Source organism: Halichoerus grypus, chromosome 6, assembly GCF_964656455.1.
Source record: "Halichoerus grypus chromosome 6, mHalGry1.hap1.1, whole genome shotgun sequence".
Lineage (NCBI taxonomy): Eukaryota > Metazoa > Chordata > Mammalia > Carnivora > Phocidae > Halichoerus > Halichoerus grypus.
Genome location: NC_135717.1, coordinates 24,632,742 through 24,744,474, shown reverse-complemented (window position 1 = coordinate 24,744,474; position 111,733 = coordinate 24,632,742). Strand labels below are relative to the sequence as shown.

Below are 111,733 nucleotides of genomic sequence, written 5' to 3'. Positions count from 1 at the left end.
ATCTGCCTTCGGCTTAGGTCATGGTCGCAGGGTCCTGGGATCGAGCCCTATATCAGGCTCCCTGCTCAGCAGGAAGCCTGCTTCTCCCTCTCCACAGCCCCCCTGCTTGTGTTCCCTCTCTTACTGTCTCTCTCTGTATCAAATAAATAAATAAAATCTTAAAAAAAAAAAAAGTGTCTGCCTTTGACTCAGGTCATGATCTCAGGGTCCTGGAATCGAGGCCCGAGTAGGGCTCCCTGCTCAGCAGGGATTCTGTTCCCTCCCCCAAATGTGGGCTCTCTCTCTTGTTCTCTCTCTCAAATAAATAAATAAAATCTTTAAAATAATAATAATCCTTTAATATTATCTAATATCTGGCCCGTATTTATATTTTTCCCTTTCTACTCAAAATTTGTTAGCTTTTCTAAATCCAGAATTCACTCAAGGTTTGTGCATTTAATTGGTTCTAACGGCTTGTGAGTTTTTTTCCATCTAAAACAAGTTCCGCCAACTTTTCTGTTTTTCATGGCACAGACAGTTCCAAAGAATAGAGGACGGCTGTCTTGTAAACTGCCCCACATTCTAGAGTCTCGGGATCAACATTTTTGACAAAAATACTTCATAGATGGTGCATATTTCTCATTTCCTCATCTTGGGGGAAACATGGTGTTGTCCCGCTTTGGGAGCTATTAATTTGGGTCCTTTGGTTAACAAAGTACTACCATTTCTCTCCATGGTAAAGGCACATTTTCTCCTTTATACTTCATAAGGAATCTGTGGGGTAATGATTTGAGACTCGCTGAATATCTTATTCTCCAATCAACTTTCACCCAATGATTTTAAGCATGCATTAATGATTCTTTCCTGAATCAATTATGAAAATGGAGGATGCAAAATGGTGCTTTTCAACCTGTCATTCCTTACATATTAATTAGGTGGCATTCCTCTATAAAGCGATTTCCATTTTTTCTGTAAAGGGAAGCCTCCTTTTAATTATTTTTAAATATAAATATTATGTATTCAACCTTTCTAATAATAAAACTCTATGTTAGATATAGAAAACTTTGAAAAACTAAGAAAAAGGCCAAAGAAAATTCTTTTCACTCATAATCCCACCATTACTACTCACTGTTAACATTTGGATATATATCCTTCTCTTAGTTTTCTATGTACATATATTATTTTATAAAATTGGAATTACATTCTACCTACTGGCTATCAATCTTGCTTTTTTACTTATGACTTTCACATATAGGTAAATCCTTTTATATAACAGAAAAAAATTTTGTAAAGATTTTATTGATTTATTTGACAGAGAGATACACAGCAAGAGAGGGAACACAAGCAGGGAGAGTGGGAGAGGGAGAAGCAGGCTTCCCGCCGAGCAGGGAGCCCGATGCGGGGCTCGATCCCAGGACCCTGGGATCATGACCTGAGCCGAAGGCAGACGCTTAACAACTGAGCCACCCAGGCGCCCCTATAGAACAGAAAATTTTATTAATTTCCCAGTATGCTACCAAAAGGAAATATCATGATTTATTGAACATATCCCCTATTATTGGAAATTTTCTTCATTTCCAATGTTTCCTATTAAACATACTTTTTCAGTGAGTAACCTTGTTAACTCTTTGAATGCCATTTTAATTATTTCCTATGAAAAATTATCAAAAGCCAAATGTCTGAGTTAAAGGCTATGTAATTTTTTTCTACTCCCTGCTGAGCAGGGAGCCTGAGGCAGGGCTTGATCCCAGGACCCTGGGATCATGACCTGAGCTGCAACCGCTTAACTGACTGAGCCACCCAGGTGCCCCCAATGATTCAACACTTTGATACAACGCTTGGTGCTCATCACAGGTGTATTCGTTAATCCCCATCACCTACTTCACTCATCCCCTCCCCTTGGGTAATCATTTGTTTGTTCTCTATAATTAAGATTCTGTTTCTTGTTTTTTAAAAGTTCTAATATTACCAAATTTCTCTAAGGGATAATGCTTAATATTTTCAAACTTTGACAAGATAACTCAGACACACTGATACCAAAAAAATCTCTTTCTCCCCCATAATATAGAGATTCCAAATAAGAGATTCCGGTATCTCATACACCTATTTGGATTATTCGACTTGAGAATGAGTTGCTTACACAGAGTTTTACCAAAATTCATTAGAACTTTAAGAAGCAGATTTTTTTTAGATACAAGAACCTAGACTAACTGGTCTTGTGGTTTCAATAGCAGTCAAGTCAAGTGCTGTTAGAATCTGTGGCTATCTGGGGCACTGGGTGGCTCAGTCGGTTGGACGTCTCCCTTCAGCTCAGGTCATGATCCCAGCGTCCTGAGATCAAGCCCCATGCCGGGCTCTCTGCTCAGTGGGGAGTCGGCTTCTCCAACTCCCTCTGTGCTCTCTCCCTGTGTTCTTTCTCTTTCTCTCTCTCTCTCTCAAATAAGTAAAATCTTTTTGTGTGTGTGTGAAGATTTTATTTATTTATTTGACAGAGAGAGAGAGAGAGAGCACACAAGCAGGACGAGTGGGAGAGGGAGAAGCAGGCTTCCCGCGGAGCAGGGAGCCTGATGTGGGGCTGATCCCAGGACCCTGGGATCATGACCTGAGCCGAAGGCAGACGCCTAACGACTGAGCCACCCAGGCGCCCCTAAAATCTTTTTAAAAAAAGAATCTGTGGATACTCTACAGAATGATCAAGCAAAATGAGGTTGTCTGTGCTAAGGGGTATTTGTACTAATCACTCTATTGTGTTTCTGGTGTAAGAACATAAATCCAAAGTCACCTTCTGATAGAAAGCCATGGACAGTGTTGAAATTAAAGGCACAATTTAAGAGCAGTGATTGTGTTTGATGGATGATGAGCCTAAGAAAATAGCAGCCAGCGTCCCTTGCACAAACGGCAACTGGCCCTATGCTAAATGCTATGCTTGCATTGCATCATTTCAGCCTCAGGAAAAAACCTCTGGGTAAAGTACCATCCTTATTCCTGTTTCCAGATGGGAAGAAAAAAAAAAAAAAAACACCTGATGCTAACAGAAGTCACCAACAAAGATCTATGTGTGTTTTCTCTCTGGGAAGCACCTGGAGAGTGCAGATTTTGTGTTCTTTTTCTCTATCTCCCTTCAGGGCTAGCTAGCACAGTGCTCAGCTCATACCATTAAATGATTGTGGAAGTTATGTAAATTTAGGTTTCTGAATTTGTTCTTCTCTCAGGTGAGCTGGGAGGAATATGCTTCAGCGAGAGTCCACATGGCTTACCTCACAGGGGACAGAGGGATCATGGATGAAGATGGTTACCTCCGCTGGACTGGTAGAGCTGATGATGTCCCAGATGTGTTGGGGTCAGAGGTGGTAAATGCTTGTGGTTACTGCTATTGAGCGTGGGGCTGTGGTGGTCTGGGGAGGGCTCTGGACCACCTCAGATACACAAGCATTAGAGAAAGTTTAGAAAATGCAAATAAACAAAAATAAAAAAATAAGAGTCATTCACCATCTCATATTTTGGTGTATATTCTTCCAGTCTTCTTTCTTCGTATATAGAAACACTTTTTTAGTAGAAGTGAGTTCAAGGAGAAATGTTCTAGCATAACTTGTCTTTTTCATTCAGCAATATAAGAGAAATGTTGTTCTGTGCAATAATGCATACTTACATAGTACCATTTTAAAATTTTTAATTGAGTAAAACATACATTCAGTAAGTACACAAATCTTACATGAACAGCCCAATGAATGTTTACATGTTTATGTGCCTGTAATCACATTTAGATTAGGGCATAAGATATTCCCAGCACCCTAATAGGCTCCCTCATGTCCTCATGCCTCTGTGAAAACTGAACTCCTCCTTTTATGAACTTAGAAGTAAATTTCTGTACCTAAAAGCAGTTTCAGGAATTGGGAAAAGTCAATTAAATCCTAAGAGCAATCAATTCTGAGTGGCAGATGACTGCAAGCAGATTCCATGGGCCATCCCAATTCAGAACTGGCCAACCACAAAAGTCACAGGAATGTTAAATATGACAAGCAATTTGAACATCCCACTCTCTAAATCGCAAACCTGCTTTCCCAGTGTTTTGACACAGCTTAAAAAACTCAACTAAATTTTGCTCCGGAAGTCTCTCCTCTGAGCATTCCCTACTGGAGTTAACTCTGAATGAAGCACTTCCTTTCTTCACCTCTAACTGGTCTCAAGTTTTACCTTTAGCCTCTCTTTCCATCAGTAACTATTATTCTGACTTCTAAAACCATAGATTAATTTTGCCTGCTCCCTTATACAAATGGAATCATCCCGTCTGTACTCTTTTGTGTCTGACTTCTTTCTCTCAAAATAATGCCTGTGAGATTTATCCATGTCATTGTCTGTATCTGTATCAATAGGTCATTCTTCTTCATTGCTATGTAGAATCCCATTGTATGAATACACCTAAAATTTACTGATCCACTCTACTTTTGGTGAGAGAATGGGATTGATTCCAATCTGGGATAACATGAATAAAGGTGCTTTGAATATTATTCTACATGTCTGTGGCTGAATAGATGCAAAGATTTATGATTGAGAGAGATCTAGGAGGGGAGATGCTGAATCATAAGGTATGCATATTCTCAGTTTGATTAAGATATTACCACAGTTTTCTAATTCCCAATTTATACTACTACCACAGTGGAAGCTGAATCAAAGTTCCATTTGCATAATTATGCTAAGCGAAATAAGTCAGTCAGAGAAAGACAAATATCAGATGATTTCAATCATATGCGGAATTTAAGAAACAAAACAAATGAGCATAAGGAAAAAGAGAGAGAGAGAGAGAGAGAGAGAGGCAAACCACGAAAGAGACTTATAACTATAGAGAACACACTGATGGTTGCCAGAGGGGAGGTGGGTGGGGAGATGGGTGAAACAGGTGATGGGGATTAAGAAGCACATTTGTTGTGATGGGCACTGGATGTTGTTTGGTTTGTTGAATCACTAAATCCTACACCTGAAACTAATATTATACTGTATGTTAACTGGCATTTAAAGAAAAACTTTTTTTTAAAAAGTTCTATTTGGGCGCGCCTGGGTGGCTCAGTCGTTAAGCGTCTGCCTTCGGCTCAGGTCTCGGTCCCAGGGTCCTGGGATCGAGCCCCACATCGGGCTCCCTGCTCTGCGGGAAGCCTGCTTCTCCCTCTCCCGCTCCCCCTGCTTGTGTTCCCTTTCTCGCTGTCTCTGTCAAAAAATCAATAAAATCTTCAAAAAACAAAAAGTTCTATTTGCTCCATACCCTCAACAACACTTGTTATTATGAATCTTTTGAACTTCAGTCATCCTGGTAAGCATGCAGTATTATTTCATAATAGTTTTCATATAATTTTAAGGGACATGTAGTAGTTCATTCTGTCAAGATGATAAAGTTTTTTACTTTACTAATCCCTTATTGTTAGAGGTATGATTTTATATTTTTTTTCAATTTTTTACTTTATAAAACACTTGGATGATCATCCTTTAACATAAAATTTTTGTGTGCCAATATCAGAAATATAAAAGGAGTTATCGCTACAGATCTTACACATATTAAAAAGATAGAGGTGCCTGGGTGGCTCAGTTGATTAAGTGTTGGCCTTAGCCAGTTTTGGCTTAGGTCATGATCTCAGGGTCGTGGGATTGAGCCCCATGTTGGGCTCTGCACTCAGTGGGGAACCTGCTTGAGATTCTCTCTCTCCCTCTCCCTCTCCCCGTCTACCAGTCTCTCACTTTCTCTCTCTAAAATACGTAAATAAAGCTTTAAAAAAAAAAGATAACAAGAAAATACTATGAACAGTTTTATGTCAACAAATTCAACAATGTAGATGAAATGGAAAGATGCCTCAAAAAATATAACATACCACACAAAATAAAACAAAAATCTGAATGATCCAGTATCTATTTTAATAACTGAAATAATTATTAACAACCTTACCAGAAAGAAAGCCCCAGGTCCAAGTGGTTTTACTGGTAAATCCTATCAAACATTTATGGAAGAAATAACATGAAACTTACAAAAACCCTTCCAGACAGTAAAGGAGCAAGTAACATTGGATATGATCAGGTTTTAAGTCTTTGCCAATGTGAAAAGTGAATAATCTTCTTTGTCCTTTGATTACTAGTAAGATTGAAGTTTTCTTATGTTTACTGTCCTTTTTCCATTTTAAAATCAGAATGTTTATCTTTCTCTGACTCATTTTTTTAAAGATTGATTTCTTTATGAGAGAGAGCAAAAGAGAGAGTGCATGAGATCGAGGCGGGGGAGGGGAGGAAGTGGGGAAGGCAGAGGAAGAGACAGAATCTCAAGCAGACTCCCATCTCAAGTGGAGCCTGACACTGACACAGGGCTCAATCCAACAACCATGAGATCATGACCTGAGCCAAAATTAAAGCGAGAGTTAGACACCTAGCTGACTGAGACTGTGCATAGGGTGGTGTGCTGATGATGAAATTAAAAGTCCTCAATTTGCAGTCCCTCCACCTACATGCTATGGCCTATAATACCTGCTTGCCATTAGAGCACTTTTGAGTTAAGGTATTATGTCAAAGATCAAAACTGTGGGAGGAATGGATCACGAATCCAGTCCTTCCTCTATACTGGAAATCACTTACTAGATTTTCAGTAGCGCCCTGAGGCACAAGGAGACAGGAGAGTTTGGTTTTGATGGAAAAATGAGATAGGTCACGAAAAACCAGAATATAAAAACCATAAAACTCCACAGTACAGGGATGCCTGGGTGGCTCAGTCGTTAAGTGTCTGCCTTCGGCTCAGGTCATGATCCCAGGGTCCTGGGATCGAGCCCCGCATTGGGCTCCCTGCTTGGCGGGAAGCCGGCTTCTCCCTCTCCCGCTACCCCTGCTTGTGTTCCCTCTCTCACTCTGTCTCTCTGTGTCAAATAAATAAATAAAATCTTTAAAAAAAAAAAAAAACAGAAACACTCCACAGTACAGAAGGAGGCCGTATTCAGCCAGATAAGTGGAGATAATGAAGCAAAACAAGCACTTTTGGCAAAATATTTCATTACAGACCAGGGCCTACAGCATATTTGTTTGGGGCATAGTCTGTTAAGGGAACCAGAAAAGGAATAAGACCAAAAAATGTGTAGTATCATAATCCCTCTCAGAGAGACTGAGAGTGTGTGGCTGGAAGTAATTTGGTATACTATGTACTAATCCCATAAAAGACACATGAATGAAAGGAGGTGGTTGCTAACCACCCACCTAAGGAGAGGAGATCAGACCAACTGCAGAGTGTCCTTCGGACTGAGAGAGGCATGCACGTTTGGGGGCAGAGCTGCTGTGCTTGGAACTCTGGGGATGAGGCTGCACACTGTCACCTGTATCTTTCTTTTTCATCCTTCCCCCATGCAGCAAACAGCCTTTCCTCCAAACAGATATTGAACAAGTGTATAAAGAATATTGGTTAAATATCGGTTATAAAGAATACTGGGCTACCAGAGGGGCTGCACGTCTCAGTCTCACCCTGGCTGCAGGGAGGTGGAGAGAAGACAAGTGGAGAGACACCACGCTTTTCATGGTACTCACTTGAATCCGCAAGCTCTCCAGCTTGCCCCCTCCTCCCTTCCTTACAAAACAAAGAGAAAAAGAAGAAAAGGGTGAAAGTCAGAGGATGTATTTGGTTAAAAAACAAACACCAAAACTCCTTTCCCCTGCCTACAAAGTAAAGGTGATAGAGCTCCAACATCTCTTATCCACCATTCCAAAATCCGAAAAGCTCTGAAAAATAAAAGTGCTTTTCATATCTCATTTGGCTGCATAACCTGACCTATCAGCAAGTGAAACTCCTCCCCATAGTATTTATTTATCCTAATCAGTAGGAATATTCATATATTTCAATGCAGAAATATTTATTAGTATGATTTCAAGATGCAGCTCCAGATCCTGTTAGGGGAGTAGCATGGTTCTATACACCGTATCACCTTTATAAAAACTGAAAAACAAGGAATTCTAAAACACGTTAGCCACAGGGGTTTCAGGCAAGAAATAATATTCAAAGATATTTCATAAGCTGCAAATGAGAAAATGTTCACAAAGCACCCAAAAAAGTGCCTGACATCCAAAAAACAGGAATTCCATTTTCTTCTGTCCATGTTTTGCTCATGTGAATAAGGAGCCCTTCTTCAGAAATTAGCTCCAGGCTGGCGAATGGGGGTCAGATATTACAAATGAGGTACGGAGTGAAAACATTTGCAACTTATCTAACAGACATAGAGCTAATATCCCTAATATATCCCGGCTTCTTAAAGAAGAAAAAGACCAAACTTGGTAGGAAAATAGGCAAAATACATGAATAGATAGTTTCAAGGAAAATAGAAACAAATGCTCCCCAAACATTAAAAAGCAATTGTAATGTTAAATTGGATTTGGAAATTGTTTTTCCCAGTTCTATGTACTAAAAAGTTCCTCCAAACAATGGCATCTAATAATAATGAATCAACATTGAGCGTACATCATGACTTCTAAAGATCATTTCCTATTCAAGGAGATCCTATGAGACACTGATGTTTCCAAGTATAGAGCAGAGCGAATACCAGGTAAGCCTGGGACCTCTCGTTAGATGAGAAAGTAAAGAAGTAATGAAATAATGATGGGGGCGTGTCAAAGGAATACAAAAGTCCATTAAAAGGGCTCTCACTGACCAAATTTGAGAAAATTTAGACATCAAAAAGAATAATCATTGCAACTGGTTAGAACATCGACGTTTTAAAATCCTATGACTCGGTAGTGATACTGAGGTTAGGAGGAGGAAGTAAAGTTCTTTTTAGAGAAAATGGCAGTTAGTAAATGTAGAAAAATGACAGAATTTGAAAATCAACCTTTTGTAACCTCCAATGCAGTGATTGATTCAGATAAGGATCATTATTGGACGCTCTCTCCTCTCAATGAAAGTTTTTAGGAAATAGGATATTCACACAGAGCCAAGTATTATCCCACAAATTACATGCTTACCTCAATGTACCTTCAATTGAGAAATGTGTCTGACACCATCTAAACCAAGTAAGCCCATTTCACATCATTAACAGTGGAACAATCTGACACATAGGCCTAGTGACATGATGCAATGTATTGTATGTGGATTGCCTATGAAATGTTCTCGTCAAAAATATTGATCCTGAATCTGATCTACTCCAATCTAAACCTAATCTCCAATTCACATTAACAAGTTAAATGATACCATGAGTGTCTTAGTCCATTTGGGAAGCCATAACAAAATACCACACACTGGGGTGGGCTTCTAAACAACAGAAATTTAGTTCTCATAGTTCTGGAAGCCAGAAGTTTGGGATCAAGGTGCCAGCATGGTTGGATGTGGGTCCTCTTCTTGTATCCTCACACGGTGGAAAAGGCAAGAAAGCTCTCGGGCCTCTGTCGTAAGGGTGCTAATCCCATACATGAGGGCAAAGCCTCATTAAGGTAAACTATTAGCCTCAAAACTAGTAGGCTCAATTAAACTATTAGGTGATCCCTGATAACCTCCCAAAGTTCCCACCTCCTAATACCGTCACCTCAGGGGTTAGGATTTCAACATATAAATTTGGGGTAGGGGACGCAAAGATTCAGACCACAACAATGAGGAAACAATCACACATGTGCGGTATGTGAAATATTCAACAAGACAACTCCCCTGGATTCAAAGGCAATGTCACGGCAATAAAAGCAGAAGAATTCCTCCAGGTTAGAAAAGACCAACAAGACATAAGAACAAGATGCATGACATGGATCTTGTTTGGATCCTGGATCTTCAAAAAAAAAAGACTCGAAAAGACATTTTGAGATAAAGAATTTTCAGTTGTGGAAGGGATATAAATGATATCAAGGAACTATGATTGTCTTAGGTGTGAAAATAGTATTATTGTTATACAGAAGAATGTCCTTCTTATGTCTTAAGGATGAATGCAGAAGACTTTAAATGTGAAGAGAATAATGTCTGCAACTTACTTTCAAATAAATGGTTTAGAAAAAAATGTGTGTGTATATACACATACAAACATATGTATATATTCATATGTGTATGTAGTATGTATATGTAAATAATGAGAGAAATAATGCAAATAAGGTAACAAGTTAAAGCATGCCACAATGATTCTGATTCTAAAGATCCCCAAAACATACTTTGAAAACCATTAAGCTAGGCAATATTCAAACCGGATTCTCCAAATTAGTATTTGATGGTGGCTGTTGGAAGTTCCTAGAAACCAAAGTATAATCCGAGACACATCTCTCCGTATGTGTCTCTCCTAGTGCCTCAACTCAAACAATATCTGGGGTTTCTTAATGCAGCTTCATGAATGGACTTGTTTCCATTTGTCCTCTTGTCCGGCACATTGTGAAAGCTTTTATACTCTTAGATCCTGCTTTATTTCTCCTGCTTTTTGTTTTTAATCTTACAATAAAAAAAACTTCCCTCATGTGGTATATGAGTACAGAGAAAGTCTGATCTGCCTCAGAAACATCTGTCTCAGGAAAGTCAGTTATTCTTGACTGCAATTGAGGTGTGGGAGCAGGTGACTTTTTCCTTTGATTTCACAGCCTCTCAAGGTAAATATATTATTATTTCCTTCTCTTCTGTAAGCTTAAGGGTCTGGAACTCTACGGCGCCTTCTGCTTCCAAAGGTCTATCCTTCAACACCAACGGATCCAAGAGAAAACTGTACAATGAGAGAGCGTGAACAACTTCCTGACACGTGAAAATAAAATGCACACATTTTTACACAATATTTTAGAAGAGTAGGATGGTATAGTGGAAAAGATCAGAATCTATGTTGATGGCCCAGAGGAGGGAGGGATGGAGGCAGGGAGACTGAGAAGGAGGTCCCTTCCCCCATTCTTATACAATAGCAAGAGGGACAGAAAGAAAATGGCAAATCTAAGTGGCATACGAGTGGTATATTCTTTTGAAATGTATTTGCTGAATTCCCACACAATGCAAGGTAATTTTACCTATTGCTTCTTATTTTTTTTAAGATTTCATCTATTTCTTTGAGAGAGAGTGCAAAGCAGGGGGAGGGGCAGAGGGAGAGGAAGAAGCAGACTCCCCACTGAGAGGAGCTAGATCCCAGGACCCCAAGATCATGATCCGAGCCTAAGGCAGAGGATTAACCAGCTGAGCCACCCAGGCACCCCTCTCACTTTATTTGTATACAGTTTTTTTGAGATAGGAACTGTTAGCGTCCTGACTTCATTAACAGGCTCGGGGAGGTTAAATGGTTTTCCCTGATAAGCTGCTGAATCAGAATCAAACTCAAACCTCTGACTTCAAGTCCCATAAGTTTTCTTCTTCTTAATGATCCCTAGAGAGAGGAGTTTAAGAAAAAGAAACCTCAATGCTTTCCAACCCAAGAAACCTTAAGAATGATGGTAACCAGTAAGAGAAAAGAAGTAGGCGCAAAGGGCAAAGGCCATGGTATACGATGATCCCAATAACAATGGATATTTATCCAGTGCTTCTTCTCCTTTCTCTCTATAACAGATCGATAAACAATATAAATTGTGTCAAGGGGCATGAGACATAGAGAAGCCACAAGTCTTGCTTCTAAGGAAATGATTGTTTTGTGAAGATTTCATAAGAATTGATTGTTAAACAGAATAAAAGGCTATTCTTGAGTCAAAAAAAAAAAAAAAAGAATTGATTGTTAAAATGATGTCATCCAATGATGTCAGCAAATGGCAGACAAGAATCATTTATTCAAGAAATGTTTGGTTAAGTACCTTGGAACAGATACTGTTCTGAGCCCTGGGCATACAATAGTGAACAAATCATATAAAGGCTCCACCTTCATAGATCTCATATAATAGTGAGGACATAGGCATGAAACAAGCAAATGAATCGGCAATAGCTCAAATACCAACAAATGTTAGAAAGGAAATAAAGCAGGATGAGGGGTGATCATGTGACACTCTAAAACTATGACATTTGAGTTGATACCTGATGAACAAGAATCAGTTATATTGGGGCGCCTGGGTGGCTCAGTCGTTAAGCTTCTGCCTTTGGCTCAGGTCATGATCCTGGGGTCCTGGGATCGAGCCCCACATCGGGCTCCCTGCTCAGCGGGGAGCCTGCTTCTCCCTCTCCCACTCCCCCTGCTTGTGTTCCTTCTCTTGTTGTGTCTTTCTCTGTCAAATAAAGCAATAAAAAATAAGATAAAATAAAATAAAAAAGAATCAGTTATATGAAAATTTGAGCTGATGGATTCCAGGCTAGGGAACAGTGTATGCAAAGGCCCTGAAGTAGGAACAACTTTGGCATGTTCCATGAACAAAAAAGATGGCTGGAGCATGGTGGGCAAGGGAGAGAAACGTGGTGGTAGGTGAAGCTGGAAAGGTGAGCAAAAGAAAGGCTATGAAGAGCAGTGGTTCTCCATCCTCTCTGCTCATTAGACTCACTAGAGGTGCTTTCTAAAAATACAGATGACTGAGTCCCCTCTCTCAGAGAAACCGATTTCATTGTCCTGACGTGGGACTCAGACATAGGTGCTTTGAAAAACACCCTGGAGATTCTGATAGATATCCAAGGTTCAGACTTGAAAATACTAAGACTTCCAGAGAGTCTGGAGTAAGGACAATACGTGTGTGAGATTGTGGGTGGACACAAAAAATTACTAAAATTTAAACAGAGTAAGCTGAAGAACCATTTCAAAAGAACTGCTCTTTCAAGAACATCCTCCACAGACAAATGCGAGCAATCTTAATTGCCTGCCCTCCTGTGAACATGAAAGCATCTCCTGCCAAGAAAACTTAGCCCAAGAGGCACCAACTCCTAAAATATCAAGACATTCCAACTTGCAAGCTAGCTAACATGTAATGAATCTGAATGTGTGTTAGACATTGTGTGCTTGGCACCTCTGTACGGAATTTCATTTTATCTTCACAGTCATTTCATCTTATCTGTTAAGTGTTTTAGGGAGGAAAATACTAATCTTGGAGAAACTAAATATTGTACATAACACCACACAGCCACTAAGCGGCACAGATGAAATTTGAACTCCGTTCTCTCTGGTTCCAAATCTGGTTCCAAAAAGTCTATGATTGTCACCACTCTCCTGTATGTGAATTCTAGTTTGCTAAGGTTACAAAATGGTCAGTTTTTATTTTTTTAAGTACTGCTCCTCTAGGAAAGTTCTTTTGGGTTATGTTATGAAAGACTTCCAGAAATAGAATGAATCTAACATATTCTGGTAAAAGGACAACTACAGTAGCCATTACCCAGGAAACCCCCCCCCCCACCTCCCCACCCAAGTAATGCGAGAATATGCACTCTGGCCAAGTGACAAGTTCTGGCCAATGAATGGAAATGATGTCTATCCTATCTAAGCTAGAACATATAATTGCTCACTCTTCCACACCTACTGGTAACCCTTCAAATAATGGTTGTTCCATCAACCAGGTCACAGAAGACCATGATAGGCAAGTAGCAAGAGCAAAACATAAGCAAACCTTTGTTGTTCCATACACCACAGAGATCTGGGTGATTATTTGATATACAGCATAGCATAGTTTATCCTGGTACAAACTGGATCCTCTCTGAGTTTTATCAGGGAGGATAAATTACTGGTTCTACTAGGGAGGACAATTCACTAGTTCTATTTCTGTAAGATACAAGCCTACAAAGAGCATGTGTAAGTGTATATATGTATCTGTCTATGTGTGTGTATATATGTTGCTAATAAGTATATTCAAAATTAAAAATTCCACGTCCATTAATGGAAAACATTCCTCTAAGTATTTTTTCAGTACGATCAGTTATTCAACCTGACAAGGCAGTTGATAAATGGAAGACCAAATAACAGACACATTCAGATCACAAACACTTCCTTGGAAGGAAAATGTGTATGTGAGCAAGAAAGGGCAAAAAGAAGGTCTCCTGAGAAAGAGCCTACCCATATTAATGTTTCTGTAGGAGAAATACATGAATTCAGTCAACAAATCCTGGGAAAGCTACTATGTGCCAGGCATTATCCAAAGTGCTAGAGATAGAATCGTGAACAGAACAGACAAAAATCCCTCCTTTCATGAAGCTTCTATTCCAACGGAATAAGGGAAGATAATGACATTGCTCCAAAGGCACTTAATTGTGCTGCTATATTCTCTTCTTATTTCTCATGATCTGAGCATCCATCTGAATAAATGAGAAACGTGGTAAATCCAAAACCTTCCTCTCGTGTCAACATTTAGGGTAAAGTGGGAAGCAATATGTGTGATAATCTAACCTACACTGTCTGGGGCCCTGAAATGCAGGTCACTAATTGGGCTTAAACTCTAAAATAGTGATTTTCATTTCCCTTCATAGGAAACAATAGCTCTTTCTTCTTCTGGATGCACCTGGTGCCCTGCCCACTGGACTAGAGAAAGAAATGGAGTCAATGTTTTGATCATTACATCTGGCATCTAAGGTTCCCTTCATCCCCTTGGGAACCCCAAAAGAAATGACTCTCCCTAGGGCAATTATCCACCCAGGCCAGAGGCTCCAGGGGTAGAGTTTAAAGTCAATGATGACACCATTTTTGACTCTAACTGGTATGTTTGCATGGAAAATACTGCAACTCAAGGTCAGCTATGGTTTAATGTATGTGCCATTTCATCCAAGGGTGACAAAGACAGTAACAATCCCAGCTCATTTTTTTTATTCTAATAACTATGAGCTGTGTGAATCTGTAACTTGTGTATGCCCAGGACCCTGCACAGAGTCTAGTACAAAGTAGGTTAATGAGTAAATATCTGGGGGAATAAATGTGTGCTAAATAATCATAGGGGTGTGTGTGTGTGTGTGTGTGTGTGTTTGTGTGTGTGTATTTCAGTTTATAATCTTACTTTAGGGGCGCCTGGGTGGCTCAGTCGTTAAGCGTCTGCCTTCAGCTCAGGTCATGATCCCAGGGTCCTGGGATCGAGCCCCACATCGGGCTCCCTGCTCAGCGGGAAGCCTGCTTCTCCCTCTCCCACTCTCCCTGCTTGTGTTCCCTCTCTTGCTGTGGGTCTCTCTGTCAAATAAATAAATAAAATCTTTAAAGAAAAAAAAAAACTAATGAGGTACTGTATGGTGAGTAACATAACATAATAAAATTAAAAAATTTAAAAAATGGCTCCTATGTCCAAAATTCATCAGATGCCATACTTTTGCCTGCAGATCTAGCTATTATTAAGGTCCCAGGGATATTCTGCACTTGACTCCCTGGACGCCAGAGGAAACAGCCTTGCTGACATTTCTGCCAAAAAATCTGCTCAAAAGGAGCTTGAGAGTCAGGCCTCTGTCATGTGCTGAAGGGATGTCCTCTACCAATTGACAATTTGGAAAAATTGATCAGATATGCCCAACAACTGGGCCCAGACAAGGAGAAACAATGTTGGGAATCTAATGACTGATAAAAAGAGAGAATTCTGCCTTGGATCAAGTAACAATCTGGCCCTCCCCAAAATTCTAAAATTCCCATGCCTGACAACAGTACAAACATTAAACCATTGGGCTAATAACAAACTGATAGTGTTCATGAACCAATATTGGTGGGGAAATATTAAGAAGGCTGCAAAAAGTGCCTACCTTGCTCGTCCCCTTGGTCCAAAATACAATCCTGGGAAAGAAATCCATACCTCCCCTGGGCATTTAAACTGCCCAATGAACCCTTTGAGATTTGGCAAGTGGATTTCATGCAACTTCCTCATCTCATGGAAATAAGTGTTAGTCAATGTGCCTATGTTTCCTCACTGGACCAAAGCTTTCCCTTGCAGAAAGGCCAATGACTCGTGTGTGGCTCCAATCCTGTTAGAGAAAAGTATCCCTCCCAGGGAAGCCCTCTTGAACTACACAGTGACCAGAAAACCCATTCTACCGTGCAGGGACCTCAGCCCGTTTGTGATGTTTGGCCAGTTTGACAACACTTTCATTGTCCATCACTAACCCCTATCTTCACAGATGGTCCAATGCAATAATGGCAATACTGGGGACTCAATGCGCAAAATGTGCATATTTTCCAACGACCTGGGCCAAAGGCATTGCTGTTACTCCTTCGAAATCTCAAGTCCACCTCCTTTGGAACTCAGACTCTCACCCTTGGAGACAGTCACTGGACATCCATGCATTCGACCACTGCCCCTTTTGACCCACAGGTGGGAAAGGGGGATATATTTCAATAATGCAAAGATCTAGTTGCTTCTATTAAAACTAACCGTGTTGTAGCAGAGCAATCTTTTCACAGGCCACTCCCAGGGGACACTTACCTTGATCATCACACCTTGCAACCTGGAGAGTCTCTCTATCGGAAAAGACACCTCCACAGAGATTCTCTTCAACCTCCCTTGAGAGGCCCTTAGCACATACTGCGAACCAAACCTTGTGCTGCCAAATCCCAGGGAATGGACTCTTGGGTCCACGGGACACATTGAAAGAAGGCACCAAACCCTGACTGGACCTGTACACCATCTGGTGACAAGAAGGTAAATACTTCCCAAATTGAAATAGAAAACATCTGGGGAGACAGCTTTCCCCACATGTCCAGACCAGGCCTGCATTCCTTTTCTCACTGTTGCTCCTTCTACCTCTTTTGTGCAAAGAACATGCCATTTTCTGCATATCCCAGTCTCTTGCAAAAGGAGGAAACCTCTTTGGATTATGATCTTCCCTAAAATAGCCTCATTTTGATCTTGTGAGCATTTCTAGAGGTTGAGAAGGTTCAGAATTCAAAAGTCTTTCTTTTACCTAAACTACTAACTGAATCCTGATTCTAATCCAAATGCATGGTTTCTGAATTTACAACATAACACACCACTACTGATAACCCATAGAGTTCTCAACAGTTCTTTGGAAAGAACAATACTGTGTCTGAAATGTCCCAGAAGTATTCCTATTCTTGCAACAAGTTCTCTAACTATTGCTTCATGTTCTTCAGTGTACTCTAGGTTCCCTAATGTGCTCAGTGATTTCATTCAGTGCATTCCTGCAGTATTGGTCTCTTTTGTTCCTAGCCACTGGGGGAGGACACTTCCAGGAGGCATACAGGACTCCGGGTTTGCCTTCAGTCCAAACAAGTGCCAATAAATATTTTCAGTTGGCTCCTTTCAGACCTAGGGTCCTGGATTAAAACCAACCTATGGTTTGGAATTGTCATCTTGTTTTGGATTCTGTACTTGCTGTCTCTCAATCCTCTGTAGAAACACTGTCTCCAATGAAGTGATGCTGGCTCACTGGTCTCAATCTTGAGCAGATACAGACTTCACATGGGAAGTTCGTGAGAGTTTCTCCCATCTAACCCTCCCTGTTCCTCAAGTGTCACTTGAGTAGTTTCCAACCACGATGCACCTTCCCTCCAACGTGAGACATGCCGATCTGAAAAAGCTTTGCTGGCACTCAAACACAAAACCACTAAATACAAAGAACTTGACTGTTGATCAGGAAGCCTTCCGGGGACACCTGGGCGGCTCAGTCGGTTAAGCGTCTGCCTTTGGCTCAGGTCATGGTCCCAGAGTCCTGGGATTGAGTCCCACATTGGGATCCTTGCTCAGCGGGGGCCTGTTTCTCCCTCTGCCTCTCTGTCTCTCTCTCTCTCTCATACATACAAATAAAATCCTAAAAAGAAAAAGAAATTCTCCCAAGGAAACTTTTTTAAAGTTTTTATGTACAATTAGTCCACATACACTATGACAGTCATTTCAGGTGTACAATCTAGCGCTTCAACACTTCCAGGCAACACCTGGTGATCATCACAAGTGCATGACCTAATCCCTATCACCTATTCAACCCATTCCCCCAAACACCTCCCCTCGGTAACAACAGCTTGTTCTCTATACTTAAGAGTGTTTCTTTCTTTTTTTTTATTGTTATGTTAATCCCCATACATTACATCATTAGTTTTAGATATAGTGTTCCATGATTCATTGTTTGTGCATAACACCCAGTGCTCCATGCAGAACGTGCCCTCCTCAATACCCATCACCAGGCTAACCCATCATCCCAACCCCCTCCCCTCTAGAATCCTCAGTTTGTTTTTCAGAGTCCATTTTCTCTCATGGTTCTTCTCCCCCTCCGATTTCCCCCCCTTCATTCTTCCCCTCCTGCTACATTCTTCTTCTTCTTTTTTTCTTTCTTAAGAGTGTTTCTTGCTTTGACTCTTTTTTCTTCTCTTTGCTCATTTGGTGGTTTTTTCTTTAGAAACTCCACAGATGAGTAAAATCATACAGTATTTATCTTTCTCTGATGTATTTTGCTCATCAAAGCAAATCTTGATCAGAAGGAGGAAGGGTGTTACACAAATACAATGAATCGTGGAACACTACATCAAAAACTAACGTACTGTATGGCGACTAACATAACATAATAAAATTTTTTAAAAAGCGTCATTTTGAAAACTCGTAACGGGAAACGTCACAAAACACAGGCAGGAGGTTTGGGCAGGGGGAGCCCTCACACACTACCACTCCAGATCCAGTGGGGACCCAACAGGAAGACATGGACTTGACCTCGCACACGGATACGCCACTATTCCAGCTAGCAGAACTCGATTCTCATCTCTCTATGCCCCCCCCACCTCCTCCAACAGGACTCACCCATGAGAAGCTACCACACTTGGAACTACCAGATGCCGCCAATGGACCTTTGGTCCTTAACAGCCTTCCAAATTGCCCCCTTTCCTCCTGAAAACAGTGAGCCTCTCTGATAGTCCCCAGTGTGCCTGAGGTTTCATCACAGCTTCTCTGTCCTACATTCAAGTCTCTTTCCTCCCAAAGAAACCCGACAGTGGCTGATAATTCCCTGAGAGTTTCTCCCTTTAAGGTTACACACTGGACGGGACTTTGTTTTTACCTGGGGCTCTGGTCGGTTCCAGCAGAAATCAGACAGTGGGATCCCAGCTCATTCTTCTAGAAGGTCCTGAGAGTCAGCAGTGAGTGTGTTCACCTCCCAACTAAATGCTGCTCCCCTTCCTCTTCATTGGAGTCAGGATTTCTCCCCAGAAACAAGCCTGCATCTGTAACAAAACCACCACAGCATCTCTGACGTGGCGTCGCGGGACCCCTCAATCCACGGACCCCTGAGGAAAATACCTCTGGTTCAAATACCCTCAGGGAACATAAGGACCAAACCAGGGGAACAGCCCCCAAAATGCAAGCGACTGTGCTGCTCACCTACCAGCAGGTCCTGGGAAGCCGCCCAGAGCCCCCTCCTCAGCACTCAGCCAACAAGGCTGCTTCTCTGTCGCTCCTCAGGAGGCACCAAGTTGCTGCAAAGGCCCCAGGTTCTCCCCAGGGCGGCGGCAGAACTTGCTGGTAAACGCAGCTCTGGCTCTCGGAGGGCTAGTGGGTCCTCAGGGGGCAGCAGCAACCTCTCCTGCCCTGAGCTACCCTGGCTCAGATAACGCCATGACGTCTTCTGACAGCAGGCAGTTGCTGCGCGCGCGGGGACACCGCCCCCTCCCGGTGGAGGTGCGCGTGCGCCCTCTGCTGGCCGCACTGGGAATCCCTACAATGCTCAAAGCCAGGGCCCCTCAGCTGCAGGCACAGAGCATGCTCAGGTCCAGCCAAGCCATCTCTCTCCATGACAGATCCTGAGGCTCGGCCCCACAACCCCATGCAAAAGGGGGTGTGCCCATCTTCCCAAGTGAAACGGCCTCTGCAAAGCTCAGCCCTAGGAAGGTTGGAGCTTTGGGCTCAGGGAAATCTGATCACCGGCTTTCCCACCTTCTCTGGTCCCAATGCTCAAAGCACCTACATCGACCTCCTCCACCCTGGTCCATGGTCCACTTCCATACACCTAGACCAGCAACCTCTTGTCATCCTTGAAATTCCTCTTCGTCTCTGCTTCTCTCTACCCTGTGTCTCTCTCTTGGTTCCTCTCGCTTTCTAGGACTTGCCCAATCCCCCCACCACTCACTCAGCGTCTCTCTCCCTGACAGTCTCTTTCCCTCTCTCCCCAGGCCCTCGGGCCTTCTGCTCTGTGCAGCCCTGTCCAAGACCACAGGGAACCACCTCTCCTGTCTCCCCCTCTCTCCTGCCATCATTCGGCCCAGACCCTGCTCACAGGGCATGGCAATCCCATTTTCAAAGGCTGCTCAGGCTGACCTTGACCACAGCAGTGCACTTCCCAGCCACTCCTGGGAAGCATGTGGACAGACAGACCTGGACACCTCGGTGGCCCAGCCACGACCCCAAAGCTACTGGGGGATGGCTGCTTCCACAAGCCGGGAAGAAGGAGGGCTTTGCAAGACCCAGGAGTTCTGGTGCAGAATGGATTGGAGTACAGGACCTAAACAGTGACAGAAGCATACACCCAACTCCTCCTGTGTGGTGAGGGAGGAATGGGTCCCCTGTCATTGGCCTCTGCCCTGCCCATCCCTCAACAAGGAAACTGGGGGAGGATTATGGGGCATCGTGGGTCTTACCAAGAAAACTGTCACCATCAGCCCCGCTCAGAGCCCACCTGCTGTTGGGGGGCAGCTGGTGAGGTGAAACCAGTGCACACAATCTGGATTAATGCAGGGCCTCCTCACCGGTCTCCCAGGGCCACTAGGGATGCTTCATTCATTCCTCACCATCACAACAGACCACTGCCTGGGGACAGACACCTGTCCTGCTGATCACCACACACCCCCTAAACGAGCAGGCGCCATGTGCTCGAGAGTATCTAGCACCAGAGTTAATACAACCACCAACAGACTTAAATACATGTTGTGTCCGCCTCCCCAGAAGGATTTCTTACGCCCCTTGCAGTGAAGATACCACAAAGGGGAATCTTGCTACTCTCCTCCATCACCACCATTGCTGCCGGTTTGTTTTCTGTGTGTACGGGCCTCACACTGTGCACTGGAAGGGGAGCGACTGCAGGGCCTCCTGATGGCAGACGCTGACACAGAGACAGAGCCGTGAAAGGTTTATTTGGGGGATCCCAGGAGAGACAGAGCACAGGGGACAGGATGGGCAGGGACAACACTCAGGACATTAGGCTGATCTGACAATTTTCTAAATATATGCACACACAGCCTGGTTGTTACTGCTCAGGGACGTCTTCAAATATCAAATGTACTGTCCTGTAAGGCAGATAGATTTGGGTTAGTACACTGTGACCTTATGTTTTCCTAAATGCATTTGCTTCCTCTGGTATATCTGAGGCCTTGAATGAACACCTGAGTGTGTGGCTGCTTCCGTGAGTCTGTATGTAATAGAAAATAATTGTCTTCACATCTCAGATATAAATCTCTGCATGGACATGTTCTCAGAATGATCTTTTACTTCATTCTCGGCTAGGACCTAAAATTTAATAGAAAAAAAAAGGGGGTCTTTGCCTTATTTTTGAAATGAGGATGCCAATCTCTGGGCTGAGGTGTTATACTCTCAGTGTAATGTTGTGGACTTAAATGAACATCTTTTGATGATCATCTGATGGAGCTATTTTCATGTAAACAGTGAGAAGGGGGAGTGGCCAACAGCCCAGATATTTTGCATATTCTTTCTCTTTTTTTGAGATAGAGAGACAGAGACCAAAAAAGGGCAAATTTGTGCTGGAAAGGCGGCGGGGGGTGGGGAGTGGGGAGGAGAGAAATTCCTAGATAGGCTCTACACTCAACGCCGAGCCTGACTTGGGGCTCGATCACAGAACCCTGAGATCATGACCTGAGCAGAAATCAAGAGTCCGATGCTTAATCGACTGAGCCACCCAGGGGCCCCTGCAGATTCTTTATGTACTTCAACTCCTATTCTTCTAATGACCTCAGAATCCGACAGGCTCCCCTTTCACAGATAACAAAGCTGAGGCTCTGAGTAGGCCCCACGGAGAGCTGGCATTCGGGCAGGAACACAGGTAAATCCGCAGGATACTGTGACCAAAGTTCAGGGAGATGCAAAGTGCAGGCAGAGCGGTGACTCAGAGGCAGAGGCGTAGTGACAGGGATCCAGCGAGGGTGGCTCCTGGTCAATCCTGAATTCCCCACCAAGAGTCTGACTCGGGCTGAAGGCCAAGGCAGCCACTCTGCTGATCTTGGTCCCGTCTTCACTTTTTCTCACTGGGGCCCACAAACTCAGGCAGACAAGAATCCCCAAAGGAACCAAGTTCAATTTCCCAAGTCTCCACCACATTCTTTCACCCAGTTCAGAACCTTCAGAAATTCAGAGGAAACAATCCTTATAGATTAGGAACGAACAGCTTTATGGCAACAATGACGTTCTGATACAAATAACTGCATTATCCACGCTGTGTGACGGACACAGGCAGCAACCCAGTGTGGATCTCACGGTGTCCTCACACTCACTGCTCAAGCTGCTGGCCTGCAGGAACGGCCTCCGCTCTACCCGAGAGAGGCCCATCCACTCCCCTGAGCACCTCCATCCTTCTCATCCACAGCCTCCTGTTTCTAGTGACTCATGGCTCCCTCTCTTGTCCTTCAGATCCATCGCTGGTGCTTCCCTTATACGGAACACAACATCTATGTCGTTTAATGAATGTGTCCCTCGCTGCTCTCAGACACCTGAAATTCCCTCCTCATCCCTCCCAGAGCACAGAATATGGTCTCTGTACAGTGTGCATGCGCATACCTGCTGTGCCCAGCTTTTGGAGAAGAGCGGCTCTCCTTCACCACAAAGGGCCCTGCCGACCACCTCAGTGTGAGTGAAAGACAAAGTCCATCAAAGGCGTCTCCTGAGCAACCTGAAGAAAGTGATCCTGTCCTTAGCAACATTCACTCTCCCATAACATGAGAGGCCTGCATGCAGGACTGCTCTTCCTTATGGAGGATGCCCCAGCGTCTGCATCTGACCCACGTCAGAGAAAAGACGGAAGACCATCCCACTGGAAGTGACTGAGCAACATTCCAACAAACCGTCTACACCTGCCTCCAGCATCTGCCACTGTTTCTCATTCTCACCTCCCTTACCGGACAAGAGGCTTTCCCACAAGTATCCACTGACTGCCGAGGACAAGGGACAGACCCCTACCCTGATGATTAATCAAGGGACCATAGCCCTGCTTCAGGTGTTTCTATAACTAAGGAAATGAGAGCTCAAACTCAACACGCTGAAAACAAAGTGAGAGGTGTGTTTCATCCCACCCAGAACAACAACTGTGGACTCTGGACGTGCCCAACGGTAAGAAATATATGTCCGCCATTGTGCGATAGAGAGGATTCCTTCCCAACGAGGGCACCTCCCTGCCCCCCCCCCCCCGCTCAGTGTGTGCAAATAGCCAAGCACAACACCTGTATGTCCTGAGAAACCTCAGGATGTTACAGCGCCCCCTGGCGGTTTTCCCCTCGCAATGTCAAGGCCTCAGCACAAACTCAGCCTTTGCCCCACCAACTCAATAAGAAAGAAGACAATACACATTGTAAGTCAATTCATACGATTCATATCATCCCACCCTGTGCTGTAGGTTCGGGTGCAGGGTAAGGACGCAGAGACCACTGGGTGGGTGGAGGGAGGTGTGCCCCAGGGCCCCAGGATGGTGATGAAGGGGGATCCGTGGGGTACGGTGGACCCAGTGGGCCGGGTACAGGAGCGGGTCCTCTTGCATCCACAGGGTTCTGCAGAACAGAAACCAAAGGAATGTTGCTATGACAGACAGAAGCAGAACCCCCACCAACCTGAAACCCAAAGAAGCAGGGGTCAGCACCTGGCCCTCTCTTCACCCTGAGCTTCCAGGGAGCAGACACCAGTGCCACTAAACCCTAGTCCCCCTCTTGGTGCCACCACACACTCAGGGACCAGGGAAGGAAAGAACGTAGTGTCCCCACACATCACCATCCATGTCTGAGAAGGTGGGACGTCAAGTCGTCTTCTCCTACCAGGTGACCAGAGGCCACAAGAAACGGCCCATAAGCAGCATATGCCAGACAGGCAGGCATCTGCGTCCAGGCCCACTCTGATCCCCTCGTCCAGTGTGGCCCCAGAGGCTTGCCATGTGACTCAGTGAGAACAAAAACACGCTGAGAAGTCCGGAGAAGCCCAGTGTCCACACGTGGAATCACAGCCCCTCGTGGGTCCAACTGCTTCCCACCAGCACCCGCCTGACCCTGCTCCGCTTCCCTCCCTGACAAAGGGGTCTTCTTCTACTCTCCCAAGTGCTGTCCATGGCCACAGACACCGCTCAGGAGACAGGAGTTTCTGGAGTCCTGCAGCGGACCGGGAAAAGTGCTGAGAAGAACACGATCCCGAGGAGTTCGTGAGACCCAGCTCTGTGGATCTGCGTCACCGGCATTCCGATGCTCCTCAGCTCAGGCACAGAGCAAATGCGTAGTCGTAGTCCTTGGTGCCGAGAACCACTGAGGGGCCGATTCTGCATCCCCGGATGCAAACCAATGTGTCTGGAGAGCAGGCGTCACCCTCCCAGGATGGATCAGGAGAGACGCTATCAGTTGGCACAGCCACCAAAGCGCATCAGAACCCGCTCACGGGAGCACGACTGAAACGTGTGTGAGCCGTGGGCCCTGCAGGGAGTCACCGGGATTCCCTCTTCACGGCTGTGCTCCGGGGGGCCTTTTCTACCACACACCTGGCCCCTGGCAGAGTTCACCTTCATCTCACCCAGGGTGCAACTGGAGGGATTCCGGGTCGCGTCTTCACCCACACAGATGGAACGCACGTGAGGTCGCAGCTCACCTTCTCCACCAACACTCACAGCTGCCCAAAACACGTGGCACAAAGTGTGAGGCAGGGCATGGCTTTTCCCGTTTCCAGCTGTGAGGATTACCGCAGACATTCTCCCAGCTTAGTCTCCTGACCCGAAAACCAACACCACTACCGCTCTCGCGGGAAAGCAAACTGCAAGGAGTCAGCGGGACTGGCCGACTTCAGTGTGGAGTGACATATTGCTCTCCTCCGGAGTTTACACACACACACACACACATGCAGACACACACACACACACACAAGGGCAGGGTCCTGCTCTCCTTCATTTCTAAGCACCTGGAGCTTCAGGACGCCCCGCGGAAGGTGATGATTTGGAAACAGAGAAGTCTGTAGGCTCCGAATGAAGACTTGGCATATTGAAAGGTCAATGACACCATACACAGATCCCAGGACATACCCAATAGACACAGGTCAGGACAGGGTGCTGCCCAGACAGGAACAGGATTCCAGAAATGGTTACAATTGAGGAAAGACACAGTATTTACCTGGTCCTTCTGTGGGACCTTCTTGGGCGGGGTGCCGCTGTTGTCCCCTTGAGTGCCACAGGTTTCTGAATACGGCCGAAGCCCTACAAGGGACGGAGGTGGATTCAGACTGGCCTTGACCATGCAGGATGGAAGCCAACCCTCTACACCTGCCCCACCCTGTTCCACTCTCTCCCACTCCCACATCCCTTCCAGATTCAGAGTGTTTCTCACAGGTCTCCTCTCACCCCTGTGGACAAAGGAGACACAAGTCCCCCACACCTGAGGATGTGATCAGTCCACCCAGTGACAGATGTTTTCAGAGCTAATGAATAACACTGGACAACTGGGGCCTCCACAAGTCACAGTGACTTGAGGTTGTGCTTCATCCATCCCAGGGCCCAAAACATTGTGTCTGGGCAGTGCCCATGGGCAAAGCTTTTATGTCTGTCTTTTGCAAACTGTCACTTTTCTTCTCGATGGCGGACACCTGCTGCCCATTTCTGTAGGGTGAAACAAGACAGTCCATGAAATGGATGTCCACAGAAAGGTGAGGAATGCTACTATGTCCTCACTCAGGTCGATCCTTGCATTGCAAAGCCTTCTGGTACCTCCTCTACATCTTCCCCACCAACTGAAGTACTTAAACTATGAATAGGCTTTACGATTCAGGTCATCCAATTCAGATCATCTTACCGTGTGTAGCAGGAACGAGCTGTGCTTGAGGCCCCCATGTCCACCCATGTGGAGGAGGTGCAGGTGGCCCATAGCCAGTGAAGCCTGGTAAACCCTGCCCCATGTGGTAGGGCATATGGGGGGGCCTTGGGGCATGAGGAAACCCTCTCACATCTGTACCGACCTGCAGAACAGAGGAGAAAATATTTGGGCAAGACACACAAAAGTTGCAACACCAAGAGCTGAAACCCAAGAGAGCTCTCAGCATCCTGCTCCTTCTCCAATACCATGTTCCAGGAGAGCCACATCGTGCTAGAAAACTTTATCCCTCCCAATAGCTGCCTTCTATAATAAGGGGGGTGGGGTGAGGAAGGAGAATGGATGTTACAGGAATAACCTACTGTCACCAAACATCACTACCCATGTCTGCCAACGTTCACTACCAAGAAGTAGTGTCTTAAAGGGTGAAAAGGGATCACTGGAAACGAGTAAAGCAGCCCACACTCCAGACACGGAGGCATTGACATCGTGGACAACACTTCATCGTTCCTCTTCAACCACCGCAGAAGATTTGGGTTTGTTAAGAATAGACAGAATGTGGGGCGCCTGGGTGGCTCAGTCGGTTAAGCGTCTGCCTTCGGCTCAGGTCATGGTCCCAGGGTCCTGGGATCGAGCCCCGCATCGGGCTCCCTGCTCAGCGGGCAGCCTGCTTCTCCCTCTCCCACTCCCCCTGCTTGTGTTCCCTCCTCGCTCTGTCTCTCTCTGTCAAATTAATATTTAAAAAAAAAAAAAGAATAGGCAGAATGTGGTGAAACTGAATGCCCTTTCTCCACAAGGAATCTGAGCCACTCGAGGTGAATCCCTTGCCCGCAAAGCCCCTGACTGTCCCCACCTGCCTCACTTCCTGACAAAGCGGTCTTCTACTCTCTGCAGTTTCTGTCCAGGCCACAAAGACCCTTGAGGAATTAGGGGCCTGTGGTCTGATAGTGGACCTGGAAAAGGGTTTTCCCAGAGGAACATGATACCAATGGCCCTTATTTACGTGCAGCGGCTGTGTTTATCTTAAAACACAGTCTTCGGAATTTTCCGCACACTGAGTTCCAGAGCAATTTTGTCCAGTGGGAAATTAAGATGGGAAGGCTAAATAACAGAATTCACAAAAATGTTTATGTTTTCTCATGGACAACTCCAGAACGTGTGATGAGAGAAGAAACCAGCTCTCACAGTGACATAAGACCAAAAAGACCTGCTCCTAGAAGCCCAACTGAAGGGCTTGTGAGGCCCGGGTCATGCAGCTAATCACCGACATCCCCCCTTCAGATGGTGTGTGCCAGTACACCCAACAGCTTTGGAAATTCACAACAGTCGTCGAAAGGGTACAAGTAGAGGGATTCTGTACAGCATTTTTACCAGCAGAAGTCAAACAGGGATGACTTACGAAACTTGCCCTATCTAAGAACATGCCAAACTGCAAAACAGGCAATATAAAATGGGGAGAGAGTTTCCCCTAGTTTCCAGTTGTGAGGATTACCACAGACCTTGTCCCAGGTAAATCATCTAACCCCAACATGAACACTACACCAATCGCACCTGATCGTAACCTACTGACTGGCAGTCAGGCCGGCCAGAGACTTCACTGTGGAGTGACGTGTCATCCTCCTCGAGCTAAGTCCCCGCCCGGGCACTGTGGGTGGGCAGGGGTCGACTCACACACACACTCACACACACACACACACACACACACACACACACACACACACACACAGTGAGCGCCCTGCCATCCTTCACCTCTAAGCACCTGTGGCTTCAGGAGGTGCCACCGAAGGTGAGGATCTGTAATGGAGAAGCCTGTCAGCCCCTGGGTGAACTGCTTGTATTTTGAAAGGTGAACGACACCACAGACAAACCCTAACCCACCCAACAGACACAAGGCCAGGACAGGGTGCTGCTCAGAAAGGGAGAAGTTTCCGGAACACCTGGTAGAGGCCACGGTAGTTACCTTGCTCATCCCTGGGTCTCTAGGAGGCTCGGTGCCCCTGTTCCCCATGGGAGACGCACCAGTTTCAGCATCAGACCAAAGCCCTAGAACAGATGGAGGTGGATTCAGACCAGCACCGACTGTGCAGAATTCAAACCCACCCTCCAAACCCGCCCCTAACACGTTCCCCTCTGTCCCACTCTTGGGTCCCTTCTCAGACACACAGCATTTCTCAAATGTCTCTGCTGACCCCTGAGGACAAGGGGGAGACCTCTGCCTCTCCCCCTCGAGGATGGGACCACCATCGCCCAGCTTGCTTCAGGTGTTTTCATAGCTCAGGGAACGGCAGTAGACTGCTCTGGGCTCAACCAGCTAAAAATGGAGAAACCCTCAACATGAACGGCATGCATTCTTTTCTCAGGCCGCCAGTTGACGGTTCAATCCTTCAGTCTATAGATGAGGCCTAGCATGTGTGACTGGCTATTACGTAAATATTTAAGAGAAGAATTGGAGTAGACTAATCGTACAGTCAGGAGCAAAGTAAAAATAGGCAGATTGAGAAGTAAAGCTGTGGCTTTATACCGATAACATTAGAGGAGTAAAATGCATGACTTTCACGGATTAATAGACTACTGTCGATGACAAATAAAACAAAAATCAAGGAACCTCCATAAAGAGTAAATAAATGCCATTTTTCTCAATTTTTGTTTTTTTCCAAAAAGTCTTCACCGTTGCGTCAAAGTGGGAAGGGAGCTCGGGCTCACAACTCCTCCAGGCTCAGCTCTTCAGTAGGTGGGTGGTAGAGGGGGTGGGAGGGTCTGCACTCAGGGGAGGGGCATGAGCTCCACACCTGTCACAGGGACAGGTGCCCTGCTGCCGGTGGGCACCTGAGGAAAGCACCCTCCTGTCACCCCTTCAGACGACCTGCTGTCCTTAGGGAGTGCTCGTGATTCTCTCCAGGACACACAGTGATCACCCACAGGAACGGGAAGGACATCGTGTGCTTTCCCAGCAGAGATCAGGCTGCTGCATTTCACAGCATGCTCCCTACCTCTCCGCACACGGTTCTGTGTCTCAGGTCTTCCCGGCATCGGTTCCTGCCTCATGGATCCCTCAGGCAGCGTCCCTCTCCTCATCATGTGCAATCTTGAATACAGAAAAAGAATGGACGTCTAGAAGAATTACAACACCATGTCCTCTACTAGACACTAAACAGCTTAGCCTTGACCCCTCAAGACACCCAGAAAAGGGCACGTCAAACTCGCACACCTGTGTCTCACGTAGGCGTTCTCCCTGCTCTGCTGCACTATCTTCCTCTCCCAAACCCGAGCCTTAGTCTGGGGGAGAAAAACACATCCACCTTCAGCTGTGCCGGACTGTGCCCCAAACGAAGAGGAGGAAAAAGAAAACACTTACCCAGTTATCTAGAGCACTTCTCTCATGAGCTGCGATCTGAAAAAGTCAACGCACCAAGAGCCCATGTTCAGGGATCTAAGGGCCACTTCCATCACCTGCAGGAGGCGCGAAGGGGCCAGGATGTTGGGGCACAACTCAGGTTACCTTGTGTTTGAAGGTGAGCTCTGCCTCCCGCAGCTGATCTTGCAACGCTCCGACTTCTCGCCTGTGAGTTATAATCGCTTTCGTCAGATAACACCCAATATTGGCTGTGATTTTAAATCATCTGCCCACGTGGCCATTCTCCTCTTATCTGTCCCCTCATACAATTGATCCTGACACAGGAAACACTTTTCACATGGTTATAATGCACAGTAGGATCAAAGCTATTGCTACCTCTTTTCCGTAATCGTTTTTCTTCCCCTGCAGGGTTCAGAGTTGACATAATTTCCTTACCCATTTTCAATCTTTCCCTAATTTATCACATGACAAGTGTGCCATCAAGTGTACTGGGAAACTTCTATCCTCGCCATGGTTCCCAGGGTTGCAAAGACCAGCGCCATCAGATGGCACTACCGGCTTTATGGGTAGGATTCATGCTACGACAAACTGCTTTCCTCAAGACTAGGACAACTGACACCACCCCCAGGGACGATGGTGTGGAAGAAGTTTCCACAGAATCAGGCCAGCGCTGGGGATCAGGACATGTTTAGTAATGAAATGGTTCTGTTCTTTCTAGAGCTTCACTTTTTGTGTCTGGTAATTCTCTCTGGATATGCCTCTGAATTTTTGTTTCTATTACATGGGAATTGAGTCTAAACAATGAAGAAAAGTGAAAAATACGAAGTGAACAGGGATGTCAGGAGCCACTAATATTTAGTGTCTGAACTCACTTGTACTTGTCCGTTTCTTCTTTGATTCCTTTCAGATTTTCCACGGCAGCTGACAGCTGACTCTCTGTTGCCTCCAGGTCACGGCGGGTCTTTGCGACCTTCCTAAGACAGGAAAGGTATAGACATGGTCCAGTAGCCAAGGTCCAGAAGTTCTACCGTCATTCCTCCCAGCACACTGGATGGCCTAGATTCCAGTGTCCCTCATAAATGCACAGACTGACAACACAAGGAGGGAAATGAACTGAAGGTCCCATTTAGGGTTCAAGAAAAATCAAACTCCAGATGCTGCCAAGTCGTTGCAATCTGAGCTGTCTTTACACTTCTCTACCTCATTATCAAGTCCTCAAGTAACATTGCAGTTTGTGTCCTCTCAGAGTTGGTCTTTTGTCGGAGACGGTGAAGGCTCCTTTCAGTTCAAAGTGAAAAACCAAGCCTGACCAACTATAGGATGAGGCGGGGGACCATCGTTAGTCGTACACCTCCACGGGGAGCCCTGATCCTCAGACCAAGGCTGTGCCTGACACGATGAACCCGAAAGGAAGCCTTCCAGAATATGGCTTCATCAGCATGGCAACTCACTCCCAGACATCTCTGGGTCTACAACTACAACCCCCGCCTCCTCCTTTGAAGAGGCCAATCTTAGTGCCGGCAATATGTCCTCAAGTGTAAAAGGCTGTGAACTGTCACATAGTCAGTGTGTTCTCTCCACGCAACAGATTTCAGATGGAAAACTATCAACTGCATGGAGTCAACCGACTTGAACAAGACTGAGTTCACTGATAGTGAAGGCAGCAACGTGCGATGCTTAGAAAGGCTGGTTTGCTGTGTTGCCCTCAGACTCTTTTGTTCATGGTGTTGATTGAAAGGGTTTCAACAGGACACCTGATTTACTCAAGATCACATGCAAAAAGACTCTTAGAAACGGAGTCAAAAGCTCCAGACAGGGAAAGACACATGCATTTGCTTCTGGTCTCTCAGGCAATCCTTCAGCAAATGCTTTCTGGAGCGGCTGTAATGGAGTGGCTCAGTTGTAAAGTGTAGAAGACAGAAAGGTGGTCAGGACACTGTACCCACCCCCAAAAGAAATTTCCAATGAACAGAACCAGGATGCCAGTGACACAGAGCAGCCCCCACCCCCGCTGTGGGAAGGAATGACACAAAGCTGAGTGTCCAGGGAAGACAGGGAACAGTTTTGCTTTTCAACGTGAATGAGGGACTCGAAGGTCCTGATCTCCTCCTGAGAAAATCAAGGAAACACTGGACAAAAGAGCAAACTCGTGAGCGAATGCACCCAATTTCTAAAGAGTACATGAAGAAACACGAGAACCAGATGGAGAAGAAGGAAGCCTAGGAGAAGGCCAGCCTGGCAGTGGGAGCCAATCTCCCCAGGACACATCAATACATTCTGGAACAGGCAAGTGAACTGGAAAGAAGCTGAACAACTTTATGGGCATGGGCTTAGAAGGAAACGAGTCAAGTTCAGGGTCAGCCAGCAAAGGTGAGCCCTAGTGAAACCGCAGGCTTTGGCTGGGACCCAGGAGAGTTCCACCTAAAAAAATCCGCTGGATGGGAAATACCCTGGCCTTCTTAGGGACTGGGCTACAGTGAGTGATGTCAGTCGTACACTGGATGAAGGGATCCAGGACTGCTGGAGCCCCAACCCACTTTCCACAAAGAAACTCCCAGTGTCTCTGCAGCAGGACAATTCCATTTTTCTATCCACATTATTGACCCAAGTCTCGTACTGAACCAAAAGTGACTGAATTCAGGGCTAATAAGAACATGGGATGACACGGAAACCAAAAGGACAATGCAGACAGACCCAGAGGGGATCCAGGTATCAAAGTTTTTAATGATGGTACCTTCCCTCTTCTACTCCAAGGAGTCACACAAGAAGCGTGACAAGCAGTTAGAACACACAGGGAAATGCAGGTCACACACATCAAGGCAGGAAGGGCAGGCACTATCCTACAGAATGCATTTGGCAAAAACACTCTAGAGCCAATTCTAAAAGAAATACAATTATCTAGACTGGCCGTCACAGAAATTCATACAATAGTATCTGTGGCAATTCACACAAGAATAGCTTACTCTTCGGCAGCCACTCGTCTCTGTTCAGAGAAATCCACCACGATACCCACTTTCCTCCTCAGGAGTTTCAATTCGGCTTCTTGAGTGGTTTTCAAAGAACTCAGGGCATTGCAATGGTCTTCCATCCATCGTTGATATTCTGGAAAGGATGAGTTTTCTTTTGTGTGTGTATGTGCACATGACCTGAGAACTTCGGTTTGATAGGGAAAGGAGAAGGGCAAGACCTTGAAGGCAGGAAGGCATTCTTTCCCTTCCCAATGCAAACTCATTGCCACCATATGGGGATTTCTTCCCCCAAAATAACATACCCTGCAGTTCTCGTTTTTTGGCCCTAAAGGCTCTCTGCTCTCCATCCTCGGATGCATTCTGGGCCTTTAAGACAGATATGAGAAAAGACATTCAGGAAATCATGATCACACAACAACGTGAGGGCGCCTAACAGGACAGGATCATGCAGTGCAACAAAGAAAGCCCTTAAGGCATAATAGAAGAAGGAGAAAGTAAGCAAAGTGGAAAAGAGTTCAAGTCAAAGAACTCACAAATGACTTTCTTAGTGGCTTTCATTCATATATATATCCACATACATACATATATACACGTCTTCCCCTATTCACATTGAAAATGCTCCGTTTGGCATTAAGAGAGGAAGGGACTGTACAGTCGGGCCAGCCATCGCCCTTCATCGCTCAAGTATCTTGTGGGGATCTGCTACATATCTTGGAGGGCAGGGCTGAATGATGTGATCATTACCTCGCTGTGAAATCAACCATACTTCCTAGTCCTTATAAGAGCAAACCTCATCATGGTGGTTCTAAGTGAAATCCCAGCTCCCTGCTCCGTAGGAGTTTCAGTTCCCAGATGCCCACTCTCTACTGTGCTAAACAGCAAGCGAGGATGCTGCACTCACCTCACCCAGTGAACCAAAAGCCTGCCGGAGCCGCATTAAGCTAAAACTCAACAGCCAGCTCTTACCACACCCTGATTCTTGACCTTCTTCTCTCTCTCAATTTGCAAGTGAGCCCGTGCCCGACGAAGGGTGTCATTTAAATTTTCATTAACTTCCTCAACCTTTTTGATGTTCTTCTTCAACAAAACATTTTGAATGAGTAATAATAATCCATTCCTTGGGGCACCTGGGTGGCATCCGTGTGGCACAGTCGGTGGAGTGTCTGACTCCTGCTTTCGTTTTGGCTCAAGGCCTGATCTCAGGGTTATGGGATTGACCCCTGCATCAGGATACACACTCAGCATGGAGTCAGCTTGGGATTCTCTCTCTCCTTCTGTCCCCTACCACTCACTCTTTCTCTCTCTCTCAAATCAGTCAATCAAGCAATGTTTAAAATAATAATAATAATCATGATAATGATGATAATTCATTACTTTGATTTCTGTTGGTAGGACACAATTCAGGCAAAGAAGGGATTCTTACCTTCCATTGAAGCACTTCCTCAGAGAGAAACTTATGTTCACTCTTGGTTTCTGCAAGGTGTTTCTTGCCTTCCTGGATCTATAAAACATATGAAGAAGGAAACAGAATTCCAAAATAGCATCGTGTTACACAAACCTATCTACTAATGTGTGACTCCTTTCAAAATAGAGAGGCAGTGCTCTACATTTGTGAAACTTCTCTTGAATCAGGACCATTTCTGGATCACATGAAATAGGTCAATAGGATGAACTACAAGAGGTGGAAGTAACCAAAATGAAATCACAAAAAGTATTTGAAAAGGCACTGATACCTTCAGCTCCCAAAGGGATATTTCCTGAGCAAGCTCCCTGTTTTCTGTTCTAAGTCGATGGATCTTCTCCTTTATTTGTTGTAAGGTTACTAAAAGGAGAAAAAAGAATCTCAAAGATAACTAGCAAAACCAGTGACATTGAATAATCCCAGTGTATGAGCACCAGAGACACATTCTCTGACACTTGGGTGTAACTAACTTGTTAGCATTCCCATTGTGCCCTAAGGAAGCAAGTTTTAGCAGCATTGGAAACCTAACACAACCTATTTCGGGGAGATTCCTACTGAAATTTTTTTCAAAAATAGAGAAACGCCCTCAAATGTCTTCTAAGTTTACTCCCATCCGGAAGCACCAATCTTGGAAAATGCAATCACTGCAAATGCTGATGTCATCCCCAGATACGTAACAGAAAAATCAAGCATCCTGTCAACTAACATTTCTCTCCTCCAATGATTAAGGTACAAAAATAAGTCCCTGCAAACAACCCAAAATGAACAAAACCATCCTTTGCTCCTGCTCAGCGCCATGTCCGTTTCCAGATCCTCCTTGGAATTCCACACAAGGAAAGCTCAAAGTGGCAATTGAGTGGCACCTCCAAGGCCTTCAGTGACTTTCTGCTGCTCACAGATTGCCTGTCATGTACCCTAGGCAGGGGCTCTGGAGGACAAGATCTTTGGAATCAAACACACTCGGGTACAAACTCCACGTTACAGTCTCTGGAGGGCCTGGATAACTCACACGCCCTGGAACACAACCTTTTCTCATCCCAACATGAGAAGCTTACCCTCTACCCTGGCAGGAAAACAACACTCATGAAGCGCCCTATCACAGATGGATAACACATCGAAGGTCAAGAACACAGACTCCTCTAACTGGCACTTAATTCTCTCATCTCGGGGTACTTGCGTGGCTCAGTCGGTTAAGTGTCTGCCTTCAGCTTGGGTCATGATCCCACATCGGATCATGATTCCACCCTGGGTCCTGGGATCCCACATCTGGGTCTGGGCTCAGTGGGGTGCATGCTTCTCCCCCTCCCTCTGCCAGCCACTCGGTCTGCTTGTGCCCTCTCTGTCAAGTGAATAAACAGAATCTTCTAAAAAATCATAATTCTCTCATCTTACCTCAAAGTGCAAACTTCTCTTCTATTGGCCCAATGTGAGCGCTCTCGTGCCCTGAGATCTCTCTTCTCACCACCCCCACTGCTGCACTCACAGGGACGAACACCAGCATTCGAGGGTTTGCTATGTGCCAGGCAGCCACCCTGGCCGTCAACAGACAGCACCACGGAATCACCACAATCCATGAGGCCCGACACAGTACATCACCCCCACTGGCACCCGTTCCTTTCCACTCATTCTCCCCTGGCAGGAAAGGCTCCCTCCACTTCAGACTCAAAACCATGCTTTAAACCTCTCTTGTGACACACGCTCTGTCTGGCAACATGTGGCTCCTTCTCTAAGTGTAGCCTGCTTGTTAGACTCAAAGAGTGTTTTCTCATCTCGACATTTCACCAAGAGCCAGGTCATGGCAAAGTACTCACTCCAGACCTCAGGCTCCTATCATCGCATGCCTCCTAAACATGTCTCTGCAAAATGACTCTTCCTATTCTCCCTACTCCCATGAGGTATACCTCCTCCTGGTCTCCTAAGAGATGGCAACACCCTCCACATTGTCACTTAGACTCCACATGGGAAAGAGAACGATTTTCAGGAGTTAACAAGTCAATTAGACATCAGGAGTCACCATATTTATCCCTAGTCCTATTATACCCACATCAAACACCAGTACCGAGAATTTACGACAATGAAAACTAAAGCCAAAAAACTTACCTTGATATTGTCGAGGCTTTATCTAAGAGAGGAAGAAAGAAAATGAAGTTTGATGTCAAAACATATTACTAGTCAAAATCTCTAGTTCAGGTCAATACGGAAACAGTCATCCAATAAAATTACAATAATCATTTTGTTTAGCAGAATGACTTCACAGGATGAAAAAAGAAGACAAAATTGGAATTTCCTGATTAAGTCACCATAGTTCACAATCCATTTCTGATAAAGAGCACAAAGGTATATAACTTAGTTTTGACCCCAAAATCTAGTCACATTCTGTGAAATGAACGTTCAACCTGTTCAATTTTGACAGCGGACCATGCAGACATTTTAAAACACATTCATGAATTCATCATTTCCGTAACTTTAATGCAACCCAATATCCACACTGAGTTCAGAAACGGATTATTCTAAGATCCTGAAAGAAAGAAAATGGAAGGAAGGGAGGAAGGAATGTAGGAAGGGAGGCTGGCAGGTGAGCAAAGCGCTGACAAAATTATGCCGTTTTCCTTGTCCAGAAAGCTTCTCTGAACTATTACTAAGGGTTGGCTGTTTGCTGAATTCACACACAGTTATGGCACATCAGGTGCTATGAAGTTTCCCAGATTGCTACAGAGGGTCATCAAAAAGAAAGAAAAGCCATCGAAGGAGAAAAAGAGTGGCACGTGGCGAGAGATGAAGCATAAGCAACAAGAGAAATGACAGCGGATGTTTCAAAAGAGGGGAACCAGGCTATCCAGATCGAGTCACCGTGATAAATTATAGCTTAGTAAACTCTAGGCAAGACCCCATTTTGACACCATTAACATATTTCCCCATTCAAAAGTTTTACAGGATGAGGAGAGGCTGAGGCCAGCCCCCAAATCTTGCCAGGATATTGGAATATCAGCACGCTATCAACAAGCCAGTTGTTAGGGGAAAGTCCATCAGTGGAGGGCAAACAGAAAACCATGGTGATTCCTGTAACTTCACATGTTGCTTAGGAATCTCTGAGTTGCTCTGGCCCTTGTCACCCAGCCCCACAGGAAGGGGAAGTGAAGAGACAGATGAGCACAGCAAAGACGTCAAAGTTTTGTTTTCCTTTTTTTAAAAATTTTTTATTGTTATGTTAATCACCATACATGACATCATTCGTTTTTGATGTAGTGACCCATGATTCATTGTGCATAACACCCAGTGCTCCATGCAGAACGTGCCCTCTTTAATACCCACCACCTGGCTAACCCATCCTCCCACCCCTCTCCCCTCTAGAACCCTCAGTTTCTTTTTCAGAGTCCATCGTCTCTCATGGTTCATCTCCCCCTCCGACTACCCCCCCTTCATTCTTCCCCTCCTGCTATCTTCTTCTTCTTTTTTTCTTAACATATATTGCATTATTTGTTTCAGAGCTACAGATCTGTGATTCAACAGTCTTGCACAATTCACAGCGCTCACCGTAGCACATACTTGTTTTCCTTTTGAAGGGAAGGTTTCTCCATTGGCAGGGAGAGGGGGGAGGTTCCATTTAGAAATAACCTCAGAAGTTTTCTGTTCTTCTTGGAAAGGTCTGCCTTCAAGTGAAACTATGTCCCCAGAGCCTAACTGGGCCTTTCCCAAAGACTGCAATAGAGGTGAGGGGGAAAGTCTCCACTCCAATGCAATCTCCTCCCTGTCTCACCTGGGAGTAAACTCAGTCTAACCCCACACAGATGAGTAGACAACCTCACCCTAACGTCCTATTTACCTCAGTTCCTTTACCAGAACAGGAGATCTAGCTTTCAACACAACCTCACAAGGCATACTAGAGGTAAAAACCACGCCAGCAAGCACTAGAATCACACTACCTGAGGCATCTAAGGCAGAGACGATGGCATCGGCAGGCTGGGAATTTCAAGTCCCTTCCATACCTGATCTTGGATCTAAGCAAAAAGGGGGCAGTAGGAAGAAGAGATGATGAATGTAAGCAGAGATATGAAACTCTAAGATTTTACCGGGATGCTGGACAACACCATAACAGAAATCAAGAATGCCTTTGATGGCTTCATTAAGAGACTCAACATACCAGAGGAAAGAATCATTGTGCCTAAAGAATTTCCGGCAGAAACTTCCAAAAAGAAAAACAAAGACAAAAATTAAAAAGACAGCACAGAAAATCCAAGACCAGTGGGACAATTACAAATCGTGTAACACACACATAATAGGAAAACAGCAGGAGAATGGACAGAGAGACAGTTGGAGCAATAATGACTGAGGATTTTCCTAAATTAATATAGCCACCAAATCGCAGATCCAGGAAGCTCAAGACAAGGAAAGCAGGATAAATACCAAAAGAAACACACAAACAACTAACACCAACGATGCCTAACCCAGAATGTTCAGTCACAGGTCCTTAAAGACAAAGAAACAATTCTGGAAATCTGGAGCAGGGCTTGGGTGTGGGTGGTGGAAGGGGGAAGGGGGAAGGAGAGCAGTAACCCTTACCCAAGAGGAATAAGGATAAGGACTACATCACACTTCAGAAACCTTGCCATCAAGAAGGATGAAATGTTTAAAGTGTTCAAAGAAACATCCAACTAGAAACCTGTGGCCAGTGAAATGATCCTGCAAAACACACTACAGAGGAAGGAAAACCGTCGGGGATAATGATGGGAATGACGTCAACGGTAAAGGTGTCAATTCTCCAAAAGACATAATAATTTCTCATGTGCATGCATTAACAACAGAGTGTCCAAGTACATCAGGCAGAAACTGAAAGAATTGCTGATGGAAACAGACGAATCCCTATTATAGCTGGGGAATTCAGAATCCTCTATCAGTCATTGACAGATCCAACAGATACAGAAATTCCATGAGAACACAGGTGAACTGAAAAGCATCACCGATCAGCTGGATCCATTAACATCTGCAGAATAATCCATTCAACAACCCAAGGAAAGACATTCTTCTCAAGTTCCCATGGAACATTCACTAAGAGAGGCCATATTCGGGGCCATAAGATACATCTGAACAACCAAAGGAAAAGAAATCACAGGAAGTATGTTCTCAGACCACAGACGACTCAAACTAGACATCAAGCACCGAAAGATAGCTAGAGAATGACCCAAAAATGGAGATGAAACAACACACTTCTAAAGAACACATGGGTTGGAGGGCAGGTGGGTGGAGGGATGGAGGAAAGAGGTGAAGGGGATTAAGAGTACACTTATTGTGATGAGCACTGAGAAATGTATAGACTTGCTGAATCATGTTGTACACCTGAAACGAATACTACACTGTTGGCCAATTATGCTTGAACTTTAAAAAAAAAAAGAACATATGGATCACAGAAGGCACCGCAACACAAATTTAAATCTATTTCAATCTAGGTGATCATCAAAATTGATGTATTAGAGGGATATTTCTATTACTGAATGGATACAAAAGGTCCAATGACTATAAAATTTTCTGCTTATGTATGAAGAACAGTATATATAAGCTACTTTAATATACTTACAGCGAGGATGGTTCTCCAGATATAAATGAGAAGGACACAAACTCCCAAGGGGGCAGTGATAATGGGAAGTTTCCATAGAACTCCAACCCCATCAGGGCCAAGAGGGAAACGGCCAGGCACAACATGGACAAGCTGAAATAACACGTGAGACAATGAGGAATCTCAAAGATTTACAATGTCTCTGTCCCAAACCATCAACTTTACAAACCCTCAACCAGCCTCCCCCAGGTAAGCACACCTCTCAAGTGCCTCCCCACGGAGGAGAAGGAGCACAGAGGAATTCCAAAGGAGCAGGGGCAAACTTTTGGGAGTGATGAGTGTGTTTACTATCATACTGTGCTGATGGGTTTCACTGTGTTTACCTATGTAAATATCAACAAACTCTATTCTTGAAAAAGGTGTTGTGATCATATATACATTATAGAACACTGAAGCTGTAGGAAAAATCTAATAGGCAAATCTGAAGAGATTTGATTTTGCCTACAAACACATTGCAAATAAATTTTCTATAGCTAACAGAACTTAAGAATTTATAAGCCCACATAAAATAGACAAGAGAAGTAAATGTAAACTTACAGTAGGTAAGAAGTCACTGACTTCTATTGTACATCCATGAAGGACCTGGATAAACTCCTCTGGAACCTTTCCAAAAATATGCCCGAAATTTATGGAAGAATGAGAGAAAGCAAGAATAAAAAAGGTACTAGAGATATAAATGAGAATGTTCTATGGACAGATGTTTATCGATAAGGACATGAGTGAGAGAGAGACAGGAGGCTTCTATTAGAATAATATGGGATGAGTATTTCAACAAAAATAAATTACAATTATTGCTTAGTTTCTGAAAACAGTGATGTTTTCTTTCAATGCCCACTTTGCTTCAGAATCACAGCCCAAAATGTCAGATTTCAGGGGTACATGAAGATTTTCATGATCAGGTGATCTTGTTTCTTTTGATGATATCTGTGACATTTTAAATTACTTGAACACCTATCTCCAAAAGCCAGTGAAAGGCATTCATGTTCCTATTTCTCAGTATTGTAACTAAATCAGTCAAGACCAACTCTAAAATTTAATTTTTTAAAAGATTTTATTTATTGATGTGAAAGAGAGAGAGAGCATGAGCAGGGGAAGGGGTAGAGGGGGACAGAAAAGAAGACTGCCGGCTGAGCAGGGAGCCCAAGGAGGGCTCAATCCCAGGACCCTGGGATCATGACCCAAGGCTAAGGCAGAAGCTCAACTGACTGAGCCACCCAGGTGACCATGAAATTTCATTTCTAAAAGAATACAAAATTCCTGGATATGGACACCAAAAAAAAGAACACATCTCATTTTACAAAAACTGGACTTCCAAGTATTTTAGGAGACGAGACGCTCACAATGCAATTCATACTCATTCACACCAAGCTTGAATTGCGTGCAAACACAACTCTCTAGAAAGTACCCCTGAAATCTATAACATTTTCATCTTCAGCCCTCACAGCTGAGGTCACAAACATGTGTGCTGGTGGGAAACATACACGGTCTTTGAACAGCCGCTGTCTGAAAGAGAACATTAGCTATCTGCACAATGGTTGATCATGGGGATCAAATGCACAAAAGACAGAGGCCATCTTGTCACAAATGGAAAACACCCCCAGTTGTGGCCACGTGGTACATCTGGCAGCTGTCGGGATGCTGACCAGTAGCTGATTCTTAACTAGATGACATCCAATGGGGCCAATAACACTGGCTTCTAACAGACAATGGCCATGAGCAGGTGGAGGAGGGAAATGCAAGACCAGGTAGTTTATGCAAGAGCTCAGAGATGAGGGAGGGTGAGAAAGTCCAAGTGATCTATGAGATGCAGCCTTGGTAGAGGGGAATATTTCCAATAAAGACTACCAAGAAATTCCCTCCTTTGAAGACTCAAAAGAAACAGAATCGAGTCTCTTTTGACTGGAGGTATTCATGTGGGATGAGTCTGCCTCAACACTAGGGTCCTTCCTGACTACTCCCACTTTGCAGAGCCCTCTCTAAGAATCTGGTGTAGGCCGATCTAAAGAAGTCTGCTTATTTCTAGGGTGTTCCCTGTCTGTCTCTCTCTCCTGACGGTAAGGGTTTTATTTTTTAAGGAGTGAAATATCACACTAGGAACCAGGTATTTCTTTATATTGGGACAATCCTAAGGACATTCAGGAGCTTTTGACTTTGGGGAAATCAACACTCTGTACATACTGGGCCAAAGAATGGATAACAACTCATTCGCTTCCTGATGACATCAATCCATCAGATTTTCCTGGGACAGACGTCCCAGCAAGATGCGGTCACTTAGTCTCTGCTGGGCTTCTCAGGGCTCCCATGGACCTGGTGGGACACAGAGTCCCTGGGGACAGCCTCCGAGCCCAGAAGGAAAGGGCTGACTCAGAAGTTGTTACAAGTCAACCAACCAGGAAGCACAGAGCACAAAGGACACTTCACTGTTTAACACTTGAGTCCCAACACCAATGCTTAAGGTACCACTGTTCCCAGGGCTGCCAAACTTCACAAATATGAACAATGTGCTGATATGAAATCAAAGTATGTAGAAGATGGACCCTAAACATACAAGGCTTGCAGCAGGATCTTCACTGGGCTTCCAGGAGCTAGTCTAATACCCATAGCTCCTAGACATTAGCATTCCTGACATTTTCAAAGACAAGTTGAATGAGATCTAATGTACATATCATACATGCCCCCTATTGAAGACAAAGAGCTCAATGGCTTTTCATATCTTCTCAAATCCTTCCTTCTTGACACCATAAGCCTAGTATTTTCAGGTTTCCATCCTGCCAGAGCTGCTCTTTTTGGACCAAGCACACAGACAGGACCCAGAACTTGATGTGGACGGCTGTGGCCCCAGCCCCTTCAGGCTGACCGAGAAACCTGCCCTGCGGTCCTCGGTCTTCAGGAAGAACTGCAGTTCTTCTCAAGTTCCCACCAAGGACCCCATGAAAAAACTATTATTTCACCACCATGTGAAAGAACCCAGGAGGAACGAAGACACCACTAGCAGCTTTGAGTCACCGGGTGGCTCAGTCAGTTAAGTGACGACGTCTTGGTTTGGATCAAGTCATGATTTCATGGTCCTGAGGCTGAGCCCCTCTTCAGGCTCTGGACTCACTGCACAGCTGGCTTGGGATTCTCTCTCTCCCTCCCCCTCTGCCCTTCCCCCCCACACCTGTGAAGATACCAGTGAAGTGCCATGTTTACTCACATTTGGGTTTGGGGAACCGGGACAGCGGAGCAAGAGCACCAGGAACAACAGCCTCTGCACCTTCATGTCTTGGTCCTTCCAAGGGGTGCTGGGGCGTCAGGGAGGAGGTGGAGATGGGGGGTGGAGTGGAGGTAGGGGTGGGTGGGGTAGGGAGGGGTGGGAAGGGGTGGGAAGGGGACAGGGTTTTAAGGAGGGTTGGGAGCAGGGTAGAAATAAAGGGTGGGATTGGGGAAGGCGTTTGTCAGGAGAAGAAGGGGTCAGCGACGGTGTCAGGGTCAGAGTAAGTACTCGAGGGGAGGTTCAGAAAGGGTAGTAGGTCAGCAGGTTAGGAAATCACTAGGTCAGCAGGAAACAGTAGCAGGTGAAGGGATTGGAGGACGATACACTTTTCTCCAAGCCTTGCCCTGGTTGAACCGTTCCTTAGCAACCCAGAGGCTTTATACTCTCTCTCAGCCAGTCATCTGCCTTTGCCCCTGCTAGATCATAATGGACACCCCGCGTGACCTCATACTTAAAGAGCCCCTTCCCAACTGGCGCCCCACCACGTGCCATCCCAATAACAGGTCCTCTCTGGAACTTTGGCCATCCTTCTTGTTTCTGCTCCCTCCCAACCCGGGTCCCTGTTCCCCTCTTCTGGGCGCTATCTCCTTCCTTCCAGAACTCCCATCCTAGAGCCATTGGCTGAACAACATATAAAGCAAAGGAGGACAGAACTGCAACAACAAGCAAATACACAAGCAGAGTGGGAGGTTTCAACCCTCTCTCAGTGACTCAAAGCACACAGAACATCCATAACATGTAGACCTTGATAGCAAACCATCTGAATCCCACAGCTATCTCCGTATGTCTGTCCACATCCATATACCACTGTGGAGGACACATTAACTTTGGGCATATAGGATACACTTACAAAAATGCACCCGATCTATTTTGGCCATAAGGGACATTTCAGTATGTTTCAGAGGCATGAAATCACACAGAGCATGTTGTGGTAATATAATGTGCTAGAAATCATGGCTAAAAAGCTCACTAGAATTTCCCATATGTTTAGAAATTGAGAAGTACCTCTATAAATAAAATAGGAGTAAAGAAATCCCAAAGAAAAAGCTACCTTGGAACCGAATGAAATAAGCATGAGAAAATTGTAATCAAGTATGTCTTCTGGGCTGGTATATCCTGGGATATTAGTATGAGAAGACTGTATGGCCTCAAAATCATCCCTAGTTGACGGAGACATTTTAACACCTCAAACAGCGGTAGATCTGTCACTTACCTATGTGACCCTGCTACACACTAGCTTGGGCTTTACGTTATGAACCTCACAGGGGAAACAATCCAAGCTGACTCTCATGGGATCTCTTGGGACCTCCAGGAATGAGAGTATTTTAAGAGAAAACATTCACCAGCTTCTCTCCTGGGGAATCCAAGACAACACCCAGAGAGCTGGCAGCTCCAGGTGTGCTGGGCGGGGAGAGCCAAGCAGGTGGGCAGGGCCAGGGACCCAGGTGACTAGACAAACCCCCTGTGATCATCTCTCTTGGGCCCTGTCCTGAGCCGAACTTCCTAAACTGTTTCTCTCTAGGACTAACACAATGTTTCCCCAACTCATTCAGGCCCAAGGCAGCTGAAAATCAATGCTCTGCAAACCACCACTTATTGTGTCAATTTCTTGTCAACAGGAACCATTTTAGCACTGCTAAAATAGGAACGCAGTATCTTGAACATAAATATAAAGAAACCATAAAAAACAAGCAAACAAAAACAAAACAAGGAGAGCAAAACATTTGTATGAAATTCTGTTTAGATGCTGCTGCCCGCCTCCAGAGCCCCAGAGTTGCGCGGTCCTGGTTATAGAAGGAGAGACCAGCTACAGAAGGGGTGGAGTCAGACTAGCCCAAAAGTGAACGGGAGAGAGGCCCAGCCTCTAAGGGGGACTAGGGAATTCCAGGAAGGATGGCCGGGGTCACCCTGATTATAAGTGGAACAGGGAGCAGGGAAAGAAGAAGCAGTGAACAGAGTTTGGGGGCCTCGAACAGGTGAGATCACTCGTGGAGGTGAGGAAGTATCCCCAAAGCCAGCGTCAGCCTCCCGTCTACGAAGCCCTTCGTGGCCCCTGGAAACAGGGCCGGGAGCCTAGAGTGTGAGATCCAGCTGTGCTGCTTACCAGCTGTGTGACCCTGGGCTGGTTTCCTTCAGTGAGCTGGGGGCGTCCAAGCCTGTGTCCATAACTGTGCTGAGGACAAGAGGAAGCCACGTGCTGAGCACCTATGGACATGAGCAGCATCATCTCCATGGGGCAAGTGCCTTCCCAGATGCGGTGCCTCACGTCTCACAGCTGTTAAAGGCGACACTGGTGACAAGCACAGGTCCCTCCTGTTTCAGGCCTGTGCTAAGCCCTGCCCTTTGCACACATCATCTCTCGGTCTCCAGATGGCAGGAGGACCTCCTAAAGTGCGGGGAGAGCTCCGGGCCCCTGGGGAGGCTGAGGGATTCCTGGGCCCTGGGGAAGGGTGAGTGATTGGGGGACCCTACGGAGGGCTGGGGAACGGAGCTCCTGGGCTCCATGGAAGGAATGGGGGATCGGGCACCCCGGAAAGGGCTGGAGGAGTCTTGCAGGATTCCTGGGTCCCCACAGGGCAGATCCCTCCCACACCTAAGCTGGTGCAGGCTGGGACCTGGAAGCAGCAGCATACAGAGGCAGCAGGTCCATGGGATGCTGGATGGAACGGAGAGGAATGGTCTGGCAGGCAAGTGGAATCACCAGGCTGGGCTGCCCTCGGCGCCTTCCCCCTTCCCCAGCCACCTCACTAGCTCTGGCCCTGACCTCACCCTCCAGCAGGGCATGGGCAAGCCAGGCAGAGGTGGACACCTGGGCCCAAGGAAGGGTCCCTCCTCAGACCTCTGTGTTGTGCTTGTTGAACAGACAAAAGGAGTCACCCAGGGCCCCTGGAACCAGGGGGGAGAATCTGGCCCCAGAGTCCTCTCCAATGGGGCTTGGGGAGAATCATGGAGGGACAGCATTTAGCACTGGTTCATTCACAGAATAAAAGCACAACACAAGTCCCCTTGGATGCTGATGTCAGTTCATTACCCCAGCCACATACTGGGCGCTCACTCGGGGACTTGGAAGCAGGAGAGTAACGGATAGTAATTTAAAAGAACAAAAATGCTGGAATGTGAGCACTCCTGATGCTCTTAAAATCAATGTCCAACACTCCCCTCCTCACCCTCCCCATAGTGAGGAAACTGAGGCAGCCAGGGATGTGGCGAAGAAGACACAGTGGTTTCTGAGGCTTTTGCTGATTCCATCTGACCAAACTCCTTGTTCCGAAGGTCACTTCTTTTAATCTTGCCCGTGACGGTTTTGGGCAGCTCTGAGACAAATTCCACCTGGTCAAGGATAAAGCAAACCCATCCCAACTTAGTCCTGCTGTCATTTCTTACCAATGCCCCAGGCTCCTCCTCTGCCCCTGCACAGTCCCCCAGACGGGCTGGCACCATGTGGTGGCCCCAATAGGCTCCACCAAGGCATGTCAGGGTGTCCCCTGACCCGGGAAGTTGGATGCAGCCCTGTGACGTGCTCTGACCAGTGAGATGTGAGTGGGAGTGAGGCGTGCCACCTCGAACAGAACACTTGGGACAACTGGGTCTGGCATCCACTCTGGCCATCTCTTCTAGCACCTGGCAGTTACCTATGGTGGGTGTGGGTGCTCCTTTATCCTGGTCCCAGGAAGACCATGCGGACATGTGGCAGGAGCAAGAAAGATACTTCCCTAGTAGGAGCCACTAAGACGAGGGGCTCCTAGTTCCTCACAGTAACATCAGCCCATCCTAACTGGCATGCAGCCTCCAGTCTACTCTCTAGGAGGCAGCAGAGCCTTACATGTGAAGGACGAACTCTGTTTTCAGATACACTGGCTTTGAGTTCAGCTCTGCCCTTTTCTTCAGTCCAACCTCCGGCAATTTACTGTGAGTCTCTCAGCCTCCCCCATTTCCAGTCTGTCAAATGGATGCTTATGCCATCTCAGGTTTGGGGGGATTAAATGAAATAATACATGTAGAGCTTTGAGTCCAGCCCCTGGCACACATGTTCAATAAATATTAGCTATCTACCTTTGGGTAAACACTCAGAAAGCACAGCAATGTATTATTACAAAAGAAAGACACGTTAAATTTTTCACCCATGTATCCTTGCAAACGTGGTTTTTCAACAAGTCAGATAACATGTATATTTATTCACAGCCTGCTTTTTTCTCTTAATAATATATTTTTGTGATGTTTTTTATGTTACAAATAAGAGATCTGCATCATCTTTTTAAATTATAGGACAGCATTAATTACCACGAATAATTTAATCATTTCTCTATTGTTGGACATTTTCATAGTTCGCACATGGCACTGAAAACAAATGAGGTAGAAAAAAAACCTCTCAGAATGTATTTTATGCTACAATAAATATTATTTTGTTAACTTTTGTTTGTTATGTATCTATATATGTACTGGGCTTCAATTTAGAATATATTTCTTACTACAAATAATGTTTTTTACAAGTGTGGCAGTTGTTGACTTGAATGTCTTTTTCATATTGTGAAAGATTTCAAATAACCTTCTTGGATATTTCTAGGCTCTTGGCTGATTTTTTTCTGTAGGTTTTTTGTCAGCCTTTTTGTTTTCTGACACAGGATAGAGGTTTCCATGATTAAGATGGATCTCCCCTAAACCCCTAAGTTGAATGCTTCTTCGGTAGAGAAAAATGCTCATTCCATGGGCTACATCAGCTTCACCTCAGCGACCCTAGGAGATTTGGGGCAGCAGAGCCCAGGGCCCACTGGAGGGGACCAGACCCCATCCCTCTGCCCTCACTCACCTTCCTGGGGTACTTCTACGGGGCTGTCACTGACTTCACATGCTGCTGCAGCTCCTTGGTGAGCTGGTCCCGGCCATGGGAGAGGAATTCCGGGGTCAGGACAATAAATGCCTTCCCCACCTGCAGCACAGAACCAGAGTGGAGGCTCAGGGGGAGTGGCAACCAAGTGTAGAGTCTAAAAAGTCAATGTGTATTAAGTAAATGGAAAAACAAGTTGACAGTTGAGCCCCTGGAAAAGAACAGGACCAGTGTCCATACTTCCAATTTCTACTCTCTGCCTTGGAAAATTACTTCACCTCCCTCAGCCTCCATGTCCTTCTCTGATGTGGGGACAGCACGGCTTCATTCCTCAGGGCATGGCTCTCAAGATTCATCGAGATCATTCATATAAACCACGAAGCTCGTTTCAACTGATTTTTATTCCTATCATTATCATCACCATTTTCCCTATTATTGTAGGTAGAGTTCTGTGGGCATTAAATCAATGGTGGTGATTAACTACGTTCCTATTATTCATGTCGCTTCTACAGGGCACAGGGCCTTGTCCAGAGTAGGTGCTCAGCACACAGTGAATCAATGAATGCTTGCTCTGGAGCCAGACTGCTCAGATTCCCATTCTGGCTCCACCACTTAACAGCTTTGTGATCAGGCAACTTATTTAATCTCCTTATGCTTGTTTCTTTCCCTGTAAAAAAGGGTCTCAGAGTCCTTAATTAATGAGGTTGCTGTGAGGGGGGTGAAATGAGCCGGCAGGTAGGAAGGGCTCAGAAATTAGGAGATGGGCAGCAGTAGCCCCAGCTGCAAGCCACACTCACAAGCATCATGTTCTGTCACACATGGTTGAGGCCACACTGCTCTCTGGTGGCCACACAGTGTAAATGCACATGCACACCCCGGGGGCCCCCCTCCACCCTAGGTCCAAGGTTGGAGAGACAGGACCGGGAGGAAGGTTTCCCCGCACCTGCCTTGGTGCCCACACACAGACACGATGACCTCTGTGTCCTCCTCCTTACCTCCCTTCGAATTGGGTCCAGGCTGCTCACCACAGCTGATTCAGCCACAGCCGGGTGTTCGGCCAGGGCATTCTCCACCTCTGCGGGCCCGATGCGGTACCTGCAGGATCAATGGCTCCTTGGTTTCTGAGTGGCTGCCAGGGCCGGGTGACCCAGGCCCTCAAGTCTCATGTTTTGGAGGGTCACCTCGTCCCTTGTCACATAGGATAACTGTCACAGGAAGCCAGATACCTGTGCCCTGGCTCTGTCATGGGCCCCAAACGTGAAGAATGGGCACTCCGTGCTGAGAAATACAACACTCACATGCTCCCCAGAGTTTCTCACCTCACTGTCTCTGCTCAGGGAGGAGGGTGAATGTTTAGTCCTCCCCGAGCTCTGGGGCTGGGCTCAAGCAGCTTCCCTTGGCATGAAACCTAGTAGAAGCCTCGGCCTTTATCTTAAACATTCATGCAAATTCTGCATACTCTTCCCCATTATATTAGCATGTTTTAGAAATTTAAAAGGTAAACACACTCAACTTCCCTGAAATATCCAAGAGAACTTGTTACTCTGGTACAATGTGTCATTTTTTTTTTCTTCCAAATCACGTTAAGGTTTAGGGACGACTGACTTGGAGCCAGACAGCTTTGGTAAATCTTGGTTGTACCCAGCACTCTTTGAAACTTTAAGGAACTTTATTCACTAGTCAGTAACCCAGTTCCTTCATCTGTAAAATGGCAAAATTGCATCTACCTTCTAGCATTGAGAGCTGGGTTATATAAAGCACTGCAGAGTGTGCGTCCCCATAGTAAGTGCCTCATAAAGGTTTATGTTGTTGTTATCTATTATTAAAATTTTCAGTGATTGTTGTGTCCCATTAGAGGAGCCAAACATAGAGGAAGCTTCCTCAACCAAAAAGGGCCTAAGTAACGTCTTCCTTCCAAATTCCTTAAATTGCATAATGTCTCATTATGGTTCGCCTTGCAGACCTCTTGAACTACATTTTGATAGACTTTTCTGGATGCAGGGCTTGGGGGAGGTACACAGGTATCCCCAGAAAAGGGCCCCACGGACAGAGCTCTGTTCAGAGTTAGACTGAGCTAACCATCACCAAGCTTGGATGAATGTCAGAACAAGCTAGATCCCATGAGGCATGTGAGGGTGATGCCTCCCGGCTCAGGTCAGCCATACCTACCCAGAGGCATTGATGATGTCATCGTTCCTCCCCAGGAACCAGATGTAGCCCTCTTCATCCATAGTTGCTCTATCTCCAGAGTTGTAAAAGTCCCCACACGCCACTTCGGCTGTCTTTACTGGGTTGTCCTGCAAAGACAACAATACCCCTTTGTTGAAGGCAATGAGTTTAGAGATGATGAGCCACAACCTGGTGCTCAGATCTGGGTCTGGATCCCGCTCCTGGCTCTACTTGGCACCTGGGCAAGTTTTGTAATCTCTCTGAGTCTATTTTCATTATATCCAAGTACTCAATGAACACTACTTGTCAATTAGTGAACAATATTGAGCCAATTTTAAGGATAATTTCTTAAAGTAACAACTCACTTTTGTGTGGCACTCTAGTATAACAAAATTTCCACTAGAACATGGACCCTGTGTATTTTATTTACTTGTTCTCAGCTTAGCATTCACATAGTGCCTGGACAAATGAGAGGTGTCAATAAACTTTTGTTAAATGAATTTCCTTCCCAAAATACTACATCATCTGATCCTCCCAGAAAACCTACAAGGCTTTTATTTTTCTAATTAAACTGTTTATTTTAAGATCATTGTATATTTGCAGGGTACCTGGGTGGCTCATTCGGTTGGGCGGATAACTCTTGATTTCTGCTCAGGTCATAATCTCAGGGTTGTGAGATCGAGCCCTGTGTAGGGCTCTGCACTCAGCATGGAGCCTGCTTGAGATTCTCTGTCTCCCTCCACCCCTTCCCTAACTAATGCACACATGCATGAATACATGTTCTCTCTCTCTCTCTCAAATAAATAAATAAATCTTTTTTAAAAAGACAATTATATATTTGCATGCAGTTATAAGAAATAACACAGAGAGATCCTGTGTGCCACTTACTCAGTTTTCTCCAATGGTAGCATCTTGCAAAACTACAGTTCAATATCACAACCAGGATATTGACATTGCTACAGTCCACCAATCTCACTTAGATCTCCCAGTTTACTTTTACTTTTTTGTGTGTGTCTACGTGTATTTTATCAAATGTGCATCCCCCACCAGAGTCAAGTTACAGAAGACTCCCGTCATCCTGAGGATCTCCTGTGTTGCTCTTTTATATCTACACCCATCTCCCTCATCTTTTCCCTCCCTCCAAATCCCTAAGCCCTTGACAGGGACTGATCTATTCCCTAGTTTTATAATTTTGTCACTTTAAGAATGTTACATAAATGGAATCCTATAGTATGTAATCTTTTGGGACTAGCTCTGTTTTTATTTTTTTCACTCAGTATAATTTTCTGGAAATTCATCCAGCTTCTTATGTTCATCAATACTTTGTTCTATTTACTGCTAAATGGTACTTCATGTTATGGATGAACCACAGTTTGGGTGTCAACCCATTGAAGGGCATCTGGGTTGTTTCCAGTTTGGGGCTATTGTGAATAAAGCTGCTCTCAACATTCATGTGCAGGTTTTATGTGAGGCTAGATTTTTATAGGCCATAACAGAAGAAATGAATGCTCAGAGAAGCACAATAACTCACTCAAAGTCACTCAGCTGGTCAGTGGTAGGGTTGGTACTTGCTCCACAGCCTTTGTACTCAACCACTAAGCAATGTGTTGAGATCATCCCTCTCATGAAACACGAAATGATTTGAAAAGGGTCCAGGAAAAAAAAAACAAACAAACATTGAATGACATCCCATTTTAGGTTCCCTTCCAATTGTTCTGATTGTATTAAGGAGACTGTCTGACATGTTTTTAAAAGCTCTGGAACTACCAAGAGTAAGTTTCAGGACTGGAGCTTTTAGTGGGAACAGGGTTTAGCTAGAATTCAAGAAAAATTGTTTTGTTTGCATTGTAGTTATAGTTTAATTGCCTTCTGTTTTTGGCAAATCATACTGTTTTCCATTTGTGATACCGATTAACTTTTTAAAAAACATATGTTTTATTTTTTTAAAAGATTTTATTTATTTATTTGACAGAGAGAGACACAGCGAGAGAGGGAACACAAGCAAGGGGAGTGGGAGAGGGAGAAGCAGGCTTCCCGCGGAGCAGGGAGCCCGATGCGGGGCTCTATCCCAGGACCCTGGGATCATGACCTGAACCGAAGGCAGATGCTTAACGACTGAGCCACTCAGGTGCCCCCAAAAAACAGATGTTTTAAAGTAAAATAATGATTATTGTGTGCATCTTTTCTAACCTATCTGGGGGGCTGCCTGAAGGACAGGTGCAAGGAACTCACTTTATGTAACTCAGAAAAAAGCAGCAAGCACGGCTCATAGAAGCTACCAGGCAAACTACAAAAGTGAAGTTGCCTGAAGTAAGAGATTATGGGTGGAGATATACAATAGGCCATCAAGGTCTGGGGGAGATGCTGGAGTGAGTTTTGGGGGGGTTTTTGTTTTTTGTCTTTGAAATTAGGATGTTCAAGACAGCTATATGCATGGGGGAATTAAGACAGCCATGAACATGCCTGGGCAAGATGCATGCTCAGCAAAGTCCTGAGAAAACCTTAAGCTTTCATCTCAGGCTGATCCCTAGGCTCAGAGCAAGTCCAGCTAAGTGGTGAAGGAGTATCCCAGCACAGAGCCAATCTGCACAGTGGTTGTTCTCTCTTCTTTTTTGGTTGGTGATGTTTTTCTTTGTTCATTTGAGCTCCTGTCCCTCAAGGAAATCTCTGTCAAAACATTAACTGAACACGAGCTAAAGGATCAGAAACCTCAGTAATCACACATGACAAACAATAGTCTTTAAAGAATCTGCAAAAGTACCACAACAAAGGACTATGATAGCCTTCAACAGTCCAAAATCAAAAACAAAACAATGAAACCCCAGCAACCTCAACCCCCAGGGAAGTGGGAGAATCTGATTTCTAGAGTTCACTCATATGTGGAATTTAAGAAACAAAACAAATGAACATTGGGGAAAAAAGAGGGGAAAGCTAAGAAACTGACTCTTAACTGTAGAGAACAAAGTGATGGTAACCAGAGGGGGGGGGCAGGGGGATGGGTGAAATAGGTGATGGGGATTAAGGAGTGCACGCCTTAGGATGAGCACTGGCTGATGTATGTAAGTGATGAATCACTAAATTCTGTACCTGGAACTAATATTGCACTGTATGTTGACTAAGTGGAATTTAAATAAAAACTTGGAAGAAATAATAAGTCAAACGTGTTAAATGATCAAAAACTAAGAGAAAAAATGAACAAAGAACTAAAAAACAGAAAAAATTATATATGGACAAAAGAAATTAAAAAATGATTCTATTTAGAATAGCAACAAAATGAATATAATACTAAGAATAAATTTAGTCAAGAAAGTGAAAGACTTGTACACTGAAAAATAAAAATTTTTGCTGAAAGAAATGAAAGAAGGTATCAATAAATGGAAAGACATACTGTATTAATTGGAGACTTAATATTAAGATGACAATACTACCCAAAGCCATCTTCAGGTTCAATGCACTCCCTATCAAAATCTCAGTGGTATAGAAATATTCATCCTAAAATTCATATGAGATCTTGACGGATCCCAAATAGCCAAGACAATCTTTTAAAGGGAGAAGAAAGTTCTTCTTTTCAGGGAGAAGAGCTTACACTACTGATTTTTAAACTTACTGCAAAACTATAGATTTCATATGAAATCTTGACGGATCCCAGATAGCCAAGACAAACTTTTAAAGGGAGAAGAAAGTTCTTCTTTCCAGGGAGAAGAGCTTACACTACTGATTTTTAAACTTACTGCAAAACTATAGATTTCATATGAAATCTTGACAGATCCCAGATAGCCAAGACAATCTTTTAAAGGGAGAAGAAAGTTCTTCTTTCCAGGGAGAAGAGCTTACACTACTGATTTTTAAACTTACTGCAAAACTATACTGGAAATAATCTAAATGTCTATTAAGAAATTGATGGATATACAAAATATGGTACACCCATACAAAACTGGCATAAAAAAAAAAAAGACACATAGATGATTGGAATAAAATAGAGAACCCAGAAAGAAATCCTCACATATATTGTCAATGGCTTTTAGGCAAAAATGCCAAGACCATTCAGTGGGAAGAGTCAATCTTTTCAACAAATGGCACTGAGAAACTTAGATGTTCAGATGCAAACGAATGCAGTTACCTTATACACCATATACACAAATTAACTCAAAATGGATCAAAAACCTAAACACAAGAGCTAAAATTCTGAAACTCTTAGAAGAAAACATAGGGGGAAGTCTTCATGATTTTGGATTTGACAATTATTTATTGACTATGACACCGAAAGCACAGGAAACAAAAGAAAAAAATAGATAAAATGTTCCTCATCAAATTTTTAGAATTTTACTTGAAAGGACACTATCAAAAGAGTGAAAAGACAATGCACTGAATGGGAGAAAATATTTGCAAAGCATATATCTTATGAGGGGTTCATATTCAGAATATATAAAGAGCTCTTACAAATCAACAACAAAACAAACAACCCAATTTTAAAAATAGGCAAAGGACTTGAATAGACAATTCTCCAGAGAAGGTACACAAATGGCCAATAAGCACATGAAAAGATGCTCAACATCACTAGTCATTAGGGAGATGAAAATCAAAACCACAATGAGATACCACATCACATGCGGTAGAATGACTATTATACACACAAAACAAACAAACAAACCTGAAAATAACAAGGTTTAGCAAGGATATGGAGAAACCGGAACACTTGTACATTGCTGATAGAAATATAAAATGGTGCAGCCACTGTGGAAAACATTTTGGCAGTTCCTCAAAAAGTTAAATATAGGGGCGCCAGGGTGGCTCAGTCATTGGGCGTCTGCCTTTGGCTCGGGTCATGATCCCAGGGTCCTGGCATCAAGCCCCACATCAGGCTCCCTGCTCAGCGTGGAGTCTGCTTCTCCCTCTCCCACTCCCCCCTGCTTATATTCCCTCTTTCACTGTCTCGCTGTCTCTCTCTCTCTGTCAAATAAATAAATAAAATCTTTTAAAAAAAAGTTAAATATAGAATTACCATATGATGCAGCAATTCCACTTTCAGGTATATATCCAAAAGAAGTGAAAGCAGGAACTCAAAACGGATACTTGTACACCAATGTTCATTGCAGCATTATTCACAGTAGCCAAAAGATGGAAATAATCTAAATGTCTATTAAGAAATTGATGGATATACAAAATATGGTACACCCATACAATACCATTCAGCCTGAAAAAAAATGACATTTGGTCACACGCTACAACATGGATGAACCTTGAAAACATGTGCTAGGTGAGATAAGCCAGACACAAAAGGGCAAATGTTGTAAAATTCCACTTAATAGAGGTAACTAAAATAGGCAAATTCTTAAAGCCAAAAAGTGTATTAAAGGTTACCAAATGCTGGGGATATGAGGAGGAGGGGGGAGTTATTATTTAATGGGAACAGAGTCTCCATTTGGGATGGAAAAAATTTCTGGAGATGCATGGTGGTAACTGTACAATGTTGTGATTTACTCAGTGCTGCTGAATTGTATGCTTAAAAATGGTGAAAAGGGTAAATTTTATATATTTTACCTCAGTAAAGAAAAGAAAGGAAAAAAGCAAACAAATCTCAGTGGAGGAGTGACAACATATAGTCAAGAGAGCATGTGAAATGGGGTATATATCTACATAGGTGTGGGCATAGAGGAGGACATCTTTGTAAAATAAAATATGTTATTTCCAACTAAAAAAAAAACTGATGTTGCTCTGGACCATCCCAGTTTAATTTAACCAGAATCTCTATGGTTGGATCCAAGAATTATTTTTTTAAATCTTCTCAACTGATTCTAACATACAGGCAGGGTTGAGAACCACTGATCTATATATCTGTTACTCTGTTTATTTTCTCTTTTATCCAAGCCTAAAATCGTACTACTGTGAATTAAGGCTAGGGCCTGCATTATTTGCTTTTGGTCAATAATGGCACAAAAGGAGCAGCACCACCCACCCCCAAGGCATAGAGTGAGGCCAACAGGGACACCAACGGTTGTTCCTGTGGAGAAAGGAGACGGGTCTGAGATCAACTTCAAGGTCTGTCCACTCTCCCCTGACAATCTTGGAAGCTGAGAATTTGGTCAAGAGTTTCAGGTTTCCTTAGAGCCTGTCACAGTTTTATGTAATCCCTGGATCTTACGTAGGGTTTGGGAACCAAAAAGATGTGGGTTTGAATCCTAGACCTGCCATTTATTTGACGTGGGGAAAACATACAAAGCTTCCAATCTGCAGTTTCTTCCTCTGTGAAGCGGGGGCACCACTGTCCTCTCTGGAGGCTCAGCAAGGTTAACAGATTTGTGCACAGCCTGTTGGTAAGTGGGACTGTAGGATCTGAACTCAGTCAAAGCTTCCTGCATACTCAACCTCAAGAGATCATTGGATGGGCGCCTGGGTGGCTCAGTCGTTAGGCTTCTGCCTTCGGCTCAGGTCATGATCCCAGGGTCCCGGGATCAAGTCCCACATCGGGCTCCCTGCTCAGCGGGAAGCCTGCTTCTCCCTCTCCCACGCCCCCTGCTTGTGTTCCTTCTCTCACTGTGTCTTTCTCTGTCAAATAAATAAATAAAATCTTTAAAAAAAAAAAAAAGAGATCATTGGAACCCAAGTCTGGGGTGCTTCTTTCTACCCTGTCAGCACTTAAGTGTCAGACGGTTTCGGATAGGAAAGGATGTGAGAACACACTAGGAGCTTAGAGATTAGTTAGAAGAGGCTTCATTGTGTTGGAGTGACTGAACGGCGGTGTGAAGAAGGCTCGTGTTGCGGAGTTGTATCCACCCCCTTAGCACCCACACTGCTTCCTGAAGGGGTTTTGGGGGCCTGGAAGTGGGCAGGTGAGGATCACCACTTACTTCGTAGCCCATGAAGAGGCCAATGGGCTTGGTGGGCTTCATCCTGATGCCAGTGTTGCCTTCAGTGTTGAACGGCAGGCTGTTGCCCTTGTCGTCAATGATCTGGAACAACAGGCTGTGAATCCCACCCTGCAGGGCCACCCCAACACGCCTGCCCCACCCACACAGTACCGGACTATTTGTGTGACACTGGTGAGAATAAATGGGGGGAGGAGCCCTGTTGGGAAATAGATTACAGCTGTCAGAAGAGTTTGAAGTCAGGAAGTGGTGAAACCCAAGTTATGGGTCTACTGGTCTCATGGACATGCAGACGTGGCAAACGTGTCTTCAAGCTAGAAAACACAGATCAGGGAAAACTAGAAGCACCAGCTGATGGAGAGAGCTGCCAGGGCTCCCTCCAGGTGCTCTGGTCCCATCTGTTGTGTATGAGGCTTCCGGCTGCCAGGCTGAGCAGCATTCATGCCCAGGATACTGCAGTTCTCAACTGAAGCCTCCCCAGGAAATCGGCGGGAAAACAGGAGGAGAGGAAGAAGGACAACAACTGGGGTGGGGGTGGGGTGGAGTGGGCACAGCTGGTTCTGTCACCTGGTGTCCCACAATTGTCCAATCCCAGCTGAGCCCTAACTGCACCCAGCAAATGCCTTTAGGACCAGACCTGGACGTCGAAGGCGGGGGATGCCTTCCCCGATGGAACCCGGCTTGATCTTCATTCCACGGAGAGTGCCACAACTTACTCCCTATTCATAAAGGAAAGAAAATGGGGTTGGTCAAAGAGTCCAGGCTGATTACAAAGCATTAAGAACCACACACAGCATCCTCACTCATCCATGTCATTCGATGCTATGCAAAGAACCCTTATGGGGAAGCTAGAAGGCCCAGATTCTAGGTGCAAGGCATTGACCCAATTCTGGTCAGCAGATATTCACCACACCTGACATGGACTGGGCCTGTGCTAGCTCCTGGGGCTACCCGGTCCAGTGGGAGGGGCCAAAAAAGAAGCAAAGGGGTGAGCCCGGGGCTGTGGGCATGTAATGTGAGGTGTGGGGTACGCACTGTATGTCAGACATGTGTCCGTTTGTTAGAGGAAGGCCATGACATCATTTAACATTGACTCAGGCTGTTAAACAGTGATAGGAACACTGTCTCAACGACTCAGAGCTGTGCTGAGAATATTCAGACTGTGTTGTCCCCTCTGCTAGGCAACTGCCCCACCCCCATTTATCTTCCTGATGAACTTTATTCCTCCTTTATGGTACTCTAAAATATCTTTCTAAAGCTAAGCCAGACCAGGATTTGAATCTTTTTTTCTTCTTTTTAAGATTTTGTGTGTTTATTTGAGAGAGAGAAAAACGAGAGACAGAGTAGGGGTGGAGGGGGAGGGGCAGAGGGAGAGGGAGAAGCAGACTCCCCAGCTGAGCAGGGAGCCCAATGCGGGGCTCGATCCCAGGACCCCAGGACCACCACCCAAGCCAAAGGCAAATGCTTAACCGACTGAGCCACCCAAGGATTTGAATCTTGACTCCAGCTATGTGCCAATTAATCCCCTTTCATCTTCTCCTCTGTAAAGGGGGGTAATTACAACACTTAGCTCTCATAGTACCTGTGAGTGTGTGGAAAACTCTTCACACAGTGCCTGGCACACCAAGTTAGTTCCATAAACAGTTACAACTAGCTATTATCCTGGCCCCAAGAAAAGTCAGTTGGGAGATTCTCCTTCTGTAGTATTTCTTCCCACACTTCCATTGTAGCCAACAGAGCATTATACTTCTTTTTTTTAAAAATATTTATCCATTTATTTTAGAGAGAGAGAAAGAGCTCAAGAGTGCTTGAATGGGGTTTGGGGGGCAGAGGGAGAGAGAGTCTTAAGCAGACTCCCTGCTGAGCATGGAGCTCTATGCGGGGGCTCAATCCCACGACCCATGAGATCACCACCTAAGCTGAAACCAAGAGTCGGAAGCTCAACCCACTGAGCCAACCAGGAGCTCCCAATTATACTTATTTTTGCTTGTCTGTTTCCCTCAGTGGATAACAAGCATCCTGAGAATAGAGATTGCCCCATTCATCTCTACTATCCTAGCATCTAGGGCAACACTTACTTAAAAACAAGAGTAACGGCAAGGTGAGCATGTACAAGAGGTTGGACATTGTAGCCAGAGCTTTATATACTTCCTTTCATTTCCCTTATCACAACCCAGCGAGACTGGCTTATATTTCCATTTTGGAGACAGAGAAGCAGAGACTCTGGAAGGTTCAATGCTATGCCAATGGTCTTGAAGCCTGTAATTGGCAAGCTGAGATTTGAACTGGGGTCTGAGTTCCTGAGAGGGAAAGCTCTTTCTCCTTTGCTATGTTGCTGCTCACAGTACAGGCATGTGGAAAATGTTCCACAGATGAGTCAGTGGCTATGAAAATACTTTGTGAAATACAGCACCACCTGGGTATAAGGCAGTATTCTGTTGTTGCAAATAGTTGATACAAAGGAACCTGGATCATGGGTATATTGTAGTTCTCATCCCACCCTCCTCCTTGTCCAAATATAAACTATGAACCATACAAGAACTAACCTAGAGTCTTAATATTTCTTAGGCCTGGAAGCAGACCAATTAACTGATGATTTAAAAGCATATTTTTTTGCAAAAAAGTCAGACAAGTTATGTGAATTGAGGCTAAAATAGTCATTTTGCTCCAGCTCCTGAGGTGGTAGTCATCTGTCTGTCAGTTACAGGGATAACAAGGAGGCTGGGCAAAGTGGCCCAGCAACAGAAATGACTTGAGAATTGTGTTGGAAGAAAGATACCTGCCCCTGCCCCTACTATCATTAATAACGTTTTTGTGGTTCAAGACATGCCTGATACTCTGAATGCCCTGTCACCTGGCTAGTCAGTGATGCCTTTGGGAGTCACACTGTGTGTGTGTGTGTGTGTGTGTCTGTGTGTGTGTGTTGGTATATACAGGAAGTTTCTGCTCCCTCCCCCACTCTAGCTAGTGTCCCTCAATCAAACCTGTGTGCTGTCCACGTGAACACCAGAAATGAACTGCTGGGGCCAGCTCCTGGCTGCCTGTGGTTGCCACCCTAGGAAGGGATGAAGTAGGCAGGACTTGCAGATGGTGGGCTCCATGTAACTGGAGAGAACCTCCCATCCCGCCACCCTTCCTGGGCTCCCTAGAGCTAATGATCACAAGGATGGTAGCACCATGTCCTTACACCCCTTTTCAAAGTTTTGTCCAATAGTTTTCAGTACATTGGCCTCTTGACAAACTGATGAGCTGTGAATTGTCTTTGTGCAAATTGATTTGGGGCAAATTAGCCTAGAATTCTGAAGCCTCCCATTGGCTTCAAGCAATGCTGTGAGCAGAGTGGGGCCTCTGCACATACATGGTTCAGCTCGTCTGCTGGGCTCAGTGGCTCAGCACATCCTGACTGACCAAGAAAGTACCATCTACCTACTGTTTCTGACTGTCCGTAGACCTCGTAGAGCAGAAGACCTGTCCATTTTCTCCACTGCTCTTGATCCTCCGGCAGCAGAGCCTCCCCGCCAGCACTGCAGTGCTCCAGGGTAGGGAACCTGAGACTCAGGGGAAGGCAAAGTGACAAGAGAACTTGCAATCAGGCCTTGGATGTTCTGCCCCAGGCCCAGAGTGTTAAGAGCTCAGAGCCTCGTCATCTGGATCATTCATGCTTCTGCTTCCTCATGTTCTTACTTGCCTTTTGGGCAATTTGCTGGTGGTCAAAGCCAACTGGAAGTCACTCACTTCCTGTCAGTTCATGTTAACTCTTCTGGCAAGGGCTGGGTGGTGGTGGTGAGGCTAATGGGTTTGGATCAAAGGTTTGGATCAACTTTGGAAGTTGACATAAAAAGATGGCAAAGATGTATTTATCAGACCTTGTCTTCACATTCTCCGTGGCTATGAGGGGTATTTTATAAACTGTAATGTGATGGGGGATAAAATCCCAAGAGCATGTTAGGATGCTAACAGAACTGCATTGCCTTCTCTGAAGGGTAGGGTCATGTGAATTGAAGGGCTTTTGTATTTCTGAGCAGAGAATGCAAGTTAGAGGGTAGAAATGAATTGCCCAGGACATCAAGGAAGACTGGGATGCGTGTAAGAAAGGAGAGAAGGGTTATGGTAGCAGCCCTGAGAGAAAGAATTTCAGGGAGCCAAAAAGTTGGCTGTGAACATCTGTGGTAGGTACATTGCATGATGTAAATCCTCTTCTTCATTTTTCCCCATAAAATTTTCTGCTTATAAAAAAACAACCACAAAATAATGATGGATTCCCTGAAGGACGTGCGGAGAAGTGATTGAGGTCTGAGTACCAGGTGGCCTGGGGCTGAGCCGGGTCAGCTCTTGGGGATGAGAGAGGTAGCAGACATCTGGTTCACCTTCTCATCCTCATCACCCTGTCCTGGTACATCAGAGTCAGAGTCAGGGACAGGAGGGCTGAGTTCACTGAGGGTGTCTTCTTCATTCTTCTGTAGCTTTATCCAAAGTAGGTAAAATGGGCAGATTCTCTCATGCAGTCATTAGCTATGCTTTGGTTGTATTTTTACTGGGTTTGGACAAAGATCATCGACTGAGGAATGTTCAAAAAGTAGCTTAATATGAGCTTTGAAATACAGATGGAAACAGGATCCAAATCGCTTGAGGCTTCATGAATAAAATCAAACCTGTGTTTCAGAGTTAGCTTCATAAGGGTAGCCATAGAACACCTTAATATTTTAATTCTATATTTAAGACATGTTACTCTGATTTTTGAAGTAGCCGTTTTAATCTCAGACTCTTTAAAAGATACATAAATGCCCATAAGTTTCAAAGAGCAGATTTCAGTTTAGCTGAAATTAACCTGCAAACATGGGGAAATGCAAAACTAAAACTCTACAGTAAGATAACACTATATATCCATCAGATTGACAAAAATTAAAAACTCTGACAATAACAAATATTGCCAATGTTATGGAACAATGGGAATTCTCCTCTCCTGTTAATGGGAGCATTTCAATACTTCGGAAAATCGCATGGTAAAATGTCATGTCAGTGTGAACTAGCAATTCGTCTTCCAGAAAAATGCTACAGAAATGCATGCTTATATGCACCAGCGTACATGTACAAGAATCCAATGCAGCATGAATCACTAATAGCCCCAAAATGAAAACTACCCAGTGTCCATTAATGGTAGAACAGATAAAAAACACATGATGTTTTTATACAATGGGATATTATACAGCAATGAAAATTAACTACAGCAACCTGCAGCAACATCGACACATCTTAAAAACATAATGCTGAGAAAAGAAGCCAAATATTACAGAGTAATATCTGATTACACACATAAAGGTCAAAAGCAAGTAAAATATGATAATTTGTTTAGGGGTATTTCCTTAGGAGGTAAACTATAAGGGAAAACAAGGAAATGAACACCATAAAAGTCAAGATAGTAAATTCCTTTAGGGAAGAAAGAGAACCATGAAGAGATCTCTGGGGTGTGGGCAATATTCTATTTTTCTGATTCAGTGAGTGGTGACACACGCATCCTCCCCAACATTTGTTATTTCCCGTCTTGTTAATTTTAAGCATTCTGACTGGTATGAGGTGGTATCTCGTTGTGGTTTTGATTTGTATTTCCCTGATGCCGAATGAAGTGGAGCAGTTTTTCATGTGTTTGTGGGCCATTTGTATGTGTTCTTTGGAGAAATGTCTGTGCATGTCTTCTGCCCATTTCTTGACTGGACTAATTGTTTTTTGAGTGTTGAGTTTGATAAGTTCTTTATAGATCCTGGATACTAGCCCTTTATTTGATAAGACATTTGCAAATATCTTCTTCCATTCCATAGGTTGCCTTTTCTAGTTTTGCTGAGCTTTTCCTTTGCCGTGCAGAAGCTCTTTATCTTGATGAAGTTGCAATAGTTCATGTTTGCTTTTGCTCCCTTGTCTTTGTAGATGTATCTAGCAAGTAGTCGCTGCGGTTGAGGTCGAAGAACCTCCTGCCTGTGTTCTCCCCTAGGATTTTGATGGATTCCTGTCTCACAGTAAGGTCTTCCATCCATCTTGAGTTTATCTTTGTGTATGGTGCCAAAAAATGGTCCGGTTTTATTCTTCTACATGTGGCTGTCCAGTTTTCCCAGTACCATTTATTGAAGAGACTGTCCTTTTTCCACTGGATATTCTTTCCTGCTTTGTCGAAGATTAGTTGACCATAGAGTTGAGGGTCCATTTCTGGGTTCTGTCTTCTGTTCCATTGATCCATGTGTCTGTTTTTGTGCCAGAACCATAGTGTCTTGATGATGACAGCTTTGTACAATAGCTTGAAGTCTGGCATTGTGATGCCACTAGCTTTGGTTTTCGTTTTCAACATTCCTCTGGCGATGCGGGGTCTTTTCTGGTTCCATACCAATTTTAGGATTATTTGTTACACTCTGTGAAAAAAGTTGATGGTATTTTGATGGGGATTTCATCGAATGGTTAGATTACTCTGTGTAGACATTTTAACAATGTTTTTCCAATCCATGAGCATGGAACGTTTTTTCATTTCTTTGTGTTCCTCAATTTCTTTCTTAAGTGTTGTGTAGTTTTTGGAGTACAGATCCTTTACCTCTTTGGTTAGGTTTATTCTTAGGTATCTTATGGGTTTCAGTGCACTTGTAAATGGGATCGATTCCTTCATTTCTCTTTCTTCTGTCTCATTGTTAGTGTATGGAAATGCGACTCATTTCTGTGCATTGATTTTATATCCTGCTGAATTCTTGTATGAGTTCTAGCAATTTTGGGGTGGTCTTTTGGGTTTTCCACATAAAGTATCATGTCATCTGCAAAGAGTGAGAGTTTGACTTCTTTGCTCAGTCGGATGCCTTTTATTTCTTTTTTGCTGTTGTCTGATTGCTGAGGCTAGGACTTCTCTAGTTGAAAAACTGTGGTGAGAGTGGGCATCCCTGTCATGTTCCTGACCTTACAGGAAAAGGTCTCAGTGTTTCCCCATTGAGAATGATATTCGCTGTGGGCTTTTCATAGATGGCTTTTATGTTATTGAGGTATATCCCCTCTACCCCTATACCGTGGAGAGTTTTAATCAAGAAAGGATGCTGCATTTTGTCCAGTGCTTTTTCTGCATCAATTGAGAGGATCATATGGATCTTGACCTTTCTTTTATTAATGTGAAGTATCACATGGATTTGATTTGCGAATGTTGAACCACCCTTACAGCACAGGAATAAATCCCACTTCGTCACGGTGAATACTCCTTTTAACGTGCTGTTGGATCCTGTGCGCTAGTATTGTGCTGAGAATTTTTGCATCCATGGGGTCTTTGTCTGTTTTTGGGATCAAGGTCATGCTGGCCTTATAGAACAAGTTTGGAAGTTTTCCTTCCATTTCTATTTTTTGAAACAGCCTCAGAAGAATAGGTATTAGTTTTTCTTTGAATGTTTGGTGGAATTCCCCTGGGAAGCCATCTGGCCCTGGACTCTTGTGTGTTGGTAGATTTTTTGATCACTGCTTCAATTTCCTTGCTGGTTATGGGTCTGTTCAGGTTTTCTATTTCTTCCTGATTCAGTTTTGGTGGTTTCTAAGTTTCCAGGAATGCATCCATTTCTTTCAGATGGCCTAATTTGTCGTCATATAGTTGCTGTGTGTGTTCTTAAGATTGTTTGTATTTCTTTGGTGTTGGTTGTGATCTGTCCTCTTTCATTCATGACATTATTATTTTGGGTCCTTTCCCCTTTCTTTTGGATAAGTGTGGCTTGAGGTTCATCAAGCTTATTAATAATTTCAAAGAACCAGCTCCTGGTTTCATTGATTGTTCTACTGTTCTTCTGGTTTCTATTTCATTGTTTTCTGCTCTAATCTCTATAATTTCTCTTCTCCTGCTTGGTTTAGGCTTTATTTGCTGTTCATTCTCCGGCTCCTTTGGGCATAAGGTTAGCTTGTGTATTGGAGACTTTCTGATTTTTTGAGGAAAGCTTGTATTGCTATGTACTTTCCTCTTAGGACCGCCTTTGCTGTCTCCCAAAGGTTTTGAACAGCTGTGTTTTCATTTTCATTCATCTCCATGAAATCTTTAATTCTTCTTTAATTTCCCGGTTGATGCATTCATTCTTTAGTAGGATGCTCTTTAGCCTCCGAGTGTTTGAGTTCCTTCCCTATTTCCTGTTGTGATTGAGTTCCTGTTTCAAAGCATAGTGGTCTGAAAATATGCAGGGAATAATCCCAATCTTTTGGTATGGGTTGAGACCTGATTTGTGCCCCGGTATGGGATCTCTTCTGGAGAATGTTCCATGTGCCCTGTAGAAGAATGTGTATTCTGTTGCTTTAGGATGGCATGCTGTGATATATCTGTGAAGTCCATCTGGTCCAGTGTGTCATTCAGAGCCCTTGTTTCCTTGTTGATCATCTGCTTAGATGATCTGTGCATTGCTGTGAGTGGGGTGTTGAAGTCCCCTACGGTTATTGTATTATTCTCGTTGTGTTTCCTTCATTTGGTTATTAATTGGTTTATGTAATTGGCTGCTCAAGTTAGGAGCATATATATTTATAATTGTTAGATCTTCTTGTCGGGTAGGCCCTTTAAGTATGATACAGCGTCCTTCTTCATCCCTTACTACAGTCTTTGGTTTAAAATCTAATTTGTCTGATAGGAGGATTGCTACCCCAGCTTTCGTTTGAGGTCCATTAGCATGATAAATGGATCTCTACCCCCTCACTTTCGATCTGGAGGTGTCTTTAGTTCTAAAATGAGTCTCTTGTAGATAGCATATGGATGGGTCTTGCTTTTTTATCCAATCGGATACCCTGTGTCTTTTTTTTTTAAATGATGTTTTTTTTTTTTTTTTAAGATTTTGTTTATTCATTTGAGACACAGAGATACAGGGAGAGACAGAGAGAGAGAGAGAGCATGAGCAGGGAGAGAGGCAGAGGGAGAAGGAGAAGCAGGCTCCCCGCTGAGCCAGGAGCCCGATGCGGGGCTCGATCCCAGGACCCTGGGATCATGACCTGAGCCGAAGGCAGACGCTTAACCATCTGAGCCACCCAGGCACCCCTACCCTGTGTCTTTTGATTGGAGCATTTAGCCCATTTACATTCAGAGTAACTATTGAGAGATATGAATTTAGTACCGTCGTATTACCTGTATAGTCCCTGTTTCTGTAGATCTTTTTCTTTCTGGTCCAGTGTTACTTTTGGGCTCTCTCTTGGCGTAGAGGATCCCTTTTAGTATTTCTTTCTTTTTTTTTTTTTTTAAGATTTTATTTATTTGACAGAGAGAGACACAGCGAGAGAGGGAACACAAGCAGGGGGAGTAGGAGAGGAAGAAGCAGGCTTCCCGCGGAGCAGGGAGCCCAATGCGGGGCTCGATCCCAGGACCCTGGGATCATGACCTGAGCCAAAGGCAGAGGCTTAACGACTGAGCCACCCGGGTGCCCCAGTAATTTTATTTTATATTCCTCTTCTTTTGGGGGTGAAGTTGAAGATCGTTTTTATATGTTTAAGAGCCATTTATATTATCTTTTACTGTGAACTGTCTGGTCAAGTAAGGAATTACTTTCTTGACCTTAGTAAAATGATAGTAACACTGTTAGGCTCTGAAGTCCTTTCTATCAAGGCAGTGAAGGGATTTGAGATGGGAGGGTGACTTAGTCAGATTGAGAAATTGACCAAATGACCACAGTCCTTGGGCATGCAGGGGAATCCTCACCCTAAAGATGGAGCCTATGGGTAGATTGTATAAGAAATGTAAAGAAAGTGTAAAGTGGTGGTTCCTGAGAATAAGGCCATGGACCTTACTTGGAGCTGAGGGTGAACCCAGGCATCAGGGAGATGGGGCCAGGCCTGGCTAAGAGGCCTGAAATCCTGTCTCCCAGGCTCCTGACGCAGCTTTCCTAACCAGTGCTACAGAGGTGGGAACCCACCTTGGGGCCCTGGGAGCTGGACGCCCCAGGCAGGGTGTCAGTCGGCCTTCCTTCCTTCTTCCTCTGCATGGGCTGGCATCTCCAGACCGGACCCACTAGGAGAGGGCTTCCCAGGCAACATGTGGTGAGCATCTTTAAAGTTTTGTTCCAATAATCTATCTGTTGTGGACGATATTCTATGACATACATGAAAAATGATTTCCTAGAAAAATAAAATGCAAGAGACACATAAAATAGAAGCTCAACTTATTTATTAGGAGAATCAATAGACATAGAATTCCTATGTCCCATTGCAGTAAGTTTCTAAATGCTACTGAGATTTGGTTCTTAAAGTAGTTATACTTTAAGCAACAGGGCTTTAGAACAGATATTATCTTCCATTTCCCCCTCTTAGAACAGATACTATTTTCCATTTTCCCCTCTTTTATTTCTCATCGTCTTCACTCCAGCTCCCCACCCCACAGCTGAACCAGTCCATTTATTTGGCAACGTTTGCTCATGCCTTCCCCTCCCGCAGACGGTCTATGAGGCCACTTTATAAACAGGGGCTCTTACCCACACAGGATGGAGAGGAAGGGAACGTGGTGGCAATACGGCTTTTCTTTCTTTTTTTTTTTTTTTGCTTTGACATTTATCTGCCCCGTTTCCTGACCCCAGAATCTTATTTTCGTCATGATCTTGCATTGTTGAGTTTTCACAGAGTCCTGAGAGGCTTACACCTAACCAAGAGAAAGTATATTTCCAAGAGGAACATTTAGATCTGATTTTTTATGTAAAACCCTTGGCTTTCTTATGTAAAATTATGGGACTTTTTTTTTAAGATGGTTAATTCCACCATCAAGTAGATTGTACTTACTTGAGTTCAAACAGCTTTAAAAAAAAAAAACTGGGTGTTGCACGCAAATAATGAATCATGGAACGCTATATCAAAAACTACTGAAGTACTATATGGTGATTAACATAACATAAAACAAAAAACAAGAGAATGTGAAAGTCACTCTTTGTCCCATGAAGTCCACAGATAAACCGCTGACCCCAAAGAAGAGCAGAAGGGTCCTCATTTGCTCTTCTCCTGGGGTGGGCTCTGCAGGGATGATTTCCCACCTCACTGAGCGATAGCTTGTCTCTGTCTCTCAGGATATTTTGCTCGAGTCCAAGGCATCAGCCAGCTGCTAAAGGCATTTCTGCGGAAGACAGCATGTCATTATCAAATTCTAAATCTTGGCGCTGGGATAGATACCACCTTCTGGAGATTAAAGGTAAATGAAAATTCCCCTTTTTCTTTCCCGAATTGTTTCATTTGTGAAGGTGCCCGCCTGGTTCAAAAATGTTAAAAATATATTCAGAAGGAATGCAGTGACTGCCTGTCTCGCGCCCCTGTCCCCAGCTGCTTGCACCTGCTGCCACCCTCAGCCACATATGTGATGTCACCAGGGCCTCGGTGAAGGATAGGTGCCTGGCTTCCCATCCTTTGCTGTTGCAACAGGGGTTATGAAAAAAATCCTTGTAGACATGTCCTCAGCACGTGTGGAAGAGCCCTGCCAGTGGAATTGTGAGACCCAGAGCCCCTGCATCTGCCATATTGACGATAAGGGAGAGGTTTCCTTTTTTATTATGTTATGTTAATCACCATTCATTACATCATTAGTTTTTTTTTTTTAAAGATTTTATTTATTTATTTGACAGAGAGATTGACAGCGAGAGAGGAACACAAGCAGGGGGAAGTGGGAGAGGGAGAAGCAGGCTTCCCGCTGAGCGGGGAGCCCGATGCGGGGCTCGAACCCAGGATCCTGGGATCATGACCTGAGCCGAAGGCAGACGCTTAACGACTGAGCCACCCAGGCGCCCCTCATCATTAGTTTTTGATGTAGTGTTCCGTGATTCGTTGTTTGTGCATAACACCCAGGGCTCCATGCAGAACGTGCCTTCCCCAATACCCATCACCAGGCTAACCCATCCTCCCACCTCGCTCCCCTAGAACCCTCAGTTTGTTTTTCAGAGTCCATAGTCTCTCGTGGTTCATCTCCCCCTCCAATTTCCCCCCCTTCATTCTTCCCCTCCTGCTATCTTCTTCTTTTTTTTTCTTAACATATAATGTATTATTTGTTTCAGAGGTACGGATCTGTGATTCAACAGTCTTCCACAATTCACAGCGCTCACCATAGCACATACCCTCCCCAATGTCTTACCACCCAGCCACCCCATCCCTCCCACCCCCCACGACTCCAGCAACCCTCAGTTTGTTTCCTGAGATGAAGAATTCTTCATATCAGTGAGGTCATATGATACATGTCTTTCTCTGATTGACTTATTTCGCTCAGCATAACACCCTCCAGTTCCATCCATGTCTGATAACGATGATTTTATTGTCATCATGACAGCGTCCTCGGTACGGTTTGGGGATGTGCAAGGCTGGGTGATGGTGATATGAAACAAAGGCCTTTTGTAGCTATTCCCTGATTTGGTCCCTCACCTGCTCTGTTAGGGGGCAAGAACAGGTGTATGTAACTACGCTCATTCACAGGAAAGGCGATGGGTCTGGTTAGTGGCAGAACCAGGACAATATGGACTGCAGCTCCTGCAAGTCCGGGTTCCTTCCCTGTTCTCTACACAGGGCCTTGTGCTTGTTCAGGGGGTTCTTTGCGGTCTGTCGATTCACGGTGTGTCTGTACCTCAGGCCCCACGTCTGTGTCCCGTGTCATAAGTCATAAAGGCACAGCCACGGCGCTTACTAGGGCAGGTCCTGCTGGGAGAGTCTCTCGTGTATTTATTTCCTCAGGAATCCTCACAACCCCGTGAGGTGCTGTCCCTTTCTCTACTGTGCAGACGAGGAACGCTTGGCCCAGGGAGGTTAGTGACTTCCAGCGCCTCACAGCAGACACGTGGTGGAACTGGGATCGGAAGCCCATTCCCCGGCTCCAGAGTGCCGGCCCTTTCCCCCCACCGTGCTCTCCTCTCACAGAAAAAGTAGTAGTACCACAAGACAGTGCTCACCCTCACCATGCGGGGTGCTTTGTGATATTTGCTCTTGTATCCTATTTGATCCCCTAAATGCTGGCCCCACTCCACCCCCCCCCCCCACATTGGTTTCCTGACCCTCCCTAATCTGTCTCAGTCTGGGTTTTGGAAAACTCTGTTAGGTCCTACTTCCCCAGCACCTCTCAGTGCCTCCCCACGTCCATCCCAGTGGCGGCTCCCCCAGTTCAGGCTCCCCTTGACTTCTTCCCTGGACCTTCTTCCTGGATGGCTGTGAGATCCTCCTAACTTTTGTCCTCCATCCGTTCTCCATGCGGAGACCAAAGTCACCTCAAAATACATTTCTGACCATAGTGTTCCTAATTTAAGGCGCTAAGTACACCTTTGCTGTTTGGGGCCTAGTGTTCAGTCCATGAAGATGGTCGGTCAATGTATGAGGGAATACAGAATTAGAAAACTTACTGTGTGTTCGTCCTCAGGATGAAGATCTTCTCCCAAGTAAGTATTCTGAGGTCGACTTTCCAATGATAGTCACGAGAAAGCTGCACGGCACCACGGAACCTCACTGTGGGGTTGCTCACAAGGTCCTCGATCTTGGGACGAGAACGTGGCCTCGCAATGCTCTATGAATGGATAACACACAGGATGCACGTGCCATTCACACACGTGCTTTGGTCAAACTAAACTCCCCTTTTGACCCCACTACTGGGGAAAAAAAGAAGCAAAAGCTGTGGAAAACTCACACTTTCCTATTTCTCCCAGCATAAACAGTAGGTCCAGTACAGCCAACTGCCCCAAAGACGTTGAAAGATGTGCCCCCGATAACGGGGCACATGACAGTCACCTGCAGGAGCTCTCAACACCACCAACGGTTCCTGTTGCAACAGCCTGATGCTCTACAAATTCCGGTCTGTTCTGTCATTTCATAATGGATCATGTTTCCTGTCAAGCATTAAAGCAGTCCCAAAGAAACCTGGAGAAGACTCGGCTTCCAAATCCAAAGGGAGAAAGGCTTTTTAAAAAGCTCTTCAAAATTAAACTAAAAGTCGTCCCAAGGCGTTTCCACAGTTCTTTCCTCCCAGTTCCCAATTTCTCAATGTCAAGATCTTGGGCAGTCTGGTCATAGGGGCCCGGGTTTGGAGAGAGCGGCACCTGTAGAGTCCCTGGATGGACGCCCGAACGTCCTGGGCGGATCCGATGGGCTCTGATGGCCCCTTCCTTATTTAGTGCCGTCAGGCACTGGGAGGTGGAGGGTCTGCAGCGGCGGGGCGACCCGGAAAGCCTGAGACCATCGCCCGCAGAGCACAGCGTCCGCTCGGCCTGGGGCTCACTGGTTAGCGGAGTTTTCACCCAGGGCAAACCCCGGGGGAGGGCAGGGGAAGGCTCGGGTGCAGTCCGCCCAGGGCGATGCTGGGTGGGGCCCGGACAGAGGGCGACGGGGACGGCCGACCCACCCCGCTGCTCCCCAGGCGCTAGGGCAGCGGCACCGAGCCGGGCTCCAGGTCTTGGCGTGGCGCAGTCCCAGGCCCGGACCCCGAGGCCTGATGTGGGGCGGCGGCAAGGGACCAGAGCTCGCGACCAGGAGAGCAGCCGGCCCTCCCGCGCCCGAGCCTGGTACGGGCTCCTGCCGACCCGGACCGACGCACTCGCCTTCCCACGGTCTGGTGGGTCAGCTGCTTCATGCAGCTGCATTGCTTCTTCCTGGCGGCGGCGGCGGCCGGCACGGCCAGGGCGGGGCAGCTCGAGGAATCGCCCGGGGGGAGGGGGGCCGACATCGCTTCATGTCCACCCGAGGCGGCAGTGGAAGCGGCTCTGGGGCCGGCGCCCCGCCCTCGCCGCCTCTCATCCAGTGGCGCGGCGGGTCGGGGCCTTGGGAGGCCAGACCCGGGACGCGGTACCCAGCCCCTCCTCCACCCATGGCGGGAACCCCGGGGCCGCCCTGTGCAGGGCCCGGAGGCCCCCTATCCGGCACCGCCACCACCGCCGCCCGCGACCCCCTGCCGGGTCAAGCCACACGCCTCCGCGAGGCAGCGGATGCGCCCAGCGCACGGAGCCTGCAGTGAACCGCCAAACCCCGGTGTGGGACGCACTGTCCGCGTAGAGCTGGCAGGGCACAGAGGGACAGAACACTCTGGAGCCTCTGGAGGCTGGAAATGCCCAAAGTCTCCTTGAGGGCCGTGCCTCTGCGCAGGTGTAGATATCTGTCAAATGCACCTGCGATCTGCTCTCCTAGGTGAATGGATGCGTGTGCCTGTGTACTAGTCACCTCGATTAAGAAGATACTGTTGTGTGGAAAGCACAAGCCGCAGGAGTTGTGTACCGAGATACCACTTAGGGGGAAAGTCCAGGGCCACATGCATTTTCTGTGGGCAGGCACCTGGGGGCAGTCAGGCAGGAGCACTCACTAGGGGCCCACCCAGGAGAGCCAGGAAGCAGGGGCAGAAGGGGAAGGGGCCCAGCCCTGCATGGGAAGTCGTGGGGCTGAGCGGCTGGGACCGGGACCAGTGGCCAGAGTCGGCCCTGGGAAGGCCCGAGGCCTCGGCCTTTCCTAGCAACGTGGCCTGCGCAGGGGAGGCGGGTGCCGGGCCCACGCCGGCGTTGCCTAGAAACGCCTATTGTCTTCTGATTCTTAGCCTGGCGCAAGCAGGGGTTCTGGGACACTTGGCGGGGTAGTCCGACTGCGCTGGACGCTTTTCCACAGCGGACCACGACAGTTATATGACCCGCGGAGATGTGCTCTTGGGTTGGTGGCCTGGGCTCTGGCCTAGGCCATTCCCAGGGGGGAGTGGATGGCCGTGAGACTTCCTTGACCGGCTACAACTCGGATCTCACGATGGACTTTGCTGATGTCATATCATCTCAGACAGAAATCAACAGACTCCTCAACGAGATCAAAACACTGGAGGCTGATCTTACACTTTGGAAACGTTTGTCCAAGGGACCAAATAGCTCAGACTCCAATGCCATCTGGAAACTGAAGAGCACCATCAGGGACCTAGAAGAGAGGCGCATGAGGGAGATGGAGGAACATCAACTCGGAGTTGCGATACTGCACAGTGTCCATCAAGAAAAACTGGCCGACATCATTGACAGGCACCGCAAACAACTCCTCGAGTATGAAAAACGGATAGAAGACCTGCAACATCAAGAGTCTGCCGGTCATGGGAAAGATGACTTACTTCAAGAAAGGGAAACTGAGCTTCGAAGGTTGAAGCAACAGCTTGCAGAAATGGAGCGGCTGAATGACAGTTTAAACAACGTTGCTTCTGATCTCAGAGCAGAAAACCAAAAGTTGGTTTTGGCGCTCCAGGATGTAAGACATCAGCTGGAAGAATCGATTCTCCGGAACAACGAGGATTCTCTGGAAAACAACACTGCTGTGAGGGCTTTAAAAATAGAAAAAGGACGGTTAATAGCAAAATTGGCTCGGGCGGAAAAGAAGCTGTTGGAGGAAACAAACAAGTGTGAGCAAACTATCAAAGAATTGTCCCCTTTAGAGCATGTGCATTTCATTCAACACAGTCAAGAGAAAGACCTGGAAATAGTACACCTCAAAAAGAGGATCGAGCAGATGGACGCTGACCGTAAAGAAACGAAGGAAATGCTGTCCTCTGCTCTGGAGGAGCAGAAGCAATTGACACAACTCATTAAAGAGAAAGAGATGTATATTGAAGAACTTACAGGAAGTCCAGAGCTTCAGGAGGAATTCGGCCAGTCTACCCAAACCTTCAGAAGCAGTGACATTTTCCAGCCATCCGTGGAGGACAAAGACAGGTGTCTCCCATCCGTGACAGGCGAAAATCATCATGTGAGAGAAGAACTGGAGAGCCTAAGACAACAGAGTCGCTCTGTTCCTGCGGTCGACCCTAAAATCCTAGACGAGATCATAGAACTAGAGTGTGAGGTGTTTCAACTGCAGGAGTTAAAGGATGATCTCGAGGAGGAAATCAGAGAGCAACAGAAGATCATTCACAACCAGCAGCAGGGCAAGATAGGACTGCTTCATTCTTTACAAGAGCAGAAGCAGAAAGTGGAGCATCTCCAATACCGGCAGGAGCAGATGAATACTGAACACGCTCAGCTCCTTTCAGCGAAAGACGAGGAGATTCAGCATTTGCAGGACACGATAGAACAAATGAAAGCCCGGTTGCCTGACAAAAGCCAGCACATTCCAACAGAAGACTGTGATGATGTGGAAGTCACAACCAGTCAGCCTCTTCCTAGAGAAAACGGAAGCGAAAAGCTTGATTCACGTGAAGCCGAAACTCAAAGATCAGTCCTAGGAATCAAAGAAGACGAACTGGAGATGAAGCTTCTAACTGAACAGAACATCCGACTGACGGAACAGATCGATCGGCTCTCCAAAGAGGAGATTGGTAAACTAACTCAGATTATCCAGCAGAAAGACTTGGAGATTCAGGGTCTTTCCAGCAGGATCTCTGCGGCTTCTCACAGCCAGAACGGGGACGTGGAGCGACTTCAGCGGCAATTGCAAGAGCATGCTTGGAAAAGCGAACAGGTCTTGGCTGTCTTAAATGAGAAAACGAGGGAGAACAGCAATCTGAAGACAGAGTATGACAAAATGGCAGATAGAATGGCTGCCACAGAAGCAGAGCTCCGGCGGATGCAAGAGGAAAATCAAAAACTGTCCACTAGAATTGACAGTAGTGGTCAGGAGCTGTTTAGAGAAACGATTCAGAATTTATCACACATTGTTCGAGAGAAAGACCTCGAAGTGGATGCGTTAAGTCAGAAATGTCAGACTTTATTGGCACTCCTGCAACCATCCAGCACTGGTAATGAGGTTCGAGGCGTTAATATGGATCAGTTCAAGCAGCTTCTACAGGAACGGGACACATTAAAACAGCGAGTGAAGATCATGGAAGAGTGGAAACAGCAGGTGATGACCACAGTCCAAAATATGAAGCGTGAGTCACCCCAGCTTCAGAGAGCTCTGGCACAACTCCAGGCGCGGGCTTTCGCCAGCAGCGAAAAGGATTCTGAACTAGAGACGACCTCTAGTGACCTGATCCAAACGTACAAAGGCAATGAAATAAAATTACAACATTTAGAGAAGGAACTGGCACAAATTCAGCTCAGCATCGGGGAGCTTTGCAATGCCAAGGATCTCCTTCTAGGGAAACTGGACGTGATTTTCCTCCAGCCCTCCCCCGACTCCTCAGAGTCAGCGGACTCTCTGGAGGCCATGAAATCTGACAGAGTGAGTGAGGCTTCTCACTTGCTCCAAGCGGAGGTAGAAGAGCTGAGAAAATCCATGCAAGAAAAAGATACAATGATTCGAGCCCTCCAGGAAGATAAGCAGAGATGGATTGATTCAGTGGCTGCCACGTGGGAAGGAGAAGGCCAAGAACAGGAACACAGGGATTCTGACATCGAGCAGCTGAAGGAGAAACAGGCCGTTCTACAAAACTTCATTCAGGATGAGGAGCTCCGAATCCAAGCGAAAAGTGAGGACTTGCTTTCTTTACCGGAGAACTTCCGTAGCCAAGTGAGTGAAAATGAACTTTTGAGGCAGACGGTCACCAATCTGAAGGAGAGAATAGCAGAGTTGGAAATGGATGTGTGTCAACTGAAAGAGGAAAATGCAAAAGTCGAGGAAAACTCTAGAGAAAAGGAAGTGGGAAATGAGGCATTGCAAGAGACAGATAGGCTGCTTTCAGTGATGCGGAGAGAGGAGGAATCCCAGGGTGCTGCGATGAAAGAGAAGGCACTTGCTTTGGAGCAACTATTGCAAGAGAAAGAAGAGCACGAGACCGGGGTATTGAACCGGCTGGTCAGTGCAGTTACATCCATGCAGGGAAAGACAGTTCTGTGCCAACAGGGGAGAGAGGAAGTCCTGTTGGCCCTGAAACAGAAACAAACGGAAACCTGTGCCCTCCAGAAGGAGGTTCACCATTTACGTGAGAGCGAATTACGCCTAACCCAGGAGCTGGAGAGACGGCGACACCTCGCTCTAGAAGCCGAAGACGCTCATCGCCGGGAAGCTCTGGCCTCAGAAGACAAAGTGGCTCAACTCAGGAAGGAAGTGACGGTCTTGCAGGGAAAACTCGTTTTGTCTTCCACTGCCATGGAAAATGCCAGCCGAGGAGCCAGTGTGCAGGTGGAGTCGCTGCAGGAGCAGCTGCACGTGGTGACCCAGCAGAGAGAGGACACCGCGCTGCAGCTTGCTGCCTCCCAGGAAGAAGGGAAGCAGTATGGTCACATCCTAGCTGACCTCAAGTTGGAGCTCGCCGAATGGATGGAAAAGGCAGACAGCCTAGAAGGAAAACTGAAGTCATTGCAGGGACGATTACATAAAACAAATGCTGACTTGGAGCTGAAGGAAGACCAACTCCAAGAATTCCAGAAACAGAATGAGGTCCAGCAGGAAATCCTGGAGGACACACAGAAGAAACTGATGAACTTAGTCAGTAAGTCCGAAGGAATGGTGGACAAAAGCCTACTAAGGAGCCTCTTCCTGGGATCTTTCCAAGCACCTGATGCTGAACGGCAGGAAGCCTTAAGGTTGATGGGAAGCATGCTGGGGATCCGAGAAGACCAGATGCGGCAGCTGTTCAATGAAGGGCCAGGTGGTGTTACCAGCTGGATGACTCGGGGGCCTGGATCCAAAAGCGCCCCCAACACACGTGTGAAGCCAAATCACCGACCTATGGCCAAGAATTCTTTTTCAGGACTTTTCGTCCAGTTTCTAGAAGCGGAATCTCATTCAGCTTTGCCACCACCAAAGCCCTCTGCTCATGACGCGAAGCCCCCAGATTCCGGAGGAAGGGGAAAACTGGCTATGAAACAGGGCCCGCCACGTCTGAACGCTACCCTAGGATCCACATCCCGGAAAAAAGATGCGAAGCCCCGCACCACAACTGTGTCTCTTATTACCCCACCTGGACCGGAAACGGATGGATCGGAGCACCTTCTTCTAAATGCCGTCACTGATGCTTTGCCCACGTACACACCCCAAATACTGTCACCTGCCAAGAAGGTTGGAATGGCGGCCAAAGGCCTCTCAAAGGAATAGAGGATTCTCAAGCCAGAGATGAGACAGCGCTCGAAAGACCCCAAGTCGCTCTGTGTGTTTACCTTATCCCAAAATGTCCTTTTGCAAAACGTAATATTTTTGCAGTCTTGCTTTCAGCTTAATAAAGATATTCTTTTATGAGTTAACAAAAACAGGCATCTTTTCATGACTGCAGAGGTATTCACCAAACTGAAAATGGTGGTTATTTCTTATGAGAGTAGACACTGGTGGGGTTGGGGGCTGTGGTCAATGGTACTTCCAGTATTGTTTGTAATGCTTTGATGTTTTCATAAGGAGCACCTATCTACATATACCTTTGGTAAGGAAAACATCAACTTGTTTTAATGTTCCAAACTTATCAAATACACGAGCACATACGCTTTGTTTGAGAAACTAGGTGTATAGCATGAAAGTTTAAGATGAATACATTTTTTTTAAAAATGCAAGTTTGATTTTCCCATCTATGTCCCATTTCTCTTTCTCCTTTTTTATTTTTAATTGTTTTTTCCATTTCGCTTTATGTTGCCTGGGAATCTACTTCATGGGTAACCTGATTTATCTCAGGCCTTTAGAAATATATGTATATTTGTCTATTTGGGCGTATAGTATTCTATGACTTGCTTTTTAAAAAAAAAATCACTCTGCCTTGGAGATCTTTACAAATGTGAATGAATTCCAATTCATTCTTTAAAAGGAAATGCAGGCATTTATGGATATACCCTAAATTACTTAACTAGCTCCTATTGATCAGTATTTAATCGGTTTTTACTTCAAATGTCCATGGTCAACTCCCTTCTTCATTTCCTCAAAAGCCACTGCAAATCTTCATTTGCAGTTCCAGGCTAATTACTCCACTATACTCTGGAAACCATCCATTCAGACTTCTTTTCTTCTTCTTCTTCTTTTTTTTTTTTTTTTTTTAAAGATTTTATTTATTTATTTGACAGAGAGAGCAGGAGAGCACAGGCAGGGCGGGTGGCAGAGGGCGAAGGAGAAGCAGGCCCCTTGCTGAGCAGGGAGCCTGATGTGGTGCTTGATTCCCGGGTCACCGAGATCATGACCTGAACCAAAGGCAGACGCTAAACTGACTGAGCCACCCAAGCGCCTCCCATTCAGACTTCTTTAAAGATCTCATTCCATTAATTTTCCATTCTGCTGTATCTTCCGCCTGCCAAATATCTTAACTCCTTCCCTCCCTTTCTGTTGCCAGTGCTCTGGTTCACCCATTCCTGTCTCTTGCACAGACTAGTGCAGTAGACTGCCTACTGATCTTGCTGGTTCCACTCTCGGCCTCCTTTGAATCCATTCTCCATGCTGCTGTCAGGGCGAACTGAGATGAAAATCTGATGTGACTTCCCTGCTGTCATTATTTGTGGGTTCCCTCATTGCTTGGAGTTCGACCTTTAAGAGACCATCCAAGCCCTTGCTTTTGCAGCCTTCCCTCCTGCTCATCATTCACATACAGGCCGCCCTTTAGCCCCAGGGAATTCTTACAAGCCCCAAATAGATTTTTATCCAAATAACTTCAAGTGCATGAGCCTCATCATTGTGCCTTGACAAAGGTACAAAGCAGAAGGATTTCATTTTTCTCCTCTTCACCCATTGGTAAAGGGAGTGATTCCCACCCTAAAGTTATGGGATGTCCGGATGCTGAACAGATGAGCTCGACAGTAATTTATTACCCATGTATACTCCTGGCGCACACCGTGCAGGGCCACAAGGGGGTTTTACCTGGGAGCAGAATGAAGAAGGGCTTTGGGGCGGGGGCAGACCTTGTAGTAACAGGAGAGTGACGGTGAGCCCTTCTTCCTGCAGGAGGGCATGACTGGCTTGCTGGATAATTCCACACGCTGTCAGGGAAATGGACCTTACTCCTTGGGGAGAAACTGTGCCTGGTCCCTGGGATAAAGAAGGTCGTTTGGCCAGGAGACCTGATCTGTGGGAGCAGAGGGGGAAGGGAACTTTGAGTGAGGCCGAGGCCATTGGAGGCCCTCTGATGTTCCCTGCTACCAAGACAACACTGCCTATTGAATCTTAATCTCAGGCTTTCCATCACAGTGGACTCTGATATCTAGACATCAATTTCAACCTGGGACTGAGACTTTTAAGGATTAGGACAGGTGCTTCTCTAGGAAGTGAAATTGTCACGTGACCAAGAGGGGGAGTTGGTCTTCAAAACCAAAATGTATCAACTGTCATTGATGGTCACTCAGTTGATCCCAAGGGAATCCTGAGGTAGCCAAGGGGTAGAAGGAAAGGCTGACGTCCTCCAGCACCATGGAATCTGGCAATGGACTGTGGATAGAAGCAGCCACCCCCACCTGCAGGTTGGATATGCAGACTTTGGCTTCAGCCTGTAGCAAGAAGGCCTTGGTAACTACATTGAGCTGGTGGGGGTATCATGACCCGAGGAACAGCAGACAGCGGGATATGAAGGCTCAGAGTCTGTGAGAGACTCCGTTTCCAGGAGAGCCCAGTGCATGGTCAGCAATTGCTTCTTTCCTGGTCTATAACCCAGGGCCAAGGAGGGCCATTACTTGCATTGGGAGTCCATGGACAATTCCAGGGACTCCAGGAACCTGGAGAGGTAGTTGCTAAAGCCTTTTTACTTGGAGCACTAACGGGTGATTTTTTTCTTTTTTAAGATTTTATTTATGTATTTGAGAGACAGTTGGAGCTGGAGGAGGAGGTCAAAGGGAGTGGGAGAAGAAGCAGGCTTCCCAGTGAGCGGGGAGCCTGATGCGGGGCTTGTTCCCAGGACGCTGGGTTCGTGACCTGAGCCGAAGGCAGACGCTTAATGGACTGAGCCACCCAGTCGCCCCTGCACCTGTATGTCCTTAACAAGTGTGTCAAACAGATGTCCTCACGTAGGTAGTCGTAGATGTGATGTCATACCTATGTTCCTGGAGAAAGACGGGTGCAGGAAGATCCTGCCCACAAAGACGCTTGTGATAGCAGAGAGGCTTGGGTGCCCTGTGCTTAACAAGGTAAAATGTGTCCCCTTCAAAGTCAAGGCACATTTGACTGAGAGGATGTTGAAATACGCATGGAACAGAACATACTGACCAAATCTATATTAGCAAAATATTCCCCATCGTTAAATTTGTTGGGCTCCCTTGTGTTTTTTTAAAGATTTTATTTCTTTCTTTGAAAGAGAGAGACACTTAGTGCACGAGCCCAGTGGGGGGGGGGAGGGGGGACGGAAGGGCCGAGTGAGAGAATCCCAAGCTGACTCTACCCTGAGCACGGAGCCTAACATGGAGCTGGATCCTATGACTCTGAGATCATGACCTGAGCAGAAAGCATAGCCCACTGACCCACCCAGGTGCCCCTAGGGGTCTCAAGGTTTTAAGGGGACCAGGATTTATTTTAATCAGGTATGATAAGTCAGGAAGATATAGAAGTAGCTGTCACAATGGAAGAAGTTTTGTAGATTTACAGATCCCAAGAAAGGAGGTTCTGAGAGCCATGGAGGGCCACCTGGGGAAGCACCAGGATTGGTCAGGAGAAAGAGGGAGTGAAGGGAAAATGTGGGCAAGACCCTTTATTGTGGTTTCCATGGGAAGGGACAGGTGAGGCAGGATAAGCACATTTAAGACTGGCTAGTTTGAATAATTTCAGTGGGCTCCAGGGCATAGTGGTGTCTGCAGTAGTCTGTCCCTGCCCTTGGGGTGATCAGGGCAGGGCATAGTGGCCCAGAGCTTCTTAAGAGGAGGTGGTTGGGGGGTAAGGGTTCTGTACTGGTTGGTTTAGATGTGAAAGGTATGCTCACAGGCAAGTTGTTGACTTTTTCTAAGAATTAAGTAAGCCTGCCAGGGACAGTCCCTCCAAAGTCAGCAAGGCCTGATGTCAAAGCATTAAATACAGAAGCTAGAAAATATGGTTATTTTACTAGGTATAACGATAATTGGAGCCCTGGTATTGAGTCCATGAAGGTTACCCAACTGGTACATCTTAGCAGACATTAAAGTTAATTCAGAACCCATGTTTTAGAGGGCCAAAAGCCAATTGACCTCCTTTTATCTTTTGCCATATACATTATCTTAGTAAATTTTGGATTTCTTTTTTTTTTTTTTTTTTAAGGTTTATTCCTTCATTTGAGAGAGAGACAGCAAGCAAGTGTGAAAGAGCAGGAACCAGGGGGAGCTGCAGGCAGAGGCAGAGGGAGAAGCCGACTGACTCCCCTCCAAGCAGGGAGCCTCTCATGGGGCTCAATCCCAGGACTCTGGGATCACGGCTGGAGCCGAAGTCAGACGCCTAACCATCCGAACCACCCAGGCGCCCCTGTAAATTTTGGATTTCCAATTGGGCCCAATTGTGAACCTATGTTGAATTAATTTGGGGGGTTCATCTTCCTGTATCCAGTTTTCTTTCTTCCATTCCTCCTTTTCTTGGGTTTGTTTGGTCCTTGATATATGGTTGGGTTAGGGAGTGTCTTTTTACCCTGTTCATCTTTCTCCGTTTTTTCTTCCAGAGAGTCTCAAATCAGCATCATCAGGGTTGGAGCCTCTGTCGTGGCAATGGTCGTATGGTCTCAAGTCTCCTGGCGTAAGTCAGGGTGTGAATTGATACCCTCACTGTGCCACAGGGGTGCCACGGATGTTTCCCCCATAACCCTGAGGATGGCGATCTTGTGCCAAAGAGGTTTAGGCAGTGGAGTGGTAAGTGAAAGAGCACAGGACCCACAGCGCAGACGTTGATAAAGCCAAACCACCTTCTGCTACAGCCCTACCTTCTCTCAGTGTGGACTGCTTCCCCTCCCCCCTTTTCCCACTCTACAGATTCCCTCAGGAGACTATTTCATTTCTAGCCCCATAAAGTCATGGGTTTTTGTTTCTGTCTCCAGCTATTCAGACATGGTGCACATGTCCTGGGTGTTTATGGGGAAAGGGAGCCGGGTGGGTCGGCCCCACAGATGACTGTCCTCTTCCTGCGGGCATGCCAGTCCATCTCCCCAGTGTTGGAGTCCACAGCCAGGAAGACCATTTTGTCCATGGCCAGAGTGGGAGCCCAAGCCCCTGGATCCAGAGATGAGTCCCTGGACGCGCTGGGAAGCAACAACACTAAGAGAAAGCAAGTGTGTGGAGGAGGGGTTTTGCACTGGGAGAGAAGTGGAGCACCAAACGGCCGACCCTCCACTTTTGTGTTTCTCATCAGCTCCTGGGCCCTGGGCTGCCATGGATGTGCGCCTCAAAACCCTGAGGGCTCCGGAGGACACACGGTAACAGGGAGAGGAGCGGCAGCTGGGGAGATGGGCAAGGCCACTCGCGTTGCCTGAACCACAGTGACTCAGGAGAGAGTCTGTTTCTGAAATGTCCCAGAAGTATTCCTATTCTTGCAACAAGTTCTCTAACTATTGCTTCATGTTCTTCAGTGTACTCTAGGTTCCCTAATGTGCTCAGTGATTTCATTCAGTGCATTCCTGCAGTATTGGTCTCTTTTGTTCCTAGCCACTGGGGGAGGACACTTCCAGGAGGCATACAGGACTCCGGGTTTGCCTTCAGTCCAAACAAGTGCCAATAAATATTTTCAGTTGGCTCCTTTCAGACCTAGGGTCCTGGATTAAAACCAACCTATGGTTTGGAATTGTCATCTTGTTTTGGATTCTGTACTTGCTGTCTCTCAATCCTCTGTAGAAACACTGTCTCCAATGAAGTGATGCTGGCTCACTGGTCTCAATCTTGAGCAGATACAGACTTCACATGGGAAGTTCGTGAGAGTTTCTCGCATCTAACCCTCCCTGTTCCTCAAGTGTCACTTGAGTAGTTTCCAACCGCGATGCACATTCCCTCCAACGTGAGACATGCCGATCTGAAAAAGCTTTGCTGGCACTCAAACACAAAACCACTAAATACAAAGAACTTGACTGTTGATCAGGAAGCCTTCCGGGGACACCTGGGCGGCTCAGTCGATTAAGCGTCTGCCTTTGGCTCAGGTCATGGTCCCAGAGTCCTGGGATTGAGTCCCACATTGGGATCCTTGCTCAGCGGGGGCCTGTTTCTCCCTCTGCCTCTCTGTCTCTCTCTCTCTCTCTCATACATACATACAAATAAATAAAATCCTAAAAAGAAAAAGAAATTCTCCCAAGGAAACTTTTTTAAAGTTTTTATGTACAATTAGTCCACATACACTATGATATTCATTTCAGGTGTACAATCTAGCGCTTCAACACTTCCAGGCAACACCTGGTGCTCATCACAAGTGCATGACCTAATCCCTATCACCTATTCAACCCATTCCCCCAAACACCTCCCCTCGGTAACAACAGCTTGTTCTCTACACTTAAGAGTGTTTCTTGCTTTGACTCTTTTTTCTTCTCTTTGCTCATTTGTTTTTTTTTTCTTTAGAAACTCCACAGATGAGTAAAATCATACAGTATTTATCTTTCTCTGATGTATTTTGCTCATCAAAGCAAATCTTGATCAGAAGCAGGAAGGGTGTTACACAAATACAATGAATCGTGGAACACTACATCAAAAACTAACGTACTGTATGGCGACTAACATAACATAATAAAATTTTTTAAAAAGCGTCATTTTGAAAACTCATAACGGGAAACGTCACAAAACACAGGCAGGAGGTTTGGGCAGGGGGAGCCCTCACACACTACCACTCCAGATCCAGTGGGGACCCAACAGGAAGACATGGACTTGACCGCGCACACGGATACGCCACTATTCCAGCTAGCAGAACTCGATTCTCATCTCTCTATGCCCCCCCACCTCCTCCAACAGGACTCACCCATGAGAAGCTACCACACTTGGAACTACCAGATGCCGCCAATGGCCCTTTGGTTCTTAACAGCCTTCCAAATTGCCCCCTTTCCTCCTGAACACAGTGAGCCTCTCTGATAGTCCCCAGTGTGCCTGAGGTTTCATCACAGCTTCTCTGTCCTACATTCAAGTCTCTTTCCTCCCAAAGAAACCCGACAGTGGCTGATAATTCCCTGAGAGTTTCTCCCTTTAAGGTTACACACTGGACGGGACTTTGTTTTTACCTGGGGCTCTGGTCGGTTCCAGCAGAAATCAGACAGTGGGATCCCAGCTCATTCTTCTAGAAGGTCCTGAGAGTCAGCAGTGAGTGTGTTCACCTCCCAACTAAATGCTGCTCCCCTTCCTCTTCATTGGAGTCAGGATTTCTCCCCAGAAACCAGCCTGCATGTGTAACAAAACCACCACAGCATCTCTGACGTGGCGTCGCGGGACCCCTCAATCCACGGACCCCTGAGGAAAATACCTCTGGTTCAAATACCCTCAGGGAACATAAGGACCAAACCAGGGGAACAGCCCCCAAAATGCAAGCGACTGTGCTGCTCACCTACCAGCAGGTGCTGGGAAGCCGCCCAGAGCCCCCTCCTCAGCACTCAGCCAACAAGGCTGCTTCTCTGTCGCTCCTCAGGAGGCACCAAGTTGCTGCAAAGGCCCCAGGTTCTCCCCAGGGCGGCGGCAGAACTTGCTGGTAAACGCAGCTCTGGCTCTCGGAGGGCTAGTGGGTCCTCAGGGGGCAGCAGCAACCTCTCCTGCCCTGAGCTACCCTGGCTCAGATAACGCCATGACGTCTTCTGACAGCAGGCAGTTGCTGCGCGCGCGGGGACACCGCCCCCTCCCGGTGGAGGTGCGCGTGCGCCCTCTGCTGGCCGCACTGGGAATCCCTACAATGCTCAAAGCCAGGGCCCCTCAGCTGCAGGCACAGAGCATGCTCAGGTCCAGCCAAGCCATCTCTCTCCATGACAGATCCTGAGGCTCGGCCCCACAACCCCATGCAAAAGAGGGTGTGCCCATCTTCCCAAGTGAAACGGCCTCTGCAAAGCTCAGCCCTAGGAAGGTTGGAGCTTTGGGCTCAGGGAAATCTGATCACCGGCTTTCCCACCTTCTCTGGTCCCAATGCTCAAAGCACCTACATCGACCTCCTCCACCCTGGTCCATGGTCCGTCATTCCTTCCAGCACACTGGATGGCCTAGATTCCAGTGTCCCTCATAAATGCACAGACTGACAACACAAGGAGGGAAATGAACTGAAGGTCCCATTTAGGGTTCAAGAAAAATCAAACTCCGGATGCTGCCAAGTCCCTTGCAATCCGAGCTGTCTTTACACTTCTCTACTTCATTATCAAGTCCTCAAGTAACATTGCAGTTTGTGTCCTCTCAGAGTTGGTCTTTTGTCGGAGACGGTGAAGGCTCCTTTCAGTTCAAAGTGAAAAACCAAGCCTGACCAACTATAGGATGAGGCGGGGGACCATCGTTAGTCGTACACCTCCACGGGGAGCCCTGATCCTCAGACCAAGGCTGTGCCTGACACGATGAACCCGAAAGGAAGCCTTCCAGAATATGGCTTCATCAGCATGGCAACTCACTCCCAGACATCTCTGGGTCTACAACTACAACCCCTGCCTCCTCCTTTGAAGAGGCCAATCTTAGTGGCGGCAATATGTTCTCAAGTGTAAAAGGCTGTGAACTGTCACATAGTCAGTGTGTTCTCTCCACGCAACAGATTTCACATGGAAAACTATCAACTGCATGGAGTCAACCGACTTGAACAAGACTGAGTTCACTGATAGTGAAGGCAGCAACGTGCGATGCTTAGAAAGGCTGGTTTGCTGTGTTGCCCTCAGACTCTTTTGTTCATGGTGTTGATTGAAAGGGTTTCAACAGGACACCTGATTTACTCAAGATCACATGCAAAAGGATTCTTAGAAATGGAGTCAAAAGCTCCAGACAGAGAAAGACACATGCATTTGCTTCTGGTCTCTCAGGCAATCCTTCAGCAAATGCTTTCTGGAGCGGCTGTAATGGAGTGGCTCAGTTGTAAGGTGTAGAAGACAGAAAGGTGGTCAGGACACTGTACCCACCCCCAAAAGAAATTTCCAATGAACAGAACCAAGATGCCAATGACACAGAGCAGCCCCCAGCCCCGCTGTGGGAAGGAATAACACAAAGCTGAGTGTCCAGGGAAGACAGGGAACAGTTTTGCTTTTCAACGTGAATGAGGGACTCGAAGGTCCTGATCTCCTCCTGAGAAAATCAAGGAAACACTGGACAAAAGAGCAAACTCGTGAGTGAATGCACCCAATTTCTAAAGAGTACATGAAGAAACACGAGAACCAGATGGAGAAGAAGGAAGCCTAGGAGAAGGCCAGCCTGGCAGTGGGAGCCAATCTCCCCAGGACACATCAATACATTCTGGAACAGGCAAGTGAACTGGAAAGAAGCTGAACAACTTTATGGGCATGGGCTTAGAAGGAAACGGGTCAAGTTCAGGGTCAGCCAGCAAAGGTGAGCCCTTGTGAAACCGCAGGCTTTGGCTGGGACCCAGGAGAGTTACACCTAAAAAAATCAGCTGGATGGGAAATACCCTGGCCTTCTTAGGGACTGGGCTACAGTGAGTGATGTCAGTCGTACACTGGATGAAGGGATCCAGGACTGCTGGAGCCCCAACCCACTTTCCACAAAGAAACTCCCAGTGTCTCTGCAGCAGGACAATTCCATTTTTCTATCCACATTATTGACCCAAGTCTCGTACTGAACCAAAAGTGACTGAATTCAGGGCTAATAAGAACATGGGATGACACGGAAACCAAAAGGACAATGCAGACAGACCCAGAGGGGATCCAGGTATCAAAGTTTTTAATGATGGTACCTTCCCTCTTCTACTCCAAGGAGTCACACAAGAAGCGTGACAAGCAGTTAGAACACACAGGGAAATGCAGGTCACACACATCAAGGCAGGAAGGGCAGGCACTATCCTACAGAATGCATTTGGCAAAAATACTCTAGAGCCAATTCTAAAAGAAATACAATCATCTAGACTGGCCGTCACAGAAATTCATACAATAGTATCTGTGGCAATTCACACAAGAATAGCTTACTCTTCGGCAGCCACTCGTCTTCGTTTAGAGAAATCCACCATGATATCCACTTTCCTCCTTAGCATTTTCAGTTCGGCTTCTTGAGTCGTTTTTAAAGAACGCAGGGCATTGCAATGGTCTTCCAACAATTGTTGACATTCTGGAAAAGATGAGTTTTCTTTTGTGTGTGTATGTGCACATGACCTGAGAACTTCGGTTTGATAGGGAAAGGAGAAGGGCAAGACCTTGAAGGCAGGAAGGCATTCTTTCCCTTCCCAATGCAAACTCATTGCCACCATATGGGGATTTCTTCCCCCAAAATAACATACCCTGCAGTTCTCGTTTTTTGGCCCTAAAGGCTCTCTGCTCTCCATCCTCGGATGCATCCTGGGCCTTTAAGACAGATATGAGAAAAGACATTCAGGAAATCATGATCACACAACAACGTGAGGGCGCCTAACAGGACAGGATCATGCAGTGCAACAAAGAAAGCCCTTAAGGCATAATAGAAGAAGGAGAAAGTAAGCAAAGTGGAAAAGAGATCAAGTCAAAGAACTCACAAATGACTTTCTTAGTGGCTTTCATTCATATATATATCCACATACATACAAATATACACATCTTCCCCTATTCACATTGAAAATGCTCCGTTTGGCATTAAGAGAGGAAGGGGCTGTACAGTTGGGCCAGCCATCGCCCTTCATCGCTCAAGTATCTTGTGGGGATCTGCTACATATCTTGGAGGGCAGGGCTGAATGATGTGATCATTACCTTGCTGTGAAATCAACCATACTTCCTAGTCCTTATAAGAGCAAACCTCATCATGGTGGTTCTAAGTGAAATCCCAGCTCCCTGCTCCGTAGGAGTTTCAGTTCCCAGATGCCCACTCTCTACTGTGCTAAACAGCAAGCGAGGATGCTGCACTCACCTCACCCAGTGAACCAAAAGCCTGCCGGAGCCACATTAAGCTAAAACTCAACAGCCAGCTCTTACCACATCCTGATTCTTGACCTTCTTCTCTCTCTCAATTTGCAAGTGAGCCCGTGCCCGACGAAGGGTGTCATTTAAATTTTCATTAACTTCCTCAACCTTTTTGATGTTCTCCTTCAACAAAACATTTTGAATGAGTAATAATAATCCATTCCTTGGGGCACCTGGGTGGCATCCGGGTGGCACAGTCGGTGGAGTGTCTGACTCCTGCTTTCGTTTTGGCTCAAGGCCTGATCTCAGGGTTATGGGATTGACCCCTGCATCAGGATACACACTCAGCATGGAGTCAGCTTGGGATTCTCTCTCTCCTTCTGTCCCCTACCACTCACTCTTTCTCTCTCTCTCAAATCAATCAATCAATCAGTGTTTAAAATAATAATAATAATCATGATAATGATGATAATTCATTACTTTGATTTCTGTTGGTAGGACACAATTCAGGCAAAGAAGGGATTCTTACCTTCCATTGAAGCACTTCCTCAGAGAGAAACTTATGTTCACTCTTGGTTTCTGCAAGATGTTTCTTGCCTTCCTGGATCTATAAAACATATGAAGAAGGAAACAGAATTCCAAAATAGCATCGTGTTACACAAACCTATCTACTCATGTGTGACTCCTTTCAAAATAGAGAGGCAGTGCTCTACATTTGTGAAACTTCTCTTGAATCAGGACCATTTCTGGATCACATGAAATAGGTCAATAGGATGAACTACAAGAGGTGGAAGTAACCAAAATGAAATCACAAAAAGTATTTGAAAAGGCACTGATACCTTCAGCTCCCAAAGGGATATTTCCTGAGCAAGCTCCCTGTTTTCTGTTCTAAGTCGATGGATCTTCTCCTTTATTTGTTGTAAGGTTACTAAAAGGAGAAAAAAGAATCTCAAAGATAACTAGCAAAACCAGTGACACTGAATAATCCCAGTGTATGAGCACCAGAGACACATTCTCTGACACTTGGGTGTAACTAACATTCCAGAAAGTTACAGACTTTATCTTTTTTTTCTTTGTTTCTTTTTTTTTTAAATTTTTTTATTGTTATGTTAATCCCCATACATTACATCATTAGTTTTAGATATAGTGTTCCATGATTCATTGTTTGTGCGTAACACCCAGTGCTCCATGCAGAACGTGCCCTCCTCAATACCCATCACCAGGCTAACCCATCCTCCCAACCCCCTCCCCTCTACAACCCTCAGTTTGTTTTTCGAGTCCATTGTCTCTCATGGTTCTTCTCCCCCTCCGATTTCCCCCCCTTCATTCTTCCCTTCCTGCTACATTCTTCTTCTTCTTTTTTTCTTTCTTAACATATATTGCATTATTTGTTTCAGAGGTACAGATCTGAGATTCAACAGTCTTGCACAATTCACAGCGCTTACCAGAACACATACCCTCCCCAGTGTCCATCACCCAGTCACCCCATCCCTCCCACCCCACCCCCCACTCCAGCAACCCTCAGTTTGTTTCCTGAGATTAAGAATTCCTCATATCAGTGAGGTCATATGATACATGTCTTTCTCTGTTTGACTTATTTTGCTCAGCATAATACCCTCCAGTTCCATCCACGTCGTTGCAAATGGCAAGATCTCATTCCTTTTGATGGCTGCATAATATTCCATTGTATATATATACCACATCTTCTTTATCCATTCATTACAGACTTTATCTTATGTTTTTAGTATGTGCAGCAAAGTTGTATCACTTTAATCTTATGGGAACCAGGTGTTTTTTTTTCTTTTTTCTTTATGTTTGGGATGTTCCTTTTTGATTATATTTTTAATGAAGCAGATATACAATGTGCACTGGGGACAGAAATAGAGCCAATGCTTTGAGGTTTTGCTGAGTCATTATGACCTCGGTAAATGTTAAAGTCGAGCTTCCCTGGGAGCCCAGAAGCAGGGCCCACATACATGAAATTTTCCTTTCTTTTATCAACTAGAATGAATAGACCTATAGAACACTCTACCACACAACAGCAGAACACACATTTTCCTCAAGTGCACAAAAAACATTCTCCCAGACAGACCATATGTTAGGCCAGGAAGCAACTCTCAATAAATTTAAAAGGAAGGAGTGAAATAATAAAAAGTATGTTCTCTAACCATAATGGAATAAAATTAGAAATCCACAACATAAAGAAATTTGAAAAATTTACAAATATGGAAAATCAACATGAACACACACTACCAAATGATCAACGGGTCCAAGAAAAATTTACAAGGGAAATCTGAAAATACCTTGATGAATGAAAGCAGAATACAACATACCAAAACTTATGGTAAGCCACGAAAGCAGTGCTGAGAGGGAAATTTATGGTTGTAAACTCCTACATTCAAAAACTATGAAAGATCACTTATCAATAGCCTAATCTTTCATTTTAAGAAACTGGAAAAAAAAAAAAAAAAGAGCAAACTAAACCCAAAGCAAGCATAAGGAAGAAAATTTACAACATTGAAAATACAGAAATATAGAAAAATAGAAAAAATAAATTTAAAAAATATAAGGAAAATGAACTAGGGACAAAGAAAAAAAAGAACAAAAGAAAAAGAAAAAAAAATCACCTGAACAAAACTTATTTCTTGAAAAGATTAACAGAGTTGACTAATCCTTTAGATAGGATGACCACAATAAAAAGAGAGAAGACTCAAATTACTAAAGTCAGGAATAAAATAGAGGTCATTCTGACCACACAGAAACAAAAAAGATTATAAGGAAATACTATGAACAATTGTGTATCAACAAGTTTAATAACCGAGATGAAATAGACAAATTCTTAGTAAAACACGACTACCAACAAAGACTTAAGAAGTAATTAAAAATCTGAATAGATGGACAACAAGTCAGGAGATTCATCGGTAATCAGAAAACCTCCCACAAAGAAAAGCCCAGACCTAGATGGCTTCACTAGCAAATTCTACCCAAAGTTTAAAGAAGAATTAACATCAATCTTTCACAAACTCTTCCAAAACATATGAAACCATTTATTTTGAGGACTGGCCTCAAAATAAAGCCTAGGTGGCTAAGTCAGTTAAGGGTCCAACTCTTTTTTCTTTTCTTTTCTTTTTTTTTTTATGTTCAGTTAGCCAACATACAGTACATCCTTCGTTTTTGATGTAGTGTTCAATGATTCATTAGTTGCATAGAACATTCAGCCCAGGTCATTATCTCAGAGTTGTGGGATCAAGCCCAGCATCAGGTTCTGTGCTCAGCATGGAGCCTGCTTGTCCCTCTCCCTCTGCTCCTCCACCCTCCTCTCCCCACCACCCCGCTTGTGCTCTCTCTGTCTCTATCTCTTAAAATAAATAAATAAATAAATAAATAAAATCTTAAAAAAAACAAAAAAAGAATGTGTGTTTAAGAAACCTCAGAGGAGGGCATCTGGGTAGGCTCAGTCTTAAGCATCTGCCTTCGGCTTAGGTCATGGTCGCAGGGTCCTGGGATCGAGCCCTATATCAGGCTCCCTGCTCAGCAGGAAGCCTGCTTCTCCCTCTCCACAGCCCCCCTGCTTGTGTTCCCTCTCTTACTGTCTCTCTCTGTATCAAATAAATAAATAAAATCTTAAAAAAAAAAAAAGTGTCTGCCTTTGACTCAGGTCATGATCTCAGGGTCCTGGAATCGAGGCCCGAGTAGGGCTCCCTGCTCAGCAGGGATTCTGTTCCCTCCCCCAAATGTGGGCTCTCTCTCTTGTTCTCTCTCTCAAATAAATAAATAAAATCTTTAAAATAATAATAATCCTTTAATATTATCTAATATCTGGCCCGTATTTATATTTTTCCCTTTCTACTCAAAATTTGTTAGCTTTTCTAAATCCAGAATTCACTCAAGGTTTGTGCATTTAATTGGTTCTAACGGCTTGTGAGTTTTTTTCCATCTAAAACAAGTTCCGCCAACTTTTCTGTTTTTCATGGCACAGACAGTTCCAAAGAATAGAGGACGGCTGTCTTGTAAACTGCCCCACATTCTAGAGTCTCGGGATCAACATTTTTGACAAAAATACTTCATAGATGGTGCATATTTCTCATTTCCTCATCTTGGGGGAAACATGGTGTTGTCCCGCTTTGGGAGCTATTAATTTGGGTCCTTTGGTTAACAAAGTACTACCATTTCTCTCCATGGTAAAGGCACATTTTCTCCTTTATACTTCATAAGGAATCTGTGGGGTAATGATTTGAGACTCGCTGAATATCTTATTCTCCAATCAACTTTCACCCAATGATTTTAAGCATGCATTAATGATTCTTTCCTGAATCAATTATGAAAATGGAGGATGCAAAATGGTGCTTTTCAACCTGTCATTCCTTACATATTAATTAGGTGGCATTCCTCTATAAAGCGATTTCCATTTTTTCTGTAAAGGGAAGCCTCCTTTTAATTATTTTTAAATATAAATATTATGTATTCAACCTTTCTAATAATAAAACTCTATGTTAGATATAGAAAACTTTGAAAAACTAAGAAAAAGGCCAAAGAAAATTCTTTTCACTCATAATCCCACCATTACTACTCACTGTTAACATTTGGATATATATCCTTCTCTTAGTTTTCTATGTACATATATTATTTTATAAAATTGGAATTACATTCTACCTACTGGCTATCAATCTTGCTTTTTTACTTATGACTTTCACATATAGGTAAATCCTTTTATATAACAGAAAAAAATTTTGTAAAGATTTTATTGATTTATTTGACAGAGAGATACACAGCAAGAGAGGGAACACAAGCAGGGAGAGTGGGAGAGGGAGAAGCAGGCTTCCCGCCGAGCAGGGAGCCCGATGCGGGGCTCGATCCCAGGACCCTGGGATCATGACCTGAGCCGAAGGCAGACGCTTAACAACTGAGCCACCCAGGCGCCCCTATAGAACAGAAAATTTTATTAATTTCCCAGTATGCTACCAAAAGGAAATATCATGATTTATTGAACATATCCCCTATTATTGGAAATTTTCTTCATTTCCAATGTTTCCTATTAAACATACTTTTTCAGTGAGTAACCTTGTTAACTCTTTGAATGCCATTTTAATTATTTCCTATGAAAAATTATCAAAAGCCAAATGTCTGAGTTAAAGGCTATGTAATTTTTTTCTACTCCCTGCTGAGCAGGGAGCCTGAGGCAGGGCTTGATCCCAGGACCCTGGGATCATGACCTGAGCTGCAACCGCTTAACTGACTGAGCCACCCAGGTGCCCCCAATGATTCAACACTTTGATACAACGCTTGGTGCTCATCACAGGTGTATTCGTTAATCCCCATCACCTACTTCACTCATCCCCTCCCCTTGGGTAATCATTTGTTTGTTCTCTATAATTAAGATTCTGTTTCTTGTTTTTTAAAAGTTCTAATATTACCAAATTTCTCTAAGGGATAATGCTTAATATTTTCAAACTTTGACAAGATAACTCAGACACACTGATACCAAAAAAATCTCTTTCTCCCCCATAATATAGAGATTCCAAATAAGAGATTCCGGTATCTCATACACCTATTTGGATTATTCGACTTGAGAATGAGTTGCTTACACAGAGTTTTACCAAAATTCATTAGAACTTTAAGAAGCAGATTTTTTTTAGATACAAGAACCTAGACTAACTGGTCTTGTGGTTTCAATAGCAGTCAAGTCAAGTGCTGTTAGAATCTGTGGCTATCTGGGGCACTGGGTGGCTCAGTCGGTTGGACGTCTCCCTTCAGCTCAGGTCATGATCCCAGCGTCCTGAGATCAAGCCCCATGCCGGGCTCTCTGCTCAGTGGGGAGTCGGCTTCTCCAACTCCCTCTGTGCTCTCTCCCTGTGTTCTTTCTCTTTCTCTCTCTCTCTCTCAAATAAGTAAAATCTTTTTGTGTGTGTGTGAAGATTTTATTTATTTATTTGACAGAGAGAGAGAGAGAGAGCACACAAGCAGGACGAGTGGGAGAGGGAGAAGCAGGCTTCCCGCGGAGCAGGGAGCCTGATGTGGGGCTGATCCCAGGACCCTGGGATCATGACCTGAGCCGAAGGCAGACGCCTAACGACTGAGCCACCCAGGCGCCCCTAAAATCTTTTTAAAAAAAGAATCTGTGGATACTCTACAGAATGATCAAGCAAAATGAGGTTGTCTGTGCTAAGGGGTATTTGTACTAATCACTCTATTGTGTTTCTGGTGTAAGAACATAAATCCAAAGTCACCTTCTGATAGAAAGCCATGGACAGTGTTGAAATTAAAGGCACAATTTAAGAGCAGTGATTGTGTTTGATGGATGATGAGCCTAAGAAAATAGCAGCCAGCGTCCCTTGCACAAACGGCAACTGGCCCTATGCTAAATGCTATGCTTGCATTGCATCATTTCAGCCTCAGGAAAAAACCTCTGGGTAAAGTACCATCCTTATTCCTGTTTCCAGATGGGAAGAAAAAAAAAAAAAAAACACCTGATGCTAACAGAAGTCACCAACAAAGATCTATGTGTGTTTTCTCTCTGGGAAGCACCTGGAGAGTGCAGATTTTGTGTTCTTTTTCTCTATCTCCCTTCAGGGCTAGCTAGCACAGTGCTCAGCTCATACCATTAAATGATTGTGGAAGTTATGTAAATTTAGGTTTCTGAATTTGTTCTTCTCTCAGGTGAGCTGGGAGGAATATGCTTCAGCGAGAGTCCACATGGCTTACCTCACAGGGGACAGAGGGATCATGGATGAAGATGGTTACCTCCGCTGGACTGGTAGAGCTGATGATGTCCCAGATGTGTTGGGGTCAGAGGTGGTAAATGCTTGTGGTTACTGCTATTGAGCGTGGGGCTGTGGTGGTCTGGGGAGGGCTCTGGACCACCTCAGATACACAAGCATTAGAGAAAGTTTAGAAAATGCAAATAAACAAAAATAAAAAAATAAGAGTCATTCACCATCTCATATTTTGCTGTATATTCTTCCAGTCTTCTTTCTTCGTATATAGAAACACTTTTTTAGTAGAAGTGAGTTCAAGGAGAAATGTTCTAGCATAACTTGTCTTTTTCATTCAGCAATATAAGAGAAATGTTGTTCTGTGCAATAATGCATACTTACATAGTACCATTTTAAAATTTTTAATTGAGTAAAACATACATTCAGTAAGTACACAAATCTTACATGAACAGCCCAATGAATGTTTACATGTTTATGTGCCTGTAATCACATTTAGATTAGGGCATAAGATATTCCCAGCACCCTAATAGGCTCCCTCATGTCCTCATGCCTCTGTGAAAACTGAACTCCTCCTTTTATGAACTTAGAAGTAAATTTCTGTACCTAAAAGCAGTTTCAGGAATTGGGAAAAGTCAGTTAAATCCTAAGAGCAATCAATTCTGAGTGGCAGATGACTGCAAGCAGATTCCATGGGCCATCCCAATTCAGAACTGGCCAACCACAAAAGTCACAGGAATGTTAAATATGACAAGCAATTTGAACATCCCACTCTCTAAATCGCAAACCTGCTTTCCCAGTGTTTTGACACAGCTTAAAAAACTCAACTAAATTTTGCTCCGGAAGTCTCTCCTCTGAGCATTCCCTACTGGAGTTAACTCTGAATGAAGCACTTCCTTTCTTCACCTCTAACTGGTCTCAAGTTTTACCTTTAGCCTCTCTTTCCATCAGTAACTATTATTCTGACTTCTAAAACCATAGATTAATTTTGCCTGCTCCCTTATACAAATGGAATCATCCCGTCTGTACTCTTTTGTGTCTGACTTCTTTCTCTCAAAATAATGCCTGTGAGATTTATCCATGTCATTGTCTGTATCTGTATCAATAGGTCATTCTTCTTCATTGCTATGTAGAATCCCATTGTATGAATACACCTAAAATTTACTGATCCACTCTACTTTTGGTGAGAGAATGGGATTGATTCCAATCTGGGATAACATGAATAAAGGTGCTTTGAATATTATTCTACATGTCTGTGGCTGAATAGATGCAAAGATTTATGATTGAGAGAGATCTAGGAGGGGAGATGCTGAATCATAAGGTATGCATATTCTCAGTTTGATTAAGATATTACCACAGTTTTCTAATTCCCAATTTATACTACTACCACAGTGGAAGCTGAATCAAAGTTCCATTTGCATAATTATGCTAAGCGAAATAAGTCAGTCAGAGAAAGACAAATATCAGATGATTTCAATCATATGCGGAATTTAAGAAACAAAACAAATGAGCATAAGGAAAAAGAGAGAGAGAGAGAGAGAGAGAGAGGCAAACCACGAAAGAGACTTATAACTATAGAGAACACACTGATGGTTGCCAGAGGGGAGGTGGGTGGGGAGATGGGTGAAACAGGTGATGGGGATTAAGAAGCACATTTGTTGTGATGGGCACTGGATGTTGTTTGGTTTGTTGAATCACTAAATCCTACACCTGAAACTAATATTATACTGTATGTTAACTGGCATTTAAAGAAAAACTTTTTTTTAAAAAGTTCTATTTGGGCGCGCCTGGGTGGCTCAGTCGTTAAGCGTCTGCCTTCGGCTCAGGTCTCGGTCCCAGGGTCCTGGGATCGAGCCCCACATCGGGCTCCCTGCTCTGCGGGAAGCCTGCTTCTCCCTCTCCCGCTCCCCCTGCTTGTGTTCCCTTTCTTGCTGTCTCTGTCAAAAAATCAATAAAATCTTCAAAAAACAAAAAGTTCTATTTGCTCCATACCCTCAACAACACTTGTTATTATGAATCTTTTGAACTTCAGTCATCCTGGTAAGCATGCAGTATTATTTCATAATAGTTTTCATATAATTTTAAGGGACATGTAGTAGTTCATTCTGTCAAGATGATAAAGTTTTTTACTTTACTAATCCCTTATTGTTAGAGGTATGATTTTATATTTTTTTTCAATTTTTTACTTTATAAAACACTTGGATGATCATCCTTTAACATAAAATTTTTGTGTGCCAATATCAGAAATATAAAAGGAGTTATCGCTACAGATCTTACACATATTAAAAAGATAGAGGTGCCTGGGTGGCTCAGTTGATTAAGTGTTGGCCTTAGCCAGTTTTGGCTTAGGTCATGATCTCAGGGTCGTGGGATTGAGCCCCATGTTGGGCTCTGCACTCAGTGGGGAACCTGCTTGAGATTCTCTCTCTCCCTCTCCCTCTCCCCGTCTACCAGTCTCTCACTTTCTCTCTCTAAAATACGTAAATAAAGCTTTAAAAAAAAAAGATAACAAGAAAATACTATGAACAGTTTTATGTCAACAAATTCAACAATGTAGATGAAATGGAAAGATGCCTCAAAAAATATAACATACCACACAAAATAAAACAAAAATCTGAATGATCCAGTATCTATTTTAATAACTGAAATAATTATTAACAACCTTACCAGAAAGAAAGCCCCAGGTCCAAGTGGTTTTACTGGTAAATCCTATCAAACATTTATGGAAGAAATAACATGAAACTTACAAAAACCCTTCCAGACAGTAAAGGAGCAAGTAACATTGGATATGATCAGGTTTTAAGTCTTTGCCAATGTGAAAAGTGAATAATCTTCTTTGTCCTTTGATTACTAGTAAGATTGAAGTTTTCTTATGTTTACTGTCCTTTTTCCATTTTAAAATCAGAATGTTTATCTTTCTCTGACTCATTTTTTTAAAGATTGATTTCTTTATGAGAGAGAGCAAAAGAGAGAGTGCATGAGATCGAGGCGGGGGAGGGGAGGAAGTGGGGAAGGCAGAGGAAGAGACAGAATCTCAAGCAGACTCCCATCTCAAGTGGAGCCTGACACTGACACAGGGCTCAATCCAACAACCATGAGATCATGACCTGAGCCAAAATTAAAGCGAGAGTTAGACACCTAGCTGACTGAGACTGTGCATAGGGTGGTGTGCTGATGATGAAATTAAAAGTCCTCAATTTGCAGTCCCTCCACCTACATGCTATGGCCTATAATACCTGCTTGCCATTAGAGCACTTTTGAGTTAAGGTATTATGTCAAAGATCAAAACTGTGGGAGGAATGGATCACGAATCCAGTCCTTCCTCTATACTGGAAATCACTTACTAGATTTTCAGTAGCGCCCTGAGGCACAAGGAGACAGGAGAGTTTGGTTTTGATGGAAAAATGAGATAGGTCACGAAAAACCAGAATATAAAAACCATAAAACTCCACAGTACAGGGATGCCTGGGTGGCTCAGTCGTTAAGTGTCTGCCTTCGGCTCAGGTCATGATCCCAGGGTCCTGGGATCGAGCCCCGCATTGGGCTCCCTGCTTGGCGGGAAGCCGGCTTCTCCCTCTCCCGCTACCCCTGCTTGTGTTCCCTCTCTCACTCTGTCTCTCTGTGTCAAATAAATAAATAAAATCTTTAAAAAAAAAAAAAAAACAGAAACACTCCACAGTACAGAAGGAGGCCGTATTCAGCCAGATAAGTGGAGATAATGAAGCAAAACAAGCACTTTTGGCAAAATATTTCATTACAGACCAGGGCCTACAGCATATTTGTTTGGGGCATAGTCTGTTAAGGGAACCAGAAAAGGAATAAGACCAAAAAATGTGTAGTATCATAATCCCTCTCAGAGAGACTGAGAGTGTGTGGCTGGAAGTAATTTGGTATACTATGTACTAATCCCATAAAAGACACATGAATGAAAGGAGGTGGTTGCTAACCACCCACCTAAGGAGAGGAGATCAGACCAACTGCAGAGTGTCCTTCGGACTGAGAGAGGCATGCACGTTTGGGGGCAGAGCTGCTGTGCTTGGAACTCTGGGGATGAGGCTGCACACTGTCACCTGTATCTTTCTTTTTCATCCTTCCCCCATGCAGCAAACAGCCTTTCCTCCAAACAGATATTGAACAAGTGTATAAAGAATATTGGTTAAATATCGGTTATAAAGAATACTGGGCTACCAGAGGGGCTGCACGTCTCAGTCTCACCCTGGCTGCAGGGAGGTGGAGAGAAGACAAGTGGAGAGACACCACGCTTTTCATGGTACTCACTTGAATCCGCAAGCTCTCCAGCTTGCCCCCTCCTCCCTTCCTTACAAAACAAAGAGAAAAAGAAGAAAAGGGTGAAAGTCAGAGGATGTATTTGGTTAAAAAACAAACACCAAAACTCCTTTCCCCTGCCTACAAAGTAAAGGTGATAGAGCTCCAACATCTCTTATCCACCATTCCAAAATCCGAAAAGCTCTGAAAAATAAAAGTGCTTTTCATATCTCATTTGGCTGCATAACCTGACCTATCAGCAAGTGAAACTCCTCCCCATAGTATTTATTTATCCTAATCAGTAGGAATATTCATATATTTCAATGCAGAAATATTTATTAGTATGATTTCAAGATGCAGCTCCAGATCCTGTTAGGGGAGTAGCATGGTTCTATACACCGTATCACCTTTATAAAAACTGAAAAACAAGGAATTCTAAAACACGTTAGCCACAGGGGTTTCAGGCAAGAAATAATATTCAAAGATATTTCATAAGCTGCAAATGAGAAAATGTTCACAAAGCACCCAAAAAAGTGCCTGACATCCAAAAAACAGGAATTCCATTTTCTTCTGTCCATGTTTTGCTCATGTGAATAAGGAGCCCTTCTTCAGAAATTAGCTCCAGGCTGGCGAATGGGGGTCAGATATTACAAATGAGGTACGGAGTGAAAACATTTGCAACTTATCTAACAGACATAGAGCTAATATCCCTAATATATCCCGGCTTCTTAAAGAAGAAAAAGACCAAACTTGGTAGGAAAATAGGCAAAATACATGAATAGATAGTTTCAAGGAAAATAGAAACAAATGCTCCCCAAACATTAAAAAGCAATTGTAATGTTAAATTGGATTTGGAAATTGTTTTTCCCAGTTCTATGTACTAAAAAGTTCCTCCAAACAATGGCATCTAATAATAATGAATCAACATTGAGCGTACATCATGACTTCTAAAGATCATTTCCTATTCAAGGAGATCCTATGAGACACTGATGTTTCCAAGTATAGAGCAGAGCGAATACCAGGTAAGCCTGGGACCTCTCGTTAGATGAGAAAGTAAAGAAGTAATGAAATAATGATGGGGGCGTGTCAAAGGAATACAAAAGTCCATTAAAAGGGCTCTCACTGACCAAATTTGAGAAAATTTAGACATCAAAAAGAATAATCATTGCAACTGGTTAGAACATCGACGTTTTAAAATCCTATGACTCGGTAGTGATACTGAGGTTAGGAGGAGGAAGTAAAGTTCTTTTTAGAGAAAATGGCAGTTAGTAAATGTAGAAAAATGACAGAATTTGAAAATCAACCTTTTGTAACCTCCAATGCAGTGATTGATTCAGATAAGGATCATTATTGGACGCTCTCTCTTCTCAATGAAAGTTTTTAGGAAATAGGATATTCACACAGAGCCAAGTATTATCCCACAAATTACATGCTTACCTCAATGTACCTTCAATTGAGAAATGTGTCTGACACCATCTAAACCAAGTAAGCCCATTTCACATCATTAACAGTGGAACAATCTGACACATAGGCCTAGTGACATGATGCAATGTATTGTATGTGGATTGCCTATGAAATGTTCTCGTCAAAAATATTGATCCTGAATCTGATCTACTCCAATCTAAACCTAATCTCCAATTCACATTAACAAGTTAAATGATACCATGAGTGTCTTAGTCCATTTGGGAAGCCATAACAAAATACCACACACTGGGGTGGGCTTCTAAACAACAGAAATTTAGTTCTCATAGTTCTGGAAGCCAGAAGTTTGGGATCAAGGTGCCAGCATGGTTGGATGTGGGTCCTCTTCTTGTATCCTCACACGGTGGAAAAGGCAAGAAAGCTCTCGGGCCTCTGTCGTAAGGGTGCTAATCCCATACATGAGGGCAAAGCCTCATTAAGGTAAACTATTAGCCTCAAAACTAGTAGGCTCAATTAAACTATTAGGTGATCCCTGATAACCTCCCAAAGTTCCCACCTCCTAATACCGTCACCTCAGGGGTTAGGATTTCAACATATAAATTTGGGGTAGGGGACGCAAAGATTCAGACCACAACAATGAGGAAACAATCACACATGTGCGGTATGTGAAATATTCAACAAGACAACTCCCCTGGATTCAAAGGCAATGTCACGGCAATAAAAGCAGAAGAATTCCTCCAGGTTAGAAAAGACCAACAAGACATAAGAACAAGATGCATGACATGGATCTTGTTTGGATCCTGGATCTTCAAAAAAAAAAGACTCGAAAAGACATTTTGAGATAAAGAATTTTCAGTTGTGGAAGGGATATAAATGATATCAAGGAACTATGATTGTCTTAGGTGTGAAAATAGTATTATTGTTATACAGAAGAATGTCCTTCTTATGTCTTAAGGATGAATGCAGAAGACTTTAAATGTGAAGAGAATAATGTCTGCAACTTACTTTCAAATAAATGGTTTAGAAAAAAATGTGTGTGTATATACACATACAAACATATGTATATATTCATATGTGTATGTAGTATGTATATGTAAATAATGAGAGAAATAATGCAAATAAGGTAACAAGTTAAAGCATGCCACAATGATTCTGATTCTAAAGATCCCCAAAACATACTTTGAAAACCATTAAGCTAGGCAATATTCAAACCGGATTCTCCAAATTAGTATTTGATGGTGGCTGTTGGAAGTTCCTAGAAACCAAAGTATAATCCGAGACACATCTCTCCGTATGTGTCTCTCCTAGTGCCTCAACTCAAACAATATCTGGGGTTTCTTAATGCAGCTTCATGAATGGACTTGTTTCCATTTGTCCTCTTGTCCGGCACATTGTGAAAGCTTTTATACTCTTAGATCCTGCTTTATTTCTCCTGCTTTTTGTTTTTAATCTTACAATAAAAAAAACTTCCCTCATGTGGTATATGAGTACAGAGAAAGTCTGATCTGCCTCAGAAACATCTGTCTCAGGAAAGTCAGTTATTCTTGACTGCAATTGAGGTGTGGGAGCAGGTGACTTTTTCCTTTGATTTCACAGCCTCTCAAGGTAAATAGATTATTATTTCCTTCTCTTCTGTAAGCTTAAGGGTCTGGAACTCTACGGCGCCTTCTGCTTCCAAAGGTCTATCCTTCAACACCAACGGATCCAAGAGAAAACTGTACAATGAGAGAGCGTGAACAACTTCCTGACACGTGAAAATAAAATGCACACATTTTTACACAATATTTTAGAAGAGTAGGATGGTATAGTGGAAAAGATCAGAATCTATGTTGATGGCCCAGAGGAGGGAGGGATGGAGGCAGGGAGACTGAGAAGGAGGTCCCTTCCCCCATTCTTATACAATAGCAAGAGGGACAGAAAGAAAATGGCAAATCTAAGTGGCATACGAGTGGTATATTCTTTTGAAATGTATTTGCTGAATTCCCACACAATGCAAGGTAATTTTACCTATTGCTTCTTATTTTTTTTAAGATTTCATCTATTTCTTTGAGAGAGAGTGCAAAGCAGGGGGAGGGGCAGAGGGAGAGGAAGAAGCAGACTCCCCACTGAGAGGAGCTAGATCCCAGGACCCCAAGATCATGATCCGAGCCTAAGGCAGAGGATTAACCAGCTGAGCCACCCAGGCACCCCTCTCACTTTATTTGTATACAGTTTTTTTGAGATAGGAACTGTTAGTGTCCTGACTTCATTAACAGGCTCGGGGAGGTTAAATGGTTTTCCCTGATAAGCTGCTGAATCAGAATCAAACTCAAACCTCTGACTTCAAGTCCCATAAGTTTTCTTCTTCTTAATGATCCCTAGAGAGAGGAGTTTAAGAAAAAGAAACCTCAATGCTTTCCAACCCAAGAAACCTTAAGAATGATGGTAACCAGTAAGAGAAAAGAAGTAGGCGCAAAGGGCAAAGGCCATGGTATACGATGATCCCAATAACAATGGATATTTATCCAGTGCTTCTTCTCCTTTCTCTCTATAACAGATCGATAAACAATATAAATTGTGTCAAGGGGCATGAGACATAGAGAAGCCACAAGTCTTGCTTCTAAGGAAATGATTGTTTTGTGAAGATTTCATAAGAATTGATTGTTAAACAGAATAAAAGGCTATTCTTGAGTCAAAAAAAAAAAAAAAGAATTGATTGTTAAAATGATGTCATCCAATGATGTCAGCAAATGGCAGACAAGAATCATTTATTCAAGAAATGTTTGGTTAAGTACCTTGGAACAGATACTGTTCTGAGCCCTGGGCATACAATAGTGAACAAATCATATAAAGGCTCCACCTTCATAGATCTCATATAATAGTGAGGACATAGGCATGAAACAAGCAAATGAATCGGCAATAGCTCAAATACCAACAAATGTTAGAAAGGAAATAAAGCAGGATGAGGGGTGATCATGTGACACTCTAAAACTATGACATTTGAGTTGATACCTGATGAACAAGAATCAGTTATATTGGGGCGCCTGGGTGGCTCAGTCGTTAAGCTTCTGCCTTTGGCTCAGGTCATGATCCTGGGGTCCTGGGATCGAGCCCCACATCGGGCTCCCTGCTCAGCGGGGAGCCTGCTTCTCCCTCTCCCACTCCCCCTGCTTGTGTTCCTTCTCTTGTTGTGTCTTTCTCTGTCAAATAAAGCAATAAAAAATAAGATAAAATAAAATAAAAAAGAATCAGTTATATGAAAATTTGAGCTGATGGATTCCAGGCTAGGGAACAGTGTATGCAAAGGCCCTGAAGTAGGAACAACTTTGGCATGTTCCATGAACAAAAAAGATGGCTGGAGCATGGTGGGCAAGGGAGAGAAACGTGGTGGTAGGTGAAGCTGGAAAGGTGAGCAAAAGAAAGGCTATGAAGAGCAGTGGTTCTCCATCCTCTCTGCTCATTAGACTCACTAGAGGTGCTTTCTAAAAATACAGATGACTGAGTCCCCTCTCTCAGAGAAACCGATTTCATTGTCCTGACGTGGGACTCAGACATAGGTGCTTTGAAAAACACCCTGGAGATTCTGATAGATATCCAAGGTTCAGACTTGAAAATACTAAGACTTCCAGAGAGTCTGGAGTAAGGACAATACGTGTGTGAGATTGTGGGTGGACACAAAAAATTACTAAAATTTAAACAGAGTAAGCTGAAGAACCATTTCAAAAGAACTGCTCTTTCAAGAACATCCTCCACAGACAAATGCGAGCAATCTTAATTGCCTGCCCTCCTGTGAACATGAAAGCATCTCCTGCCAAGAAAACTTAGCCCAAGAGGCACCAACTCCTAAAATATCAAGACATTCCAACTTGCAAGCTAGCTAACATGTAATGAATCTGAATGTGTGTTAGACATTGTGTGCTTGGCACCTCTGTACGGAATTTCATTTTATCTTCACAGTCATTTCATCTTATCTGTTAAGTGTTTTAGGGAGGAAAATACTAATCTTGGAGAAACTAAATATTGTACATAACACCACACAGCCACTAAGCGGCACAGATGAAATTTGAACTCCGTTCTCTCTGGTTCCAAATCTGGTTCCAAAAAGTCTATGATTGTCACCACTCTCCTGTATGTGAATTCTAGTTTGCTAAGGTTACAAAATGGTCAGTTTTTATTTTTTTAAGTACTGCTCCTCTAGGAAAGTTCTTTTGGGTTATGTTATGAAAGACTTCCAGAAATAGAATGAATCTAACATATTCTGGTAAAAGGACAACTACAGTAGCCATTACCCAGGAAACCCCCCCCCCCCCACCTCCCCACCCAAGTAATGCGAGAATATGCACTCTGGCCAAGTGACAAGTTCTGGCCAATGAATGGAAATGATGTCTATCCTATCTAAGCTAGAACATATAATTGCTCACTCTTCCACACCTACTGGTAACCCTTCAAATAATGGTTGTTCCATCAACCAGGTCACAGAAGACCATGATAGGCAAGTAGCAAGAGCAAAACATAAGCAAACCTTTGTTGTTCCATACACCACAGAGATCTGGGTGATTATTTGATATACAGCATAGCATAGTTTATCCTGGTACAAACTGGATCCTCTCTGAGTTTTATCAGGGAGGATAAATTACTGGTTCTACTAGGGAGGACAATTCACTAGTTCTATTTCTGTAAGATACAAGCCTACAAAGAGCATGTGTAAGTGTATATATGTATCTGTCTATGTGTGTGTATATATGTTGCTAATAAGTATATTCAAAATTAAAAATTCCACGTCCATTAATGGAAAACATTCCTCTAAGTATTTTTTCAGTACGATCAGTTATTCAACCTGACAAGGCAGTTGATAAATGGAAGACCAAATAACAGACACATTCAGATCACAAACACTTCCTTGGAAGGAAAATGTGTATGTGAGCAAGAAAGGGCAAAAAGAAGGTCTCCTGAGAAAGAGCCTACCCATATTAATGTTTCTGTAGGAGAAATACATGAATTCAGTCAACAAATCCTGGGAAAGCTACTATGTGCCAGGCATTATCCAAAGTGCTAGAGATAGAATCGTGAACAGAACAGACAAAAATCCCTCCTTTCATGAAGCTTCTATTCCAACGGAATAAGGGAAGATAATGACATTGCTCCAAAGGCACTTAATTGTGCTGCTATATTCTCTTCTTATTTCTCATGATCTGAGCATCCATCTGAATAAATGAGAAACGTGGTAAATCCAAAACCTTCCTCTCGTGTCAACATTTAGGGTAAAGTGGGAAGCAATATGTGTGATAATCTAACCTACACTGTCTGGGGCCCTGAAATGCAGGTCACTAATTGGGCTTAAACTCTAAAATAGTGATTTTCATTTCCCTTCATAGGAAACAATAGCTCTTTCTTCTTCTGGATGCACCTGGTGCCCTGCCCACTGGACTAGAGAAAGAAATGGAGTCAATGTTTTGATCATTACATCTGGCATCTAAGGTTCCCTTCATCCCCTTGGGAACCCCAAAAGAAATGACTCTCCCTAGGGCAATTATCCACCCAGGCCAGAGGCTCCAGGGGTAGAGTTTAAAGTCAATGATGACACCATTTTTGACTCTAACTGGTATGTTTGCATGGAAAATACTGCAACTCAAGGTCAGCTATGGTTTAATGTATGTGCCATTTCATCCAAGGGTGACAAAGACAGTAACAATCCCAGCTCATTTTTTTTATTCTAATAACTATGAGCTGTGTGAATCTGTAACTTGTGTATGCCCAGGACCCTGCACAGAGTCTAGTACAAAGTAGGTTAATGAGTAAATATCTGGGGGAATAAATGTGTGCTAAATAATCATAGGGGTGTGTGTGTGTGTGTGTGTGTGTTTGTGTGTGTGTATTTCAGTTTATAATCTTACTTTAGGGGCGCCTGGGTGGCTCAGTCGTTAAGCGTCTGCCTTCAGCTCAGGTCATGATCCCAGGGTCCTGGGATCGAGCCCCACATCGGGCTCCCTGCTCAGCGGGAAGCCTGCTTCTCCCTCTCCCACTCTCCCTGCTTGTGTTCCCTCTCTTGCTGTGGGTCTCTCTGTCAAATAAATAAATAAAATCTTTAAAGAAAAAAAAAACTAATGAGGTACTGTATGGTGAGTAACATAACATAATAAAATTAAAAAATTTTAAAAATGGCTCCTATGTCCAAAATTCATCAGATGCCATACTTTTGCCTGCAGATCTAGCTATTATTAAGGTCCCAGGGATATTCTGCACTTGACTCCCTGGACGCCAGAGGAAACAGCCTTGCTGACATTTCTGCCAAAAAATCTGCTCAAAAGGAGCTTGAGAGTCAGGCCTCTGTCATGTGCTGAAGGGATGTCCTCTACCAATTGACAATTTGGAAAAATTGATCAGATATGCCCAACAACTGGGCCCAGACAAGGAGAAACAATGTTGGGAATCTAATGACTGATAAAAAGAGAGAATTCTGCCTTGGATCAAGTAACAATCTGGCCCTCCCCAAAATTCTAAAATTCCCACGCCTGACAACAGTACAAACATTAAACCATTGGGCTAATAACAAACTGATAGTGTTCATGAACCAATATTGGTGGGGAAATATTAAGAAGGCTGCAAAAAGTGCCTACCTTGCTCGTCCCCTTGGTCCAAAATACAATCCTGGGAAAGAAATCCATACCTCCCCTGGGCATTTAAACTGCCCAATGAACCCTTTGAGATTTGGCAAGTGGATTTCATGCAACTTCCTCATCTCATGGAAATAAGTGTTAGTCAATGTGCCTATGTTTCCTCACTGGACCAAAGCTTTCCCTTGCAGAAAGGCCAATGACTCGTGTGTGGCTCCAATCCTGTTAGAGAAAAGTATCCCTCCCAGGGAAGCCCTCTTGAACTACACAGTGACCAGAAAACCCATTCTACCGTGCAGGGACCTCAGCCCGTTTGTGATGTTTGGCCAGTTTGACAACACTTTCATTGTCCATCACTAACCCCTATCTTCACAGATGGTCCAATGCAATAATGGCAATACTGGGGACTCAATGCGCAAAATGTGCATATTTTCCAACGACCTGGGCCAAAGGCATTGCTGTTACTCCTTCGAAATCTCAAGTCCACCTCCTTTGGAACTCAGACTCTCACCCTTGGAGACAGTCACTGGACATCCATGCATTCGACCACTGCCCCTTTTGACCCACAGGTGGGAAAGGGGGATATATTTCAATAATGCAAAGATCTAGTTGCTTCTATTAAAACTAACCGTGTTGTAGCAGAGCAATCTTTTCACAGGCCACTCCCAGGGGACACTTACCTTGATCATCACACCTTGCAACCTGGAGAGTCTCTCTATCGGAAAAGACACCTCCACAGAGATTCTCTTCAACCTCCCTTGAGAGGCCCTTAGCACATACTGCGAACCAAACCTTGTGCTGCCAAATCCCAGGGAATGGACTCTTGGGTCCACGGGACACATTGAAAGAAGGCACCAAACCCTGACTGGACCTGTACACCATCTGGTGACAAGAAGGTAAATACTTCCCAAATTGAAATAGAAAACATCTGGGGAGACAGCTTTCCCCACATGTCCAGACCAGGCCTGCATTCCTTTTCTCACTGTTGCTCCTTCTACCTCTTTTGTGCAAAGAACATGCCATTTTCTGCATATCCCAGTCTCTTGCAAAAGGAGGAAACCTCTTTGGATTATGATCTTCCCTAAAATAGCCTCATTTTGATCTTGTGAGCATTTCTAGAGGTTGAGAAGGTTCAGAATTCAAAAGTCTTTCTTTTACCTAAACTACTAACTGAATCCTGATTCTAATCCAAATGCATGGTTTCTGAATTTACAACATAACACACCACTACTGATAACCCATAGAGTTCTCAACAGTTCTTTGGAAAGAACAATACTGTGTCTGAAATGTCCCAGAAGTATTCCTATTCTTGCAACAAGTTCTCTAACTATTGCTTCATGTTCTTCAGTGTACTCTAGGTTCCCTAATGTGCTCAGTGATTTCATTCAGTGCATTCCTGCAGTATTGGTCTCTTTTGTTCCTAGCCACTGGGGGAGGACACTTCCAGGAGGCATACAGGACTCCGGGTTTGCCTTCAGTCCAAACAAGTGCCAATAAATATTTTCAGTTGGCTCCTTTCAGACCTAGGGTCCTGGATTAAAACCAACCTATGGTTTGGAATTGTCATCTTGTTTTGGATTCTGTACTTGCTGTCTCTCAATCCTCTGTAGAAACACTGTCTCCAATGAAGTGATGCTGGCTCACTGGTCTCAATCTTGAGCAGATACAGACTTCACATGGGAAGTTCGTGAGAGTTTCTCCCATCTAACCCTCCCTGTTCCTCAAGTGTCACTTGAGTAGTTTCCAACCACGATGCACCTTCCCTCCAACGTGAGACATGCCGATCTGAAAAAGCTTTGCTGGCACTCAAACACAAAACCACTAAATACAAAGAACTTGACTGTTGATCAGGAAGCCTTCCGGGGACACCTGGGCGGCTCAGTCGGTTAAGCGTCTGCCTTTGGCTCAGGTCATGGTCCCAGAGTCCTGGGATTGAGTCCCACATTGGGATCCTTGCTCAGCGGGGGCCTGTTTCTCCCTCTGCCTCTCTGTCTCTCTCTCTCTCTCATACATACAAATAAAATCCTAAAAAGAAAAAGAAATTCTCCCAAGGAAACTTTTTTAAAGTTTTTATGTACAATTAGTCCACATACACTATGACAGTCATTTCAGGTGTACAATCTAGCGCTTCAACACTTCCAGGCAACACCTGGTGATCATCACAAGTGCATGACCTAATCCCTATCACCTATTCAACCCATTCCCCCAAACACCTCCCCTCGGTAACAACAGCTTGTTCTCTATACTTAAGAGTGTTTCTTTCTTTTTTTTTATTGTTATGTTAATCCCCATACATTACATCATTAGTTTTAGATATAGTGTTCCATGATTCATTGTTTGTGCATAACACCCAGTGCTCCATGCAGAACGTGCCCTCCTCAATACCCATCACCAGGCTAACCCATCATCCCAACCCCCTCCCCTCTAGAATCCTCAGTTTGTTTTTCAGAGTCCATTTTCTCTCATGGTTCTTCTCCCCCTCCGATTTCCCCCCCTTCATTCTTCCCCTCCTGCTACATTCTTCTTCTTCTTTTTTTCTTTCTTAAGAGTGTTTCTTGCTTTGACTCTTTTTTCTTCTCTTTGCTCATTTGGTGGTTTTTTCTTTAGAAACTCCACAGATGAGTAAAATCATACAGTATTTATCTTTCTCTGATGTATTTTGCTCATCAAAGCAAATCTTGATCAGAAGGAGGAAGGGTGTTACACAAATACAATGAATCGTGGAACACTACATCAAAAACTAACGTACTGTATGGCGACTAACATAACATAATAAAATTTTTTAAAAAGCGTCATTTTGAAAACTCGTAACGGGAAACGTCACAAAACACAGGCAGGAGGTTTGGGCAGGGGGAGCCCTCACACACTACCACTCCAGATCCAGTGGGGACCCAACAGGAAGACATGGACTTGACCTCGCACACGGATACGCCACTATTCCAGCTAGCAGAACTCGATTCTCATCTCTCTATGCCCCCCCCACCTCCTCCAACAGGACTCACCCATGAGAAGCTACCACACTTGGAACTACCAGATGCCGCCAATGGACCTTTGGTCCTTAACAGCCTTCCAAATTGCCCCCTTTCCTCCTGAAAACAGTGAGCCTCTCTGATAGTCCCCAGTGTGCCTGAGGTTTCATCACAGCTTCTCTGTCCTACATTCAAGTCTCTTTCCTCCCAAAGAAACCCGACAGTGGCTGATAATTCCCTGAGAGTTTCTCCCTTTAAGGTTACACACTGGACGGGACTTTGTTTTTACCTGGGGCTCTGGTCGGTTCCAGCAGAAATCAGACAGTGGGATCCCAGCTCATTCTTCTAGAAGGTCCTGAGAGTCAGCAGTGAGTGTGTTCACCTCCCAACTAAATGCTGCTCCCCTTCCTCTTCATTGGAGTCAGGATTTCTCCCCAGAAACAAGCCTGCATCTGTAACAAAACCACCACAGCATCTCTGACGTGGCGTCGCGGGACCCCTCAATCCACGGACCCCTGAGGAAAATACCTCTGGTTCAAATACCCTCAGGGAACATAAGGACCAAACCAGGGGAACAGCCCCCAAAATGCAAGCGACTGTGCTGCTCACCTACCAGCAGGTCCTGGGAAGCCGCCCAGAGCCCCCTCCTCAGCACTCAGCCAACAAGGCTGCTTCTCTGTCGCTCCTCAGGAGGCACCAAGTTGCTGCAAAGGCCCCAGGTTCTCCCCAGGGCGGCGGCAGAACTTGCTGGTAAACGCAGCTCTGGCTCTCGGAGGGCTAGTGGGTCCTCAGGGGGCAGCAGCAACCTCTCCTGCCCTGAGCTACCCTGGCTCAGATAACGCCATGACGTCTTCTGACAGCAGGCAGTTGCTGCGCGCGCGGGGACACCGCCCCCTCCCGGTGGAGGTGCGCGTGCGCCCTCTGCTGGCCGCACTGGGAATCCCTACAATGCTCAAAGCCAGGGCCCCTCAGCTGCAGGCACAGAGCATGCTCAGGTCCAGCCAAGCCATCTCTCTCCATGACAGATCCTGAGGCTCGGCCCCACAACCCCATGCAAAAGAGGGTGTGCCCATCTTCCCAAGTGAAACGGCCTCTGCAAAGCTCAGCCCTAGGAAGGTTGGAGCTTTGGGCTCAGGGAAATCTGATCACCGGCTTTCCCACCTTCTCTGGTCCCAATGCTCAAAGCACCTACATCGACCTCCTCCACCCTGGTCCATGGTCCACTTCCATACACCTAGACCAGCAACCTCTTGTCATCCTTGAAATTCCTCTTCGTCTCTGCTTCTCTCTACCCTGTGTCTCTCTCTTGGTTCCTCTCGCTTTCTAGGACTTGCCCAATCCCCCCACCACTCACTCAGCGTCTCTCTCCCTGACAGTCTCTTTCCCTCTCTCCCCAGGCCCTCGGGCCTTCTGCTCTGTGCAGCCCTGTCCAAGACCACAGGGAACCACCTCTCCTGTCTCCCCCTCTCTCCTGCCATCATTCGGCCCAGACCCTGCTCACAGGGCATGGCAATCCCATTTTCAAAGGCTGCTCAGGCTGACCTTGACCACAGCAGTGCACTTCCCAGCCACTCCTGGGAAGCATGTGGACAGACAGACCTGGACACCTCGGTGGCCCAGCCACGACCCCAAAGCTACTGGGGGATGGCTGCTTCCACAAGCCGGGAAGAAGGAGGGCTTTGCAAGACCCAGGAGTTCTGGTGCAGAATGGATTGGAGTACAGGACCTAAACAGTGACAGAAGCATACACCCAACTCCTCCTGTGTGGTGAGGGAGGAATGGGTCCCCTGTCATTGGCCTCTGCCCTGCCCATCCCTCAACAAGGAAACTGGGGGAGGATTATGGGGCATCGTGGGTCTTACCAAGAAAACTGTCACCATCAGCCCCGCTCAGAGCCCACCTGCTGTTGGGGGGCAGCTGGTGAGGTGAAACCAGTGCACACAATCTGGATTAATGCAGGGCCTCCTCACCGGTCTCCCAGGGCCACTAGGGATGCTTCATTCATTCCTCACCATCACAACAGACCACTGCCTGGGGACAGACACCTGTCCTGCTGATCACCACACACCCCCTAAACGAGCAGGCGCCATGTGCTCGAGAGTATCTAGCACCAGAGTTAATACAACCACCAACAGACTTAAATACATGTTGTGTCCGCCTCCCCAGAAGGATTTCTTACGCCCCTTGCAGTGAAGATACCACAAAGGGGAATCTTGCTACTCTCCTCCATCACCACCATTGCTGCCGGTTTGTTTTCTGTGTGTACGGGCCTCACACTGTGCACTGGAAGGGGAGCGACTGCAGGGCCTCCTGATGGCAGACGCTGACACAGAGACAGAGCCGTGAAAGGTTTATTTGGGGGATCCCAGGAGAGACAGAGCACAGGGGACAGGATGGGCAGGGACAACACTCAGGACATTAGGCTGATCTGACAATTTTCTAAATATATGCACACACAGCCTGGTTGTTACTGCTCAGGGACGTCTTCAAATATCAAATGTACTGTCCTGTAAGGCAGATAGATTTGGGTTAGTACACTGTGACCTTATGTTTTCCTAAATGCATTTGCTTCCTCTGGTATATCTGAGGCCTTGAATGAACACCTGAGTGTGTGGCTGCTTCCGTGAGTCTGTATGTAATAGAAAATAATTGTCTTCACATCTCAGATATAAATCTCTGCATGGACATGTTCTCAGAATGATCTTTTACTTCATTCTCGGCTAGGACCTAAAATTTAATAGAAAAAAAAAGGGGGTCTTTGCCTTATTTTTGAAATGAGGATGCCAATCTCTGGGCTGAGGTGTTATACTCTCAGTGTAATGTTGTGGACTTA

General features: G+C 44.9%; 2 protein-coding genes, 6 long non-coding RNA genes and 1 pseudogene across 10 annotated transcripts; 3 read left to right on the top strand and 6 right to left on the bottom strand.

The window, feature by feature from the left end:
• Positions 1-3,177: 3,177 nt before the first annotated feature.
• Positions 3,178-18,940, bottom strand: LOC144382074 (uncharacterized). The gene is made up of 3 exons (XR_013448469.1): positions 18,785-18,940; positions 11,924-12,111; positions 3,178-3,395 (listed from the first exon to the last, which is right to left on the bottom strand). It is a non-coding gene; the product is annotated as an uncharacterized LOC144382074 (long non-coding RNA).
• Positions 18,941-23,295: 4,355 nt separating this feature from the next.
• Positions 23,296-25,154, bottom strand: LOC144382073 (uncharacterized). The gene is made up of 2 exons (XR_013448468.1): positions 25,077-25,154; positions 23,296-23,486 (listed from the first exon to the last, which is right to left on the bottom strand). It is a non-coding gene; the product is annotated as an uncharacterized LOC144382073 (long non-coding RNA).
• Positions 25,155-25,285: 131 nt separating this feature from the next.
• On the bottom strand, positions 25,286-32,446 carry LOC144382045 (transport and Golgi organization protein 1 homolog). Its single transcript, XM_078074031.1, has 10 exons — positions 32,396-32,446; positions 32,088-32,226; positions 29,997-30,098; positions 29,269-29,329; positions 29,125-29,160; positions 28,978-29,045; positions 28,760-28,854; positions 27,730-27,812; positions 25,752-25,914; positions 25,286-25,305 (listed from the first exon to the last, which is right to left on the bottom strand). Exons 2-10 carry the CDS (start codon positions 32,210-32,212, stop codon positions 25,286-25,288), a joined length of 753 nt encoding a protein of 250 aa, XP_077930157.1. The 5' UTR covers positions 32,213-32,226; positions 32,396-32,446.
• Positions 32,447-33,521: 1,075 nt separating this feature from the next.
• LOC144382272 (uncharacterized) lies at positions 33,522-43,992 on the bottom strand. Its single transcript, XR_013448865.1, has 5 exons — positions 42,363-43,992; positions 39,128-39,259; positions 35,656-35,677; positions 33,827-33,915; positions 33,522-33,594 (listed from the first exon to the last, which is right to left on the bottom strand). It is a non-coding gene; the product is annotated as an uncharacterized LOC144382272 (long non-coding RNA).
• Positions 43,993-45,428: 1,436 nt separating this feature from the next.
• LOC144382270 (acyl-coenzyme A synthetase ACSM1, mitochondrial-like) lies at positions 45,429-57,007 on the bottom strand. 2 transcript variants are annotated; one of them, XM_078074754.1, is made up of 6 exons: positions 56,920-57,007; positions 56,265-56,366; positions 49,417-49,544; positions 48,243-48,342; positions 47,230-47,349; positions 45,429-45,752 (listed from the first exon to the last, which is right to left on the bottom strand). In XM_078074754.1, exons 2-5 carry the CDS (start codon positions 56,304-56,306, stop codon positions 47,245-47,247), a joined length of 375 nt encoding a protein of 124 aa, XP_077930880.1. In that variant the 5' UTR covers positions 56,307-56,366; positions 56,920-57,007; the 3' UTR covers positions 45,429-45,752; positions 47,230-47,244. The 2 variants fall into 2 exon arrangements, with proteins under 2 accessions (XP_077930880.1, XP_077930879.1); XM_078074753.1 differs by having other exon boundaries at positions 56,265-57,007.
• A 6,480-nt stretch (positions 57,008-63,487) lies between these two features.
• Positions 63,488-81,178, top strand: LOC144382271 (uncharacterized). Of its 2 annotated transcripts, none has more exons than XR_013448864.1 (4): positions 63,488-65,679; positions 67,301-67,422; positions 80,259-80,461; positions 80,650-81,178. It is a non-coding gene; the product is annotated as an uncharacterized LOC144382271 (long non-coding RNA). The 2 variants fall into 2 exon arrangements; XR_013448863.1 differs by lacking the exon at positions 63,488-65,679 and adding an exon at positions 66,192-66,287.
• LOC144382269 (thyroid receptor-interacting protein 11 pseudogene) lies at positions 71,255-76,286 on the top strand (annotated as a pseudogene).
• Positions 81,179-81,190: 12 nt separating the features above from the next.
• LOC144382273 (uncharacterized) lies at positions 81,191-81,767 on the top strand. The gene is made up of 2 exons (XR_013448866.1): positions 81,191-81,252; positions 81,333-81,767. It is a non-coding gene; the product is annotated as an uncharacterized LOC144382273 (long non-coding RNA).
• Positions 81,768-93,583: 11,816 nt separating this feature from the next.
• Positions 93,584-109,345, bottom strand: LOC144382072 (uncharacterized). The gene is made up of 3 exons (XR_013448467.1): positions 109,190-109,345; positions 102,330-102,517; positions 93,584-93,801 (listed from the first exon to the last, which is right to left on the bottom strand). It is a non-coding gene; the product is annotated as an uncharacterized LOC144382072 (long non-coding RNA).
• Between the last annotated feature and the right edge of the window lie 2,388 nt (positions 109,346-111,733).

What these genes read in the sequence shown, in the direction of transcription:
- LOC144382045 (XM_078074031.1), bottom strand. Translation starts at nt 32,212, where the DNA reads ATGGAAGACCATTGCAATGCCCTGAGTTCTTTGAAAACCACTCAAGAA. An exon ending in AGCTCACCTTCAAACACAAG is followed by an intron (nt 29,161 to 29,268) that starts GTAACCTGAGTT and finishes TGACTTTTTCAG; the next exon opens with ATCGCAGCTCATGAGAGAAG. An exon ending in GCTCGTTCCTGCTACACACG is followed by an intron (nt 25,306 to 25,751) that starts GTAAGATGATCT and finishes CTTTGTCCACAG; the next exon opens with GGGTGAGAGGAGACCTGTGA.
- LOC144382270 (XM_078074753.1), bottom strand. Translation starts at nt 56,306, where the DNA reads ATGAAGCCCACCAAGCCCATTGGCCTCTTCATGGGCTACGAA. An exon ending in GCCTCTTCATGGGCTACGAA is followed by an intron (nt 49,545 to 56,264) that starts GTAAGTGGTGAT and finishes TTGTCTTTGCAG; the next exon opens with GACAACCCAGTAAAGACAGC. An exon ending in GACATCATCAATGCCTCTGG is followed by an intron (nt 48,343 to 49,416) that starts GTAGGTATGGCT and finishes TTGATCCTGCAG; the next exon opens with GTACCGCATCGGGCCCGCAG.